Source organism: Melanotaenia boesemani, chromosome 12, assembly GCF_017639745.1.
Source record: "Melanotaenia boesemani isolate fMelBoe1 chromosome 12, fMelBoe1.pri, whole genome shotgun sequence".
In the NCBI taxonomy this organism is placed as follows: domain Eukaryota; kingdom Metazoa; phylum Chordata; class Actinopteri; order Atheriniformes; family Melanotaeniidae; genus Melanotaenia; species Melanotaenia boesemani.
In genome coordinates, this window is record NC_055693.1 from 32,500,320 (window position 1) to 32,604,427 (window position 104,108).

At 40.2% G+C, this 104,108-nt stretch overlaps 2 protein-coding genes and 1 long non-coding RNA gene across 12 annotated transcripts; 1 reads left to right on the plus strand and 2 right to left on the minus strand.

The window, feature by feature from the left end:
• Nucleotides 1-217: 217 nt before the first annotated feature.
• Nucleotides 218-61,942, minus strand: lrrfip1a (leucine rich repeat (in FLII) interacting protein 1a). 10 transcript variants are annotated; one of them, XM_042001390.1, is made up of 28 exons: nucleotides 61,385-61,942; nucleotides 32,949-33,035; nucleotides 26,442-26,459; nucleotides 26,259-26,330; nucleotides 24,086-24,127; nucleotides 23,800-23,850; nucleotides 23,617-23,652; nucleotides 21,790-21,857; nucleotides 21,671-21,710; nucleotides 21,500-21,556; nucleotides 21,259-21,318; nucleotides 18,998-19,081; nucleotides 18,024-18,086; nucleotides 17,643-17,720; nucleotides 15,311-15,409; nucleotides 14,965-14,991; nucleotides 14,755-14,880; nucleotides 12,301-12,372; nucleotides 11,906-12,076; nucleotides 10,406-10,498; nucleotides 10,162-10,254; nucleotides 9,900-9,992; nucleotides 9,625-9,769; nucleotides 3,400-3,449; nucleotides 2,493-2,613; nucleotides 2,327-2,406; nucleotides 2,133-2,237; nucleotides 218-1,182 (listed from the first exon to the last, which is right to left on the minus strand). In XM_042001390.1, exons 1-28 carry the CDS (start codon nucleotides 61,472-61,474, stop codon nucleotides 1,075-1,077), a joined length of 2,229 nt encoding a protein of 742 aa, XP_041857324.1. In that variant the 5' UTR covers nucleotides 61,475-61,942; the 3' UTR covers nucleotides 218-1,074. The 10 variants fall into 10 exon arrangements, with proteins under 10 accessions (XP_041857324.1, XP_041857317.1, XP_041857315.1 ...); XM_042001383.1 differs by lacking the exons at nucleotides 218-1,182; nucleotides 2,133-2,237; nucleotides 2,327-2,406; ... (8 more) ...; nucleotides 21,790-21,857; nucleotides 23,617-23,652 and adding an exon at nucleotides 4,646-7,432 and having other exon boundaries at nucleotides 61,385-61,928; XM_042001381.1 differs by lacking the exons at nucleotides 218-1,182; nucleotides 2,133-2,237; nucleotides 2,327-2,406; ... (7 more) ...; nucleotides 32,949-33,035; nucleotides 61,385-61,942 and adding an exon at nucleotides 4,646-7,432 and having other exon boundaries at nucleotides 21,671-21,814.
• A 4,347-nt stretch (nucleotides 61,943-66,289) lies between these two features.
• LOC121650123 (ras-related protein Rab-17-like) lies at nucleotides 66,290-70,079 on the plus strand. Its single transcript, XM_042001451.1, has 5 exons — nucleotides 66,290-66,664; nucleotides 69,099-69,250; nucleotides 69,347-69,472; nucleotides 69,548-69,641; nucleotides 69,862-70,079. Exons 1-5 carry the CDS (start codon nucleotides 66,484-66,486, stop codon nucleotides 69,990-69,992), a joined length of 684 nt encoding a protein of 227 aa, XP_041857385.1. The 5' UTR covers nucleotides 66,290-66,483; the 3' UTR covers nucleotides 69,993-70,079.
• Nucleotides 70,080-82,936: 12,857 nt separating this feature from the next.
• LOC121650135 lies at nucleotides 82,937-85,107 on the minus strand. Its single transcript, XR_006012218.1, has 4 exons — nucleotides 85,044-85,107; nucleotides 84,835-84,953; nucleotides 84,248-84,334; nucleotides 82,937-83,019 (listed from the first exon to the last, which is right to left on the minus strand). It is a non-coding gene; the product is annotated as an uncharacterized LOC121650135 (long non-coding RNA).
• Nucleotides 85,108-104,108: the final 19,001 nt, after the last annotated feature.

Sequence of the window (104,108 nt, forward strand, 5' to 3'; positions counted from 1 at the left end):
AATACCTAACCTGAAAAAGAAACCACTTGATGAGGAGGCTACCTTAACCTTACAAGAAACTGAAAACAACACGAGGTGCTAGCGACAATCTGAACTCCGCATCTTCTTCCTCCTTTTGAAGTTTTCTGTTCTTCAGGGATCCGTGCAAAGTCTGGGATCTGACCCTGACACAGCCAAAAACACTGTGAAGTCATGTAAAGCACATGTGAGGAAGAAAGTGGTTTGACATTTTATTGCACAAAGATTACAGTTCTTCATGTCTCCTTACAAACATTTTAAAGCTTTGTAAACAGTGAAGCAGCATCTTCCCAGTGTGCTCAGTATCTCCTGCTAACACAGATTGAGTCCCTGCTGTCGCACTTCCTCTTCAGTAAGTCTCAGCATTAAACGGGTGTGAGGGACGACCAGTGACCGACTACACGGAGCAGACAGAAGCTCGGAGGTGTGGCTGCATCTAAGCAGAAGGGCAACTACACACTGGGTCGTTCAACATTCAGTAAACCACTAGATGACAGTGATGATATAGATTGTGTGTGAAGGGTGCAGAAAAAGCCATTTATTCTGATGAAGTCTTCTTCAGTTAATCCCAAAAAATGTTTAACAATGGTTTGGCTTTGGATGCAAAAAGAGAAAAAGAAGAGTGGACGGGGAAAACGCACTCGCAGCTTTGGGCCATTTCCATTGGTGCAGTTCACTAATCTGATGTCCGTCATGAATTCCTCCACCTTCCACCACGAACTAGTTTCAAGAGCAGAAAAATGAGGCAGTGCAGCTTCCGTCTCTTTCTACGTGGGAGGTTTTCTGGCTGGCTTCCTTCAGCAGAGCAGTGATACGCTGACATCCTCTCCATCACTCATTTACTCTCTACGCTACCAAGAAGTCTCATCCGACAGAAAACAAAGAAATGGCACGTCTTGTTGGTGTTTTCTATTCTGTGAACAATAGGTTTGATTTTTTATGCATTTTTTTGTCTTTTTTATCTTAAAGGTGGTTATCAGGCAGGTGAAGGAGAAGTCCAGGAAGCAGGTTGATTCTCTTCCAGGTGATCGGCCAGTTTTGAATGAAGCTGCTTGGTTACGGAGTCGGAGCCATGCCGCGGCTCGACTTGATCTTCTCCAGTCTCTTAGACAGGTGACTGTTGTTTGATTCAAGTTCTTCCACCTTATCCAGCGCCGATCGCAACTGTTGATCAAACAAGGAGAAAGATAACTCAATGATTTTTATTTAAATGAGCATGCTGAGGTGCAATCCAGATTACAAGGCTAGATGGAAAAGCTGTCGGGATGTTCTTCTCCAAGTAAATTTGGGAGAAATAAGCTGATTAAAATATACAATACAGCTTATCAAATAAACTTGGGATTTTTATTATGGCTGTCAAGATGAAGGTGTTAATGCAAAGAGATTAATAATTGTGTAAATTTATTAATGCATAAACAATAAAGTTATTACTCGTGTCATATTAAAATCTGACTTTTGCATCATCTCCGTGAGAGAAGTGGATTTTAGACATTTAGGTGCTTAGTTACAGCAATTAACCGAATTCTACAAAAACCACTTTATCCTCCTTTTTTAATGAAGTTTCTTATGTTTTTCAGTATTTTTTCTCTTCACGGTCCAGAAACAAATTTATTACAGGTGCTACTTTAAAAATCTGGTGGAGAGAAGCTGATTGGTTCCAGCTGTGAACATAATCCAAACCAAAAGAAAAAACAGCAAAATGTCAGAACTTTGTGTATTTTAGTGGACGATGACGATCAAATTCATGACATTCAACATGTCCAGAAGTCCACCATCCCCGATCTTCAGGCTGGCGGAGGGCAGTGTTTTGACGTGAGATATTTTAGGATCAGTAATCATATTAGTTAAGAGAATCAAATTTAACGAGTCTTTTTGGGTTGGTTAGTTCAGGGACAGTAAATTTTAAAACAATATTTATTTGAAATTTTGATCACCGAAAGAAAATTGTGAGAAAATGTTTTAAACCAGCCACAACTTCCAGAGAAACACGGCCTGATATTATTTGTGATATTACAAGAAAGATTTCCTCTCAACACTCCTGTGAATTGGTTTCCTTTGAAAAGAATAAAGTGTGCATGCTTCCAGCTTTAGTGTAACGTAAGACAACCCCCTGCCTCTCTCTGCAGCTTGCGTTTCTCAGCCTTCAGCTCATCTTCCACTTTTTCTGAGTTCTCTGCTGCAGACTTGTAACGCCCCACCTGCCCCTCCAATCGGGTCACCTGGACAACAAAGAGTTAAAATCCTCCTGAATGCGACACTGACATGATTTTAAACACTAAGATGAGCTCTGACTGAATTCTTAACTTACATTTTGCTCTAAAGCCGTTGCTTCTTGTTCTGCCTTCACCAGTTTGAACTTGAGTTCATTAATTTGCCGGCTGGAGTCTCCTAGAAAGGATTTAGTAAAGATTTATCATTCGTCACACACACGAAACAAAAACTATCAGAGTGTTTTAAAGCACACGAGCCCCCACTCTGCAAATCCATGATGTTTGGATCATTTCCATTTTCAACTATTTCCCCGTCTGGACTAAAGCTGCTGTCGGTGCCGTTCTTCTGGGCCTTCTGGTCCAGCTGGGCCTTCAGCTTCTTTATCTGTCAACGGACACATAAACGCGTCACCTGACAGAAAGCCACAACATGATCCCAATTTTAACATCAACCAAAAACTCAAGACTTTCCCAGACGTTTAAAGTGGATTCTGAAAATGTACCATACTGTAATTTGTTCAGGGTTCGGTGCTGGTGCGGGCGACCCGCAAGCGTTAGTTTCAACTACAGTCTTACATCACTGAAAACAGAAATGTAACATGCCTGCTCGAACAGGAAGTATGCTAGTTAAATATTGCTGCCTGCGCCTCTTACATCCCTTTAAAAAGCTGAATGAATATACGCTGTACTGGCTGACCCCTCTTTCCTGCCCTCTCCACCCCTAACTGGTCCAGGCAGATGGCCCCCCTCCTGAAAGTTGTTCTGATGGAGGTTTTCCTTCCTGTTAAAGTATTTCAAGTGTTTTTTCTCTCCAGTCTCCTCATGCAGATGCGGAAGAAAGACATTTTTAAATGTCAAAACTAATAATTGATTAAAATTAGAGCTATAAGGAAAATCTGGGATGGATTTCCAACCCTACACATGGCACATATTACTGAGTGGGGTAAATATAGTGGCTGCATTGATTATAAAAGGCTGTTACACAGTTTACATGAGGATAAATGCTGGTTTAATACAAAACTTTTCCATGTTGTGTGAGAAGATGTTCATGTGGCATTTCCTGAAACAGATGAGCTCTGTGTTTGGTATCAAATAGTCAAGTTTAAATCTTGAATTGGTGTAAAACAGCATGAACTACGACACTGTTGTAGATGACGGACAGACGACTCACCTGCTCTATCATTTTTTCTCGCTCATCCACCAGTTTCCTCAGGCGAATCTCTGAAAAGTAACACACACATGTGAGAATCTCCTCATTTGTTGGTTAAACATCATCAGTATAATTTGGAATGTCAAACATCTCAGATCCTATTTCATCACAACTAAAACTGAGATGATCCGTCTTTAAAAGGAAAAAATAACTCAACATACCAGGGGTGGAAGGAGCCAGGGAGATGGTGGGAAGGGAGAGCTGAGGTTGATGCATGCAACAGAGCAGGCATCCATGGGGGTTTGGAGTGTGTGGGGGTGGGGGGTGTTAGCATGCACAAACTGTGGAGAAGAGGGTCAAAGCAGGAGCACACAGATTCTAGGTCTACAATCACACAAAAGTTAATGACCACATACAACCCCAACTTCAAAACAGTTGGTACACTGTGTAGAGTGTAAATATAAGCAGAATGCAAGGATTTAAAATCCCATCAGCCCACATTTTATTCCCTGTAGAACATAAACAACATCTCAGACGTTGAAACTAAGACATTTTATCATTTCATGGAAAACATGAACTCATTTTGAATCTGATGGCAGCAACACATTTTAAAAAAACAAAAGGCTTGTAAAGTAAAAAAAAAACTGGCGGCAACAGGTCAGTAACATGGCCGGGTACAAAAGGAGCATTTCAGAGAGGCTGAGTCTCTCAAATGGAAAGATGGACAGAGGTTCACCAATCTGAGACAAATCTTCCTATAAGAGATCTCATTTAAAAGGTTTGAGGCAAAGTGGAAACCTGTTCTGTGGTCAGATGGATGAAAATGTGAAATTCTTTCTGGAAAGCATGGACAGTGTGTCCTGCAGACTAAAGAGGAGAGGGAGCATCCAGCTTGTTATCAGTGGACAGGTGAAAAGCTGCATCTCTGATGGGATGGGGCTGCATTAGTGCCTATGGCGTGGGCAGCTTCCACATTTGTGAAGCTCCATCAATGCTGAAAAGTACATGGAGGCTTTAGAGCAACATCTGCTCCCATCCAGACAACGTCTCTTTCAGGGAAGACCTTGCAGGTTTCAGCAAGACGATGCTGAACCACATCCTGCATCCATCACAGCAGCATCATCCTGGAACTACTTTATTTAGAAGTGGGCTGTATTCAGGTGTAATAATGGGAATGTTTAAGTTTAAATGAATGGATTTTATCATCTGAGGAACGTTCTGTCACATAAAGAAAGTCACAAAAAATGTATATTTAGAACAAACAAAGTAACTGCAGGATTTTTTATTAGCATTTTAGTCTTTTCAGAATGTAAAACAAAGTACAGACTTGGTCAAACCCATCCTGAACTGCAGAGTATCTGAATGTGAGAATGATTTTAATGACAAACTGAACATTTTTAACATCACAGCTTGAACGTGCCGATACCAGCTGGCTGAACACCTCACGTTCATTTTTTTTCTTTAGGTAGCGAAGAATTAGAATGATTATCAGAGTGATAAACACATTACAAGCAGCGTGATAAATGTGCATTATTAACTAAAAGACTTTTAAATAACAAAACAAATGCGGTTTTGGTCCAACAGTAAGACTTACAGTAAATGAACAGTTTATATTCTCATTGCCCAACAAGTTTACTTTCAGCTTTTGCTTTCAACAGTGACTTCAGTGAAAGGAGATGAATATACAAACTTTGGGAAAAATCCAAGTACATTCAGGCTGTGCACGTTTTTAACCACTAAACAGGCGGCTAATAAAGAATAGAGAAAGGCAGGTCAGATAACGGGCATTTATTCCAGCTACAGTCTGTAGATTAGGACATCTTACAATCCTCTTTGCCCTTGCTTTTGCCTTTCTTGCTGCCCTTCTTTGCATCTCTCCCTGAATCTTTGTCGCTCACCACTTGGCCTGCGATCTTTGGGAAATCCAAATCTTTACCCTGCAGTTTCACAGCATCTTCTCCTTCCTCCACCAGCGAGGGCGCTTTCTCTGGAGGGACGCCTGACTCTCCAGCATCCAAAACCTTCCCCTCCTCTTTCATGTGCATGGGCTCGTCTGATTGGCTACTTTCTTTCTTTGATTGGTTTTCTTTATCCTCACACACATTTTCCACCTCTTCAGAAGTCGCTTCTTCATGAGGCGAACGGTCGGATTCTTTAACGGTGTCGTCTGCCTGGTTGCAGTTGTTGAAGTTGTGATTTGCCTTGTTGATTTCATCCGATGTTACTTCGACCCCCTCTTCAACTTCATCCAGTTCTGGATTACTGGACAGACTGGACACCACAGCTGCTTCCACATCCAGCTCATCAAAATCAAAAGACTGCCCTTCTTCGTCTTCTCCGTCCTCTTCATCGTTGTCCAGCTTGGCATGTTGAGGGGAATCATGACCCTCAGTCTTTTCATGGCGGGTTTCCTGCAGCTGCTGAGCTGAAGCCTCATCAGATGGTTCGGTTTCTGGATCATCTGGAGAAGCTGCTTCCTGCTCCACAGAGGAATCTGCTGGCTTTAACACACCATCCTCATCCGTGTTGTTCATCTCTGCTTCTATATTTGATTCTTCAGTCTGATCCGGGCCTTGGGAAGTTTTTACAGCTTCAGCCTCAGTGTTTGTTGTTACTGAAGCACAACCGTTTTCCCAGTTTAGAGAGCCGTCTGCCTCAGATAGATCCTCACTGTCTCCATTAAGCACCTCCTCTCTGGCCCCGTCTTCATTTAACTCTGAATTCTCACCATCATGACAGGAAGGAGATCCTTCTGGTACAGTCTCTGCCTTTGGCTCACCATCATCTGTGGCGGGCTCAGCAGCCCCCTCAGGGCCCAGGTCGCTGGCCACAGCCTGCCTGGAGTCGGATGAGCTCTTCTCCTCATCGGCGATCTTGCCAGGAGACGGCAGTGAGGCCGGTATGTTGTCTTTATTCTCAGAACTGTCTGTAGACTCAGATTCAGCAGCTCTGGTGTCACCAGCAGCTTCAGTGTTTGCTTTCCTGCCGGTTTCCAGGATGCTTTCAGACCTCATCTCACTGAGAGACTGGACTTCAACCCCAGCAGTTTTAGACTCGGTGTGGATGACTTCCCCGCTCTCAGTCTTATCCATGTCGAGTGCGAGGAGGCTGGTTTCTGGATCAGAGCTGCTCACAGAGTCCACTTGTTCTACTTTCTCTGTCTCAGATGTTAGTTCTTTGTCCAAAGTGAAATCTGCTGCTGTTTCGACGTGAGAGGATCTTTCTGAATCTGGTGAGTCCACTTTCTCTGTTTCTAAAGTTTCATCAGTAGTTTTTCTTTCTTCTAAAATATGATCTACGCTCGGTTCTGGGAGAACTTCTTTCTCTGCTCCTTCATGCTTGTCCTGCTCGGTCTCGACCTCTGATGTGGAGAACGTTTCAGTGGCAGGTTCAGCTGTGAAGCCGTTATTCCTCGCAGCCGCTTCTTTTTCCGTTTTCTCGTTTTCCTTCACCGTTCCAGATTTTGGTTGGTTCTTGTCATCATGAATTCCTCCTTTCTTTTTATTTTTCTTCTTCTTCTTCTTCTTTTTCCCTGAAGTGGTAGAAACCTGAGACTGAGATTTACTCTGAGTTTCATCGGCCTCATTGTTCTCCACCGCCTCCGTCTTCTCTGGCTGAGGCTCTGCGTTCGCCTCTCCGGCTAAACTTTCTTCCACGGTGACTTCTGCATCGTTTATCTGCAGACCGGAGTCTGTGCTCATCAAACTGCTCTCCTCAGCATCTGCTTTGTTTTCTTGCTCTTCTGGAAGGTTGACACACGTCTCTCCAATATGATCACTTTGGGTTTCTGCCTCCGTTAAATCTGCGTAGCTCTCAGACTTTCCCTCCTTAGATTTTCCTGTTTCTGGATTGTTTTCTTCACCAACATCGGAGCCGACCACCATCGCAGCATCAGTTTCATCCTCTTCATTCAGCAGACACGTCTCTTGTTTTTCTCTACATGCAGAGACATCACAGAGCGGATCAGCGCTCCAGTGTTTCTTCTCCTCAAGCATTTCTCGCTGCTGCTCAGGATCCAGCTCTGCCTCTCTGCAACCTCCCAACTCTGAGTTTCCTGGGAGATCATGAAGAGCACACGCTGATAAAAGCCAAAAATAAAAAGATGTAACACTGTAATCTTCATATGGAGGAGCAACAGCAGAAGTCAGAGAGAGAGAGAGAGAAAGAGAGAGAGAGAGAGAGAGAGAGAAAGAAAGAAAGAAAGAAAAAGAAGAGCACCCGGCTGAATCTGAAGCCAGAAAGGAAACCAGAGCTACGACGTCAGAGAAGCACGAGCGAGGAAGGAAGGATTAAAGTTTCTGATTCCCAGCCTAGGCTGAATCTGCCAACTATTCCAGAGAACCAGATGATTTTAAAAACCATTAAACCCAGTCAGCATTTATAAACCAACCCCACCTGCAGCAGAGAGCCAGCTGTGATTGAGTTTAATGATAATAAAAGTGCAGTAGAAGCCAGAACACTCAAAGTCAAGAAATCTAGTGTTAGTTCGTAGTGAAGGAGATGATTCATGGACTATGAGTCTGGTGATCCTCACTATTATTTCTCTTGTGTATCAATAATACTTTTTACTTTTTAATACCGTCCATTTTCTTTGACTTTTTTCTTACTTATTATCTCTTCTTTTAAAGAGGTTTCTTCTTCCTTCTGACTGTATTTAACAGAGGAGCTTTAGCACTGTGGCGTCCCCCAACGACGGCTGATTCAGCAGCCATCTTGCATCTTGTCTCTTCTCTGAGATCTCACCAGCTAGTTAAAATTAGTCTGATGTTGACTCGTCTTTATCTCTTGCTCTGTCCTTTTCTCTCTTGCTTTACCTCTCTCCCTCTAATAATGTTGTTTTGGGTGTCTTAGATGAATCAGCCAGTGTGTTGGTGTGTGACATAAAACACACACCAGCTCTGGGCAGGAAAAAAACATTGTGCAGTCGGTTTGTCAGCCTCAGGACGCTGCAGGACGGCAGTGCCATGAATGTCAGAAACACAAGAGTTTTATGGTTGGAAAGTTACGTAGTGTTGCTTTAAAGTGGGTCTATCATGTAAAATATCCTGAGGTATCATATACTACATTCAGAGCAGAGTGGCTTTTAATCTGATCTTTTTTGTAAAAACAACAGATCTTTGCGAAAGAGAGAAAGTGGTTTAGTTCTTCTTGTACTAGGATGTCCAATGTAAGGTCCTCGAAGTCCACTGTCCTGCAGGTTTTAGTGGTCTCTACTCAGACACATCTGATTTAAATTAAATTGATATCCTCAACAGCTTCTTGTCAAATTTTGCCCAAACTTAAATCAACACTCTGACCATAAAACTTCTGCTTCTGATTATTTTTGATGGTACACCGACACTCATGATGCACATGTCTGGAGCGATCGTTTCCCGGCATCGTCCCAAGACTCCGAGGCTGAGGAAACCACGCTACAGGTTTTTGTTGAACCTGGAGCATCACCTTATTGCTGTGTTTCGCTTTACTGCACCACGTCACACACCAGCAACTGGATGTCAACATAAGGGTTATTTTGAATGCACATAAGGGATGGACGAGGAAGAGAGGAAAAGAAAGAGAGAAAGTGACAGAGGAAGAGATAAGAGTCAACATCAGACTAACTTTAACTAGCTGAGAGATCTCAGAGCAGAGACAGGATGCAAGATGGCTGCTGAATTAGACGTCGTTGGGGGGCACCACCAAGTTCAGTCGCATAACATTAAAGTACACGTGCATGTGTTAATCCACCTGAAGTCATATGAGGATTTAATGAGCCATTAATCTGAGTCCGGTGTGTTGAAGCAGGAAACATCTAAAACCTGAAGGACGGCGGCCCTCGAGGACCAGACTTAGACACCCCTGTTTTTAGTATTTTTAGCTTTTACATCTGGCTTGTTGAATGAAAGCTGATAAAGTTTAATTCCATCTTTAAATTAGAGACTCTGAGAAAAACAACTAAATGAACCCTGTGGAGATACTTCACCCCTCTGTTGCCAAAGCCCACGGTTCTACGAATAAACCCTTAGTTTTTCAAACAACGAAGAAGATCACCAGACTCATATTTTAAAAGCTGATGTGTCATTAGGAGCATTAAGCTGAGAACTGAGGAGTTCCTTTCAAAAACCACTGAACACCCAGACTGCAGAACTCAGGATTCATGTTTACATGTTTGATTCTGTTTGTGTGGATTTTGGAAGGAAACTCGTCGTTTAGTCTAGTGCTGGCTTGTGCAGGAAGAAGGAAAGCAGATTTCAGTTGTGGTTTTACCGAGCATGCTGTTCCCTTCGGTCGGGGAGGTCTGGGAATCCTGAGCCGACTGGGACGTGGGCTCTGCACCAGTTGACCCGTCAACTTCTGCTTCTCCAACATCGCCATTAATGTTCAGATCGGGTCCCAATATTATTCCATGTTTCTGCACAAAAGTGGTCAAAATGTTAGCTGGCTCGGTTTCTTATGAAGATGAAATTTGGTTTTAGTGACTTTCAAACTCACCAAAGGTTAAAAATATGAAAAATAAACAGTACTTTTTACATACTGAGTACCTTTAGTATATCTTTGAGCTTCACCACCTCTTCCCTGAGTTCGTCTCGCTCAATTCGAATTGCATCTGTATATTCTTTCTGTCGCTCTAAGGCCTGAGTAGAGCCGCCATGAGGCAGAGTGCAAAGGAGGATGAAGAGTGGACGATGAGTAAAAAGATGGGAAAGTGAGAAGATTCAGAGTCATGCAAAGAAGATAGTCCAGTATATTCATGCCAGTAAAAGCTGAGTTGGAACAGCTGGATCAGTGCTCATCAGACCATACCCCGATTTTTTTATCCTTCCACTCCACCGTCTCCTGTAGGTCAGATATTTCTCTTACAAAAACGTCTTGTTTCAGACGCAGCTGACGGATCTCCTGAACAGCAGGAAGAGTTGAGAAGAAAGAGAAGCTGTGAAAGTGTTTACTGGGCGAGAAAAGAAGTGGAAGCTGTGAAATGCAGCCCAACATGCACGAAGGACATATGTTTGTTCCTGCTCTGCAATACTCGCTGGAGGAAAATACTCACATTCAGCAGCTCCTCGCTTTGTTTTAGAGTCTCTTTCATTTCGTTGAACTGGAACTGAAGAACACCGTGGGCGTGTTTCTCTCGCTCAAATTCCTGCAGGGAACAAAAAGGAAGAAAAAAAAATCAGCTCAACAACCGAGACAAACAGAAGACGTCTCAGTTACTGTCAACTGTTATGGTTTTGGCTACATGGTTGGATCCAACATTTGTTTAGATACCATCAGGATTACTTGTCATTACAGATGGTAGAAGCAAAACACTACACTCCCCCCCTTTATCAGCTCCACCTGTTCAGCTGCTTGTTAACACAAATATCTAACCAGCCAATCACATGGAAGCAACTCAACACATCTAGTCATGTAGACATGGTAAAGACGACTTTGCTGAAGTTCCAACTGAGCATCAGAATGAGGAAGAAAGGAGATTTAAGTGACCTTGAACGTGACATGGTTGTTGGTCTGAGTATTTACTGGGGTTTTCACACACAACCATCTCCAGGGTTTACAGAGAACGGTCTGAAGAAGAGAAAATGTCCAGCGAGCAGCAGTTGTCTGGACCAGAATGTCTTGTTGATGTCAGAGGTCAGAGGAGAATGGACAGACTGGTTGGAAATGATAGAAAGACAACAGGAAGTCCAATCAGCACTGGTTCCACCAAGGTCTGCAGAACAGCATCTCTGAACACACAACACGTCCAGCCTTGAAGCAGATGGGCTACAGCAGCAGAAGACACACCGGGTGCCTCCTGTCAGCTAAGAACAGGAAACTGAAGCTACAATTCACACACACTCACCAACACTGGACAATAGAAGATGGAGAAACGTTGCTGGTCTGATGAGTCTCTGTTTCAGCTCCACATTCAGATGCTCGGCTCAGAATTTGGTGGAAACATCATGAAAACATGGATCCATCCTGCCTTGGATCAACGCTTCAGGCTGCTGCTGGTGTAATGGTGGGGGGATATTTTCTTTGGTCCCTTAGTACCAATGTGTCCTGGTTTAACCAGCACAGCCTACCTGAGTATTGTTGTTGACCATGTCCATCCCTTTATGACCACAGTGGAGCATCTTCTGATGCTACTTCCAGCAGGATAATGCACCATGTCACAAAGCTCAGATCATCTCCACCTGCTTTCTAGAACATGACGATGAGTTCACTGGACTCCAACGGCCTCCACAGCCACCAGATCTCAGTCCAGTAGAGCAGCTTTGGGATGTGGTGGAACGGGAGATTCTCATCATGGATGCAGCCGACAAACCTGCAGCAACTGTGTGATGCTGTCATGTCAACATGGAGAAAACCTCTGAGGAAGGTTTCTACCACCTTGTTAGTTCTATGACACCAAGAATTAAGGCAGTTCTGGAGGAAAAAGGGTCCAACCTGGTAGAAGGTGGACCTGATAAAGTGGCCGGTGAGAATACACATCTCTAATAACAGATTTAAATTCTCTGTTTTGTTATACTTTTAAGTTTAGAGCAAAGTTCTCAGCATCAGTTTGTACCTTGACTTTTTCCTCATATTCCCGACGTGACTCAGACAGCAGCTCCTCCAGCTCCATGAGCGAGTCTTTGAGTGTGTCCACCTGGTACATCAGGTTGTTTTTCTCATTGTCCAGCTGGGCATTGGACACCATGGTCTTCCGATACTTCTCCTCTGCTTCTGCTAAAGCATCCTAAGATAATGACAGGGTATGGGAATATAACAGATTTAAGCTCACATCCTAAAACTAAACTGCAGACATACTCTCCTCAGTAACAAAGGCAAGCTTGCATACTTTGTAGTAATGAATGGATGAGTTACAGGGGTCAGATTAAATAAGCTTTATAGTGAGAGAAGTCATTCAGAACAAGTTTGTTACACTCGGTTAGTAAGCTGTGGCCGAGTTCAGGCTAATACCTTGACTTCTTTTAGGTTCTGCATGTACTTGGTTTCCACATCTTGAATTTGATCCTTCAGTTCATGAATCTCCTGTTGGAGAGTGCAGCAGCGGTGAGAAGAGAAGCGCAGCGTGACGATGAAGGTGAAGCAGAAAGGTGGATGATGTCAAGTGTTTTGTAGAAAGAATGAGAACAAAAAAAGCATGAATGACACAAAGGAACAGGAAAGTAATGTTTGTGAGCCAGAAACAAGCCAGAAACCTGGAAGCAGTCATGGGCTGAATTTCAGCATCACATTGGGACAGCTATGAAGTCGGCCTGTTATCACTTAAAGAACATCTGGAGGACTAAAGGATGTCTCAGGATGTCTTTATGCATTTATCTTTAGTAGACTGGACTAACGCTGACCTTACAAGTCTCTGTAAAAAGTCCATCAGACAGCTGCAGTTAGTCCAGAACGCTGCGGCTCCAGTCCTCACTAAGACCAGGAAAGTGGATCCTAGAACTCCAGTCCTCAGATCTTTACATTGGCTTGGTACTGGCTATACTCAGGGTAGTACTCAGTTTAGTTCTGAAACTGAGGTACTTGTACCAGTGGTAGTACTCTTCTTCCCTCTAGTGGTACACTGAAGAATTTTCCAGTATCAACCAATTAATAAATTACGTGCCCAATAGTCTGTAAATTACTGATAATATTATGATTAAATTCAAACCATCATATCCTGAGTGTTCCATGGTCCATCATGAAAAAAACTGGGAGAGAGTTTCCAGTCTGACCTTCCCAGTGAAACTAACATCATGCCACCTGTTACTCTGCCATTTTACTAAACACAAAAAAGTGGTTTTACATTGATTTTATATATATGTATATACACATTTTATAAAATAGATGTTTGTATTTTTATATTATGTTAATAAATGGTGTATATATTAATGCCAAATCAAAAGTATTTAAACAACCAGAATAGGCTCAGATCTCTGTGTTTTTTAGGACTTTCTATATTCCATGTCGCTGGCATTTGAGCTCTCATATATTCTGAGGTGGTATGTGACATAAAAAACATTGAGAACCACTGGTTTAGGGTAGAAATACTTTCAGGATCTTCTGATTCGTCATGAACCAACCAGATGTCTCAGGTCATCAGGGTCAAATCCGCTTTCTGTTCCCTGTTTAGTGTTTTTTAGGATAAGGAATTGTGGGTTTCTGCTCACGTCATTCAAATGGGGAACATTTTTATTCCACTGTTGCCCACCACGCTGTGCATGCTCAGGATGGAGGATTGAATCAAAGACGAGATTGGATGCAATCCGCTGGTTTGCTTAGAGAAGCTTTTATTATTATTTATGAATTGGCTTGCATGAACAGTCATTATAAACTGGACTAATGCGGTTTTGCTTTAACTGAATCACAATGAATTGATCCGAAATGACTGTGTTGTGAATTGGTGCGATACAAACTGAACTGAACACAAAAACAAATGTGAAGATAAAAAAGTCCAGGTGTGAGATTTATAATTAACACTGGAGGACCAGACTGGGAAACTTTTAGCTGAGATTGATTGATTGATTGATTGATTGATTGATTGATTGATTGATTGATAGCCTTCATAGCAGTGGGGATTTAATGAGCTAATAAGCTGAGACTGAAGCAGGAAACATCTAAAACAGGGGTGTCAGACTCCGGTCCTCGAGGGCCGGTATCCTGCAGGTTTTCATTGTTTCCCTGATTTAACACACCTGAATAAAATCAAATGGATCCAACAGCTTGTTGTCAACTTCTTCACAATAAGCCATTAATTTCAGTCAGGTGTGCTGGATCAGGGAGACATTGAAAACCGGCGGGATACCGGCCCTCGAGGACCGGAGTTTGACACCCATGATCTAAAACCTGAAAGATGGTGGAGAGAGGGAGAGAGAGAGAGTAAGACAGATAGACAGATCTATGTACAATATATACATATCCACAGAGCAAAGGCAGAATCTTATTCTACAGCCGGTTCTTCTTACTTATTAAGTAAGAAGGTTTACACTAAATAAGGATGTGCAGAATCAAACGTAAGCAAAACGATGTGCAAACCAAATAGAATTTAAAAAGTAGAATAAAATGGCTGAAAGTGGATAGAAGCAGCAGGTAAAGCCTGTCATAGGTGAGCTACTGAACAGAGTGATCTGTCTCGGTCTGGTGGAGCAGTCTGACCAGTGTGTGGTGGAGAGGATGGTCGGGGTTATCCATGATGGAAACCAGTTGTTCAGCCTCTCCACCACAGTTCCAGCCGTCTTTCTAAGTGTGTTTTCTTTCTAAATTTCATATTGGAGTAAAACTAAAAAAGCTACAGTAGGATTAAGAAATTATTTATTATTCTGTTGGGATGCACTCAAATACAAACAAATATTTACGATATGACAATACAACAAGCATGACAGGTTGTTTGAGACTAAAGCAGCACAATCCTAGATGATCTCTGTCCATTACCTTGATTTCTCGTATGGAGCTCTCAGCATCCACAGTTAAAGCCGTCTCTCCGCTTCCTCTCCGGGAGGACGTTCCACCTAAAGAGGTGAGGGTTGCTGCTGTCAAGGCAGAAGCTGCTCGAGATCCCTGACAAGACAAATGTACAGATCGCTACTAAAAACACAATCCAAAGTACAGTATGTCACTAATCTATGTGATGATGCTACTCACCTTCTCAGCATATTCTTTGTCCTCCACCTGTAGAGACAAAGAACAACCAATCAGAACACCCAGAGACTGATGAAGAGGCCGAAGAGATGGGAGGACAAGTCACAATCCTCACTGCCGTCAGCTCTGGTGGTTAGAATATGATCTCTCTCACCTTTACCATGCAGATAACTGATAGACATGATGTCAAAATAAAAAAATCCCTCATCTTTACTTGTTAAACACACACACACCAAACCAAAACAACGTGGTGGTGCCCACCGTAGGACCACACAGATACAAACACAATCAGAAGAAGCAGCGAAGCAGAAGCTCAGCTCACATCTCGGCCTCCCGCAAAGCGACTCACATCAGAAAAGTCAGGAATAGTGATATCTTCCAGGTCCCTGGGGAGCCCGCTGGCGCCGGCTGTGCTCCTCAAAAAACTGGCAACAGAACTGCAGTTGTCCTACAAACAACCACCAGGGGGCGAAAGAGAACAAGGAAAAGCCTGACGTCAACACAGCAAAGTCTTCACTGGAAAGCATCTAAAGAAGCTGAGACGGAGCCGCCTCATCACAGAGGATCCAAATCTTTCCAGCTGGCTTCCACAAGCACATAAAGAGCATCAAAACACACAGAATGCATTCTGCTGCCTACTGAGGAGTAGCTCATTTAGTTATAGAGTAAAAGAACAAATACAAACATCATCTGTGAATCAGTGAACAGTAAAAAAAAAAAAGTATTTATTCCATGTAGTAAGACTATTTTAAAACTCTGATGCTACGTTCTTTCATCATCATACGAGTTACATTCAACTCCAAAATACACATTTCTGGAATAAAGGTTTGTATATCATCTCTTAAAAACACAGCTTATCTGAAAAGAAGAGCAGGTTGGGTGGAACTGCGATATTAAATATATGAGGATAAGTGGAACTGTGACGTACGGAGAGCGAATGACAGCATTAGATTAGATTAAATTAAATTAAAGTCTTGCTCAGGACTCTTTTTTTTGTGTGTGTCCTAATTAATATGCAAAATGTGACCGATGCTGAAATAGCCCTGGCAACATGCCCTACCCCAGTAAATTACTGGTGTTTGGTCTTTAAAACACTATCAGAAACACAAGTACGGGTTTCACACCTGCTGCAGTAGCAGCCATTTTTGGTTTCAAAGGCTGAAATCATTCAATATGAGGAAAAATGGATAAATGTATTTCTGCTTTTGCAACACTGATTATGCATAGAAGACTATTTTTATACTAGAAATGAACAAACTCCCTCAAACAATCTTTGTTGCTAACTGATTCGATGCAGCTAACAGAAAATAAAATGCTCACTCAGGGGGTCTAGAAGTGGAGTAGACTTTAGGTTTTATTTAATGTGGCCTTGTGTTTTTATGTTTTGTGTGCTTATGTTTAGAAACTTTAAATCTATTTACTTTTCTCCCTTCTGCTTGTCTGGGAGAGGCTCTATGGGGTAGATCTTTTTTATGCTTGCTTTCTAATCCTCTTCAGATTTCACTCATAATTAGGAAATGCTGACACATTACATGTAGTTTCTGTTATGCTTGCCAATGTTTCCAATAAAAATAAAACTAACAAAAAAAGCAAAAAGCTTCACTGTCACATTTCAGGACTTGAAGCTGGTTATTGGTAATGCATGAAATGATATTTTAGAATCAGGCTTGGAAATGTGGGACAGAGCCCACCGTGTACATGCAGAATAACCAAACAGTAAAGATACAAAAGACCAATTTTACCTGCCTATCATCCCCAATATGGAGAGAAAACTGTTGGATTAAAAGTATAAATTTATCGCTGCTGTGATCCTGTAACATGAGGCCCAGTACTGGAGGCAGAATCACCCATATGGAACAGCTACTGAGACACTGAGACGAGTGTCTGTTTAAGTTTGATCTGCAACCTGACTTATGATCCAGTCACATGACAACTAACAGCGCTGTAACAGCTGGACATACCTGCTGGATCACACACAGAAGAAAAAATGCTTCCACAACAGAGAATTCAGAGAACAGGGCAACCTGATGTCAGGTCTGATATGTTCAGCAAACAATAACTTTAACCATTACAGGTCTGGCCTGTTCTCAGTACTTTAACCGCTATGGTATCATTCAGTACGTCATCATCTGATTAATTTAACCTTTATCTATTAATATATTAGAGTAAAAAATGTACAAAAATTCTCAAATCTGAGCTGGAAATTGTTTTATTTATGTAAATAAAACCACAAAAACTTTTTTTTGTAAAATGACAAAAAAAAAGAGAAAGATTAAATCAAAATGATCATATCTCCAGCTCTGAACGGTCTACCAAGGTTACAGAAAACCTGGGAGAGCTTCAGGTGACCTCGTATTTCTTGTTTGCTTTGAAAACCACGTCGACATCATAGAAATTTAACGTCAAATTAACATTCAGGCTCTGTTCTTACTGCAGGTCTTCATGCTTGATCAGTTTCACTCATTAATAAAAAGATCATACAATGAAAAGAAAAAGCAAAAGACACATGACATGACCACATATCTATGCATCATTCAACAATCCAACCATTTAAAAATCTGATGTGGGTCACATATGGACAAAAAAGTCAGATTTGGGCCACTTTGTTTTCATTGTGCATGTTGCCTCAGTTTCAAATCCCTGAGTTTTATGGGTGGTGTGACTGGGGAGGGAACTCTCACCACTGGACTGGCGCGAGCTGAACTGGCCCTGCTGGAAGCTCTGGAGCTGGAGCTGCGGTAACTAGTGTACTCTAAAGGCTGCAGAGAGAAAACAACATTATGTTTCTGTCATTAACAAGCATGCTTCTAAAAAACCAGCCAAACAAAACTAACAAAGTGACCTGCACTCCAACGCAACAAAATTAGCCTCCATTTTTATCAGCGTTAACTGCACGCTGGAAACAGTCTCCATGCAGCAGGACACAGACGTTCCCCTTCAACATTTCACCACGCTGTCAGGTGACGGCTAGCATCGATCCGTTAGACATGCACATGTTCAGTCTGAGACGTTTTCCACACAACAAAGTGACTCGTGCATCACACTGACCAACACCGTCTTACATGGGAGGTGGCGCCGGTGACTCGCCGGGACCCACTGCACAGACTGTCTTCATATGAGGAGTTCTGGGCAAATGATCACACACACACACACATACACACAACATAAGAAGTGTGTGAGAAGGCAGATTTCTAGGATGCTGATTTTAACATGGTGGTGATAAATCCTGCCAGTGTGACATTAAATCATTGAAACTTCACCATAAACTCTCAGGCCTTGTCCCCACGTAGCAGGGTATCTCACTACCAATATGTCCCTCCATCATTTGGCCCATCATCTACACCAAAATGCAGATTTATGGCATTAAACACAATTCTTTAAAAAAACTCCCCACTGAAGTGAAGATTTGTGAATACTCAGTTTCTACTGCATGGGGACATAAACAACCGGAGTTTTAGGCTTTGAAACCTTACTGAGTTTACTCTGAATGTAGAAGAGCACAGGCGAAGGACGACATTAAGGACGGTTGTTTTCTGACACCTAGCCAGGTCCGAGGCATGTTTCATGTTTTGTGGAGATGACGCTGAGACACGGAAGGTTATTCTGACTGGATAGGAGGTTTGACATGAATGTGCTTAATGCTGCACTTCTGTGGACAGGTGTGGATGGAATTCTGACACGAACAAGGTGGTTTTTTCTAGATGGACGGGGGAGGATATTCAGTTTTACAAAAACCCAGCTAAGTGTTTTCATGGCCTCAGTTTTAGTTGCAGGTGCTTGTTAGCGCAGAGTGGAAAAATAAGCTGGAAAGGGGACAAAGGTAAACCAACCCTCCGATAGAGCTGCCGGGTAAACTGACTGAGTGATCTGTAGAACTAGAAAAGGAAAAAGCAACGAAGAAGGAAAGATGTTTGGAAGATAATGAATTTAAATTCTCAGCTTTTTCCAGCTTCAACTAGGACTGATTTTTCTATTTGTGTAGTAGTGTGTGTGTGTGTGTGTGTGGTTGCTAACATTTTCTAATGCGTATACAGACCTGATAACCATTAAAAGTTGAGCCGAGGTTTCTGGAAGAAGACAAACTGTTGAGACCGTACAAGTCAGAGGAAGCATAAGAGGCCTGGAAGGAGGAGGCAAGAGAGACGAGCAAGGATAAGGAGGAAGATGAAAGAGGGGGGGAAGGGGAGGAGGGTCAGACCTCACATCTTTAAGAAGTCAAACGACTGCTAAAAAAATCCAAGTTGGCTTTTTTAATAACATCATCTTAAGCAGGCAGCGAGTGAGAAACAGTGAAGCGTAGCCCTACATCTACACGTGAAGCACAAACCAAGCACACACATCGGTTTGGTATAAAAACAATAACATTAGTCCTCACGCACCAACCGTTTGACTTTAGAACAAGTTTGATCTCTTTGTATCTTGGACTCATACAAACATTTGAGTTCTGACATGTCTGAACGAAGTTCGGTGTTTGTTGTTTTCTGTCATTCAGATCATTAAAGTACTGTAATAAAATGTATGTTTTTGTCATATTTTGTTATTTCTAAAGCATTTTGGTACTCTAAAATAAAATTTAAAACATTGCTGATCACACCTGAACATTAAAAGTTCCCTCAGGGGAAACAAGTCGCAGTCAAGACGGGATTTAATCTTATTGCTGGTTTTCCTAAAACCTTCCATAGACACCACACGCACATTAAAGCACCTTCACCAGATCCACAAGAACATCCCTCCATAAATGTCCAAGTCACCTGAGACTCCCAGATCCACCTGCTGAACGTGGGATTTAATCATTAGAATTTACTACAACAGTTTTTATTATAAAGTAGGGCTGGGCGATTAATCGATAAAATCGATAAATCGAATTTTCCATTTCTGGAGATTAATTTTTTTGAAAATCGGGATTTTTTTCCATAGTTAGTTAGCAGCAGACTTAGCCCTCCCTCCACACCAGAACGGTGTTTGTCTGACAGATTTTCGTTAAAGTGACCCTTCACTCATGCCTGGGATTTAGCTGTGCGTATAACTGCAGTGAGAAATGCTGTTAGGATTTCTCTACGAGATGCAGAAGTCAACTTAACCCACAAACACTAGTTAAGAGACAACCTTCATCAGGGGAATTATTTCTGCAGTGGATCCTGTATGATAAGGATCCAGATGGAAAGAGATCACGGATGCATTGTGTCGCATATTTCAATGTAAGATATGAAGTCGTTTATATGGTGGAAGAGCTATGACATTATATGCTTTATTTTTGCTAACATTCATCTATATAAACAAATAAATGTTTTTAATAAGTTTATTTATGTTTTGTAAAAGCAAAGAAAAAAAAATCGATTAAAATCGGAAATCGGATTTGGTTATAAAAAATCGGAGATTTTATTTTTAGGCCATATCGCCCAGCCCTATTATAAAGATTAGTTTTATTAGGAGATGGAGGTCCTGACCTCTTGAATTTTCACAGCAGGTTTTATTTCATCTGACACACAAAGGATGCTGGATGTGTTTAGATACAGCAGGCGGTCATTTGCTTATAAACTGTAAAAGGTTTAGTATGTAAAGAGATGAACATTTATTCTACACCACGGATGGAACCAGACTACAGCCTGAAGGTCTGGAGTTATTAATGACCTGTTTGTCCATATAGCTGCTTTTAAATCTCACTGCGATTATTTATAACAAAGTTATCACTTTAAAAATGAAGACTAACAGGTTTATCTCATCTTTATTAATATTATTATTCATTTTCATTCATTTTGTTACTTTTCCTCGCCTCTGTGTCTGCACACCGTCATTCAGTCTCATGACTTTTATGGACATTTTCAGGGGTTTACCTGCAAATTAGAGCCAGCTGGTCTATTCTTTTTCCTTATGGAGAGATTGGTATTCACTAATCAAAGAGGAAAGATACAATTTCACGGTTTACAAACACGTTGGTGAAAAATGTTTTCTTTTAAAATTTAATAACAAATTCAATAAGACTCATAAGATAAAAAGATATGGGTAAATGGGGCCCAATGCTTTCTTCTTGGGTTTGTATTTGTGGGAGTCTGAGTTTGTCATTAATAGAAAGATGAGCAACAACCAGCATGCTTGTCAAAATGTGCCAACAAAGGATTAACAACACAGGAAGCACAAAGATTTAAATTAATCCACTAATTCAAGAGTGTTTAGCAACAAACTGCAGAGCAGAATCTCAACCTGAGGTCAGAAACATGCAATAACAGAACATGAGACGGAGAAATCTGAGTGAGTTCCCCGAGAATAAGAAGCTGCTTTCAGAGCAGAAACACCCACCGGCTGCAGGTCTAATCTGGAGGCTCGAGAGACCCGGTTGTCATCACTCAGTCTGGAGCTCTGAGAGGCAGAGGTGACAACATCAGACCCTGACAAACCTCTGGGTTTCAGCTCAACGCGTGAAACGGTTAGAAATACTAAAGTACAACTTTCAGCACCGCTGGATTTAATGCTCGGGCTTCTTGCTTAAGTAGAAAACAAAAAACGTGAAGCTGCTCATTCAAATGTGTCCAGAACGCACCGTCAGGTCTATCCTGGAGGAGCGCGACGCTCTGCTGTCATCACTGAGTCTCGAACTCTGACAACGACAGACAGGAGTGATGAGAAGATGCAGCTGCTGCTTAAACTCCTTTCCAGCTGCTACCAGACTGATAAAAATCATCATCTTTGCTCAAGAGTTCAAGTTACTAACCCTGCCAGACACGATGCTGTAATCGTAATCATAGTCGATTCTCTGTGAAGAAAAAAGAAGGAGTGAGACGTGCTGATGCCATTTATGTCCAGACCATTTTCTTCTTTTTTTTACAGAGCTTACATACATCTCTGTCTTTGTGCTTATGTTTCTTCTTTTTCTTTGACTTTTTGTTTAAAGAGGAGCCCTTAGAGAGGAAGAAAGAGAAGAGTGTACAACCTTACTTCCAAAAAGTTAGGAAGCTGTGTAAAATATAAATAAGAACAGAAAACAGTGAAATTTATTAAACTCAGCAACTCATATTTTATTCCCAGTAGAATATAAACATGTCAGATGGTGAAACTGAGACATTTTACCATTAATGAAAAATATGAGCTCATTTTAAATTTGACGACAGCAACACGTCTGTAAAAAGTAGTTCCAGGATGATCTTTATCTTTGTGTAGCATCACCTCTTCTTTTAACAGCAGTCTGTAAACATCTGGGAAGTGAGGAGACCAGTTGCTGGAGTTTTCGGTGCTCCAGATGTTTTGTATTGGTGAAAGGTCTGGACTGCAGACAGTGATTTCTGGAAGTGTTCCTGAGCCCGTGCAGTGATTATAGCATCATGTCTAGTTTCAATGCAGTGCTTCCTGAGGATCCCAAGATCACCAGCATCCAGTTCACACCTTCAGCCTTGTCCTTTGCATACAGAGATTCCTCCCTATTCTCTAAATCTTTTGATGATATTATAAATTATAGATTGTGGGATCTTTAGGGTCTTCACAATTTTACATTTTTCTGAAATTGTTCCACAATGTTTAGACCCAGTTTGTCTCAGATTGGTGAACCTCAGTCCATCTTATAAAACTGAGACACTGCCTCTCTGAAATGCTCTTTAATACCCAGACATGTTGCTAATTAATCTAATTAGTTGTCAAATGCCCTTCAGGTTGCTTTTGATTGGTATCAATTACTTTTCAAGCCTTGTGTTGCCCCCTGTAGAAGCCATACTGGTTGAATTATTCATGAGGTGGCACAGGTGATGCGCAGCATCAGCATCCAGGTGGTGGCTGTGTTGCTGCAGGCGGGCGACTCACTGATGTTTGGAATGAATGGATGAGGACGTAGGGAGAGCTCGGCGGTGGTCACATATTCTGTTGAATGTGTTTTGTGTATTTGTGTGTTATAGTAAGTCCGTCTCATTTGGAGGACTTTATTCTAGGACTGCGTGGATTATGGAAGCTGCTGACACAGAGGTGATTTGAAGTCTTTGGGAATAACTGGCAGATAACCCCGAGTTTAGCTCACAGCGGCCCTCAGTTTGTTGCTCCTGTCCCAACTTTTTACAGACGTGTTGCTGCCAACAGATTAAAAATGAGACCTAATATGTTGTTCATGTTCTATTGGGAGTGAAATATGGGTTGATGAAATGAGGCTTTATGAAATCAAATGAACAACTAGAGCATCACAAAACACATCCAAGCACAATGCATTGATCACACAGGCCAGAAAGCAGTGACAAGAATACCAAAACATGATACGGCTGATTTAATTATCATCACGCCAGGAACAATGACTTGTTTGCAGAATTTTTCCCAATACAACAGAAAGCACAGCAGAAACACTTAACACTGCGAGGCATGGCAGAGCCTAAAACGGTGCAGAGAAAAACAGGACACACTGTTCTTTTTGTCAAAATCAAACTGAACCAGTTCCAAAGTGGTGAGTTTTCCTTTACAACAGCAAAAACAAGCCCTGAAAAACTCACCTGACAGAAGTTAGCAAACATTCATGCATTATTCCCTAAAACCAGCTTCCTTTTGTTCAAACATCTCACAAGTTTTCTTCAATAATGACACAAAAAATCCCAAAACGGTTACTTTCATCATGCGAGTAGTGATCAGATATTAAATAACTAACAATTCAGCTCATGCTTTGTTAGTCGTTCCACAACCGGTTCTTACCCCTCCACCATAAGCCCCGACCGAGTCAAGATCAGACTGTGTGAGACAAAACATCACCATCAGCAGCCCACACTGACGGCGTGCTGTTACCAGGACAACTCATGGTCTGTCAAAGTGTGATGACGACCAAGAGGGGACAAGTTTCAGGAATGTTTGGATTTTTGTCTTAAAAGTGATACTGACCCTGACGCTGCTGTGGCTTCCCACCGACATCCGCTCATCGTCGTCTGACAGCTGTGTAGAGAGTGAAATGGATGGTTAGGGTTTTCAGACATGGACACGATGTTTAATTTACAATGAACACAAACGTTAACAGCAAAGAGGAACTGCTCCACAAACTCTCATTTTCCACCAGACAATCTTTACCTTCGGAGAACAGCGACAAATCACAACCAAAAAAAAAGCACAATGGTCTTTAAAAAAACAGAGGACAGGAAAAAAAGAAGGAAACAGAGGGAGGAGTACAAACCGTGTGAATCCGTGAAGGTCGTGAATACTTCTCACTGTCCTCCTGGACAAGGATGGATGGATGGATGGATGGATGGATGGAATGATGAATGGATGGATGGAATGATGAATGGATGGATGGATGGAATGATGGATGGAATGATGAATGGATGGATGGATGGATGGATGGATGGATGAATGGATGGATGGATGGATGGAATGATGAATGGATGGATGGATGGAATGATGGATGGAATGATGGATGGATGGATGGTTGGATGGATGGAATGATGGATGGATGGATGGATGGATGGATGGATGGATGGATGGATGGATGGATGGAAAAGATGAGGGATGAAGGGTGTGAAGGAAGGGATAGATGTAGACAGAGATAAACAACAAGATGATCAGGAGGGATGAGGAAAAAAACTGTGGCCTTGTGAGAAGTTGCAAAAAATAAAGTCACTAAAATCAAACTAAAAGTGTGTCGGCTCAAATTAATTTTTTGGTATATTATATCAGAAGGACTGGGATATTTTGTTCCAGTATTTTCCTGGTGATAAGTCTATAAGTTTATTCAGCTCTGCAGCAAACAAACCCTTTCACAGATCTTCAGGAATTAAGCAGGAAGCCTCCTTTATCAAATTCCACTAAATTTTAGGAAATTCTTATTCCAACCATGTTTTTCCAAACAGGAGATAAACTGGATTTGGTCTAAAAAACAATCCAAAATAAGATGCGTCTTCTTATAAAGTCATCAAACTATTAAAGGAATCTGGAGGAACATCACTGAGGCTGGATGTGTGATCGTTGTGAGAAGGAACAGGAACATTAAAAGTGGTAAAAACTTTACCTCCCAGAGTATCTCTGGCATGTTTTTCAGGCTTTAAATGCAAAAATAGAGGCATCCCAACAATGATATAAAAGTAATGAGATAAAACATGAAATACGTTGGGTTAATTGTTTTCAAGTGGTACCAACTTCTCCAGATTAGGGATTGTGCTTATTCTAGTGCATTGCACCTAAAGACATACCAATGATCTGTTTAGTGTATGCTGAGTGATAAAGTGGGATGGTTAAGCCCCGTTTCCACTGAGCGGTTCAGTTCGGGCTGGTGCTTGTTCGGGCTCTTGCCTGCAAACAGCTGTAAGGTCTGGTCGCATGATGCGGCATCTTTCATACAAAGAACCAAAAGCCAAGCAGATAAAAAACGAGCTGCTGATTGGCCTCCACTGTTGTTTATAGTGTCACGTTTGTTGTCGCTGTACTAGTATGACGTCATGACTTGCAGTGGGAACGCTCACCTGAATTGGCCGGACTATTCTAAAAAGTTTCCGAACCGTATCAGCCCGGACCGAACCGCTCAGTGGAAACAAGGCTTTAGTTTCTGTAAGACTGTTCATTGCTGCAGAGGAAGAGGAACTATGTCAGGTCAGAATTAGCCAACAACAGCAGTGAGAAAATATGTGCTCTTTCTGCATGAAACAATCTCTGTGGTTTCATGAGTAATGCAGAACAAAAAAACAGTACAAACTTACTCAAGCCCTTCCTAATGTCAGTGGGGCCAACTGTTTGTACAGTGCATGAATCATACTACAACTGACATCTTCAAGTCTATACAAGGTTTCATGTAACAGAACCTTGAAATACAGTACAACCAGTCATGCATGCCTTTAAAACCATGGAGGTCTCCCAGTAATCAGGCCAACACACCAGTAAGCTTCACACACATGCAAAGGCTCCCCAAACTCAAACCTTATGTTATTGTTACAGAACAGTCCAGTACTGTAGTTTAAAAACACCATAATCAGTTAAGTTGCATGTCACACACAGAGTATCATCGATGCCAAGCTGAACGTTTTTAGTGATCGAGTATTAAGTATCTGTAAGGGTGAACTGGGCAGTTAATCCCATGCAGTTTCCCACTGGTGTGGCAGATGGTCATGCTGATTCAAAGTCCAACAGCCACCCTGCTCCTTTGAATAAGTGGATTACCATTAATAGTCAAACTTTGATTCATTAAAAACCCATGTTAAAAAAAAAAAGAAAAAAAAAAAAAAAGAGGCTCAACAGGAATTATCTGGAATTCAGATACAAGCCTGGCACACAAGCAAAGGCTTTACAACATGTAGAGAGGTAAACCAACACAAACAACTGTTAATACAATGAGGTTAAAGAGTTGCATTCAAGTGTACCATCCATTGTTCAATATCCCCCCATTTGCTGTCCGCTCGGTCCTCTAATTTGGTGTTCAAGCCGTAGTATTTCTGAGGAGAGAACAGCTTCCATCATTTTCTGGGGCACATGCCCAGATCACCACAAAACCACACTTCAAATCAGGTGATGTCTGAGGTGTAAATGGGGAAGAGTTGGCCTACCTTCTGCACCTGAAAGATCTACACACCAGCACCAAAAAGTGGCACAGGAAGAAGATTGGAAGACAAAACAGAAAAACAAACAGGACAGAAAATAATGAGTGAGGGAGACAGCAAAGTGCAACACTGGAAAGTCAGAGAAGCAGCATGCAGTATGAAGAAGGAAAAAAAAGATTATGAGAGGCACTCAGGAATGTGAGGTGCCCTGCTGGTCAGTGGTACCAATACGAACTGACCCAAGAACAGAGGTTCACTGGAAATTTAAAGCCTTCTGAGACTGAGCTGCAGGGCATTTTCCCATGATTCTTTATGGCTGCTGCCAGCGGTGCTTCCAACACAGTATGCTCTGCACACAGCCTCAGCCTGTTGAGCTCATGTCGAGGCGTCCCTGAGCATGATGCCGAACCCCAAATTGCTCCTGATGGGTTGTGGAGTGTGTGAATGTGTGTGTGAATGGGTGAATGTGATGTAAAGCGCTTTGGGTATCATTCCAGGTACAGTAAAGCACTATATAAATATTTAGTGTTAGCTGCTAATGACAGAGGTAATAAGATGCTAAACAATTTACAGGTGAATGTAATCCAGAACGAAAAATTTGTGCATACAAGTGTCACAGCTGTGAACGTAATCCACCAAACAACATTTATCCTCATTTATTAAGTTTTTGACAGTTTTCTGGTCTTACATTTAGAAGTTTTTTCATCAGGTGTCCAGAAACAAAGTAATTATGAGTGCTATTTTAAAAATCTGAATTTTTCATTTTTAATTCAGATGTATTACAGGACAAGAGTACTCACCTGTAAAACATGCTTAACCCTCTGAATTGTTTAAACAGAGGAACCTTTTTTCCTAATACAATTTTTTACTTCTAATGACATTAACAGTGATGCTTTATAAAATCTGCAATCTCACTTTAATTAAACCATTTCTAACATCAGCAGCAAAAACAGGAAGGAAAGCTTGCAAAAAAAGGAACACTGAGCTCTACCCGACCCAACCATTCAGCCTGATCGCTCCTTATAAGGACTAAAAAACAGACATAATCACATACAACAAAAAATAATAAAACAGGACAACGGTGTTTATTTTCAAATAATGCTCAAGTTAAGACCCCAGCTGTCAAAGGTACGGCCCAGGAGCCATAACCAGCTTGGATGGATGGACAGATGGACGAATGGACAGACGGATGGATGGATGGATGGATGAATGGATGGATGGATGGACGGACTGATGGATGGATGAACAGATGGATGGATGGATGGACGGACGAATGGATGGATGGACGGATGGATGGATGAACAGATGGATGGATGGATAGATGGATGGATGAACAGATGGATAGATGGATGGATGGATGGACGGACGGACGGATGGATGGATGGACAGATGGATGGATGAACAGATGGATGGATGGATGGATGGACGGACGGACGGATGAACAGATGGATGGATGCATGGATGGATGGACAGATGGATGGATGGATAGATGGATGGATGAACAGATGGATAGATGGATGGATGGATGGACGGACGGACGGATGGATGGATGGACAGATGGATGGATGAACAGATGGATGGATGGATGGATGGACGGACGGACGGATGAACAGATGGATGGATGCATGGATGGATGGACAGATGGATGGATGGATGGACGGATGAACAGATGGATGGATGCATGGATGGATGAACAGATGGATGGATGCATGGATGGACGGACGGATGGATGAACAGATGGATGGATGGACGGACGGATGGATGGATGAACAGATGGATGGATGGACAGAGGGACGAATGGATTTTAGGTATGTCTCTTTAGGGGTTTTATCTGAGAACATGTTCAGGGATTAAGGGGTTAAATGTATGTACAGGTAGTGTATTCTTTAAGCAGATAATGTTTGATCCAATTCAGTACGACGCAACCCGGACCATTTCATACGGTCTTTATGTAAAATCGAGAACAATTATCAAACAATTCAAACCAGCGTGAATGTGTGGATAGAAATTATCTTGCGAATGTGGTCCAGATATAAAAAAATGTCATAAGAGGAGCCTAATTTGCATTTTCGCAAATAGAAAAAAGGTTTCACAAACCAGAAACTGTGTTCTCATGATGTTTAAGATATTTCAGTCCACGTTTGAAGAGTCTAGTGTTGTAGTTTTATCACAGGACCTGGTCTAATGTGGTCTAGGTTGAAAAATTCTTTGTAATCACCCAATACACATACCAATCAAAAGCTAACTTTCAGGTAAAAAACGACAATGTGTGCACTTCTTACACATTGTTTTTCCGTTTGTTTGATTTTTGAGGGTGCACCACAGTTGAGGTTGGCCTAGGGCTCCACATTACCTTTGACCAGCACTGCTTATTTCTAATCATTTCTTTTCCTCCACAGGACAAACCTGAGTTTTCCACTGTGAGGTAGAAAAATGTGCACATATAATTCAATTTTACCAAAACTAAGCTGTAAAAAGATTAGCTGCATATCTTATGAGCTCTCATTGCTTTGGCAAAGAAGTAAATTCTATCATCTCCATGTCCAATCAGGTCTCTACTGCCTCTAATGTCCTGCTTTTTGTTTTAACAATCACAGACAAAACAACAAAGACAACCATCAGCTTTCTTACACTTTCTACATCTACGTTTCTGTGACCGGTAGGACCAAAAGTGCCAATGCCTGTGCTGCTTTTTGGGCTGGGCTCCAAACCTTCGCTGACCACATCCAGCACTCCCTAAAAACACACCCCACCCTCACTGGTGCATTTTTCATCCAAGCATTCCACCACTTTAATCCAGATTTACAAACGCTGTTTCTCTTGTACACTTGCCCGATAAATGGATTGTCTGCGTGGTGGTGAAGGCTTGAAGAATCATTCTGTCTGCAGCAACATGTCAGTAACAACAACACACTCAGGTAATCAGAGGAAGACGGCCTGTTGGCCGCTCCAAAGTTACAGTTCAGGTGAAATGTAAAACCATGTCCTGGGTTTAATGACCTGAAACATTTAGCTGAATAGTCATAATAGCAAAGTTCAAGAAGCTGAGAATGAGCTGTAAAGATCAAGTTAATGAGACATCATACAATAGTATGATGTGCCAGGAAACTTGGAGGCACATGACAGTGTTACTCAGAAACACACAAATCCTGTATGACACACCTCTCATTGGATATTTTCATCTAAACTTATCAAATAAAACAGTAGAGTCAATTAAATCTAAATTCTTTTCTACAGAACAAACAGCAACAACAACAACACAGAAAACACAGATGTCCATCTGGTCTGTTTACTTTCCTCCTGTTCCATGTCTGGCCAGCTTATTAGCCAGTAAGCCAGGCCCCGTCATAAGCCCATTCATCAAATCAGTTACACAATCAGTCTACAAGCTTGTGCCCATTCTCTTCAACTCACCAAACTCCCTTTTTTAAACTGAGGGGCTCTCGGGCGCCCGGTGAAGGCAGCCCTCAGCCCCCTGCCTGTCAGCCGACGCCCGGCCGTCCTGCTGCCCTCAGGAAACCAAGAAAGGTGGCATCCTTCAGCGGTCAGCAGCCGACGCCACAGACAGTCATGTATGCTGGATGACGCAGAGATGCAACGCTGAGAGCGACAAGGATACGAACCCGGACCTTTGTTTGCTGCTACAAAGCTTTAGCTGATGGTCCACTCCTGAATTCTGTCTTCATTGTGTGAAGAAACCTCCAGAAATTCCTGAGGTGGCTGTGAGTGCTGCAACCCATGCCTCAGGTCAACGCTACGGCAACAGTAATACTGCTCGGCTGCAGGCTGAACCAAGGAGCACAACCTACTAATCTCCTTTAGAACCTGGCTAAAAGGTTTAAGGGTCACACACACCCTGACCAGTCTCAGCTTAACAATAACCATTGATCCAGTACGTTTGAGACTTCTGTGTGTTTTTAGGTCTGTCCACAGATGCCTGACAGGTTGTGTCTAATCACAGAATAACTGAGGGAAATGCTGATATACAACCAGAAATGAATGAAACTGCACCGAGTTTTAGGCACTCCCAGAAAACTCAGCTTATAAAAGGGTTTTATTTAAATGAGCTTTAATTCTAAAAGGGATTTAAAAACCACAGGTGATCCTGATAAACATATTTTTACTTTTAAGAAGTCCACAAATAATTTCCCTTTTTGTGTATTTTTACAAAATACTTTTGAAAACATGAAATTAACATTGCATGCCATAAAAAAATTATTTTCACCTCTGGGGCTGCTGTAATGCAAACAAAAGCTTAATTATAATTATAAATGCTCCTCAGGTAGCCTGTACAGTCACCATGTGAGACAGGAGGAAATGATTCCCCTCTAAGCCGGAGTTTGCGGCTGTCTTCTGCATCTCGTAGAAAGCAGCATTCCTGCAGACAAGTGCAGCTAAATTCCAGCCACGAGGGACGGCTGGCGAATGTCAGACCAGTCACTTCTCCCACTTGATGACATGCTGAAATAAATATTTTGTTCTGTTACCTTTATTGTCTTTAAACTAATTAAGCAAAGTGTCTTGTTCCAAATTTGAGTTATCAAAACCGAACCAGTTTCAAATAACTGAAAAAAATCCACATTTTCATAAAAACAAATCATCATTTATGTCCGATTTGACTTAATCAATGAAACCCATTTATCACACGGCCCTGGCAATAATACTAACAACAAAGCAGCCAGACTTCTTCCTAAATGACTTCTAAGAACTTCATTACATAACAGAAAGTGAGGCTGACTTGAGAAACTCGGGAAGATTTTTACAGGCGTCGTAAAATGAAAATAAGCTGTGAACAAAGAAGCTACGGAAGTTAAAGATTTCAGTGGCAACAGATGACAGCAGACACCTGTTTGTGTGATTGAGATTACTACAGGCTAAAAATAGAGAGCTCAGAAAAGCACAGCCTCCTATGGTGAAGATCAGAGGTGTTAAAGCAGAGAAAGAAAAACTCATGTACCACACCGGCGACCTGCAATGCAAACACACAACCACACACACCCGTTTCAACGTGAAGCAGAGCGTAGTGCTGACTCCAAACATTTGTCAGGACAGGGCCAAGAACCAGTGAGGAAGTCTTAACGTATGGTGGACCGAAACCGCCAAAATTAAAAACAAATACTAGAAATATTAAAATAAACAAAGTGATGTGCCAACAAATTAAACAAGAAAATGTGAAATAATTGTTTTTCCATTAAAAAGCCTATAAAACATGACAAATTTAGGTCTAGTGTCATTTTCAACGGTTTAAATTCAACTTTGTCTTAATATTCTTATTGATTTACATTTTTTAAAGTCATTTTTCTGTATTTATTTTGTGATTTTTTTAAAAATTTCCTCTATTTTTATGCCTGTATTTATTTCTTTATTATTTTCCTTTTCCATTTTCTTATCATTATACACTTTCCTTATTGCAACAAACGTCTTCATATCTCAGTAGGACTGATGTTTCCTGACGTTTTCATCATTTACTGATGTTACTGATGCCCCAGCTCTGCACTTTATGGTCTTTTTTCTTTCCACTCGTTTACTTTCATATCTTCTATATATCCATGTTCACCTGTGTAATAACTGGGTGAGGCTGTGTATATAAATACTGTTTCTTTTCCTTTTCTGTTCTTATTATTATTTACTATTTATTGTACATACTGTTTTTAGTATCTTTATTTTTTATTTTGTCTATTGTTTAATGTTTGTGTTTGAGCTGCTGTGCCGGTGAAATTTCCCCACCATGGGATCAATAAAAGATCTTATCTTATCCCCAAAATGATTTATTTCTGTATTTTAATTTAATCTAACATTTTTTTTTATTCATTTATTGACACTTTATCAATTTCTCCGTCTTCTTTTTACACTTTTGCATGTATTTCTGCCTTGTTATATAAATGAAGAGGTGTGTTTTCGGGGCAGATCTGCAGTGCACCCTCGTTCCAGAAGGCTCCTGCCTGTTTGCTGAGCTAAATCCTGGTGGCGGCTTATTTTTTGGCCAGGCAGTGTATTTATGATATTTAACATTTTTCATGTTAAAATGTCTTTGAAAATTCAAACATTAAAAATTCTATCTTGTCATTTCTTGAAGTATTTGTAAATATTTGCTTTAAATGAAATAAATCCACAGGATCCAGCGTAATGACGTTTTAGTGCAGAATATTTTTGTTAACACTGAATCCATTTGATCCTGTATGACTCCTTATCTTTGTTTTACATGAACAACAAGGATCATCCTCATTGTTGAAGTTCACGCCACTGACCTGCAACCCACAGAATTTTGGAGTCACATGTTTATACCAAACTGTGTTACTCTGAACACAAGAATATTGCTGAAATCTTATTGTCATTTAGAGAAATACAACTACATTGACAGGCTTTAATGCAATAACTCTGCATGAAAAGGCAGCTTTAAGTCCAATGAAGATGAGCTGCTTAGGTCGGCATAAAGTGGGAAAATTATTCCATAAAGTCATGCAGAGAAAAGACATTTAAAAGATTTAAAACAGTTTATTGTCACTTGTTTACCTCTTTCTGTTGCCGCTCCAGCTCCTTCATGCGGATCTCTCTGGCCTCTGCCCTGGCCGCCCTCTTTGCTGCGAGCCTGGCTTCGGCCTAAAGGCGGATTCAGAAATAAATAGAAACAAAGAGGGAGAAAGTAGAAAATGAGACATAAGCAAATATCAATAAATGCTGAATGTGCATGTGACCAGAGGTTTCATGTAACAGCTGGAGTACATTACACTCCAACCAGCAGAGTAACACAGAGTATCAGGTATCATTTTAACTCAGAATAGATAGAGGAGGTTGTGTTTAGACATACACAATCTTGTCAGATTCTCAGGACTCATGCAGACATGCAGTCAAAGTATTTGTGTTTCTGGATTTGAGGGACTTGCCTCAGCTCCACTCAGCAGAGCTGGGCCTTTTCCTTAAAAGGACCTCTCAGAGTGGGTAGTGTAAGTGTGTGTGTTACTGAGTGTGTGTAAGCATTTCCTTCCTCTAACTTTGTGGTAGGCGCTGTGTGGTTGCAGCCCTTTTGGCTCTAGGTGCAGTGACTCTAATACCTCCTACCACTGCACTGGTGCATTTCCCCATTGTCAGCTACCATGACTGAGTGAAAGGAAATACAAAGAGAGGAGCTGCTTTCAAAGGAAAGTGTGTTCACAGCCTCACACGAGAACAAACTCAAGAAACCTTTCTGAAAGAACCAGTTAGTCAACATAAAAACATCTCTGTGCAAGTTCACTGGCATTCAGAAACATGACCATCAGCACGTTTTTATCTTCACATTTACTGAATAACTACAGGCTGGAAAATGGTTACAGTTACAGCTGCTTGGGCTCTGTTAGTATTCATGAAGATCTACACCCATGGACCACTTTATCAGATCCACCTGTTCAACTGCTTGTTAACAGATATTTAACTAGCCAAACACATGGCAGCAACTCAGTACCTCTAGTAATGTAGACTTGGTTCATGCAAGTTCAAACTCAGCATCAGAATGAGGAAGAAAGGGGATTTAGGGTGCATTCATACCAGGATAGACTCAGTTCAGGTAAAGTGTGGGGACATAACAAAGCATCACATTTCACTGATATGCAAGTCGTGTGGGTGTTTGTGTCTGAATCACGTTCTGATGTGTGACAGCAAGCGACAGACATACACTCCCAGAGTGTACGAGTCCAGAGGTCTGCTTGCAACACTGGATTATAATTTCCACTGCGAACTGCTGACCAACAGGCCAGCCACGGGCCAACAAATGCGGGTCAAACTCTCGTTCACTTTATCTGTTATATTCAAATAATTGCATATTCATACACTTGGGCTTCTAAATGTTGGGACAGTGACACAGTTTTCATATGCTTGAGCTTGTATACTACCACAGTGGATTTAGAGGGAAATTGTCTTGAGGAAATCAGACGCACAGCTTTAATTCAATTCATCTGGAAAGTTTCTTTTTAAATTCATTGCTATAATATACAAGGTCAAGCATATGAAAGTAATACAAAACGACTAAATGTAAAAACTGACAATGTTTAATTCAGTCACAGGAAGAAGTACAATAAAAATGGCCAAAGGTACAGCACAATAATATGCTTACATTCGGGAGTTGCAAACATGGATCGTGAGAGACACAGTTGCAAGCGGAGCCGGAATGGCATGGAAGCCTCTTCGCCCGGATGACCCTAGAAAAGCAGGTGTTGTCCCCCCGATACCTCCTTCATCGACATCACAGTTGTCAGCGGATGTCTGAGTAAGTGACCAACATCTACATGCCGCTACTTTGTTACATTGCCTTTGATAGTGTGCACATGCCTGTTCATGAAAAACTATCATGCACGTTTGACTAATGGTACTCCATGTCTTTCACAGGAAAGTTGGTACCATTCTGATACCAACTTGGAGGCAGATTAATCTGCTTTGTTCAGTTTTCAGTCTGAAAAAAAATGTGTAAATATGAATAAATCTAGTTGCACAATGATTGCACCTCATAGTGACATTGATCACATCATCTGTAACACTATTGTAGAATAATTACAGCCCGATAATATCAAATTTTATTTTTTGTAACAATGATGGAAATCAACAGAACTCAATAATACTAATTACAAATCTTTATATGACTGTTCTACAACTATTTGCAGTATTTAAAGTTCAGTGTTTATTTTAACTATTTACCAAGCTACTTATGTCAACCATCTATATTCCTGGAACGTAGCTGCTGTGTTGTCCCTGAGGGTCAGGGAATTTTTTCCCTTATCCTGCTTACACAGCAGCTGGGAATCACTCCCCTGTTCCTCCGTCCCAACCCCCCATGCTGCCAGAGGATGAGGTGTCTGTAAGCTGCATACCGGTATCTCTCTTGTCATCACCAGTCTCCCTTATATTCCCAAATACTGTTATTTCCTCACGGTACTGCCAATGTATCGGTAAATACCCCTCATCCAGGCAGTAACTGTGTAAAATGTGGCAGGAGGCTCACACAGTCGGCTGGGTCTTGGCTACCACATTTTCTTTCAAGGTTCGTGGGCATGTCTCTGCAGCTGTTGCAGGTAGACCAAGGTACTCCCAGTACTTCTGAAGATGCAAGGGCACCTTGTCTGTTCTAAAGCTCTGCCAGTAAATCCAAGGCCAGACCTGGCTGTTTTTCCAGCAGTCTAGCTGTGAGGTCTCTGTAGTCCTCGAGGCTCATCTCTCACAGAAGATTCTGAATGAAACCGATCCCACCCTCCCTCCATCTCTCAATACTGTTGCAGGTATTGAACTACCCAACGCTAAGCTCTGACAATTTACGCCCATCAAAATGAAAATAGACAATCTAATCCGACTAATTAGTATATAGTTCTGAGAATCATATCTGTTAATATTAGCACTTGGTAACATTTGTTTGTGTTTGTTATTAAATTATACATTCTAGCTGCTACATGGTGACAACGTTTTTCTTCTTTTGGCCTATACACACTCACACTAACAATCGGATGCAGTTTGCAATATTTATGAATATTTATGAAAACTCCATGAACTATCGAATGCTTGGTGGTGTTTGATTGCTCAATATGTTAGAATGCGATACACGATTCCAACGTTAGATTCTTACACAATGTCTCTTTAAGCCATAAACCTGGATAATTTATCAGTCTACATCTAAACAACCTCAAAGTCCTTCAGATAAAAAATATTTTTTCTTATTTTAACATTTCATAATGAATTTGACTAAATCAAAATTTATCTTATTAAAAAATGAAATGACCACCATCTTCTGCTGCCATGTACCACCATGGTTTCTGCCCTCCGTCTCAGCACTTTATTACTCAGTATTGTGTAATGCAGCATTACAGTTAGGTGTGGTCACAAGTGCAACAGACACACTGACTTTCCATGTGCAGACTTATGTCTTATCCTGCTGACATCTCTGCAGCACCGCCCTGCTTTCACACAAGATCTATTCTGAAGCTTTTTTTATATCAACTACCAGATTTCTGTTAGAAGCTGTGAAGTCCACAAACGCATTTAGGCAATGAGCATCTGTTTAGGTCAGCTGAGTTCACTTAAAGAGGGTTACTTCGTTGTTAGAACAGCAGGCTTGCTGCTGCATCAGTAGAGATGTTTTTAGCCCTGGAGTGTACTGGGAGCACCAGGCTCCTGCATAACGATGGCCATCATCGTGCACCGGGACTTTCTCATAACAGAACTATGTAAAAAAAAAAAATCCTCCAAATAAAGCATACTTTAGCATACACATGTAACGTCTTTTTCTCTGAAGCTGCAGCGTCAGAGGAGTGACATAACATTCGTCTTCTTGGGTCTGCAAACACTTTACCCCCCCCAGGGGAGTTCATGTCCACATGTTTACATGTTTACCTGCTGTCCATATAAGTGCAATATCACTAATATTAATATCAGAAATGTTATACTTTGGACTACCACTACCTCATGCACATACATACTTGCACATATTTATCTAGGCTGCACATGCAAACTGGGCTCTTTAGTGTTTACTGTTATTTTTATTTTTATTTTATTTAAAATTGTGCTGTTTATATTCTATTGTATTTAGCTTATATTCTATTTATATTTAGCCTATATTTCTATTTTTTTTTTTTTTTTTTTTTTTTTTATATTAATGTCTTATTTTATTTAACTTATTGCCCTCCTTCTTATGGCTCAAACCGGGACCTCAGTTCTAATTTCGTACCATAAACATGTAAATGTGAGCTGGTATGACAATAAAGTTCCTTGAATCCTTGAATCCTTGAATCCTTTAGATTCATAAACGCAGCTCTCATAAACCTCCATTACCATGACCACTTTGCCCCAAGGACAGCTAAACTCAGGTACTTACTCTCTACATCTCATAATAAACTTCATGGTTAAGAGCTTTTACACATACAGCTGCAAGGTTGACATCAAGTCCAGCCACTGGTTTTATTCAAAAGACTGCTAAGAGCAAAAAACAGACCCTTCACAGACAACCCAGGGTATAAATAGTCTGCTTATATGTTATTTGGTGGGTCACATAAACCCATGCACGTTATTAACCAAAGAAACAATGAAAATGTAGGCAAGTGTAAAACAGTGAGTAGTAAAGCTATAGCGTGGGACTGTACGTTATATTCAAGCTGTTGCCTCTTGACTTCAGATGCAGATTAAGATGACCAAAGGCCTGTAAACAAAGCTGGATTTTCTCTTATCTGGGTAACGTCAGGGTTAACCCTGGGTTTTCTGTACAGTGAAGCTGGTTCACTTAGTTTGCTTTTTTTTTCTAACGTGTCCTGTCCAGCATGGTAGCGGAAGAATGATGGTCTGGCTGCTTTGTTGTGCCAAACAAATTTGCTGTGCCAAGGGGAGCTTTATGGGTATAAGGCTCCTCTTGAAAATCTGATTTCTTTATTTTTATCTTATTTATTTATTTTGAATTCAAAATTTAAAAACAGAATAACGAAGAGAAGTAAAAAGGAAAGTAGAAAAAAGGAAGAGGAGATTATGTCAGCATGGAGAGGATGAGGAATGAGGAGTGATGGGAGATGAGTGTGATCGTGTAGATGTGCCCACGCAGCCACGGAGGATCACTTTTGATTGATAACATCAGGGTTAACCCTGGGTTTCCTGTACAATGAAGCTGGTTCACTCATAGATCAACGAGTGGAAAAGCACCACCTCCTGACCAATCGGTTCTCTTGGGAAATGGCTGCCCATGGATCGTGAGAGGAGCACTCAGAAGAGAAAAAGGGACAGATGCTTCCCTTTGATGAAGAAATAAAGTCTTGTCACTGATCGCTTTTAAGTACGTTTTTGTACTTATTCTTGACTTGTTCCCAAGTCCGTTTAGCAGATTCAACATTGCAGACCCCTGATCTAAACTGTCAACATTTTTTCAAAGGTCCTCAGCTAGTCCTCACATTCATGGACAAAGAAATCTACGATTGTTTTTTTAAATGTTTAAGCTGAAACTTCCTGCTTGTTCATGTGCAATACTCATAAGTCCAAATCTTAAATGTGACAAACAACTGGTATTTTAAAATCTCTTCCTAGTTCTCTTAATCAACTGAACCATGTATCGGAGCAGTAACAAACCTTGTGCAACTTCAGAAAAAAGATGCTAAAGCCTTTGATGGAAAAACCTTGAAGAACATATGGAAAGTTTGTGTAACTACTCTTAAACCAAAAAAGTAAAATGATCTCCGCTTCAAGTTTAAAATGCAGCAGATGTATTAAATATTAAAATGTATTTAACACCGGCAGTAGTTTCAGACATTATTTTATCTGAGAACAGCAGCATCTACAAGGTTCTTGATAGCAGGAGGGGTCAATTAGTTCATTTGTACATCGTTAACTTGCTTTTGTACTGGGGTGGGAGTACCACGTATGCAGTCCGATGGAGGTTTGCATGTGATTGTTTTATTCATCCAGCTGAGCTGCTGACCATTTCCACCCAGTCCTGCAAACGTTAACTCCGTTTACGCTACGGACGGAGAGGTTCACCGATTTGAATCTGTGGTCTACATTTCAGATTTTTCCATTACTCAATCACAAACACACAGTCACACCTACTAATGTTTCATTCCCTTGCTGACCTCCTCACCTGACTGTCTCAGTGTTTTTCACTTCGAAGTTTTTTCTAACTTAAATCCATATGAATTTATACATTTGATTAGATTATTAGATTAACAAATCTATTTGTTCCACTTTTGGCAACTCATAAAAAGAGATTTTTTCTTTAAAAAGTCTATTACAACTATATTATTATTATTATTATTATTATTATTATTATTAACATTTACAGCGGCAGATGTTTGGAAGCAGCAGTAACAGTCGGGTTAGCAAAGGGAAGCAGAAGGAACATAACGCTGTTCATTTATTAACACATCAGGTCTTTATAATAAAAAATATAATCTGAGTAATGGGGGGCTTGGGTCCCTGTAGAGACCTATGTCTAGCAATGCCCCTGCCCTCTGTAGGCATCACTTATTAATCACGAAAGTCTTTTTTTCAGGCTCAGTAGATAGATCCCGAATAAACTCAGCAGTCAGCGATATGACCGATATTTATTACTGCACACCTGCACAAAACAGGAAGCCTTAGTTTTAAGATTGCAGGAACTCCTGTTGTTTAAACATCAACACAAGAACTTAAATCCAGCAGCAGGTAGACCTAAATCACTTCCCCAAAACCCAGTAACATTGCTGCACGTACAGGATCCACCAGCTCTACATTTTCTCCCTCTGAAAGTACCTGAAAGTACCTGATAGTACCTGATAGTACCTGCCTGCAGCGCCAAAGGACTCGTCTGTCCCCGCCCTGCACCTGTCCTCCTCCTCCTCTCCTCTTTAGTTCACCTCATCACCTCTGCTTCTGTGTTATGGTAGATGTATATGTTTAATGAAGTTTGTCGGCTTCACACACATCAAACTGCACATCGTTACTGTTTGTGGGGCTGAAATATCTCCACCCATCGCTGTGTGTCGACTGAGTTGTGGATGAAACGCTGCTGCGACGCTGCATCTTTTCAAACATGCCTACATGCAGAAGAAGATGTAGTTCCTTACCTATCCTGAAAGTTTAGTTACTTTCACTATTGATCGGAACATCACTACTCTTCTCAGATAGATCATATCGTAGGCCCGTTCCCATTTATTTATTTATTTGTTTCACCAAGACACCGGACCAAGAGTAACCCGGCCCACTGGGAATCCTCCAGAACCTCCCGATTAGCAGGTGTTGCTCCTGATGTGTATTTCAGCATGAGAAATCGGCGGTTTAGCGTGAGAAGTCACTCAAATGCGTGAGTCTCAACGGCCAATGCGTGAGCGTTGACAGCCCTGATCATAAATGTGAAATATTAGGTCCCCCCACCCGTCTAGTTTACTTGGAAATGTGCCCAAAAAAAGATTTTTCATATTCTTCTCGGTTGGGACACGCTCATGTCCACCACAGCGCGAAACCCGAGACGTTGTAGGATAAAAGTAGACAGTATGGAGCTAAATGGAGCTTTTATCCTCCTTCCCATAAAATTATTTTATTTGACTTTACAGATGTTTCACTGCCGTCTATCAGCTGATTGCTGGCAGTGACTCTTCTGTGTGGCTCTTCATGTCATGACTTTACATAAGAACAGGCAGATGATGAGGTGTTAATACCCCCCTGCAGAACACGGCCCGATGAGGAAGCGTTAATATTATTGACAAATTTAACACAATTAATTACATAAATAACTTACCAACGTTAACGTGTTATTTTTGATAATTACTTATCTAATTCATGTTTTATTAACACATGAAAACCATGATTGCCACAGAACCTTTTTAATAATTGAGAAAATAAACTGGAATCAAATCATTTCCATATCTTGAAATTGGACTTACAGTGAAAGTTTTCCACAAAGGACTGCTAATCCAGAACAATAAACTCTAAAACATCTGTTTTTAGTGTTAGCGTTTGTCATTGCTGTTTTTCTTTAAGGCAACAAACTTGTTCTTTCACATGATGACAAACCAAAACGTATCGGTATCAGATGGTGTTTAGACAGAAATACTCGCAGATACCGATCCCCTTACTTTTAGCAGGATCGGCAAGTATTTACGATGCTAGTATCACATCGGCCCAAATCGAAAATAATTAATGAATCGCATCGTATTGTGAAAACCGGCTGAATCGCATTGGATTGGCAGGGGACTTCACCGAATCGTTAATGTATTGCATCGCTGATAACGTATCGAGATGCGTATTGAATCAGCCTAATGTCTGTTTTCCACTAAAGTTTATCACAATAAAAAAAAGGGGAGAAAAAAATCGCTCTAAAATCCTTTTTCCGATACAAATTTTATTCCTGGACTGTCCTCCACCTACCTATTATTAAAACAGTGTGATGTCGGACCTCCCACCTCCCTCCCCTCATGATATAACTATGATTCTATCTCATCAGTCTACAGAGAAAGATGCATCCAACTAGGTTAGAAGACACATCCTTTGTTCCTTCTTCACAGCTATTTATACTGACCTACATGGAGTCAGGTTCAATCAAAACTGTTCTAATTCAGCATAATTTCAATGGGATGGCCAGCCTCCTGAGAGAAATGAGCCAGTTATTTGCAAAAATGGGATACTCATAAGGTTTATGGCTTGTACACAAGAAAAAAGATCAGTTTAATTTAATTTAAGCATGAGCTGTGAACATAAGCTAGCAATTTTAGAGGGATTGTACATCTTAACATAAAAAATACAGATCATGGAAGGGTTATAAACACCAATATATTGTTAATTTATTATAAAACAGTAAATGTTGTCAAGTTGTCAGTAAGTAACTACAGAAATAACATGAGTGTACAAAATATTAGAGAGTACAGAACGAGTGTTCATCCCTCCATCAGCTCCGTGTTGAGATGCATAAGGAGGAGCGACGTGAAGCAGAGAGGAGGGAAAAGTTAAAATGATGAAGATTACTCTCTGTCTTCAGCTACTGTCATGATGTCCTGTCACTCTTAGTTTTACTTAGTCAGAAAATACTAGAACGTGAGTCAGGCTGTAACAGCAACTCACTGTGTTGTAGTGAAGTAACATTATATGTTATTATACGTGTAAAATGCAACTCTGGTAAAGATGACGTGTTTGTCATCTGATGAAAGCGTCTCTGGTTTTTATTTTGGTTCATATGAGTCATGACTTCATGGAAAAGAAAATAATGGGGTAGAGAAAATGTCATTTAACGTTAAAGGGCATCAGAGGGCTGCATAAATAATGTTCTACCAGTAACTTCACTCATTATATTGCTTACATACACACATATATATATATATATATATACAATACACCTATTACCTAAATTTAAAGATAAATTCATTAGTACAGCTTCGGATAATTTTTTTCTGCCATTTACCGAAATCGGCATCGGACTTAATAAATCCATATCGGTCAGGCTCTAGTGTCTTCGACAGCCTATCTGGTCACCCAGGCCTGGAGTGCCTCGAAGACGAAATGCCAGCTTGGTCTGATCTGAATTCCCACGCTCTGGATGCCAGCCTTAAGCACCAAGATGGACGGATATCAAACAACCGCAAGTGCTGACAGGCTAAACAAAGACAGCAGACAGAAATAACTCTGATTTCAGACTTGGTGGAGGTTTACTTAACCTATTATCCAGTTCAAGATGATGACAAATAACTGGGCTAGCTGACTATTTAACACGTTTACAAAAAAGACAGCACAAAATAAAAAGAAAAACAATCGATTATCAATCACCAAAGTATCATTTCAAGGCCTGTTTGGTACTCTGTGGTTCTGTCAGTTTTGCCACATCACGTCAACATTTACTCTATTCTAACTCAAGGACGTAAAGTTGATATGAACGACTGAAGGTTGAATTTCCTCTAGAACAGGTTTCTACTTTGTCCTTGTAGTAAGAACTAAACAGTCTGATGTTATTTATCTTATTTACGCCACAGCGCCTCATTTCTCTACACTCCAACCAGCAGACAGAGTACGTAGAAATATATGCAGCTTCTACCACCTGAAAATCAGACAGAAATCCTGCTTTTGAAAACTCTCCCAGGCAGGTGACGTTGGTCATGTATGACATGTAAGTTAAGTATGACATACGCTGTAGATCTGAAACCTGGATCAGGTGCAGTTCAACATGAAAGTTAATTGCTCTCCTTGGCGTTTTGCTTATTGCAGCATTTTAAACGTATAAATTCTTAATTAATTTCTATTTAAAAACTACTAATCATTCATCCCTAAGGTCATTTGCATATATTGTTCATTTTGGGAAACAGGTTACAATCAAGCCTGAAGACTAAAGACATGACCAAACCTCCGAGATGTTTAGGTTTATTATTACAGAGTGAAGTCCTCTCACTTCTGTTCTGGTTAAACTGGTGGAAATGCAGGCCAGTTCACTAGAACAGCGGCCTCCACTAATATCAGCATTTTTCCACTGTAATTAAATAAGATTAAAAAAACAAGTTCAGCTGATAACCTGGATGAACTAAAGCAGTTTTTCTCTCATTCAAAAGATATTTTTTTGTCTGATGAAACGTGAAAATTCACGTCAAAGCCTAGGAGAACTTATTTGATTTGAATGATTCTTTTAAGCCAATAACGTTAATAATTTGTTATAATAAATATCGAAATATTATTATTTGCTTACTTGCAAGTCATCAGTAGTAGAGACAGTAACATCGTATCCTCATTATATCAAACATGACAGCTCACTTGGAACCTGTTTTCTCTCAAAAAAACTGAGCCAACTTCTGAAAACTGTGTTTGAAGCTCTAGAATAATTATATTAATCATTTTATTTGACTAATCAGTTTTCTTAATAAAATCTGAGGAGATCAATCTTACCAGCAAAGTCAAAGTTAGTTAAAAATAATGCATAGTTTTATTGATGTGTCAGCAAAGCGAGATAATCTTTTTTAAAACATGATCTATATCCTTCCTTGTCTTCATGTTGTAGACGAGGGAGTTCGAACTGTTACGAGATCCACTGCAACCAGGAAAGCCACACTGGAGTGAAGGAAGCAGCTTTAAATGAGGTGCCGTATAGTTAACCCAGACACAACTCAAACATGAGCAACGTCTTGCATGTAAACTTCTGAAAATTCACACATAGATACAACTAAAAACCTCACGCACAAACTACAAGACACCCTAAACCCATGTAAATAAGTGATAACAGTAACGTGTGAGAGGTTAAACATGTGTGAGAGGATCGTATTAGACGTGTGTGTGAGGGTTAAAAATGCCTTCTGTCCTATATGGCAGAAGTTTCCTTCCCAGAAGGTTTATGTTATACCGAATGAAAACAAGACATGTCGTTTCAGGAATGAGGAAGCTCACATCGTGATGACTGAGTTTCTGTTGGACACCAAGTACAACACAACTGTCTTTCATCATATTTTAGCTGCATCATGATTGGAAATGGACAATCTGGACTCTTCTTTGTCATGTTTTTCTCCTTTAATTAATTTATTTGGAAAGTTACAGTAAGTTTCATGCTGTCTTTAAGAATTACTTTATGTTGCACTAAATAGATACCAAGCATGATGGGAGTAATACCTCTCAGGAAGTTACTCAACATCCCTCTATGAACAGTTGCAGAGAGGAATTTCTCCAGCATCTCACACACCAGCAGTGGTGGTGTGGTGACACCTAATAAGGACGGTCTGCTGAACGACCCAAAAACATATTTTTTACTGCTTTCAATTTTTGCCAAATACAGCAGAAAAAGAAACTTTCCATCATACTTTTTATTAAAGGACATTTGTCTGTCCCCCAGTTCCAGCATTGCTCATGTTTTTTTTCATTCCAGCTGTTTGGAGTTACAGGAAGGCCTCTGGTTTAATAGGAGAGGTACATCATGAATGAGTCCTCACTGCCTTCATAGCTGTAGCTTCATTCCGTCTGAATTGTTTGGGATCCCTGACTTGTTTGAGATTAGACGTCCTCCTTGAATAACAGAGAATAAAATTTGGAGGCCTTGGCCTGTTTTAAGGATAGAAAGCATGAAAGGTTGTTGTAGCTGACATGGTGGAACTGAAGCTTTGAAATGGGAGATGTTTAATTTACTGATATCTCCAAAATCTGACTTGGAGATGGGATACAACCTTTATAAAAACAAAAATATTTCTGACTGTGCCATAGGGATGTTCTGATACCATTTATTTCTGTCCGATACAGATTCCGATACCTAGGGTTTAGGTATCTGCCGATACCGAGTACCGATCCTTTACCTTTTATTAAGAGCCGAGGTCTAATAAATTTCTCATTTAAATAAATTATATTATAGACTTTGATGTATGATATTGTTACTGTTATTCAATGGCCTAGCATAGGTTTAACTATAAAACAATAAATTTATATATCAGATTAATCACAGCTTACAAATGAATTAATCATGATTAATCACTATTCGTGACGATTCCTCAAATATGCCTGTTTTTTTTAACAGAAAGACCAAATGCTTATGAGTATTAAATGTTAACTGACCTTTACATTTTTACATTTGATGATGACTTTAGCTGTAATAATAAGGTAAATATTTTATAAAGTCTAGACCAGGGATCCCCAACTCCGGTGTTCTTGAGCCAGTGTCCTGCAGGTTTTCAATATGTCCACACTACAGCACACCTGACTCAAATAATGGGTCGGTGCAGACTTTGACAACAAACTGCTGGAGAACTCTAGGATGCTGGATCCACCACATCTACCTTCATCCACCTTATAAGACACCTGGAGAGGTTAGTCACTGTAATATGAAAGCTTTATGCTAGCATCTATGTTAGCAACTAACGTTAGCTTGTTACTACCTTTGTACTAAAATAATGGGTGTGTCCCAAATCGCGCACTTCTATACTTCGAACACTACATTTAAGTGCTTAGTGCGCTGACACAGAAATTTCAGTAAAAACTCAGTGCACTGAAAGTACCCGGATGCTGCCCTAAACTCGGCCAAAAATCTAGTGCGAAACGATGGACACTACACGCACTAAACGGACGCCATCTTGCTGACGTAGCGGAAGGGGAGGGACTTTCAACCAGTTTTTCAGAGCTGGCAGCCACCGACTCAGCGGTACCGATGCAGGCGGAGGGTATTTTCAACTGTTGTAAGTATGAAGATATTTGATCATAATTCTAATATAAACTGCAGCATGCTTCTTATCTCTTCTATCCCTGATGACAGTTATGGCTCTGATCATTTGTTGGAGGCTGCAGTAGAGTTAGCAACGTAAATGTTAGCAGTTTTATAGCCGATTTCGCGGATCTAGATGGGCTATAAGTGTTAGAAATGATTAATGCTATAGGTTCCGTATGTTTATTCATGATTGCTGAACCTCCAAATTAAGCACTGAGGGGTCTCTGGCGTAAACGAAATGGTCCTTGATCTGAAAACTGATTAGGAAAAACCGCTGGTTAGAGAACCGGCCCGTTTCGATGGTACCGCTGACGAAGCCATCGCTGATTGCAGACGCTTATCTAAAGTGATGTACAAAGTACCCATAAAGTACATAATAATGTTTGCTTTTATATAAACTTCCATTCTGTGTTCACCGTAGGTCACTGTGGCATCAAACTACTGAGCCAGCAGTGGCACTGAGGCATTTACCACCTGCGGGCTAGGACGCTGCTGTGGAGAAGAGGAGGCGGCAAGAGAGAAATGATTTAATTAAAATTTTAAATAAAATGTTTTCTGCATCCCTGTTTTAGCGTCTTCATTACTGCATTTCATATTTTAAATGATGATTTCTAGTATAATCGGTTTCCTGTTGCAGACGTGAACGGTATCAGTGTAAACACCAATAAAAACAAATGTATTTACTAGTTGTGTGTTTTATATGTATTTTATTTGTGATTCATATGGACTTGAGTCTGCTAATAAAACTTTACTTACTTACTTACTATAATGTAACGTACTTTAATTCAGTTAAGATATCGTTGCTTATTTAAAAACTGTTTTAGCATAAAAGTATGACATGCAAACACGTATGTTGACGTGATTTTGGATTTTGGAAGAAAAAAAAAAGGTATAGTAACCGAGCGGCGCTGCTAAGCTGGTACGTCACTACCGGTAAGTGCAAAACGTTAGTGCTCAATTTGGATCAGGACTTACCCACGATAGTGTGCACTACAGAAGGTAGTGCTTAGTGCGCACTACGCACTACCTTCCAGTGCACTCATGTAAGTGCGCGGTTTGAGACACACTCAATGTTAACTCCATCAGATTAGCTCAACTAAGCATATTCAGAAGAAGCATGAGACATTTACTGAACACAGTGAGATGTTTCTATAAACGTTCTAGTTTACCAAGACCCGTCCCGGATAAAAGGGAGGTACGGGTTAAAAATTTCTTTGATATTACAATGCGGTGATACAAGCTGAGCAGGTGCAGGTGGCGCTCAGGAAATTACTCATTACAACTAAATATGACTTTAGTCTTGACTTCGACATGCAAAAAATGACTTGCAGCGTGACTTCCAGTTTACCCAGACATCCCCCACCCGTTGAGTTAAATAAGTGCATCGTCACCCTCAGTGTACCTGATTTCAGGATTGTATTATCACTACACTGTCCCCACCCCCCCCACCACCACTGTTCCCTAAGCTTTGGGAGAAACTCGGCCATGGTGGATAAACAGGAAGGAGTTTGTGATAACAATCTGCATGGGCTGTGCCTGCGGTGATGTCATCTGGAGGAAACCAATGCACACAGAGACTCCACTTCCTTTTAAGGAGACTCCCTCAGGCAAGTCCAGCCAGAACTTTGTGTACACTCATCAGGAAACACACAAGTGATTGTTGACCATTAATGTGTGTGGAAGTACTTACCGACACAATGGGTGTTCACTGAAAAACATCAGCGTGCTCTGGCCAAACTTCCGTTCCACAAAATCTTTAATAATTTTTGTTTTAAGGTGGGGCACATTTCAGCAGTGAAGCAATACTGTGCGCTTGTATTGCACTGGTTCAGAATGAAAAATCACTATTTATTCAGCGCTATGCTGACTGCTGGTTATCAGTGTGTAAATGTGTGCTGCTTGTCTTCAGCATTAAAGATTAACTCAGCTGTGGGCGCTGGACGGACTGTGCCATTCTGGCTCGCTCCCCAGATGACTGAAAGAAGACTGAGCGGATTTTATGGTGGGTTTCCTCCTCTTTGCCATCAAGGCTCAGACTAATCCACTCTGAAGACTCAATTCTCTACGACGCCTCATTGAGCTTCTTACAGCCACGCACCAGCCAAGTTAATCCCCAGTTAAGATCATTTCAGCAACCTTGTGCAGACAAAACAGACCATCACCAAATACCTGGACACCCACTGGAGTCAGTTTCATTGTTGTAGAATTATCCATCTAAAAATTCAGGTTATAATTCAACTGATTTTCTTCATAAAAACCTTTGTGCATACTAAATGTCAGCTTCTCATGATCCCTACCTGCGTTTAACTCATTCTAATTAAGTCTGCTACTGCTGTATCTGTGAGAGGTCCAAGCAGACTGATGCTATCAGCTACCTAACAAGTTCCAGCTTAGATATTATCTAACACCTGAAAAAACTACTTGAAATTATCTTTGCCCTGACTTACTGCACTGTAGCACATTCAGGTCCTCATGTCCTCAAACTATGCATCATGTCTGACATTTTGACTGACAGGGTCATAAAAATCAAGTTTTAATCTATTTTTACGTGTAATTTTAACTTTTTATATTATAATAATGTCATATTCAATAGCATTTAATTTCCATTCATTTTTATTTAATAATCAGTCTGAACAAGCTGAACAGAGAATCCACATCCTGCCATCACACATCAAGCAGATGAATACAGCTAACTTTTTCTCCGCAGTCACAAAAACCACCGACTGTGGCCCCAGCAGCTACATATAAACAAAGAAAATTAAACAATTGCACTCAGAATATGAACAGAATGCAATGTTGTGGCGCACAGTCTCACACCTTCCTCGCTGTCTGCATGGACTTGAATTGCATGCCCGCTTGTGCGTCATCAAATGTCTCAAGTGGGACTGCTGCAGAGGCTATGGCCGACTATATCGCCCATTTATAGCCCTTTTCAAAACAATAATAACTGACTGGGGTTTTGCCAATTAAACATCGATATATTCTTAATTTCTCATAAAAAGGTAAATGTTGTGTGGGAGTCGTGCAGAATGATGTTGTTGCGCCGTATGTCCACTAGATGGAGCTCCATTCAATCCTCAGTTCTCATCGATGTGTGTAACTACAGCAGTAGCCACAGCCAGGCAGCACTGCAGGGGTGGGCAGAGTGGAGCTTGACGACAGGTATGTTTACAAGGACGTTGTGAGATTAACATTAATGACACTGTGTCAACTCAACATGTCTCCAGTTACAGTTTAACTGTTTAGCATGAATCATGATCAGTGTTGGGGTAGTAACTCTAAAAAAGTAATTACTTACTAGTTACTCATTACTTCTGTAAATTGTAATGAAATTACTTTACTCGTTACTGCATTTGAAAAGTAACGCCACTACTTATTACTTCACCATTTCTGAATGCACCGTGTAGATATGGACAAACATCATAGCCGAATCATCGCTGCCTGTCTGCATAGTGTTTACTGTATATTGTAAACAAAACGGCTTTGATACCACAAGAACAACGTCCCTGTCTGTGGGAAGAAATGGACACACTTGTCTCATCATCATTTTATCTAGTATTTTTCTAAACCTGGGCGATTCAATAGTCGACAGTGGGAGCCTGTCTCCTACAATGAACCTGCAACTAGCTTGTTAATTTCTGTCTGTCTTACCGGATGCTGCACTCCAGGAAAAATCTTAGCTTGTTTAGGCGGGTCGGCTGCTTGTTTAGGCGGGTCGGCTGCTGAAGGACTCCTTCCACTGACCGGCGAACAGGATCTTTCACCACAAATATGGACTGAAACTGGACTGAACTGAAAATAATGCGAATATCACCTCTGACCAAAAGCCCGTATTTCTGACTCTCCGGCTTCATTTTTCTTTCTCTTTAGTTGGAGCACAATCAGCTACGTCACGCAAATTGGCCTCTATGGCAATGTGCCCAGACAAGCACACACACAGGCAGCAGCATGCACGTACCACTTAAAACAGATCAGATAGATAGATAGATAGATAGATAGATACTTTATTGATCCCGAGGGAAATTCAAGCATCCAGTAGCATATACATACATTAAAGGTTAGTACTTGACATTAGGGGTTAGTACTTAAGCATAACTAGACTAATTTAAAATTAAATAGAGGCAACGGTAGATAAAGAAGACCATTATTATGGTCTATGTACATATATACTGTACAGGTGATCAAGTATGTACATATGTTGACGGTGGTAGCCAAACAAGGTGCATGAGTGAAAAAGTGCAGGATGTGCAAAAACTGCTGAGACAGTGTTAACAGAATGGGATAAGAGCAAATGTGCTTCCAAATGAGAAAAAGGCACATGTCCATAAAAACTATTCAGACTATGGTTGTGGTTGTGACCCCTGCGCCCTCAGCGAGATGTTGTACAGCCGGATGGCCCGGGGTACGAAAGAGTTTTTGAGTCTGTTGGTGGAGCAGGTCAGGGACAGTAGTCTGGGGCTGAACACACTCCTCTGCCTGCTCAGAGTTCTATGCAGAGGGTGAGAGGAGGAGTCCAGGATGGTCAGGATCTTGTCCAAGGTCCTTTTTTCTGCCACTGAGACCAAAGAGTCCAGCTCTGTGCCCACCACAGATCCTGCCCTTCGGATCACTCTATCCAGCCGTGCTGCGTCCCTTTTCTTTATGCTGCCTCCCCAACACACCACAGCATAGAAAAGGACACTGGCCACCACAGTCTGGTAGAACATCAGCAGCAGTTTCTTGCAGATGTTGAAGGACCTCAGCCTCCTTAGAAAGTACAGACGGCTCTGTCCTTTCTTGTGGATGGCGTTGATGGTCTCTGACCAGTCCAGTCTGTCATCAAGCTGCAGTCCCAGGTACTTATATGAACTGACCGACTCCACCTCCACACCCTCTATGGAGACGGGCCTCAGGTCTGATCTGTTCCTCCTGAAGTCCACCACCAGCTCCTTGGTTTTGGAAGTGTTCAGCTTCAGGTGGTTCGCCCTGCACCAGCCAACAAAGTCTTCCACCAAACTCCTGTACTCCTCCTCCTGTCCATCCTTAATACATCCAACTATGGCAGTGTCGTCTGAGTACTTCTGCATGTGGCAGAGCTCAGACTCATACTGGAAGTCTGATGTGTAGATTGTGAACAGGACAGGGGAGAGCACAGTGCCCTGTGGTGCTCCGGTGCTGCTGACCACAGTGTCAGATGTGCAGCCACCCAGCCTAACGTACTGTGGTCTCTCCGAGAGGTAGTCCACAATCCAGGAGACCAGATGTGAGTCCGCTCCCATGTTATGCAGCTTGTCTCTCAGAAGAGTGGGCTGGATGGTGTTGAAGGCGCTGGAGAAGTCGAAGAACATGACCCTCACAGCGCCGCTGCCACTGTCCAAGTGAGTGTGTGCCCGGTGAAGGAGGTACAGGATGGCGTCATCCACCCCCACCTTTGCCTGGTAGGCAAACTGCAGGGGGTCCTGGGCGTGTTGAACCTGGGGTCTGAGGTGGTGGAGCAACAGCCGTTCCAGGGTCTTCATCACATGTGATGTTAGAGCCACCGGCCTGAAGTCTTCTGGTTGACTCGCGTGTGGTTTCTTGGGGACTGGGACGAGACAGGATGTCTTCCACAGGGTTGGAACTTTCCCCAGACTGATGCTCATGTTGAAGACCCGCTGGAGGGGATCCCCCAGCTCAGCAGCACAGGCCTTGAGTAATCTCGGGCACACCTTGTCCGGACCTGCTGCCTTACCAGGGCGAAGCCGCTTCATCTCTCTGCTGACTTGCTGACCCGTGATGGTGATGGGTGCTGTGGCGCTGCCTGTGTCCTCCTGCTGGCTGATGATGATAGGTGGTGGGCGGGTTGGGAGAGAGGGGGCGTTGTTGAAGAACTGGTTGAACTGGTTTGCTCTCTCTGTGTCCCCTTCTGCTGTGCTGCGGTTCTTCTTGCAGCCTGTGATGGTCTTCATCCCTTCCCAGATCTCCCTCATGTTGTTCTGCTGCAGCTTCTGCTCCACCTTCCTGCTGTAGGACTCCTTGGCCTCCCGCAGGCGAATCTTGAGCTCCCTCTGTACCTGCTTCATCTCCTCCCTGTTTCCATCTTTGAACGCCCAGAACCTTACACACAGGCAAACACGGCTTGAGTAACGCAGAAAAACATGTTACTGTGGTCTAGTAAAGTAATTTCGTTACCAATATTTTAAGTGTAACGTATTACTTTACTTCGTTACCCAAAAAAGGTAATATCGTTACTCCCAACACTGATCATGATAGTGACACGGGCTTCGTTGCGTCGGTCATGCTTTACATTTACGTTGCATTGCTAAATCTAGCTTAAGTTGCTCCCTGTCCGTTTATGTTAGCAACAACATTGCTGTGGTTACGCCAACTAGGCCTGTCACGATAAGCAATAAGTCAATTAACTGCACGGTAAGAAAAAATGAGCGCGATAAGTTTGTAGCCTTGATTATTTTTATTAGTTTTTTCCCTATGTTACTTTACCATAGACTGTGTATAACAACAGGTTTCACTACGGAGTATCTGAACGCTCTCGTTTCTTGCAATGATCTCTCTAGTGTCATACTTGACAGCAGCATGTTGCAGCACGAGACCGTGGTGAAGCACGAGCCGGTATGCCGCATTTGTTTTGCAGGGCTGCCAACACACATTGGCCGTGAGACTTGCGCATTTAAGTGGCTTCTCACGCTCTTGCGCTAAACCTCTGATTCTCATGCTGAAATATGTAAATAAGTCAAATGGAGAAATAATAGCTGCGAGCAATTTCTCATTTATTGTTTCGCTGCTCCCCACATGTAGGCAGAACACACACATGTAGCCTACAACATTAGTACAAAGCCCCCACTTCCTGCTCTACCGTAATAACCCCTGTAATGCGCAGGCACATTACACAAATAGTCAGCCTATATACTACCGTAAATGACAGAATACACATCAAGAGCAATGCTGGCTAATCAAAAGATTCGAGAGGATTCCCAGTGGGCCGCATTACTTTTGGGCCGATGTCCTGGCGTGTTGAGAAGGCGCAGCGTCGTGCCGCAAAAGCGCGGTTCATTCACTGCTCATAGATCAGTCTGACACGCAGATATTTCACCTTTACAAATGATTCGCAGTATATTATACATATATATATATTTTAAATACAATGGTACTAACTGGCAGTTTTGCCAGTTTTCCCCTGTCTGACACTCCATAAAAAGAAAAATCGAGAATGCAAATTTAAAGTAAAATAAATAGAAGTTAGTCGGGCTCTACTATTGTCATGAGGTTTTAGACTTTTGTCTCGAACACACGACTTTTCTTGGCTGTTTTTTATGTTTTAAAGGCTGAACCTTGCCCTGCTGCTACACTGGAGACTGGAATTACAAGCGTCACTTCAGCCAGTTTTTAAATCAGGAGATATTTCTCCAAGCAAAGTGATCAGAAGTCAGATCAGAAGACTCTCTGAACGACGGGTTTCCTGATCCACAATCACTTGCTTCAGTGGGAGGAAATCCCACAGCATGCGCTCCTTCTGCACCAGTCTGTGACCCATAGTGATCATTTTCCGAGTGAAGCCAACAAGGTCATGCATTAAGAGAGATTATAGCTCGTTAATTTGATCATTCGCTACCAGATGGTGAGGAGTGTGAATTGCAATCTGTCAAAATGACAGCCTTCAGATTTTTCTGTCACTGTTTTAATAAACCAGTCAACAACAGAAAATATTCGGTTAACGCAACCCCTGGGTGACACAGGCTACGTTTACACTTTTAATCCGATCAAACGTCCAGTCAGAATAAAAATGCATCATGTAAACATGTCAGCTGATCCAATCGGAAATCAATTTTAATCCAATTGAGAGGTGTGGTTGAAACCTTTTCAGCATCAGATAAGCAGGAAAAATTAACCATGTCTGCAGTTATTCCAAGTTTTTCTGTGGTGCATGCTTCTACGCATGCTTGAACCACGTGGGGGTTTCATGACATAATGAGTTTCAGGGAAACCGGGACAGTTCCGGTGCAGGCTCCACTCTCAGGACACCTCCACAATAGTGCAGGAAAAAACAAGCTTTACCTCGCCCACTCCTCCCCAACCAAATGCAGGAGCTCATGAACCGGTGCGCCGGTTTGATAAAACAGTTCAGCTTGAACTTGTAGCAGAGTTAGTCAATTTTTTTCATGAGTTTTTTTTATGTTTTCTATTCACCCAACTTTCAGCTCGTCTCCAGAGCGGCGTTTTGTTTTTCAGTTTACTGTTTAAAACGTAAACCCACTCATAAATGTATGCCTGGATTGAAATAAGTTGTTGTTGCAGCTGAGGAGTGTGCAGAGATCATGTTGGGCTGTTGTGTATGTTGTATTACGGCTGGTTAGCTCAGTTGGCTCAGGGATGAATTTTAACACCTTCCAGTTGGGTCCTTAGGCAAGACCCTTAACGCTACCGCCTAACCACCGTAAGTCGCTTTGGACAAAAGTGTCTCCTAAATTAATGTAATGTATGTAGTCTCAGCTGATTTGAAGTTTCAAGTATGTGTCTTGACCAGCAGCTATTTTTATAGATGCATCCGTCTGTTTTGCTAAATGGAAAATGTGCCATTTAAAAAATGCACAACCTGCTGCAGCTTATGTCATGGTCCACTGTGTCCAAAATTCAAAACAACCATGTCGTCCAGGCTCCAGCTGCATCTCCACGTGCATATAAAAAAATACGATACCCTTTAACTAATAATAATTTTCATCAAAAATGACATTTGTGTGTGCCTGTGTGTGTTCTTATAAGCTGTTCATATTAAATGATTTTTATTCAGTTTGCCCTGTCCACTGTACTGGATGCAACCTATGAGTTTTCCATTGTAATCATCCAATCCAATTTATTTATAGAGCACTTTAAACACAACACTGTGGAGCCAAATGCCGAACAAAAAAACAACAAATCGTAGTTAATCCCCCCCCTCCCCCATTTTTTTTTGTTTTAAATCTATGACATTTGACCACTGGACACGGTCCTGCAAAGCCCTCTGGCGTGGTGACGTGCCATCAGTGTTCAAACTGAGGAAAGGGACTCTGGATGGCATCGCATGGTCTGTAATGTGTGTGTGTTCATGCCAGAGATTAACTACACTGAAAATATATTATTTTACTCTTTTTTTTTCCCTTTTAAGGACCAGGAGCAGTTGCAGACTCTGCAGGCCGTCTCACTTTGTGTGGAAGAAACTGTGGAAGTGGAAGCTTTTTTTCTAGTTGTATGTATGTTGTTGTTGCACCATTTTTGTTGTAAAAGACAAATTTTTTCCCCCCGACTTTTCTTTTGGAACACACGGTGGGTCATGACTGCAGGAAAGCAACACAGTGGCTTGGAGAAACCTGCATGTCTTTGTCAGCAAGGTGGAGTTGCCTGGTGTGTTGATGACGGGGGAGGAGAAGGTGGGGGAGGCTGCAGAGATCTTCAATAAACTCTGGCAAGAAGACAGCGACAGTATTGATGAGCATGAGAAGGAAATTATTTTTAAGTTTATTTTTGAGAACATTTGGATGTTCTCAGCATGTGGATGTTTGTGGAGGAGGTGGAGGATCGCCAGGGTTATATGTTATACTGTGAACGCAGAGCTTGAACAATAAAGGACTTAAAGACACAAGAACATTTGATTATTTCTGTATTTTATATGACTGAGTATTGAATGATTCCCTGATTATATCATGATGAAGATTAAAGGTAAGTTTATGTGTTTCGATTTGGGGTAAAAAACATGGTACAAAAAAAAAACAGTACTGTGCGGTACAAAAGGAAGATGTCGAGGTATTGTATATTAGATGCTACAGTATGTGCAACTTTCTGTAAAATACAAAAACTATTGTAGACATTTAATTTTGTATTAAAACTTCTCTTCAGTAACTCTTCAGATGTGCTGGTAACTATATAAAAGTCAGTTCATGTTGAGTTTTATTCAACATGAACTGACTTTTTCATCTGGATCTTTGTCAGAAGTAGTTTGAAAACCACTGAAAAATCATTTGGCTGAATTATGTACAGTGCCAGTTAAAAGTGTGTAAACATTGACACTGAACGAACAAATCAAGCTTCGATTTCAATTAAAACCACATTTAATCTCCACGTCTGGTGTCAGCGAGGATGGAAAACTACATTAAACATTTCAGCTTCATGATTAGGATGAATTCAAGACTCACGTTAAAAATGTAGCTTCAGTGTCTCCACCTTTACATCAGACGTACAGTTCTACATCTACGGGCTAAAATACACACCTGACTTCCACTGAGCCACAACAAGACAATCCTCTTACATCCTGACTCACAAGAGGCCTCAAAATACTTCGACTGAGTTCAGCAGGGAGTTTTGAGGGCTGATTTGAAGTTTAAACAAACTTTTAAACAAAGCTTAACAGATGGATGAAGCGCTTTAAAATAAAAAGGTGGATATTTTAAAGTACAGGTAGCATAACAACATCTGAAACGGCTCCTTCCCTCATCCGAACTGATCAACCACATCGAGCTACGTCTGAAATACAAGTTTACACAAAGAGGCAGCAGATGCTGTAGTTACCTTTGACCAAACCGTGTTATTACACGGCACTTAACTACCAAAAGCAAAAGAAACAAAGCTTTAATGAGGAAACATTGTACTGTAGATGGAAAAAAACAAATTTCAAGCACAAATGTAGCTGCTGATGAACACCCTGAGCACATCAAATCAAATCGAATCAAATCAAATCAAATCAAATCAAATCAAATCAGCTGCAATCCTGACCTGCTAAAGGCACTTTGTTAGAATTTGATTAATTCTTTATACCCAATTTGTCGTCTTATCCTCAGAGCTTTATAACCAACAAACTGGTGAGTAAATACCAAAAAAATAAAATGGGTTAAACCAAAACGTTGCAGGCCACCATCGTTTGGTCTTTAGCAGATGTTCCTCTTAACCCCTGACACACACTTCTACAACAGAAATCCGCTTCGACGGCGGCTCTTTGCAGCTACTGGTAACAATAAAAGAATGAACACAAACAAAACTTCACTGCCATCCATCACGTAGCAGAAAATAAATCAAGCCGTTCTGGTGGATGTGACAGGAGATCATGTGCTTAGATCACAGCTGTAGAGATATTTCATTCTAGACCAAAACAGCAGACAGAAATGAACCAGACATTTCCATGAGTAAAACTACAAGCTCGAAAGCACCATCTTATGTTTTTTGGCAATAAACGAGATCATGAAAAACAAGTTTTTTATATAACTTCCATATTCTGTTTGACCTGACTACGGGAAGCCTGAAGGGACAAAACACACTGCTAGAAATCTCGTCACTAGAGGGCTGATTAACCATTTTTTATAACAGAAAGTCACATTAATGTTTCTTCATTTTCCAGCAATGGAACAATAAAGTTCAATAATGAAGTTGAAAAAAAACACAATTTTTTACATTTTTCTGATGTTTGTTAATATCAGGACATTCAGATTTATTTCTGAAATAATTATAAATAAACAAGGAGTTCATAATTATCTGGCTGCTTTTTTCATTGATGAAGTAATAAAGAAAACTCAGGATGCATCAAATGAAATCTAATTAAATGGAATATTTTACCAGATAAACGTCATCCAATCGTGAAATCAGTGAAGATGCACAGCCCTAATGTGTGTGTGTGTGTTGTTGCAGTCTGTAACCGACTCTGTGACAGATTTTAACTGAAGATGATCTTTGTACCCACGTATTGTACAGCTTGCATGGAACTGTGAATAAAGGCAACGCTTCCATTTTCTAACGTTGGGGTCTCTTTAGGAAAAGTCATAAAATTTCAAGTTGAGAAAACAACACTAAGCGAGTTTTCTCTGCAGTTAAACACACTTTCAGGTCAGAATAGAGGGTCAGTTTGTATGTTAAGATTTTTTTTTATAAAAGCCCTATTTTGATGCATTTTTCATAAAGTAAAAACAGGTAGTATTTAACATTTTCAGCACATCTTTAAATGAAGAACTGAACCAGAACAAGCACATCATTTAAATGGGGGGAAGTAGTTATAGAGGTGGCCTTGGGTCTGGAGGACCAGTGTTTGGGCCCCCGGAGTGCCAACAGAGCTGAACCACTGTGGAGAAAGGCCCTTACACCCCCCCCAACATGGCAGCCCCCTCTAGTAAAATCTACTAGAGATGGATCAAATGCAGAGCTGAATTTCCCAATTGGGATTAATAGAGTAAAATTTATTATAATTGAACAAAGGCCAAAGTCTGAACATTATGACACCTCAAATTCACAAATTCCTCCATTTTTCCTAATGCACTTATTTATTTCCCCGTCTTTCTCTGTTACTCTGGGACCTGGTCTGTACCACTACACTCCCTGCCTGATATGGTTCCAGTTAGGGCTGGGCGATTATTCGATAAAATCGATAAATCGAACTTTCCATTTCTGGAGATTTATTTTGATGAAAATTGGGTTTTTTTCCATAGTTAGTTAGCAGCCCACTTCGCCCTCCCTCCACACCAGAACGGTGTTTGTCTGACAGATTTTCAGTGAAGTGGTCCTTCACTCACGCCTGGATTTATCTGTGTGTATAACTGCAGTGAGAAATGCTGCTTTCTACGAGATGCAGACGTCAACTTAACCAAAAACCCTCGTTAAGAGACAACCTTCATCAGGGGAATTATTTCTGCAGTGGATCATGTATGATAAGAATCCAGATGGAAAGACATCACGGATGTATTGTGTTGCATATTTCTATGTAAGATATGAAGTCGTTTACATGGTGGAAAAGTTAGGACATTTATGCTTCATTTTTGTTGGCATTCATCTATATAAACAAATAAATGTTTTAAATAAGTTTATTTATGTTTTGCAAACGAAAAGAAAAAAAATCGATTAAACTTGGAAATCGGATTTGGTTATAAAAAATCGGAGATTTTATTTTTAGGCCATAGCGCCCAGCCCTAGTTCCAGTCCGGGGTTCGATCCCCGTCTGTCCTCATGTTACTGCCGCATGTTGTAAACCATCACAATAAAGTCCGGTAGTTCTGAAGATCTGACTCCCTGATGGGAATCAGCTTTTCCAGTTCACACATCACTGGACTAAAGCATCACTTTAACATTTTTATTATTCTTTATACATGTGACTGTCTAATAATTGTTCAGTTATAAACAACCTTTTAGACGACTCTTCCCTTTCCAACTTTATTCAATCAAGTAGTAAATGTTTTGATTCAAAGTGTTGGACACCATTCGAGCTTGAGTACAGTACGAAATCCTGGTCTACTCACTAATTATAAATCTAATTACATCAACTTATATTCCTCTGAGAGTTTTAGTAATATTCACATATAAACAATGCTGAACATGATCCTCAGGCTGAAGAACAAATGATTGTTTACAGCTGGACACAAACTGTTAGACAGAAACTAAAACTCTGGTATTCATTGCTGACATTCTTTCCTGCTGTTTGGTCAGCAATTAGTCAGTAAAAATAAACAAACAGCAACTTCATAATGACCCAACACAACTATTATGACTTAAAAAAGAGCCTAAATAGCTCTCGGTGTTATGAATGTCAGCATGGTGGCAGTCGCTTTCACACACAAACTTGCTGTCGCCATGTTGGTGGGATGACCAGCTGGTGAGCCACATCCATCCTCCTCCATGCCCATCCCCCGCAGACCCAATCTAAAACTAGGTTTAGCAACAGCTGATGTTTTAGGAGCATCTATTTTAAAAACTCTTGGCAGACAGGGCTAACTCATCAGGGCCGACATACCGACCTGTCAGAGAGGGACTTCACCCCTCTGCCACTCACCGCTTTCTCTGCTGAAGCTCTGAGAAGCACGAGGATCCATCAGCCAGAGACCATCTCCTGTTTAGATAATATGTACTGAATAACATTCCTGGTACTGCAAATAGACTAAAACCAGAAACAATTACCAGCTACAGGAATGTGCAACCTCAGACACAGCAGAGAGGAACAGCTTAAAACAACCTAACCTTAGCAGAGCTTAGCGTTAGCCCAACCACACACAGCTACAACAGCGAGAGTGTGAGCTTGTCAGTTACTAAGCTGTATGTAAATGTGCTGAAACATCCTGGTTTAGATTAGCACAGGCTAAACTTCCTCCTTGCTGAAGAAGGCAGCAAAAAGTTGGCCACGTTCAAGGGGATGCCTCACATTTTCATGCTCATCATCTCTTTAGCATAAGCTGCAGTGTACAGAGTATCACACTTTATTTGGGTGATTTCGTCCTGATGACACACTAGACATTATTTTTACAACAAAACATTAATTTACCTTTAAAAAACCCAGAGTAATAGAGGGGATCAGAAATTTCAAACAGTGTAAACGTGTCAGAACATAACTTTTGCACCTGCTGTAAACAACCAGAGTTGCATCATTGAGGGGTAGCCCACCATTTCATACAGGTTAGCACATGAAAGGCTGACTCCAAAGTACAATAAACCCTTTTCTAAAAGCTGCAGGTGATGTTTATGAGATCTGCCACTGAAATGAGCTCTAAGTAGTAAAGAAAGACTTTTATATAATGTTTATCTTGTTCAAGAGCAAGAAGAATGACACTGTTTGTTTACACAGAATGGAAAAGACCATACAAGATGCTGGTTTTAGGAAATAATAAACTTATTATTACAAATAAAGTGTTTTTCTAATGTAAAAGGCACAGCTAATTTAGTAAAAACAAATAATTAACTATGTTTTGATAAACTATTGTTAACTTAATAATTCTTCACTGATGCCTTCAACCGGTGCTGCACAGACTTACAGCTCATTAATAACAAGTTTTGAGCTGTTTGCATGCATGTTCGTGTACAACTCGGTTGCTCATTTCTATCCTGACAGATGCAGTCCTGCAGGTTTTCTATGTGTCCCTGCTCCAACACTCTAGACTCAAATTAAATGGATCCAACAGCCTATGAAGCTCTGAACCATGACTCATTAATTTGAACCTGTGCCCATCAGGCCACCCGTTTGGCCCTGCCCTTGTCAATAACCTTATTTTTGTTCCATATTTAAGAAAAGCATTGAGTTAAGTGTTTTACAACTAAACAGCTGGATACAAGGATGGGACCAGTGGAGTGGTCTGAAGGGCATGGGCCACATGGGTTGGGACATGTTCAGTGTGGTACAGACTCTAAAACTTTCTAGGACCGCCCCTGGCTAGATATACCATTATTATGTACCAACAAACGCGTGTTTACTAAATATAACTTTCTGTAAACTCCTCGAACAACAAGACAGTCATCACAGGCTTAAGGAAATTATGTCAGTATGAAAGGCTTCGGGGTCGTGTGACGTGACAAAGCTCGTGCCAATCTTCTCAAACTTTTAGGATATGCATTCATCCCATCTGTTACCCCCCGCTCCACTGACCTCTCTAGCAATGAGATTAAGGGCATCGTCCTCTGCCGTCGACCTCTCCTTCTTGGTAGATCTTTTCCGTCCTGTTCCCTGAGTCCCCATGTTATGTTTCTTTACTTCAAACGCTCCTCTCCACGTGAAGAGACTCGCACTTGCGGTCCAGCTGCGGGTTCAATAATCCAAAGAAAAACAAATGAAAAAACAAAACTGCTGGTGTGGGTCTCATGTACCGTTAAATGTCCCGGTTTAAAAGACGAAGCGGCAGCACGAGCCGCGTCTGGTGGGGATCACAGCGTGGGTCATTGTCATACATCCGCTCCGACACTTCTTCCTGTGTTTGTGAAACTGCGCTTCAGCTCAGTCTGTGACGGGGACTGTCAGCATCTGGCTCGCGCGCGTTTTTCTCGAAGAAAGAGGTCACCGTAACTTTATACTGTACCGTTAAACGTTAATGTTTCTCACGTTGTAACAAAAATAATAAATTAAAAAGGAAAGAAACATACTCCAGCTGCAGAGTTACTCCAAACACTTCATGTAGACTCTAACCTGTCAGGCGAACTTTAAGGACTGCACTCAAACACACCATCTTCGTGTCAAGTCGGACATACTGCTTTGTGTAATAAGGAAACTCATACCAGGTCTAAAACACCTTTTTATGAGTTGAATGAGCTAGCACGGTCCATTTTACTAGTATATCAACAGAAAAAAGGTCAAATTATTTTCCAAATTATGCTTATTTTGAGTTTTATCTGAACCATTACCTTTCCTCATGTCTAAGAAAAAATAAAACAAGTTATTTACAACTTTTAATGTGGCACGAAGCTCTTTTCCCGACTGAGATGTGCATGTAAGTTTTGATTTCCGCATGCACTTGAATGCAGCATCAACCTCTGGTCGAGGACTCCATACATGTTCAGGGGCTCTGCTTCAGTCAGAAACCACAGCTTCTGCATGGGCAGTCGCGCTCTCTCACACCCCCTTTGCTATTTTTAATGATGACCAGGGAGCTCTAAATACAGGCTAGAGTTCCTTAAAGAGACAGACTATTACTTGAGTAGCTTTTTTGTCAAACACAATGTAGAACCAACAGTCTTGATGTCATTGTCCAGCACAAAGTGTGGTGTTCTTAGACATATTTACATGCTTTTTTCTCCAGATAACTTATGTGTACTGTCATATCACTATGTCATATGAAGTAATGTACAATTCAGGTTTGTAAACACAACTTGACTATTCTTTGAAAGGTTCATGCTACACTGATATTATATCATGGATGTAAGGTATTTTAGTAGAGTGATACAATGACAGCGTCATAATTCAAACAATTTATTGAAAACAAATCTAAAAACAGTTGTGGGTATACTACAACAAAAAATGTCAATGTGTCATTAAGTTGTTATGTGTTGCATGTTTTGGTCTGATAATGTAAAAAAGAGAACAGTATGATGAAAAAGATTGTTTAGATTTAAGCTATTATTGAACCAGAACATTGAGTGGTCCAGTCGGGGTTCAGACACTTCTTTTCTTTGTTTTTTGTATGTTTGTTTGTGTTTGTTTTTTGTGGCTAATCACCACAATAAGTATTTAAATACTGAAAAGTTGTACATGTGCTTTCAAAAGTTTAGAGAAAGTGGAATTATGTTAATCTTTAGGGGTTATAGCTAATTTTAGGTTTAGGTGGTTCATAGCACAAGTGAAAAAGTTTCAGGCTTGCCTAAAAAAAACGAAAAAAAAACACAAAAAAAAAAACAAACAAAAAACACTTTCAGTTAATATATATATATATAAAATAAAAAATCATATTTATTAAATCATAATGTGACGTGAACATTATCTCTACAAAGGTCAACTCTGGTAAAGTAAAGCTGAACATAATTAGAGATGTTTAATACAGGCAGTTCAGAAGAGGTTTCCAAAATGGTCATTTTATACCATCTGTTTTTAATATCCTTAAGTGGAGGACATCAGGTTTTTAATAAGTTAAAGGGTTTCAGGCAAGGCAAGGCAGTTTATTTGTACAGCACATTTCATGTACAGGACAATTCAAAGTGCTTTACATAAAACAAAACAGATATTATAGATATTGAAAAATAATAAAAGGCAGCAACACATAGCAATAATCACAATAATATAATAAATTACATTAAAATGATTAAAAGCAAGATAAGTTAAAAAGTTAACATGCAGATTTCATGCATAGACGCATGAGAAAAGAAATGTTTTTAACCTGGATTTAAAAATGTCTACATTTGGTGAAAGTTTAATCTCCACTGGCAGTTTGTTCCACTTGTTTGCAGCAGAACAGCTAAATGCTGCTTCTCCATGTTTAGTCTGGACTCTGGTCTGGACTCTGATCTGGACTCTGGTCTGGACTCTGATCTGGACTCTGGTCTGGACTCTGATCTGGACTCTGGTCTGGACTCTGGTCTGGATTCTGGTCTGGACTAGTTGAAAAGAGTCTTTGGATCTAAGAGCTCTGCTAGGTTTATATTCTCTGAACATATCACAGATGTATTTATTCTTTATTTATATAATGAATTGTTTTACTTATTTACATACAGAACTTGTAATAAAGCTGCCTATTAAAGTAAAATTAAGTGGAAAATATTTCAGATTCTGCAACAGTCTAAATGAAACATCATGATTCACCTGCTGTAGGATGCTGCAGAACAGTGCTGACCTAGAGAACATGACAACAGGATGAAGGACAGAGTCAGATGTGAAAATGTGGTACAAGGCACAGGGCTGTTCTTCAAGAGATGGAGAAGAATCTTTATTCCAGTGTGGATCAAAGTTCTGTGAAAGATAGCTGCAGAGGTGGGGTCTGGAGAAGGATTCATAAACAGATTCTTAAGATGGGAAACAAGATCAAACACCCGAAGTAATGATGAGGATGAGGATGGAAAAAGCCCGAGAGTACAGTGAGTCTATATCATATCCAGTGCTGCCCTCATGTGTTCAACCTGCACCATTCAAGACCTCCTCATGGCTGTGCATAAACACATTTTCAGAAGCCCTCAGCATCAGAAAAAGGCACAAAATTTTAAATTCTCAAACCAAACATAAACATATTTACACACAATAAACACTATAAATGTGTGTAATGTGCAACAGCTCATGAGCAGAAAAATGTGTTTGTGTGTCTGTGGATGCAGATGGATTTTGGGAAGAAGTGTTTTTTCGGTCTGGTGGCATGAGTTTTTATGTTTCTGTACTGTTTCCCCTGAATGCAGCGGTACAAACAGTCCGTTGCCCAGGTGGGTCGGATCTGCAGCGATACATCTGGCCCTGTTCTGGCCAGAGTAACCGAGGCCAGATCTGAGCCACGCCAAACTTTAGTTCATTCAGTTCATTGAACAGGGACCATGTAGAGCAGGGTTAGGTCTTAATCACAAAGGAAAATATTCTTTCTCCCAGATTGTGGTTCTCTGAACTAATTTCCATCTGCAGTCCCTCAGACACACAGACTAAAAGCTTTATTTGCCCTTTGCTTGGGTACAAATGTACAGGGGCATTGGGTCCTAGTGCAGCTCACTCAGTCATTAAAAAAGCTCGATCGCTGCTGGATACAAGCTGCTCTGAACGGGATTTATTTCTGCTTTATGCTACACATAATGGGGAAAAGAATACAGAGCACATATAACAATAGTAAAAAAAATACATTACATAGTAAAACACAGTAAAATAGAACAGAAAATACAACAAAAATGCATTAGTAATAGAAGTAATACAAGTGTGGGTTTACCCTATTCAACCACCCGCCCACCATACCATGTGATGTACGGTATTACAGACTGTGGCTTTTAACACGTTTCATTTATTATTTATGTTGACATGTCTGCCTTTACAAATGGTTTCTTTTGTGTCTGTGCAAAATATTTGAAAGTGCTGCCAAGCTTTTAGTTCTGTTGGCACTTTGTTCTGTTATTGTTTTAAATGAAAAACGCTGACTGTCCTTTTGCTGTTTTTACTCTGGGTAGGACACATCACCCACTGGTTGATGACCGTGTTATTCTGCTCATGTTTTCAGATGTCGATTTAACAAACTTAAAGTTAATAAAGTTACTGTGACACTGAGACAGAGGATGCTCTCTGTTGTGGGAGTTTGTGAGCAGCTGAGCAGAGAGTCCAGCCCATCTGAACTTCCTGAGGAAGAAGAGCCTTTGTTGGCTTTCTTCACCAGGTGGGATGTGTTCAAAGACCAGTCAGATCACATGATGTGGAGAGTAAAGAACCTGATGTTGTCTACACTCTCCAGCACCTCCTTGGTCTTTGTGCTGTTCAGGACCAGGTTGTTGGCTGAACACCACTGTGTCAGGTGCTGGATCTCCTCTCTGCAGGGTCTTGTCATTGTTCGATCCGAGACCCACCACAGTGGCGTCATCTGCAAACTTCACAACCATGTTTGTGGAGAGGATGAACGGAGTGAAGGGAGCAGGGCTGAGCAAACAATCCTGCAGCGTACCTGTGTTCAGGGGCAGTGATTCTCACCACCTGAGGTCTGTTGGTGAGAAAGTTCCTGGTCCAGAGACACAGCAAAGTGGGCCGTCCCAGGCTACGGAGCCTCAGCGTCAGCTTGTCCAGCACGAGAATCATGAAACCAGATGCAGAAAAGAGGCAAGCTGCAGTTTGGAGACTCTGTTATGTGATCATGTAGATACAGAGAGAAGACTCATCACTTCTCTGTGTGCTATTTTGAATGACTAAGTATTTTGACATCCTCATTAAAGGCTGCACTAAACTTAGGAAAAACTAGATTTTACCTTGTGTGAGGTCATATTACAGAGACTGGATGTCATGGCTTACATTTTAATGGGAGCTTTATGTCTCAGTTGTGAGCGTACAAGGAAGTAAAACCAGCTTCTTTTTTTTTCTTTTTATCGCCTACAGGTTTTACAAGCTAAGACTGGACTTTGCTTTCACTTCTATTTTCAATGTAAAACTTTGAAAGCTGTAAGCTCCACCAGCACAGGACACACAGACGTTGCTCCTGAAATGGACCAGCTCTGCTGGATCATGACTTGAAGATCCTGTTGGAGTTTTTGTATCTTGACCATTTGTGTTTTCTGGCTATTTTGGATTTAACTAAGCCTTTGTTTGTTTGTTTTTTAATGGGGGAACCTCTTCCAAAGGTGGCAGGAGGAGCCCAGCACAGCAGTGACTTTGTGGGCAGACCAGTGCGGACCCTCAGGGTTAAGATGGTTCTCCTGGGAAGCTCTGGTGTGGGAAAATCCAGCCTGGTGTTGCGATTTGTCAAAGATGAGTTCAAGGACGAATCACCTACTGTTGGCTGTGAGTTCATGATACACTGAGCTGCGAGTGCACTGATTGTGTATCAAAATATTATTTACACCAATATCTATTATTTTCCATGTAGATTAATGTTTATTTTTTATTAAGTCTACTAAGAAGGCTGAATTATTTCTGTGTGTACAATATGAAGCTAAAGTCCAGGCCATTACATATGGCTTTGTAAACAGGAAGAACATGACCTTTTTTATTTAAATATTTACAAAATGTGATTTAAAATTTGTATTTTCAGTTTGATACTTAGTGAGATACTTAATCCTCACACTTTCCTCACCTTTGTGGCAAAAATGTCCACACAAAAGTAACTGCTATTAAATCATCATACACCAACATTTCTTCTGTTCCCTCCCTATAAATCACTTCAGCTTCAGCAAACAATTGTTTTCCAGATTTAAATTTTTTAAATGCCAGTTTAATTATTTAAATGATCAATTTATAACACAGAAAAATGAATTGTTTTTCCTTTTATGAAAGATTAAGTAATGATGCTTTGGTGGTGATTAGAGTCTTGGATATGTCAAAAATGATTATTTTTACAATATTATTATTTTTTATATAGATGCAGATGCTCCCTCTAGCCTAGCGACTATGGGGGTGAACTTGGGTCTGGAGCCCCATAGACTGGCAACAGAAGTGAACCACTCTGGGCCCCTGAGCAAGGCCCTTAACCCCCATCTGTTCCCGGGTTGCCATAATGTGGCCTAGTACACCTAGGATGGGTTTAATGGAGAGATAGAATGTCACAACTGCAAATAATAAGATTATTCTGCACACTTTCATTGATTTTCATTAAAACCACATTTTAAATCTCACTGTGATTACAGTTTAAAACCTTTCATTCTGGCATGTCAGCAATTTTTTTGGAAGAAAGTAGTGATATTTGACACCACAGTAGAAAACCACCAGATTTAACTGTTTTTCCATTTTAGGCAGATGCAGGATTCTTGTATGTTTTTCCTGTCATGTGATTCCATTTACAGAGTCATGTGACTATTAAGGAAGGGGTTGCAAGAGTGATTTATTTTGTGTTTGAAACAAGTTTTAAGGTGTTTTAGTGCTTCACGAATAAATATTAATGTCTGGTGATTTAACAGTAGTTTCTTGTATATGTACTGTAAAACAGTACATATACAAGAACAGAGTATAAAAGTTATGTGAGAGAAAAAGACACTGGATTTAAAAAATAAAAAAAAAAAAAAAAAAAAAAAAAAACTTGGAAAAATTAATGCCACATGCCACAGACAAAATGATCAGCAAATAATAATAATTACTATTCAGTACAAACTGCCTGAGGAGGGCACAAGGGTTGAAAATAAACTGACAGTAGAGATAAAATAAATTAAGCTTAAGTGGGAAAGTGCTGCACAATTTCAAGAAAAATATTTAATTTAAAATAAATGTAGTTTTAATTGTGGGGATGTTTGCAACCCCCACCCCCATGTCACGACTTGATGATTGATGAGTCATCTTGCAGCATCCTCTAAATGTAAGGCTGGAAAACTGCCAGAATAATGAGGATAAAGTGGTTTTTGGTGGTTTACCACTGTGACCAGGCACCTACATGCTGAAAATCAGCTTCTCTAACAGATATAATGTAAAATAAGAATTTTAATATAGCATGTGTACTAACTTCTTTGTTTATGTGTTAATGTGTTAAAAATCAAGGTTCTAATTTTAAAGATTTAGCTCTTCATTAATGGTTTGATGTTGACAGCCCTGGTACAATCCCAAATTTATTTGATAAATGTAGGGCATATATTCTTCACGATTATTTGGTGAAATTATCACATGACTCCCATGGGCGTCCAGACAATGTGAAATTCTTTCTGGAAATTAGTGATGCATCTTTCATGATAAAGAGGAGAGGGATCACAGAGTTCGTTATTGTGGAACAAATCTATAGTCCGCATTGTTAAAGGTGGAATACTGCACACGACATACATGACTTGCACATCTGTGAAAATCCCGTTAGGCTGAACAATACAGTCTGCACCCCAGACCAGTCTCATTTAGAGAAAGCTTTGCTTATTTCAGCAACACAATGCCAAAGAATATTCTGCATGTTATATTTTCTCCATAGTAAATTAATCCAGGTCTTAAACTGGTCTGCTTCCATTCCGCAACTTTTCATTTATTTTACTCATTTTGAATATCATAAAATGAAATATATAAAGTAAGAATGTGAAAATATCTCACTTTCTAAACTGCAGCAGCTGGTTTCATTAGTTTGAAAAACAAGAATTGCTGATGCAGCTTTTTTTTTTTTTTGACGCAGCATTTTTATTTTATTTTATTTTTTTGGAAATGTGTTGCTTCCATCAAACTCAACATGTTCTGATCAGCTGCTGCATAAATAACCCAATCAACAGTCCCTTTCCAATAAACAAGTAATTTCTCCCCTTTTCTGCTCCCCCAGGTGCCTACCTGACCCGGCTGGTACATCTGAGTAACATCACGCTTCGCTTTGAGATATGGGACACAGCAGGGCAGGAAAAATACCACAGTGTCACCCAGCTGTACTACAGGGGAGCCCACGCTGCACTTTTGGTATATGACATCAGTAAAAGGGTAAACAACACAGCTGACTGTCAGATGACTACTGACCATGTCTTGATGGTGATGAAGCCACTGTTAGCTCTTGGTTCTTTTCTTGTTCCACTGTAGGAAACGTTCATCAGAGCTCAGCTGTGGCTCAAAGAGCTGGAGAAACAATACATTCCAGGATCTACGGTCATATGGCTCATAGGTAACAAGGGAGATCTGGATCAGCATCGGGAAGTGTCAGTGCAGGTAAGAACATTCCTGCATCTCTGTGGATTTAAATTTGACATAAAGAGTCACAGTTTTGTTTATATCATATGACAGGAAGGACAAAGTCTGGCCAATGACAGGGGTTTGTTCTTCACGGAGACGTCGGCCCTGTCAGGAGATCAAGTCAGCGAGCTGCTGCTGGGTGTGGGTAAGTTATAGAAAGCACATCGGCCACTAGGGGGCAGTAGATACCAACACACGTGCACAGATGCACTTCATTACTCAGTGTGAACACAAATGTTTGCATTTAGAAAGCTGTATGTTTCAGGTGCCAGTTTTCTTTCGCTTTTTTAACTCTGAAACATCTGCAGACGTCTGCTTGATCCAGTTCTGAGTGTTAGGTCTTTGGTAACAGAGTTCTGCTTCAGCCCACAGGGTGTATGAGTGCATCGGTGCGGAACAAGGAGGTCTGTCCGAGTGGCAAGAAACAACGCTTGTAGATCAGCGACATAACAATTCATTCAATCCATTTGGTTCCTGTTGCAAAGCTGGACCCTAATCTGTATCATTGACTGTATTCCTGTGTTTGTCTCAACTGTTTTAAAGTGCTTGGTAAGTTAATGCATAAAAAAATGATCCAATTGAAGTGCGGTCCTCAAGATTAATAAAAAAAACCTTTGAAAGCAATTTTAGCCACATTTTTAAAAAGTAGAGAGTTTTAAATTGTCAATATTGATACTGAAGGTAGGATACAGTATGTTGCAGCAGCAAGTATGAAACCAAAGCATGCAATGAGTTGATTATTTAAAAAATGAAAAGAGAGTTAATGTGGAACATGAAATTACATGTTGATACAATGGGCAGGAATGACCTCCTGAGGCCTGCTGGTCCTTATTACAGTAGCGCTGAAGATGTCTCTGACTTAAGACACTTAATGATGAGTAGAAGGTGGTCAACACTGTCCAGCCTTTAGGTCCTTATAAGATCTGGAAAAAATGACAGAAACAATCAGCTACTATAATAAAGGGATAAAACAAGATAATGGTGTTTATTTTTAACTGTTCAAAATGTAAATCCTAATGTTCACTAAACAAGAGCAAGCATTATTGTTTCAGAAGTGATTTTGCTGCTGAAATTGGACAATGACTTCTGTGTGCATGGAATCCACATCACCACATGTGAAAGAAGACATGTGAGAAACTTCCATGGAGTTTTCTTGTGACCTTTGGTCTTGTCCTCTGAATAAAACGCATGATCAGGAGCGTTGTGGAGGATGGTGTTCCACCATCCAAAAGCAGATGTTTACACATCCATCAAACATCTGGTTTCAGTCTCTTTGAAACTGGAAGCAGAGGAACTCTCTGATGGTAATTGCTGGAGATCTTGAATCCTATAGAGCATCAGGTGGAGCAGGTAGGGGTGGGCATCAGTCTCAGTTCGTAGGACATGGTGGTGATAGAGTGTTTTATATATATATCAGTGGGTCTCTGCTGACTTTTATCCTGGCGGAAGAACTGAGTCGGGTCAGACGTGCAGCCTGTGGGCTTCAGGAGAGGATGTCTCCGACAGAGACGGAGGAAGGAGGAAAAGGAGAAAAAGGAAAATACGGTTAATATTTATCCTACAGAGTGTGTGTGTGTGTGTCTGAGGAAAGTTGCAAGTGTTTTCTTTTAGAGATTTGATAATGCTAAAAATAAATCTTCAGCGTGTGTGTGTGAGAGAGAGAGCAAAAAGCATTCTTCATTGCAAGCAGAGTGTCACTTAACTTCAGAAAATGTGTCCTTGTGCATATATTGAGCGTTGTGAAGCAGAACAAAGCATTTCCTCAGACTGATCAGATTATTTGACAGCTTGTATATTTTCTCATGAAGGATGAGAAATGGAAGAAAAAGAAAATGTTCTCAAAAACTGTTGTTTTCAAAGTCAGTTCTCCGTACACGCCTCTCGTGTAGAGCAGCCTTATCAGCGCCATGAATTTAAATAAATGAAGGAAGATGGATAATGTACTTAAAACAAAACGATCGGGCTATTTAGTAGTTTTTTTTTTCTGTCTGCTACAGGCTCAGTGCTTCTCTATGTTTTTCCTGTTTTTAGGTATTTTTAGATCTCAGTTCAGCTTCCTCTTATTATTATTATTATTATTATTACATTTTCTTAAGCCGTCTTTTACCCTTTTTTGGTTTTGTTTTTTCTTTTTTCCTTCGGACTCAGAGTTTCTTCAGCATAAACACCTACTGAAATCCATTCAGAACAAAATTCTATTGAATTCTTACCATATTTGCTACTTATAAAACTCATAAAATAAAATTACTTATAAAATCAAATAATTCTCTTGTGACAGAGGAGCTGTTGCTTAGAGCCTATGTTGTCTTTACGGACTCCGACTAATCAGTTTACCCGGCCACTCTTACCCGGTGGTCTTTTCCACCGGGGGACCTCTGCGGACACAGAGGGGCGCCTTGCATGGCAGCTTCCGCCATCAGTGTGTGAATGTGTGTGTGAATGGGTGAATGTGATGTATAATGTAAAGCGCTTTGGGTATCATCCCAGGTACAGTAAAGCGCTATATAAATACGGACCATTTTACCATTTACCAGCTGCAGGCCTGTAACCCGCAGCTAATACCGCATACGCCCACGCGGTCCAGACAGCCCCCTCTGTCTGTCTCCAAACCAGCTTCACAACTTAAATAAACAAAGTACTTTTAACTCACCAGACTTATCTTTCAGACTATATTTTGAGTTCGTTGATTTCGGCGATGACTTCCAGAGAATCAAACGAGGGTCCCCCTTTCAAAAACAAAGCCTGAAAACCAGGTTCAGGTCGGTCAGACACCATCGTTGGGTCCCCCTGGTCACTCGCCAAATCCTGCCCGACTCGCATGGAGTCGGGAGAGACTCTGATGATTCATCCGAGAAAAACAGTTTTATTCAGCTGGTCTCCAGCTGAAGGTCAAACAGCAAAATAATAAATGAGGAGTAGAAGACTGAGTGGCACCACTTTCTTCCAGTTTTCAGACAAAGCCCACATACCACAACTATTGCTATCTAGCAGGTCGAAAACCAGCCTCAACTCTGTCATATCAGAGCTCTGGGAAGAAAGTGGTCAGTCTGACCTCACACACACATACACAATGAAAACTGTAACTTCAGTATTCTGTAGAATGAGAACACACAATATGAAAATGTAAAAGTGAACGGATTAACAATATTAAATTATTAAAGAAAACTGAATATACATGTGATTATTATATGAGTATATATGAGTGATTACCATATGCAGCAAAATTTCTTTCACAGGCCTCATTTGTGCAACAAAGTACGATGTCCTACACTGTATTAGTCTATTACCTCTCAAAAGGCGAGGTGTGTTGTAGAGAGATCCTTTGGGATTCCAAAGACCAGATGGAGGTCCATCTTCTTAAAGACTCTGGTGGTGGAGTACGTGCCAGAGTTCATCGTTTGCTGCACAGTCCTCCACAACATCTGCACGAGCAATGGAGACCTGCTGGAGCCAGATGCTGATGTTGATGTCAAGAGGGCAGCTGGAGAATAACCAGTAGCAGGACCAGCACCTCCAGGAACTGTCTGTGGGGCTGATGAGAGACAGAGCATGGCAATGACCTGCTGCACCCCAGATCACAACTATATTTAATTGTAAACAATAAATAATTTGGCTAATTGGAAATAAATTGTGTGTGTGTGTATAATAAAGAAGTACAATGTAAAACCTCCTGGTGACGCCTCTCTTCCTGTTCTGCAGCCTCTCTTGTTTCTCTTTTCCTGCCTTGTCTCTCCGTTGCTGCTTTCGCTCCATCTCCTTAAGTCCCTCTTCATAATGCCTTTTTCTTAAGGCAACAAGTATGGCCTCCACCCTGTCTACCCACCGTCTTTTTGGGGTTGACATGTGGAGGTAGTGCCCCTCTCCATAGGAGGGGGTGTGTTCAGTGCCATCTCCCAGCTGGATGAGGCAAAGAGGACAGGTGGTGTCACAGAAAGCCCGGTCCCTATCATAGCCTCATTCATGAGGTTATAACACTTCCAAGAAACGCCAGTGACCCGACCCCGCTCTGTGCTGGACCCAGTTCGGGGAAACTTACGGTCCTAAAGAAATAAAGCCAGCCAAAGAAAACATGCACTTATTTCTATACATCACTGTTATGAAAACATTTATGTTTGTGTTTACTTTATGGTACTTTTATCTAAAGTGATGTACTGTAAAAATGCAACATTAGTTATATTTACCAAGAACAGAAAAAATGGAGTTTAGAGTATATTACACTATTTTGTTAACTTATAGTTAACCCTTAATTGGCCACTCATTGAAATACTTGGAAATTTAAAATTTCAACAACAGAAAAGAGTGTTAGTATAATATTGGAAGATATTACAAGACTTTAAAACTTGGATACTTTATTCTAACATACCACAAGTTATACAGTCGTAAGTATTCAGTACCAACAGTTGTTTTTTTTTATATATATATATATATTTTATTTATGCTGAAGATCGATCTCAGTGAAGTTTCTGGGATGTAGTCTGATCTTTGATGATTGGTGTGGAGAACTCAGAGGGGTTTTATGAGTTCATGGACTTGCATGCAGAGGCATTTGGTATGTCCATTGAAGTGTACAATTATGGTCATTTTCACAATAAAGGGTAATAACTCCCTATAAATTATGATCTTCTGCATTCATTTGAAATTATTCAGCACCTAATATGTGAAAGCACAAAACATGTAAAGGAAAAGTTCTTTAGAGCATGAAACCTGTCTTAACACATTTACCAGCATCCTTCACATCTCAATTAATTTAGAATGTAAACAGGGATTATTACATATGATCATGGTATAATATAAAGTGTACAAACAAACTTATTTATCCATAAATCTACATTTGTCAATTGGATCAAGAGATGAGACTGCAGGAGAGCAAGCTGCCAGACTTGCAGGTCTTTTACTTTGAATGTCAACAATTGTATAAGAACATATCCAATTCCTTTCCAGTTTCACACCCTTCTTTGCAGACTCCGAACGTTCTTTCTAAGCACCTTGTCTCCTACTTTAAAACTGGTGTGCTTTTTGGCTGTAGGAGTCTTGTATTTCTCACATTTTGCTCTATTATGTGGTGTAGTGATTCTTGTTTTTTTATGGCTTCTGACACCACCTCCTGGTCAGGAGCATCCACCACACTGCTGTCAATCTGTAAGATGAAGAAAAAAAAAGAACGATTGTTCTATGACTTTGCACAGTTGTGCTGATGTAGATGGCATACTAGGGTAACTTAAAAAATAAAATAAAAATTTAAAAAAAGCCTTTTGAATAAAGACAATATAAAGGATTATGATATGTACAAGAAAAAACCCCAAAACAAAACACTAAATGTTTTGTTCATTCCAATCTATTAGTTATGGCCTTTATTGAAAAAATAAGGTCTAACCCAACCTTGACATCATGTAGTATTACCAACCTCCGCCAGTGAAATGTGAAGCCTGTGTGGAAGTGCAAAAAAGTGCAGTTCACCCCTCATCCACTAGGGGCTCCAAACCAGAGACAATCCCCATCGACTCCCATGTTAAAAAGACCAACTTCACAGCAGAAATAAATGTTTAAATCACAGAAATGTTTATATCCTGGTACAAAAATCCATTTTAGGATTAATAGGTCAAGTTTACTTTCATGAAAACTGTGAGGGGGTGAATGATTTTATAACTTGTTTGTTCAGATGCTATTTAATCTTGAAATTCAGCATAATTAGGGGCGTGTCCTTTTGATTGAAATCTATCCAATATTCGTGGCAAGAAGGGCGAGTGCAGCACAAATGTGGTTTTTAGCCGGCTAACAGCGCGCCTTAGCTTTAGCCCACGTGGGTGATTCTCTGAAATCAGTGCACTTTGTGTCCCACAGATTTACCTCAAAGATTTTCATATAAAGTAAATCACAAAATGCATTTTAAAACAGGAAATGGAAGGATCCATGTGTTTTTGTGTTATAGCACACAAACATATTTTGAAAATTGTGTTTTGAAAAATTTCATGGGTTGCTGAGGCGTAGAGGTCAGCCAAATGAGCATGTCCCCACTGACCAAAGTTACTTTTTATTGAAAATAAAACAAATAAAATATCCAGTAACCGCAAGTTTTTTTTGCTAATATAATCAGTTGCCTGTCTACTTTCACCTAAATAAAAGAAATATGAAAAAAATACATGAATTATTTCTAAATTAGCACCATTTAATCACGTCCCTCAGTTTTGTTCAACCCCGTAACACCCTACCAATCCCCCCCTTTTTAAAAATAATGGTTCAGTCCAACTTCCTAAGCACCCAGGAAGTGACATCACTGAATATACCCACTCACACTGTAAAGAGAGGTAAGTGTTAGCATACTTTCTTTCCTATATTTCTTTGTTTCTTTTGTCAGATTGACATCGTCAAGCTCAACCTTTCAACTCTGTTACATGCATGAATTATATTTACTATTGTTTAGGAAAAGGCAAACAATTGTCTTGAAAAAATATATTAATTTCTTGTTTTCCTTATGCTATTTGGTGCTCCATATCCTATCTAATGTAGACATGTAGCTACTTTTAGCTAAAATCTTCAACCCCGTAACAAAAAACACTGTTACGGGGTTGAATCATTGTTACAGGGTTGAAGGTTGGACTGTTCTTAAGCCAGCCAGCTACATTTCAATACATGTTATTTCATGTTCATTATTTTCACATAACAGATGGCTAAATCAAATGTAGAGCAGCAAAGAGAGTACAGGGCGAGAAGAGATGCAGATTCACAGAGAAGGGAAGAAAGAGTGTGAGCGATGGAAAAGCGATACAGAAACAGGGAAAAAGAAATCAATCAATGAACTGAATAAGAGAGCTCAGGAGTGGCGGAAGGCCAAAGAAAGACAGAAAAGGAAAGCTGAGACTGAAAAAAGTAGGCCTACGTCTCTAACTCCTCCACGTACTCCTGACAGTGAAAGTCAAGACGCAGTGCAAGCCAGACCAGGGTCCTCATGGTGAGGGAAATATGTGGTTAGAAATAGTGTTTGGTTGTATGATAGCTTGTTTAAAAAACACTGCTATAAACATGATTAACCTGATTATTATAGTAGCTCATAAGAAATGAACATTTGTCCTCGTGTATATGTAATTGCTGTGTCACAATTAATATTAATCTGTAAAACTAACAATCCCATTTCAGTGTATTGTATTGTTTCATCTTAGTCATTTAGCAGGCAAGAAAGCATCCAGAAAAGCAAGAGACAAACTGCCCAAAGAAATAGAACTCAATAGAATAGAAACTCAAACATGAGAAAAATAAGAAAGAAAAATACAAGAAAAAACTATAAGAAATAAAGACTCTCCCAGGTCCAAAGTTGTTCAGTTGCTGAAGAATTGCACTGTGAACAGCAAGGTGAGGAAAACTTTACTGCACCACGGAGCCCTAATTCAGGACATTAGGAGGAAGTATAAGATTGCCAGAAATGAAAAAGGAAAAAAAAAACTGTTGCTGATGTCGTTGTTGGGAAGATAGTAAAAAAAATACAGGCTGCAGATGTTGTCAGAGAACTCACTGGGCTTTTCAAAGAAACGCAGGACCTTGTGTGAGAATGAAGACCTGAGTAATAACTCCACCAGAAAAGCTTACAACAGGTACTCTGATAAATCCCTCGTGAGCAAGGTGAAGAGATTCTTCACAAGAGATGATGTGAGTAGGATGACGACGGGGAAAAAGCAAACATTAACAAAGAAAAAATTAAAATGCAAAAACGATTCCTTGTAGACACGATGAAAATTCGTCACAGGAAATTTCTGGCAGAAAACAACACCAGTCTCATTTCCTATGCCTCATTTTGCCGGCTGCGACCCTTTTGGGTTGTCCACCCCTCCCTTTCAGATCGCAACACATGCCAGTGCAGGTTACATGAAAACCTGGGCTTTCTGGCTGACAAGCTTTGTCAGCTTAAGCTTATTGGAACATCAAATTTAGAGAGCCTCACAGAACTTGTCTGCTGTGACATTGGCAGTAAGGCCTGCATGTATGAAGAATGTGAGGATTGTAAGGACAGAATCATTCCCCTCTCAAGCTCATATAATGGTGCACAGAAGGTGACCTATGTGCAGTGGGCCACAGTAGACAAAGCAAAATCAAGTGATGAACAGAGCTCAGTTGCAAAAATAACGGTAAAACAGACCATTGAGGGCAGTCAAAAGGAGCTTGCAGAGAGGTTCCACACACACCTCACCAAGTTTAAGAGACATCTCTTCAACATCAGGCAACAGTATGCTTACTACCGTGGACTGCGCAGCTGCATGGGCAATGATGAATGCCTTATCCACACTGACTTCTCTGAGAATTTTTCTTGCAAGTACAGCACTGAAATTCAGTCTGTACACTTTGGATCATCCCACCAACAGGCCACACTTCACACAGGGGTCATCTATGTTGGCGGAAGCCAAGAGCCAATCTGCTTTACCTCCATTTCGCCATCGAAGCACAAGAGTCCAGCTGCCATATGGGAACATCTGAAACCTGTACTGGACTATGTGCAGACCACACACCCAGCACTGTCTGTTGTACACTTATTTAGTGATGGGCCCTGTACGCAGTACAGACAGAAAGGGAACTTTTTTCTCTTCAGTACAGAGCTTCACCAGAGAGGACTGAGAGGGACCTGGAATTTTTTCAAGCTGAGTCATGGTAAAGGAGCACCAGATGGTGTTGGTGCTGCCTTAAAGAGATCAGCAGACAACCTCATCAGCCATGGGCGGGACATCAACAATGCTTATGAGCTCTTCAAGGCCCTTTCTGAGACGGACACCTCAATCAAACTGTATTTTATCATAGATGAAGCTGTAGAGCAGGCACTGCAAAGAATGCCATCCACCATTCCACCAGTCCCAGGAACCATGCACATCCATCAGGTCATCACTCTTGCTCGAGGGGAGATAACATTGCGAGATGTAAGCTGCATGTGCTCCACCTATGGAAAGCTTGAATGTGAATGCTGGAATACAAAGCATTTCAGCTTGGTTAGGAAAGTCCCATCTACTGTGCCACAAGGACAGAAACAAATCAGTTGTGATGACCCAGTGGTAATAGGGAAGAAGTGTGTGCTCACTTATGATAAAAAATTGTATCCAGGAATAATCCTGCCACAGACAAAAACAATTTTCAAGTCAAATGCATGCACCATGCTGGAATAACCAAAAACAGGTTATTTTGGCCTCTACTAGACGATGTACTGTGGTATCCATTTGATGATGTGCTTGAGCTCATCCCGCCTCCTCAGCCCGTGACAGGGAGTGATTCACATCACGTGCAAATTCAGAAAGAAATCTGGGACAGACTGTCTGACTAAAAGGACGAAAGAACCTTAAACAGCAGAAACAACAGATAAACATCAGATAAGATCGTCCACATTCATTTGTCAAACTTGTTAGTTCATAGTTGACTGAATGCTTAAAATAATTCCCAGATTTTAAATCAGACAGCATTGCAGTCTACTTTTTTTCTGCTGACACTACAGATGATTCATATGAAATTATTCTAATGTTAACATTCATAGTTAAGATTGTGACTGTGTTGTGATGTCAATCTCTACATTGTTAAACTGATTCCAGTGAGACAGATTTTGCATTCAGGCTCTGCTGTCGTTCTTCATTGTTTCTTCCCATAAGACAGATCTGTTTAATCTAAATGTTGTTATTTTAAAACAATGTTAAACATTACATACCTAATGATATGTTTCTTTCCTTTTGTTTGTTTTAATGAATTCATTTGTCAATTTCAATTTGATTAAAGGTTGTCATTTCTTCAACCCTGTTCCTTGATACATTGTCATGCATTTTTTAAATAATATTAACAAATTTTAGATAAATGTTGAACTGATGACTATGATGACATTCAGCAAGATTAAAAAACCTTGTTTACAAACTTCCTGTCCTGGGCCATAAGAATGCCAAAGTGATATAAAGGCTGAATGATGCATTCTGACACATCTGTGGCCTCTTAGTACAATACACAGACCTATAAATGTTTCCTTGCATTAGTTTCTGATACCTTTGCATCGCAACCAGTTGAAAAAGCTGGCTCACCTTAACAAGGGAGAGAAAATTCACAAAATCACTGATCAGTCTGGATAAATAGGAAACATTCTCCATCAAGTTAAATTGTCATAACATTGAGACTTACTTGTAATTGGGTGGTTTCTGGGTCCTGTTCTATTATTAGAGCACAGGTCTGACGTTGTAGAGATTCTCCAACCTAGAAGATGGAACTTGACAACAAGCAGTGAGAGATCTTATATTTCATTGGAGTCAGTTGTGTTGCAGTAGGGAGAAACCTTAAACCTGCAGGACTCCTGCCCTCAGGGACGAGGACTTAGGATGCCTGATCTAAACTCTGTAGGACAGTGTTCCTCAAGGACCGGAACTGATGATTCCTGTACTGCAGCTACATTTTTGTAATTTTTTCTGTACATGTTTCCTGCAGTGTAGTGAGTGTAGCTTCTCTAATAAAACAACTGCTAAAATGTTGAACGTATTCTACTTGGATAAAAAATTGTATGACTGAGTTTTGGAGTCAACTTTGCACAACAGCAGTGATCATAAATAACACAAAGTTTTAAAGCACTCCTCTGGCAGTGTTTTCTCCTCTGCAGTCACTTGCTTTATTTGCACATTTGTCATATTTTCTGCATGCACACGCAGCTGTTTTGACCGCTGGATGGCTCTAAGTGTGGATTTTTATTACTTTGTATAAGTCACCACTTGAAAAGAGGTTTAATTATGCTGATTGAAACCAAGCTTCTGTGGGGCTCCAGAGGGCCTGCTGGTGCCTCTTTGGTTTGCATGACTCACAGAAACAAAGAAACACCTCATGCTGAAGATATGAACTGCACTAGAAATAAAATATGACCAATGTGGTTGTCATTACTGCTGTGTAAATATTTTTCTCTTAATTCTGCAGATGTTGAACAAACTCAGTGATGTCGGTCAAACAGTTTCCATCTGAAACAAAAGAGATGCAAATGTTGTCAATGAATTCTTCAAAGGGCTGAATTCTGCTTAAGTTTTCTTTCACTGAAGTTGCAAGACACTGCCTCGAGGTAACAATGAGTCTGTTGTCTAAAGTGTCTGTGTCAATCCCTGTGTAATAACATACAGCATAATAGTTTAGATATTAAGTTGAGTTTTGTTCCCCAGCAAAGCAAAACTGAAGCAATACTTGAATATTTGAATATTCAAATCAGACACATCTTAAGGCCATTTATGCTCCCTTACATACGTAAATAGTGACATCTGTTTCAAACGTTGTCGTACTTCCATACATTTTTTACGTTGCCAGCGTTGTTAAGTCAATTCCTCCACTAGCGGGCAGTGCTGAGTTCAGACTTCACTCCCACGAGCCGATATCAGGTTCAGACACTGTTTAGTGGCGGTAATGCGTCACTATAAAGTTGTTTTCAACCGCTCTAAACATTTGCATATCCTTTCTTCAAAAGCTCAAGCAATTTCTACAGTTGTCCTCGTCTTCATTCTTCTGCTTTTTTGTTCCCTTCCTGATCTTCTTCTTCTTCTCTGGTTTGTTTCTTCACTGCCTCCACGATTTACGGTGGTATTGTTCCATCTTCTGCGTCAAGAAATGGATAGCTAAGCTTCCTGAAAATGACCAAATTACACGCGTAACCGATGCAGAAGATGGACAAAACTGTCCGTCCGTCTGCATATCCGTCTTCCGCATCGAGCATAAATGGGCCTTCAATCAAATGATTTGCATAAAATAAACTACAATACTCTGCAGGATAGCAGGACAGGCTGTGTTCCGGTGATTTTAGTTCAGTAGAAGTAGATTCAAGCTGGAATCAAAGGCTGTTGTTGAAAGCGTGTGCTACAGTTTTCATTGTTCGTAGTACTGTAGTACACAGCAGGGTAAATACAAAATCTGCAGTATGTGAAAAGTACCTAGATGGATTATTTTTAACCCCTTAATTCCTGAATTTATTTACAATTATATAAAGCAAAACAGAGTACAAAACATAGGGAAAATAACTAGAATAGCCATTACAATTAGATATTTAATACATTAATCAACATTAATAAATAAAAAATTAAAAATAAACAATATAAAAATAAACACAAATAATAGTAAATCAACAAAAAGAAAACATAAATCTGAAGAAAACAAGTCAAATTATAATAATAAAAAACGCCAGATGTTGTTTGTTGCAAATTTATGAAAAATAAGTGTCAGGTGTTACTCATTATTTTCATTTCACCATCGGCTAATCTTTTTCTTCTACGTGGTCAGAACAGCGTCACATAACATCTGCGTCATAAAGGAGAAAGTTTTAAACTAGCTTTAAACAACACAAACACAGGTATGCTATTGTTTAATTCTGTTTTTTTAAACCAAAAACTGGTTAAAAAATGCTGAAGAATGCTACAAAAAGGAACCATTTATAATTCAGCATCCTGCATGAGCAACGAGTGAAGTTGTTTTATCTCATTTATACCATGTACTGTGTGTAGTATACATGTATAAAAACAGCAACAACTGAAATGGACATCCACAAGGGGAAAATAGGAATAAGTGTAATTGTTGGGAATATCTGGGTTTTAAAATGACATCTTTGTCGGTTCGCACCGGAAACAGCTGATGAGCAACATCACACCCGTACACTCGGATTAAAGTGTTTCTTGTGTGAATATCTGCGTGTAGTCTGTATGTGAGTGTATTTGGAAATTTTAGTGGTAACTCTTTTTTTAAAATATAGTCTTTAAATGTTCTTAAAAAATTAGTACATGTTTTAACAACTACCAGTTCAGAGACTGCAGGTGGACATCAGCAGCTTTGCTAAAGCCTCACAAACATGTTTCCTCATGAGGGCAATGACCGTGTGCAAAAAATTATTCAGTCACTCATCATTTCAATCTTTACCAAATGACATTTTTTTTTCTATTCACCTTTTCTTATTCAAGTCTTCTAAAGGCAAATCAAAGGCACCAGTGGACACCTGGCTTCAGTTTAGGTCATTAAGCCAGAAGAACTTATTTGGTAAACGCAGCTTGTGAAACTTTCCCTGAAGCAAATGTAAATTTATCTACGAAACACGAAGCAGTGCAAACCTGCCTCAGAACTGGCTAGAGCCATAAACGCTACAGAAAAAAAGTAAATCTGAGAAAAAGAATGACAATGACAGATAAATTTACACTCTTCTGTGGTTATTTTATACATGTGGCTTCCTCTTTGGGAATTTTATCTTCACAGCTTGCCAGAAATCTGAAAAATTCCAATCTTAATAGTTTTGTTTAGAAAAGACAACCAAACGAGTCACTTCAGAAGAGACAACTCATGCCACATAAGTAAACTCCACATACTGAAAACAAAGAACATGAAAGCACCACACATTTTCAATTATCCAGGACATCTTCAGTGTGTGATCCAAACGCTGGCATCAGAAGTTGGTCTGTAAAATCTGGCTGTGATGAAAGCCAGACGCTCACTTTTCTCCATGACTTTTCGTCCAAATCTTCCCACTGGTCGGATCCCTCTGCTTCTGTACCAGGACATATTGATGTTTGGAGCTGAGCAACACAGACGGAGAAAATCACCCCATGAAAAGAGAAATGAAAAGCAAGACCAATAATTCAAATTTACCAAACTGCAACAGACCAAATGAAGAACTACTACATCGTTACAATATCATCTTCTCTTTTCTTGAGAGTACGTTTGGTTGTATCAAATCTGTTGGTTTAGATTTTCAGTCATGCAGGTCATGGTGACACGGTGCAGTTGGGACATTAGGAAAGCCAAGAAAGTCTATGAAGTCATTTCTTAAACACTTAAACATACTTTGGTTCCACCTAAATGTGAATGTTATTTCATTCAGTGAGGCGTTTAGATGTGCAGGAAATGTCCACGTCACAATCAGCTCAAAGTGGAAAAGTTCAGCCTCCCCGAGTTTATTTCACCCATCTTCAATTTAAAGTCATTCTTTAGAAATATTAGTTACTACAAGTTAAAACAATGAGAAAATCGTGTTTCATCAGACCAGTACTTTGAAGTTGGAAGTTGGTCATACTGACTTTCCATTTGTCATTCGAAGTAGCATCAATAGCTTCACCGTTAATAAAATACACCTCCAGCTTTGCTGAAACCTGCTCCGTAAATGCTGCAGTTCTTAGATTCTGAAAACATAAACTTCGCTTTTTTTTTTTCCGCTTGTGTGTTTTTCAAGAAAGTAAGAAGCCAAAAACCAGCGTCATTGTGTCTTCCTGTTTGTCCACCATGTTTGTTTACACTGAGGTCTCATTTGACTGTGCCAGATTTGGGATATTGAGCATGAAGAACCTGATCCGGAGTGCACTCCACACACTATAAGATCAGAAGAGAAAAAATCTTCTGTGCTCTGTCTTTTGGTACCATCAGGTGTGTGGTCTCTAAATCTGTGAAGGTTTCAAGAATCCTGTAATGTGTGCCGGCCTTTAGATATGGTTGCAGAGATGTCTCACTCCAGGTCCGCGAACAGAAGATTAAAGCTCAGACAGCTGAAGACATGACTGATAACTGTCTATGTGCATGCTGAGACCAGAACAGCTGAACCTCCTGTCATTTTTGCTGCCTGGTTGACCGGCTTAATAAAACTCTGAAAGGCTGTTTTTCCCTAAGACTTTATTTGGTAAAAAATGTATTTTCTCCACAAGTGTTATAATCATTCTGATTCTATTTGTGGAAGCTCCTGGAAATGTATGGAGGTTCTCAGGTTGTATTTTTTTAAAATACATTTCCAACATAATATCCGGTTTTTCTTACTTGTGTTAATAGATCCGCTTTGAGCTTGACTCAGCAACAGGAAGATGGTCATTAAAAACAATACACACATCTTCATTGTGGTTCAACCTGCAGAAAAAAAAGGAGTAAACAAAATTAATTGAATTTACTTTAATTAAAATGTTATACTGCGAGAGTACTGAGCACAGATAAGACACAGAAAACAGAAGTGCTTAATGGATCTGTTGAATTCTGCTCACAGCAGTTCGAGGAAATTTTCCACATTCGACTCTAAAGCCATTACAAAGAACTGTCATGAACTTCTTGTGGTCAACACAGTGGGATGAAAATACAGGACATCAGGAAATTCGATCTAAAATGGAGGAAAACTGGGGTTGTGTTGATGGAGAAAATCAAAACAAAATGTAAGGGTAAAGTGAAAAAAATCAGAATGTAAACAGCATCTTAGTCATTCTTTGCATCACATCTGTTGATGGTTCAGGAATCATATTAATTTTCTTTTTACCACTTCACTGCCAATAAATATCTTCATCACAGCTAATTCACATGACACAGTCTGCATCTGAAATACACTTTAAAGCACCCCCAGAACAAATATAAAGACTTACTGCAGAAAAAGTTTTCACAGATGGTTGAACTAAACTTCTCGCGTCACTTCTCTGCCTCACAGGAAACGAGCTGAACAGGTGCAGGAACGATGACTTGAACAGTTCGTCTTCCCCTAGATCTAAATTTTAATCCCAGAGACAGGACAAAAACGTGTTACTTAAAAGGAGTCTAAAAGAGAAACTTGTGTTGTTTCTGGTGAGTTTCTCACCTGCTCTTTCAGGAGGATGCACATGTGAGGTGCTGGTCTCTCTGGGTGTGGATTTGAGCTTTTCAGACATTTCGTCATCTCTGTTTTCCAGCAGGAGGGGTTGGTGTGAGGTGAGGTGCTGATGTCACCCACAACATGCGCTACATACATACACACACAGGACTAAAGCATCCACAGCAAAGACAAAAAAAGATAAAGGAAAAAGGGATTTTGGGTTTACAAATGCAAACAAGGTTTAAAATGTTTGCAAAACTCATTCCCAGGAAAATTCAGAAATTTTCCAAAATTCAAGAAAAACTTAATTCTGTAATGTGTTAATTAATTTGACAAAAGTGGAAAGAAATACTTTTTCATTGGCAGTGTAATTTAAAAAAAATATAAATAAATTTAAAGTCGCACAACATATATTTACACATTTTGTGGAGTCATCATGGCTGGGTCTAGACGCTGAGACCTCCCTTTTCTTCTCGTCTCGATTTTACAGGATAAACACACAGGATGCACCATGGCCGGTTCAACAAAGAAACTAGAGATGTTCCAACACTACCTTTTACGTATGGACCTGTCGGAGACAGGAGAAGGATTAACAGACTTTATTTGAAGAAGGAATAACAGCAGGAATGGTCTTACTATTGGTAGCCTTGGAGGAGTAGACAGATCTTCCTGGAGATGGAGCCACGGAGCAGGGAAGGAGAAGAGGAGTAGTCCATGTATGTTGCAACCAGGTCCGACAGGGAATAATGTTGTGCTGGAGTAGATGTGTGTGTGTGTGTGTGTGTGTATTAGTGCTGGGCAACGATTAAAATTTCTAATCGCGATTAATCACATGACATGCTGCGATTAATCGCATTGTTACACGCAAAATGTCTGCTTTGAAAGAAGGCCTACGGCTAAATAAAGAAAATGCAGTAAATTTTGGTTTACAAACATCAGGGGTCTCTAAACTCTGGAGCCGCTAGTGTCTCTCTGGACCTTCCACAATGTCTCTAAATACGTGGCTAAAATATTTTTTAAATCTATTCTTCTTGTCATTAGGTTGGAAACCAGGGACTTTTTTTTTTTCTTTTACATCATTTTCCACAAATATCTACATCCCTTAGAAGAAAATCTGTTTATCCTCTTTTTATAAAGGTTTTATGTTTTTCTTTATTTTAAAACCTAAAAACAGAAATAAAAATGTGGTACTTCAAAAATAACAAATATCCTATGGTGGCTCTTCATTAATAATATATATTAAGTTGCCTTTTTGAAAAGGTCTCGTAACATTTGCAGCTCTAAAGAAGTTTTATTTAGCTGGCTGAGGGGAAAAGGGCTCTTTGGATTGCAAAGGTTGCAGACCCCTGCACTAAACACATAAACAGATTACTGTGGTAAAGTTAGTTTGACGTTCGATATTCAAGATATTTGGACACCCAGTCTCCTCGTCATATTTAGCCGAGCCTATGCGCTTTGTCACCAGGTTCAGAAGCACGATGCAACGGTCTTGCGGTCTTTGCTACCAGTGCAAAGTTAGGGACCGTCAGCAAGACGCAGATACCAGCATTTTTAAAAAACAATATCTCCTCAACCACATGAAATATAAATGTCAAAACAATTTAAACTATTCAACATTTCTTTGTGCATGTTGAACAGCCTTTGTTTTTTCCATTTTCTTCTCATGCTATTTTATATTCATTTTTTAATATTTCAATAGCTTTTTAGTCACGTGACCTACACACCTCAGATCAACACCTAACTGCTTATGTAATGCTGCCAAAAAATAGTTTTTATTGATAAATATGTGTATCCTTTTAAGAATATAGAGTCAAAAGGCATCTTGTATGAAAAAACAAAACAAACAAAAAAAGCACAAGCAGCAGATAAACACAACGTCAGACAGAGGAACCAGCACATCCCAAACGTTGTGGAACTTCTTTGGTTTTCTGAAAAATAGATTTATCAACATTTTAGATTTTCACATGCATTATTTTATGGTATTTGTCTCAGTTGTCCAAAGTAAAATATTGTATTGTGTTTGTATAACAATAAGATATATTTTTGCAACTTACAAATGTACATCAGCAACAAAGACAGCACTTCCATTTTCCTTTCTTAAACCTTTGGAGGAGTGTTGTAGTCATGCCAAGGCACAGTTGGTGGAACCATCATTTGCATGAGTCACACTGAATCTAAAAGGTAATTAACAAACAATAAAAACACCAAAATCTTACACATGCACTTAGCTGCCTGAGTTCAGATAATCTGATCTTAAATTATTAATTTTTTAGTCATTATCTGATAATAAAGGACTTGAGTGGGTCGATAAGTTTTATCCATTATTTAATCCCTGACTTGATTACGTTATTGCACCCTGATATATTCCAAGTTACAATTTTAAACAGCTGCATATTGCTCTGCAAAGATATTATTATACTACCACTAGGGCTGGACAATAATTCAATATCAATATATATCGCAATATAAATAACACCGTTATTTTATTCAATAACGGTGATATGAGTTTTGAACACTGTCACAACCTGTCCTGCCACTCTTCCACTTGCAGTTACCTGATCCTCCACACCTGTGTCTGATCCAGTCCTTTCAATTAAGACAACCATTCACACCTGACACCCATTATCTCACCAGCCTTTATCTATCCCAGCACCACGGTAATTCCCCACCGAACCTTGATGTTCATCCCTGTATGGACCCTACTCATCTCCTGTTATCACTCCTTGGATCTCCAGCAAGCCCTCCTGCTGCCTTTGTCCGTAAGATGACACATATGCTCTATTATAAATAAAGTTATGTTAACTTACCTTTGTTTCTGAGGGGTCCATCCTTAACAGAAGGTCCGGCCTAAAACAGTATGAGTTGAGTAAGGAGGAAGAGGCATGAGTTTCTCGACGCAGGCCCATCTTTTTCTAGTGAGGCTGAGATGAGTTGCTGGCTGAACCAGATGATAGCCCTTCGGGAGAGTTTTCCTGGATGGTCTCCTTTCCAGGGCTCCGATTCCAGGGAATCGGTTAAATATAAGTTAATTAGGAATCAAATTTAGGTGATCATTGGTCAGTTAGCAAAAGGGGACAAGGCAGTTTTAATAAATATTTAAACAGATTAAACAACATTTAATGGAGAAAATATATGTATATGTAATGGTTATATATAACATTTTACAGACAAGAAAACAGTCAATCATGGTGAACTGTGCAGCATTTGGATGCTCCAACCGGTCTGACAGGGGATTCCCAATGTATGGATTCCCGAGGGACCCAGAACAGAGGAAGAGGCGGCTTGTAATGGTCGGCAGGAAGGATTTTAATGTAGCTGCATGAATAAGCAACAATAAGAAACTGTGTGAGGTAGAGATGTGACGTTCATGAACGAATCGATTCTTTTGAATGACTCTTTTAAATGAACAATGGGAACCGATTCACAGCTGTGAGCCGTTCTTTTGTGAGCCATTCTTTTTATACACACATTTTTGACACTGCCTTCATCAAATCAGACTTTATTTATAAAGCGCTTTTCATGCCATAAGCAACACAAAGTTCTTTACATGATTAAAAACATGAAAATGAAATCTTTCACACAGTCACACGTATACACACACACGCCAAGCCCAATCCCCCCTCACCCCCCACCCCCCTTCCAGCTAAAAATGACTGAATGAATAAATAAATGAATAAATAAGTAAATAAGAAGTAGTACAGTTGAGTAAAATGAAAATAAAATAAATAACGTGACATAAAAGTCTGATGTCCAACACGCTCCATTCATGTGAAGCATCTATGGGCAGAGAGAATTGTTTGGAAACAAATACTGTGAGTTCTATTGAAAACATATACTGGAATTTGCACTGACTGCTCAGGTTTATCCTTTTTTATCTATATTTTCCTATAATTATTTAATCTTGTATAGTATTTTATACAGGTAATATTTTGATTGTTATTCTTCTATATTGTGAAATTTTGTAAGATACTGTGAGAACGAGCCAGTCTTTTGAATGGCTCTTTGACAGGAACGGCTCCTCAAGATCCGGCTCCCTTCAAAGAGCCATAAATCCCTTCTCTAGTGTGACGTACGTTATGGCTACCATTTTATTAATTTTTAAATACGTTTCCACTAACCTAAATCATATTGAACATCAAATTCTATGAATCTATGAATAACAATGCACTTGATCAGTACACTGAAATAGATAATATAAGACCCGTGACCACACTTATTCAAATTAAACAAAAAGGTTAGGAGGCAATGGGGTGAAAGGACAATAGCTATAACATACAAAGGCAAAATACATTTAACCAAAAACTTATCACATTGAACAGACAAATTATTTTAATGCAGTACGTATGACAGAATGTACATGCATTTTCGTGACTTATAAGACTTGCATCGACTTTCCTCTAAAAACGAATGAAATGCATTGATGATGACCGCAGTCTGATCTGGTGTTTGGAACTATTGAACGTCTACAGTAACCCGGAAGTGCGCTGCCATTTTTTGTACACGGGAGTCTGAGTATATCGAGGGCTCTGGACGAGCCCGACCAAGCCCAGCAGCAGTTGGCTGTGCTCAGCGCGAGGTAGAAGGCTAGGCTAGGCTAAGCTGCAACGCTGCTAGTTTTAGCTACAATAATGTGTCTCATCCTGGTGTTGTCTCCTGGCTGGAGGCTGACCTGGTGGATGCTGTCAACTTCATACAGTCAGTGACAGTAATCCGTCTTTCTTCCATTCCTTCTTTCACACCCTCAATACGTATGTTTTGGCGCTGGGAGAAACCCTCCAACGCCGTTATTTTCTCTTTCAGTGTGAGATTCTGTCTCGTGAGGTACTTCACCACCGGGGTCGTTTTTACGTCTTCATCCTCCACTTTAGATATTCTGGATTCAGCCTCAGTAATTTTGCAGCCCAGACTTTTCACTGTCTCATTTACCGCCTCGACTCCTCTTTTTGCCCTGGATTTGTCTGCAGCTCTTGAGGATAGTCTTAATGCCCTGCAGCTCAATCATCATGCTTGTGGCTTCTTGTGGGGATGATTCCATCATCTTTGTTGCATCCGCAGTGTTTTTGTCGCGTTGGTTTTGAGAGGGGTTACTTGTAAAATAGTGGCTTTTTAACAACCTATTCATTTTGTAGTTGCTGTTTTGACAGCAGCATACGTGTTTTTGCAATTTACATTTATGAAAAAAATGGGGAATCAGCAAAACTAGCATGGCTCACTTCACCTAGGCAGCCATCTTGGGCTACAACCAGAAGTCCATAATTTCACAGATTTAATTATGGTACTCTATAAAAGTTTTGCTCTCTAACAGCGTCATTTTCTTATGTGTAGGTGTGTTTTTTATGTCATTAGATTATTTTGAATGAAACCACTGACTCTGACCTGTCTTTCTTTCTTGATTTCCTTATGTGGCGGGGTGGTGTTGGTAAGACGTAAAAAAGGCAATAATTTCTATACAAAAAAGAAGAGGGTGACAATCCAACCGGGGAGTTAAAACCCCCAGTAAACCTAAACAGGGTAGGTTAAAATAAAATGCACCTTGGCGGGTGGATTCCCATAAAAATGACATTTTATTTAAACAATTTCTTTTTAAAATGGGTGATGGTGGTGTGGTGTGGTGGTGAGCACCGCAGCCTCACAGCAAGAGGGTCTCGGCTGGGCTGGGGTGAGGTTTGAACCGTAAGAGCGGTGGCCTTTCTGTGTGGAGTTTGCATGTTACTCTAAATTCTCCCTAGGAGTGTGTGTGAGTGTGAATGGTTGTTTGTCCCCTATGTGTTGGCTCTATGATGGACTGGCGACCTGTCACCTGTTAATGCTGGGACAAGCTCCAGCTTACCCGCGACCCCTACTGGACTAAGCGGTACAGACAGAGAGAATGAATTTCTTTTGAAATAATTAATAATAAAACATAAAAAACTGACAATTTCCCCAAACAACTCTATATGCCGGGGTTTAGATCGTATTGAGGGCAGATGAACTGGAGGAGCTGGCGGAAATCCAAGCGGAGACAAAACAGTAACCTCTTACGCACAGTATAGCGTAGGGCACGCTACTTCACGTGTATAAAAAAAGAGGAAAACACACCAATCATATGATGCAGATTAATGTCCTGCTCTGACGAGCGAAAGCAGTCTTACCAGTACATCCCAAAATGGGAAGGGAGAGAGAAGAGACCAGGAATACCACGACAGGTCCCAATTAGCTGCCCCAGCACCAAACTCAGTCACAACCCAGCAGTGCACCTCAAAGGTGAAACTGCCCGTCATGCGGCTTTCCGCACAGCTGCGACAATCAGCACAACACAACGCTACAAAGAAACAAGCGGGTGTAAATACCCAAGGACCGCCACAGCCCCAGCGGAGAAGGAAAGAGATTATGGCACTTAAGATCACAGGGGAGGTCATGTTGACACTTTGGCAGCTAGCCACACAACTGTCAGCGTATAGCGCATACTAAAGGGACAAACACCTGATATAAAGGTGCTCTACTTCGCCCCACAATTACTGCCATATTCACTACACCTTGCGCCTTCAGTGGGGGAGCGAGGAGATTGGAGTAAGAACTTACTCCACCACACTTATTTACATACTTGATACAGAGTGAATGGTGGATAATATTATAAAAACGATTTAGGATAGACTTGCTTGATATTTAATGATCAGAGTGAATGGTGGATAATATTTCTTGCAATAAAAACAATTTAGGAAACGATCTGTGACTGAAACAAAATGTTGCATCATCCTCTGGACACACACAACCTGTAAGAGCTGCGCCCGCCCTCTGAAATGATATTTGGTGTCACGTAACATAAGGTTAAGCAGTCATCTCCCTTCCCTCCACTGAACAGATCTAATACAACAGCTGCAGCCGACCGAGCTGCAGGATCTGTGTTAGAGAAAAAAACCCCAGCAACATCAATGTAATAATAATTGATTTAATATTTATTTCTTTCGTAAGCGACCATGGTATAAGTGGGATAATGCCCTTCGAGGTGTCCATTATCATAAATTAATGGACTTCTTGTCGGACGGTTCACGCCTCCGCTTCATTCATTAATTTATGATAATGGACACCTTGTCTGGCATTATCCCTTACATATACGCTGTCTATATCTGTTTTCATGTAGATTTCAGGAATATACTGTACATAAGATTTTTTCTTCTTTTTTTTACAGTTTGCAATGACATCCAATGAAGCACTTTTATATTTTGGCCTGGTTTTCATGTCATGATGCTGACTTAAAATTGCCCTTACCTACAGGGATAGTAGAAAAACTGTGTGCATGTGCAGATCAAATCTTGAACTATTTCTATGAAAACATGATCAATATGGGTTTACACAGATCTTTGTAGACCACATCTAGGGTTGCAAAATTATAGGAATTTTCAAAGTTGGAAACTTTCCATGGGAATTAAAGGGAATATATGGGAATTAACCGGAAATTTACAAAATTTAGGTTTACTCACTTAACAGGGAACTTAAATATAGTTGAGGAAAATATATTGTAGCACAGTCTTTCTAGAACAACCACATTTAATGCAAGCACAGTTGAATATCTATGCCATTCAATCACATGCACACAGCACACTGCTTAGTGCAGGATTCACACCCCCTCACATCACAGGAACTGGTGATTTCCACCCTGGAGGATTGAGGCCACACTTCAGCTTGTAATTTACATAAAGTCAACTAAGTTTTCATAATATTATGGGGTAAATTTATTTTACACATCAATTTTAAAATATTCTGAAGAAAACTCCAGTTGTTAACTATATAATTTGTCATGTTTGCCATCCGATGTGTGGAGGCATTTTATAAAAACTAGTTTCTGTGTGTAAATATTGTGCAAAGACATATGTAAAAAATATATACAAAAATGCAGCAGCATATTGTTAAGTGCCAAAAATTTCATAAAGGCACAAAACATATATTTCCAAAATTCCCCTGTCATGGTTGCAGAACTGCACTGCAGAGCTGCAATCAAGCTCATCTCCTACACCTGCCCTGATTGTTCATTCTCCTCACCTGCTCCCCTCCCTACTTATACACTCTCCACCAGAGTGCGAACCATACTGTGGGCTTAGGGGGAGCCGCTTTTTTGCATTTCCTATCTTTTTTCGGCAAGTAAGAACATGATGCCAGCTGATATTACAGCTTGCCCCACAGAACATAGGTGTACCAATACATAATGGTTAACAACTCTTATGCAACAATAATACATAACAGGTGCAAATGTCCCTTGCAAAAAATTTTTTTACCACTCTTTTTGCGAAGATCAACTTACATAGTTAATATTCCCCACATATCACACACGTACACAGCGATGCTTGCCATACACAATATAATGAGCAATGATAGTTTCCCATATTGTAAATAGTTAAAGCAGGTCTTACCTTACCTTTTACGCATTTACTTCTTTTATTTTGTATTTAACGTAGATCTACAGGAAGTTTAACTTGGAGCGCCGCCACGCTTCAGTGGTCACAATAATTATAGCATCCATAGTCATAATTTAGGCTACAGTGAATTTGTGAGCAATCAACATATATTTTATTGTCAGTATTATATAGCTCCCCCAACATTTCATAAATCCTGTTTCTAGGGGAGCTCATGTTTCATTAAGGGGAGCTATAGCTCCCCCAGCTCCCCTGTGGTTCGCACCCTGCTCTCCACTCTCTGCTTCCCTGCCAGATGGTCAGCAGTATTACCTTGTTGAGATCCAGCTATTTTCTTGTTTCAGACTCCCTTGGCATTGACCCTGTTACGACCTTGGATTTTCTCTTGCCTGACCCCCGCTGGATTTCTTCGAGTGCCCACCTGGACATTGACCCACTTGTTCGTACGACCACGGAGATTGCCTGTCCCCCCCCGGATAAATAACCTCACTCTGCCAAACTGTGTATGAACACCTTCCCCACCCTACTTCCCCACCTCTGAACATCAGCCCAAACCCTGCTACCCTGCCCCCACCCCCCCATCCCCACCCCAACTGAATCCACCCCCCCACTCCGACAAACAGACCTGCACTGCAAACACTTTACCCCTCCCAGGGGAGTTCCTGTCCACATGTTTACATGTTTACCTGCTGTCCATACAAGTGCAATATCACTAATATTAATATCAGAAGTGTTATACTTTGGACTATCACTACCTCATGCACATACATACTTGCACATATTTATCTAGGCTGCACATGCTAACTGGGCTCTTTAGTGTTTACTGTTATTTTTATTTAAAAATTTTGCTGTTTATATTCTATTCTTCTTATGGCTCAAACCGGGACCTCAGTTCTAATTTTGTACCATAAACATGTAAATGTGAGCTGGTATGACAATGAAGTTCCTTGAATCCTTGAATCCTTGAACATTGCCTGCCCAGACTATGCCTTTTGGATCTGTGGACTTATATTCATGTCTGGAGTTCATTTCAGGATTCTTCACTCACAGCCCCCGGATTGCCTGACCCTCCCTACGGACTACAGCTGGTTTCTTCACATTCATCTCCTGGTTCTAATAAACCTCATTCTATTCAAACCTGCTATCTGTGTGTGGCTGAATTTCCGGGTGTTCAGGAGTAAAACATTACATTCCCCAGCGTAACTTCCCATGGAATGTTTTTGGAAATTTATCTGAAATTTACCGGAAATTTTCCTCCCCTTTGCAACCCTAACCACGTCCCTCATTAAGTCCTTCTTTACTATATATATATATTTTTTATTGAACTGAACTTTGTTTTAAATCCATTTAATTACTCATGTGTGTTCCTACTTGATCATATGTGTCCATCCATCGCCTGTGTGCTGGCCCTAAATTCTAGCTTTTCATGTCTTCTTTCAAGCTTATATGAATGTTCAAGGTTGTGAATAATATCTTAACTCTGATGATGACTCCTTTTAGGAATATACGTCCCCAAAAATTGTAGAGAAAAAAAATGCTTTTATATACTGGGCTTGGCAAATGCTCTCTGAAACTAAGCCACTGACAGTCTCTCTACGAAATGAGAAAAAATAAAAAGTTTGGCTTTCACTAAACCAAATACATAATTGGAAAGGTATTCATCTGGAGAATAACACATGTCAGTATGAACGCTCTACTTGGCTCTTTTGAAAAGCTGACATTTAAACCTTGACCTCCATGCATATTTGAAGGCTTTAACAATGAAATGGGCTAAAGACATGAGACCAGCTATTATAGAGACCTCTTCCTGAGCTGTCATGTAATAACTCATGTGTTATACGCACCAGCTGGTGGTGCTGTCAAACATGGACAAAATGTCAAATTTAGGTTGTTAAGCTCTAAGAGGGGTCTGGAACTGGGCCCTTCTGGTCTCCTGCCGGTCTGGGGTTGGTGGCTGGAGGAAGTAGGGCCTAAATCTGTTTTGCTGATGTTGCTGTTGTTGTGACTTTTTTTTTCTTTTCTACAGCTTGTCTTATATAGCTACATCTGATTTTTTTTTTTTTTTTGTATTTTCTTTTTTTTCTTAAAGATGTTGCAGGTGTTTTTCTGTTGTTTGTTCCCTGACCATCATCCTGCGGCTACCATGCTGGACATGACCAGTAAAAAAAAAAAAAAAAAAAAAAAAAAAAAGAATTCTGGAGGAAAAAGGGGTCCAGCCAGTAATAGCAGGGTGGAGCTGATGGACGGTGAGAGTATGAAAGCTGTAAATGACAACTGATATGGCATACACGTTTTTTTTCTCCAAACCTGCTTCTGTGTATTAATACATCAGGATAGGTAAAATATTTGGTTTTCTTGGTTATACAGATCAACACTTTTTATTTCAGTGAGTAATTTTTACCTGTTTGCTATTCCTTGAAAGGCAGCCTTTCTTTATTTTCCGAGCATGTTGTAATGGTCTGAGTGTACAGCAGCTGTATGGATGAGCCTTTGCTGATTTTATTTGTTAACAGGTCTGAGGAGTCAGTGTGACTGTAAAGACATGAATGAGTCATCCGATCTTTTCCTTATGACTTCTGATTTTAAACAAGCCAAAGTCTTTCCATGTGAAATATGGTCTGATATCTTGTTGGAAATCTTCTGATACCTCAAATCTCGTGGGTCACCCATAAAACTCCAAACAAAACAAAAAACTATTACGGTTCAATAACTTAAAATAGATTTGTGTTGGGAAACAGGAGAGGAATAACCCAAAGACTGGACTATGAGATGGGAAGCGGACAGATGTTGGAACTATGACTAATAAAGAGAAGTGATGCAAAGGTGGGATTTTCCAGAAACTAAATTTAAATAAAACTCAAACAAACAAAAAACCCCAAAAGAAAAAATAAAACACAAATGAACCAGCTCCCAGTTTGGTCAGGAAGCAGATACTTTCTCTAAATTCAAACTTTCCCTTTCCCCACTTTATTTATCTTTTAAATAATTATTATGATTATTTTCTCTTACAAAAAAAAAAAGAAAAGACAAACACAAACTTGCCACTGGCTCATCCCGTCCTGGCTTACCGTCAGATATAATACCATTAATGAAAAGTGTGGACAAAGATAACGTTCTGTAACAGGTAGACTTTTCATTAGAGAACAGCCGGAGCTGTTAAAGTAATTAAAATGACACTTTAACTTTAGGTCTGTTCAGTTTTGGCCAGGGATATTTTCTATATCTTTTTCTGCTTTTTAATTTTTTATTTTTTTATGCAATAAAATGCATTTTCTAGACGTTACTAAAGCTTGAACTTATAATATCAATGTCGGTGTCTAAATTTGTTTTAGTCGTCCACTAAAATACATTTAAATTAAAAAATGTTGCTTTTGAGGAAACTTTTGTTATGCAATTAATTGAGATTAATTCATCACAAAGCCTCTAATTAATTAGATAAATTTTTTTAATCAAGTCCCATCCCTAGTTACCAAATACTGTTAGATAAAAGGGAAGTATCGGTTTTAAGCACAGCCAGGATCACGTCTGCCATGTGCTGCTTTTGCAGATTATCCTTTGTAACTAAGAATGACTTGCAATTTCTCTTGGAATTGCAAAAAAGAAATGAACAACTTAATGTGACAGGAACAGGAAACACAACAGAATAAAACAGGAAGCAAGACAGATATGCAAAAAACTCATGCTGAAACTCAAAACAGTCTAAAGTGACAACCTGAGAGCAGACTCTGGAAACGGAAATCAAACAAGAACTCCATCAACCAAAACTCTCAAACCACGACAAACTTTATAATAAGTACACACTATGAAGCATTCGTTAAGCATGAATACATACTGAATTCATCATTTACAAAGCATTTTTCTGACTGTTCAAATATAATCCGATTGGATTTCGGTTATTGGACAGGATCAAATCTTGAAAACGGGTTGTTCAAAAGGGAAATCATAGCTGTGCCTGCTTTCTGTGTCCACGGCAGTGAGCACGCGCGCATACACACAGACACGTACGCACACACGGGTTTCCGTCAGAGGACAGAGTGCATGTGTCGGAAAACACATCAACCACCTGAAAATCAGACAAAAATATGAGTTTTCTAGATTCTCTCAGGCAGGTGGAGATGGAAGCATCTTGCTCCAGTGAGGAGCAGATGGAGGATTTCTCCTGCTCCGGTGTGATGCAGATAGCGTCATGGTCGTCACGGAAACGCACACAGCTGATCAAGCTGAATCTACCGTCATCGAAGGAATTTCTGAGTCGTATTACGGGTTTAAATGGATCCAATATTCTTTGTAAGTTTTATTAACATCAACCGGTTTTCTGAGATCTGAACTTAAAGGGGTAGTTGTTAAGAGATTATTTGTGTACTTAACCTGTTAAGCCTGACGGACCCACCGGTGGGTCCAACAGGTGTAAACACAAGTTCATGTGTGTAAAAAAGTTACTTTAGTGATGTAAGGATATTTTATTTATAATGTGTCTTAAAGAAAAATACCTAATGCCACTAAATCAACTCTTCAAGTGCATTTAGTCAACAAAGTATTTGTTTAATAACAACTTTAAAACACGTGTGCCACAAACAACAGCGCCACCATAACGAGTAACACCCGAAACAAAATGCAACACAACACGTGATCCGTTCACTCCACCCCAACATATTGGGTATCAAATGAAACTAGAAAAGCTGCACTTTCTTATGATACCAAGCATGAAAAATATTCACCAAGCACCTCACGTCAGTCTCAAAACAAACACAAAGCTAACCGTCACATATCACAGCAGCCATATCAGACAGCATGTTTATCACCAAATACACCAAATCCCAAAGCTATTCTCATAAACAGCCACATATTTTATTTCCTTACCTTTTTGTGGTCATTTTCAGTCTATACACACTGTTCTTCGAACAAAACTCAAAGCGTAGTAATCCATAATGGTGAAACTGCGTCATGCGCTAACATGTCATATGCTCCCATTCACAGCCATTTTGTTGTCTTGTTGTGGGTCTTGGCAGTGTAAATAAAGTTTGGTCGAATTCTACATCTTACAAGCTTTCCGACGATATCTTACACTTGAACGACACTTTATCCATCAGGTGTAAATGCTTGCGTGTAAACAAAGGAGCATCATTGCCATTTTGCTGCAGTTACGTATGCGGTTGCACCAGAAAGAGCGAATATCGAACAGCGTTCATTTCTTTTCTTCATTATAACTTTTTATCCATTTAGAATGAGGGGTAAAAGCCATAAACATGTCCAAGAAATTACAAAGAACCAAATACATCGTACACACAGCACAATTTGGCACAGTTTGCGTATCCAAGTGGCCAAATAGAAAGTCCGCCTGGTCCTATCCACAATAAAACCTGTATAAAAGCTATGAGCTTTGTTCTATTCTCATGAAACTTCGTACAGTTGTTGTCAAGGAGTTGCTGAATCCATGCAGTGGTATCTTTATGCACAGAATGATTTATGTCATGATGTTTTCATCTGTGTACAAAAAAACCCCAAAAAATTTGGAGAGGATATTTTTTTTTTTACCTATGGTTTATGACAATTTTCACAGGCATATTCCATAGGGTGTTACCTATCCATTGAGAGCACGCTTATGTATATTGACCTAAAAATTATAGAGTTATTGTTGATTTTATTTGGGTAGGTCTGTTCAGGCAAACCACACCTCCAAAAACCCTCGGGTTTAAAGGGTTAAGTTGTGAATGTATTGTGTATATTGTTGAGTTGTACTATCTGATTCTCACCACTGTGAGGCTCAAGCTTACAGATCAGAGACGCATGCTACATATTTGTGTTTATGTTTAGAGAGAGCATCCAAAAACGTTTTCTTCCATTGTTTTTCCATCGTCATCTTGGACAAATTAAATATGCCACAGAGGCCAAAGAGGATCGTTGCTTCCGTCACTTTATTCCTTTGAGTTCAACGCTGGTGATGCTGCAGTGCCCAACAGGTTATGGGCCCAGGAGCAACTTGAAGAGGAGTTTTTTTGATGATTAATCATGGGTAGAAAGTTTGAAATGGATAACGTGCTAAGGGCTGGATAGCATCATGGATCAACGAGGGAGAAGTAGGTTGTCTCGACTCATGTTTAAAGGAGATGAGAGCAAGTATGAGCTTTGGGAAACAAAAGTGCTCAGACATTTGCACTTTTAAGGACTAAAGGACACTGTTCTGAGGGAACCCAACGGTGAATCCGAAGTAATAGCAGATTGTAAGAAAAATGCTGATGTACTGTTTATTCCGTCAAACCCCCAGCGAATTTTCTCGGTAAAGTCAGCGACCGCATTAGGAGCAACAGTCACCTTTAAACAAGGACAGGACATGTTAACTCACAAAGACGGTACTAACTTTAACATTAATTTGCATGGTAAGTTGTATTATTTGCAAACTGAAGCTGAGGACAATGATAAGTGTAACACCTGTAATGACATACAGACATGGCACGAGATATTAGGCCACTGCAACTATGAGGACATACTAAGATTGTAAAGTGTGATTAATGGTATGCAGATTAAGGGCAAAACAGATAGACCTGAACAAGAATGTGAGGTGTGTATTCAGGAAAAGTTTATACAAACCCGTACAGCCTCGCCTACTTGGTTTATCATCTTGACACTGAGAAGTTACAGAAACATCAACTTGATAAATGTTTGAGCAGGACAATTGTAGAAAGACAATCACAGACATATGAGGTAGAACCAAATGACTATTTTGACAGAGTAAAGCAGCCAATGACTGATAGAGTCACACAGGAAGCAGACAAGAACAATGAAGAGGTTCAAAAGCCAATAGTGAGAGAGAAAAATCCACTAAGTGGTTCATCTGATGGGCTCAATCAGAAAAGTCAAGTGTAGCCAGTGATGGATTTGGTGGGAAGTGCCCTAATAGGGAGAGAAGAAAACCTAGTCATCTAAAGGATTTTGTAGCTGGTAACTCTGGTAATTCTGTAGCTGGGATAGTGATGAGATCCACACTACCACAGATTACTGTTACAAAGTGGTGTGTGGTGTCCCACACACATTTAAAGAAGCTGTGGAGTAAGTTAACTCAAAGAAATGGATTAAAGCCATGGATGAAGAAATCCAGTCATTAAAATAACACTCTTATCCTAACTACTCTGCCTAAGGGCAAGAAAACAGTGGGGGGTAAGTGTGTTTTTTCCTTAAGAGTGACATTGATGGAAATGACAAGTACAAGATGAGATTTGTAGCTCAAGGTTACAGTCAGAAGATGAGGACTGATTATGGTGAAACCTTCTCCCCAACAGCAAACTTGACAAGTGTAAGAGTACTGTTAGAAAAAGCAGCACAAGAAAACCTGTTACTTACACGTATTTACACGTTCTCATTGATTATGAAATCTACACGATCAACAAGAAGGTTATGAAGAAGGGAAAGATTTGGTCTGTAAACTAGAAAAATCTCTATGGGCTGAAACAATCTGGCCGAACCTGGAATAGGGTTTTACATGATTACCTAACTGAAAACGATTTCATGCAAAACCCAGCAGATCACTGCGTCTACACCACTTAGACAGAACATGAGAAAACCATCATAGTCATCTGGGTTGATGACTTGGTAATTGCAGCAAGCAGTGAAGAAGTAATGAAGGATGTAAAGGAAATGCTTTCAGTCAGATTTAAGACGAAGGATTTGGTCAGACTTAAAGGTCCCATATTATGCAAAATTCACTTTTTAATGGTTTTGGAACAGTCATACTGGTCCCCCCGCATGTGTAGGAGACCCGTAAGTGTGAAACTCTTTCAGGCGCTCTCTCTCCCCCCTGCTCCACCTCTAGGGAAGTAAGCGCTGAAATGAGCTTGTTTGAAAGCGTGTACGTTATGACGTCATAAGGGACAATAACCACTCCCCACAGAGCGATGGACCCGTCTACCGGCTCTCAAAGCCCGCCCTCTAAAAATCACCTAGCGCCCAGTGTTTTTCCCTCTTCGGCAACCCTCGTTAGCGGACATGGCGAAGCGACAGAAGCACTGTTCTGTTTGTGGCTGCATAAATGAACACGAAAACGTTTTTTTACTTCCATCCACTGAACCCACGAGGACTGAGTGGATTAATTTTATTTTTGGAGGAAATGTACCCGGAAAACTTCCAAAGGTTTTGCATGTCTGTGGCCAGCATTTCAAAGAGGACTGTTTCCACAACATGGGGGCATGGAAAGCAGGCTTCGCCAACCGTTTGAAGCTGAAGCCAGGTTCAATACCAACTGTCCGTGACACAGCTGGAGAGGTAAGAGCTGGCAGTTATTTTATCGTTTCGGCCTTATTAGTCTGATAGCTTGAAAATATATTAACCTGTCAATCACCTCATGACGGGCGATGCGATGGGCGGAGCCAACAGCTGAGCTGCTCCACCAGGGTTCCGCCCACCATAAACGGCACATTTCTGAAGCTGCTAAAAAGAGGGAGGTGAAGAGAAGCCGCTGCACTCAAACTGAGGGTCGATTTGTCCATACCATGGCGGAAATATTTCATTTAGATATTAATGAATGGTCTCAGATTGGGAATAAAGTGTATAATATGGGACCTTTAAGCATTCTCTTGGAATCGATTACATTCAGTATGATGGATGTGTAAAAATGTCTCTAAAAACACATGTCAACAAGATACTGGTGAGGTTCAACATACAAAACTGTAAACCCAGAGAAACTCCCTGTGATCCGAATTGATGTTACAAAGAAAATGCTATTAAAATGAGAGATGTAAAGATGTACAGAAAGGCTGTAGGCAGCCTTACATATCTTATGACGAGTACACGTCCAGAACTAAGTTTTGTGGTAAGCAAGTTGTTGCAATATTTTTGTGAACCAACAGAGGAACAGTAGATTACAATGAAGCATGTAATGAGATACCTCAAGGGGACTACAAACAACGAGCTGTGTTTCAGGAGAAACAATGAGAAGCTAGGTGTAGTAGGTAGGTGATGCTGACTGGGCAGATAAAATAAATTCATGACGCTCTGCCACTGCCAGAATCATGAATTTATTTTATCTGTCAGCCTAGCCCATCAAACTCAGTGGGCGGTTCCTGAGGCCTGATTGGTTGCTCTTTCCACAAGTCCAGAGAAATACGCTCCAGATAATGGATCAATGCAGAGCTAGTGAACACATTTTAATACACTGTGTGGTGTTATTCCTCTATGTTGGTTCAGATACTCTATTAAAGAAACCCATAGAACAAACTTTTATTAACGCAGAATGTTGGGCAGTATGTGACGTGAAGGAGCTGCTGAGAGAAGCAGCGGGTTTGATCGTGGAAGCTCTAAACAGAACTTCTACTTGGTTCTCCAGAACTGCCGTCGGGTCAAACTCCAAACGTCCCGGTCCCTGTGTGTTCTGCTTGTTGTATCATGGTACCAGAGAAGCGGTGGAGTACTTCTAAACTTTCAGTCACTCTGTGGTCAATATTTTGGTCAGAAAGTGAGTAAATGAGTCCAACAACTTCAACATATTCTCCGCTTTCCTCACTACATGCGCTGGTTAGCCCCGCCCACTGAGTTTGATGGGCTAGGCTGACAGATAAAATAAATTCGTGATTATGGCAGTGGCGTGGCGGACCATGAAATAATTATTTAAATAGATAAATAATTAATTAAATAGTGAAATAATTAATTAAATAGTAAAATAATTAATTAAATAGATAAATAATTAATTAAATAGATAAATAATTAATAAATTGTGAAATAATTATATGTTTTTACATATATTCATTTGTATTTTAATTAATTAATGATACATTTAATAACACATTTATGTATTTAATTATCATTTTAATTATTTAATAACACATTTATGTATTTCATTATCATTTTAATTATTTAATGACACATTTAAGTAATTATTGAATGATATATTTAATTAATTCATTGTGTCACTTTACGTCCTCCATACATAATAACTAAGTTGTGTACATATGGTATTTTGTTATGTATTTTCCTCTTGTATGCTAAATAGGGATGCATATTATTACAGCTTTATGGAGCCTATTTAACAGCACTTGATATGCCGTAATGTTGCACAATAATCAATGTGTTCATTGGTAACAAAGCATTTTAAGCTTTAAGTATAAGTAATTGCTTTTTTTAATCACCCCTTTACTAAAAACACTGGCACCAAATAAAACACACCACTGCTATGGGTTCCTCACCCCATGGGAGTCGGGTCGGGGTGGTCATGGCCCTCAGGAGCTATGGTTGGCGTCTCTTATTTTCACTTCTGAAAGTTGGCACCCCTAGCGGTCGAGCATTAGGCAGTCATTCGTGGCAAGTGAACCGATGGGTGCACATATGCATATTTGCTGTTTGATTATTTTTTTTTTACCCTGGGGGTTAAAAATTATGGCAGCAACACTCTAGGGGTGGGAATTAAATGGTTCTTATCTTACATTCTCCAGTATGGTGTAGACCAGAGCCTGCCAGAGTTCACAGTTGGAGGTGATGCTGTCAGCTGGTGGGCAGATGTCTTTCAAACAGGAAGGTACCCAGAGCTCACCACAACAGCATAAGCAGCATTGTCAGTGTTCCATGGCCACAGGTAGAGTCATCTTTTAGGTATACGTGGGAAATTATTGACTTGAGAAGTGGCAGCATGAGCATCAACACTTTTAGTGCCATCCAAACTGTCAAACACACCATGCTGACCCGAAAGAAGACGTCA

What these genes read in the sequence shown, in the direction of transcription:
- LOC121650123 (XM_042001451.1), top strand. Translation starts at nt 66,484, where the DNA reads ATGGGGGAACCTCTTCCAAAGGTGGCAGGAGGAGCCCAGCACAGCAGT. An exon ending in CGAATCACCTACTGTTGGCT is followed by an intron (nt 66,665 to 69,098) that starts GTGAGTTCATGA and finishes CTGCTCCCCCAG; the next exon opens with GTGCCTACCTGACCCGGCTG. An exon ending in TATATGACATCAGTAAAAGG is followed by an intron (nt 69,251 to 69,346) that starts GTAAACAACACA and finishes GTTCCACTGTAG; the next exon opens with GAAACGTTCATCAGAGCTCA.
- lrrfip1a (XM_042001381.1), bottom strand. Translation starts at nt 21,799, where the DNA reads ATGTATGTAAGCTCTGTAAAAAAAAGAAGAAAATGGTCTGGACATAAA. An exon ending in GCTCCATACGAGAAATCAAG is followed by an intron (nt 12,373 to 14,754) that starts GTAATGGACAGA and finishes ACTCTCCAACAG; the next exon opens with GAGATTCATGAACTGAAGGA. An exon ending in AATATGAGGAAAAAGTCAAG is followed by an intron (nt 10,499 to 11,905) that starts GTACAAACTGAT and finishes TGTTCCCTGCAG; the next exon opens with GAATTTGAGCGAGAGAAACA.